Source organism: Rana temporaria, chromosome 1 (assembly GCF_905171775.1).
Source record: "Rana temporaria chromosome 1, aRanTem1.1, whole genome shotgun sequence".
In the NCBI taxonomy this organism is placed as follows: domain Eukaryota; kingdom Metazoa; phylum Chordata; class Amphibia; order Anura; family Ranidae; genus Rana; species Rana temporaria.
This window is the reverse complement of record NC_053489.1, coordinates 553,162,846-553,307,024: the sequence shown is the minus strand read 5'-3', so window position 1 is coordinate 553,307,024 and position 144,179 is coordinate 553,162,846. Positions and strand designations below refer to the sequence as shown.

Genomic DNA, 144,179 nt, shown 5'->3' with positions numbered 1-144,179 from the left:
CCACCCAGGAAAAAAACATTTGCCCAAAAATCATTAAAAAAAAAAAAAAAAAAAAATGTGAAAAAAAATAAATTATACTCACCCGAAATACCTGTTGCTATGAAGTTCGTAATCTGCCTCTTCCGTAGCCGCGGTCCATCTTCTTCTTCATCTTCTCCTAGTGAATGGGGCGCACTGCTTTCTGGGAACTGTGTGTGTTCTCAGAGAGCAGCCGTTCACTCACAAGTCGGCGCAAGACTCGCGCATGCGCAGTAGGAAATGGGCAGTGAAGCCGTAAGGCTTTACTGCCCGTTTCCCCTAGTGTGAATGGTGGCGCGGGACCTGCATCGATCGTGGGATAGGCATCGGGGGGGCCATCAGCGCGGGCAAGTAGGACAGGTAAGTGTCCTTATTAAAAGTCAGCAGCTACACTGTTAGTAGCTGCTGACTTTTAAAAAAAAAAATGTGCGGGTGGAATCCCGCTTTAATAGTATAAAAGTATTTTTAATCTGTTTATTCAGAAGACACATTCAGTAATTGAAGAATTCTTCACACAAGATAAATGGGGGATTGCTAATCTAATCAGCAGTACTTTATTTATGTTTTCGGAAAAAAAAAGGCCGTCTAAAAACATATTCCAGAAGGACCTCTTCAGCAGAATATTATGTGCCCATTCATTCTAACCGCGGCTCGCAAGACGGGATTTCAAATATCCAGCTGGAATTTAACAACCCACAGCACCAGGCAACTGATGCCCATTTGCTCTGCAGTCCAACAGCTGGGACCCAAACTGCACAGCTGGTCTTCTGATTTGAATGGTAATCTTCCAGTTGCAAACTATGTAATATGGAAAAATATGTGTGCACAGAGGGCGATGAGCACTTCATCCCACTGCTTTTTACACTTAATGCACATAGTATACACTGTTGATTCATATTCTTAATATATTTTCCAGTCAATTTGCCTTGGCTGAATTGGGTACTATGTAGAGTGAAACCAACAGCGTGTAAATCTGACATCTCTCTGGGCTAATGATCCTTCTGGGTAATTAACGGCGATGGCTCGCCTTAAAAACAGAGGAATACAGTACTCTTGAGCTTTTGTTGAGAAGCTTGATCATTTTTAAATTGGCTATTATGAATAGGTTTCAAACTAGGCTGAAAAAGTAATTTGGCATTAAAGTTGTTAGCTGAACATTTTAAAACATTCTTGAATGGTTTGGTTTATTGTCGTCATTCTCGGTAGCAAATGCTGAAAATTATCATATCAATGGTAGTTTATGTATATGTTTTTATTTTTTAGCTTTTTTTTGGCTCAAGATAGATATGTTTGAAAGGCACTCTTCAGTCAAAATTGAACCTTGAATTGCAAACACGGATCACAGCCTACATGATTGGTAGTGTGATATTTCATCCAGGCATTGCTGCTGCACAGCAGTCAATCCTTCTTCTCCCTTGTTAGGTAATTTTATATTATGAGAATCACTTTTCATGGTGCAAGAAAATCATTCTTTAAGCATTGCCATTATATGTTCCTTTTTGTCTCTCACATACAGAAAAGCCTAAGGTTAAGAAAAATTTCAGCATTAGAAAATTTCTCAGTGTGATCAATCAAAAGTGTTACACTTTAAAGTAACTAAACTCAAAAAAAATATAAAACAATATAAAACATTGCTAGGAGGTATATCTTAAATATAAAGGGCCTTTGTATGTCTATTTTGCCAACAAAACCATTTTTTCCCTTGGTCCTAGCTATTTGTGTTGGACTTGTGTATGCTGCCTGCTGCACATTTGCAGTGCAAAGTACACTCCCAACCCATTCTTAGTATCTGTAAGGCCCCGTACACACGAGAGGATATCCGCTGGAAACGGTCCGCCGGACCGTTTCCAGCGGATAAATCCTCTGGCGGATTAGGATCTGACGGCTGTACACACCATCAGATCGAAATCCGCGCGGAATACATCCGCGGTGACGTGTCGCGCCGTCGCCGCGACGATGACGCGGCGACGTGCGCGACGCTGGAAGGTAAATACTTCCACGCATACGTCGAATCATTACGACGCATGCGAGGGAGGGGAGCGGACGGACTGATCCGGTGAGTCTGTACAGACGACCGGATCAGTCCGCTGGACTGGATCCCAGCGGATAGATTTTGTAGCATGCTACAACATTTTTATCCGCTGGGAATCCGTTGGCTGGATTTTTATCCGCCGGGAAATGTCCGCTCGGACGTACAGACGACCGGATCTATCTGCTGGAACTGATCCGCGGATCAATCCCAGCGGATAGATCCGGTCGTCTGTACGAGGCCTAAGATTCTGAAAATAAAGCTGAATGCTCGGACGATGTAACTCTGACATCATCAATGACCACCTAGTAGCAAAAGTTAAATATGCCTGGCACCACAGATGCAGAGGAGAATATGGTTAGGATGGAGCAACAACGGAGATTGTGGAACTGTCAACTCTGGAGCAGTTGCTATCTGCTATAATGTGCAAGTATTCTGTGCATATTTACACAATATGGCAAAAGTTGCCTACCATCGGTCATGCTACTATTATGAACATTTTTCTGGTAATGTTTTTGTGTTGCTGTGTAGGAGGTTTACTGGATTTTTCAATTGCAGACTTGTATCCCTATAGGATTGAATTTTGAATGAGATATTACACATTTTAATTTTTTTATGCTCACATTGTCGCATATATACAGTATATACAGTGTATATACAGTACAGACCAAAAGTTTGGACACACCTTCTCATTCAAAGAGTTTTCTTTATTTTCATGACTATGAAAATTGTAGATTCACACTGAAGGCATCAAAACTAAATATAAAATAAATAAAATATTTTTCATATTCTAGGTTCTTCAAAGTAGCCACCTTTTGCTTTGATTACTGCTTTGCACACTCTTGGCATTCTCTTGATGAGCTTCAAGAGGAAGTCACCTAGCGCAGCACCCCATCACTCTCCTTCTTGGATAAAAAACCCTTACACAGCCTGGAGGCGTGTTTGGGGTCATTGTCCTGTTGAAAAATAAATGATGGTCCAACCAAACGCAAACCGGATGGAATAGAATGCCGCTGCAAGATGCTGTGGTAGCTATGCTGGTTCAGTATGCCTTCAATTTTGATTAAATCCCCAACAGTGTCACCAGCAAAGCACCCCCACACCATCACACCTCCTCCTCCATGCTTCACGGTGGGAACCAGGCATGTAGAGTCCATCCGTTCACCTTTTCTGCGTCACACAAAGACACGGGGGTTGAAACCAAAGATCTCAAGTTTGGACTCATCAGACCAAAGCACAGATTTCCACTGGTCTAATGTCCATTCCTTGTGTTCTTTAGCCCAAACAAGTCTCTTCTGCTTGTTGCCTTTCTTTAGCAGTGGTTTCCTAGCAGATATTCTACCATGAAGGCCTGATTCACACATTCTCCTCTTACCAGTTCTAGAGATGTGTCTGCTGCAAAAGGTGGCTACTTTGAAGAACCTAGAATATGACATTTATTTTCAGTTGTTTCACACTTTTTTGTTATGTATAATTCATAGTTTTGTTAATTCATAGTTTTGATGCCTTCAGTGTGAATCTACAATTTTCATAGTCATGAAAATAAAGAAAACTCTTTGATTGAGAAGGTATGTTAATGGCAACCTAGATTACAGTAATTGCTTATTACAGTAGTTAAACCACATGTGACCCGCAGACCCCTCTGATGTGGCCCTCAACCTCCTGCTCTGGAATGGCGGGTTGGCAAGCCCAGATCGCAGCTGACCCACCATCCTAGAGTAAGGTGACCAGATTTTGAAAATGAAATCCGGGGACATATTCTTTCTTTACTAGTAATGGCAACAATCAGCGACTCTGCCCGGCGCCGCCCGCCTCACAGCCTCTCAAGTCTTACTCTTTGGGCCCCGGCTACTACTGGATGGGGAGCGGAGGAAGATCACTCTGCCAGGGAAGGCCAGGATTTGAGCCAAGGCAGAATAACATGCGAGCGAAGCAGAATGGGCATGTGCCCGAAACTGAAGAAATATTCCCTCCGCTCCGACCAGCACATGATCATCAGAAAGGGGCACAGATAATGGGGAAAATACAACCCCCCTATGCTAGAAGGCATGGCGGAGCGGGGGGGTGTAATTCTAATTTTGTATTTTAATTCTGCACTGACTGTCTTTGAAATTGCTCCTGCCCCCTATTAAATCCAATCTGGGGACAAAACCAGGGACAGACTTGGTCCGGGGAAAGTATCCTCAATCAGGGGACTGTCCCCTGAAACTGGGGATGTCTGGTTACCCTATCCTAGAGCAACAGTGTTTTGAATGGAGCCGGCAGTAGAGCAAGCAAGCAGTTGTGAAGCAGAGCCACATAAGCCGATGCTTCCTCTGTATCACTGGCTCCTGTCACAGGCGAAGTGATACCAAATGCACTCCAGAGAGACAGTAACAGCCGAAAATACCTGAATGAAGGACTATTATTAATGTTTATTACTAAAATCAGCGTTTATATATTGGCATGTCTGTTCTGCAGTGGTTACTGGGTTGCTTTCAAACTGATCCACATGTGCAGCACAGTGCAACCTTCAGGTTACCTGCACTGAAAGTGCACCACACCTGCAGGATATAATAGAAGTCTATGGCAAAGTGCAGCTAATCTGCAGGAAAGCCCTGCACTGCCACGCTGGTAAACTGCAGCACATCAGTGTGAAAGCCGCCTTAGGACCTTTTACGCGATCTGCTCGGCCGGGTCCACCTGTCCATTTTGCAGGTCAGGTGGAACCAACCAGAATCTTCACTCACCTCTATGGAGCGCCAGATATAAATGGACTCGTGTCTGTTTACATCCCTCTACCTCCAATCTGATCTGCTAAAAAAAACAGAAGCGGATCTTTCCCCTTCTGTCTGGGCGAATCGGATCAGAGGGCCCATAGAGTAGAGCTGGCTGTGTCCGTGTCTGATTTGCATATGCAGAGTGGACCTGTCATCCTCCTGCTCCGCTCACTGTGGTCCACAACTGGTTACCAAGTCGCTTAAGTGGTCGTGACTCTTCAAAAGGTTGGGCACCCCTGATTTAATTGGTAGAATTTCTGTGTGTAATAAATTAAGATTATGAGCCAGTTGGTGCAAAATGCGTTCACACTTGTTCTCTATCCTGTGTTTTGTTTGTTTGGACATGTTTTGTATTTTGCAATACATTTTTGGATCTTATACTTCCGGTCGAAGTTCTTCATTTCATGCTACCTTTCTGCTCTACAGATATGTGTAGTCTTATTGCCCTTACGCTTTTTTTAGCCTCTCCCTACAGTGCCCCTTGGCACTTTTAGTATAGATGATATTTAGGGGTCTATTTATAAAACATTTGTGCTGCCTTTTGCTCTTTTTAGCTACCAGAAACAAGGAAAGGCATCTCTAGGTAAGCTTCAGGCAGACTGCACAGTGAAGAAGAGGAGAAACAAGACTGCAGCTAAGGCCCCGTACACACGACCGAACATGTCTGCTGAAACTGGTCCGCGGACCAGTTTCAGCAGACATGTTTGGTCGTGCGTACGGGCGATCGGACAGGATTCCAGCGTACATTTGCCCGCCAGACCGTTTTCGAGCGGACAAATGTTTCTAAACTTGCTTAGAAACATGCCCGCTGGAATCCTGTCCGTCGGACATGTTCGGTCGTCTGTACAGACTTACCGTACATGTCCGAACGGCCGCCATCCCTCGCATGCGTCGAATGACTTCGACGCATGCGTGGAAGCATTGACCTTTCAGCGTCGCCCACGTCGCCGCGTCATCGTCGCGGCGACGGTGCAAACACATCACCGCACTGTCTGTCCGCGCGGATTGTCTCTCATTTCTGTATGATGGTATGTACAGCCATCATACAGAAATCTCCGGGCGGGCATGTCCGCTGAAAACGGTACGGCGGACCGTTTTCAGCGGACATGTTTGCCCGTGTGTACAAGGCCTAAGGGGCTCTATTTATAAAATATTTGTTGCACAAATGTCAGAAGCATTCATGCATGGTAAAAGTAATGGGGCAAATCCATAAAAACGTAGCCTAACTTAACTTTTACCATTTAAGTTACACTGGCGGAAAATTTCTAAGTGCCCGATCCACAAAGCACTTACCTAGAAATTTTCGGCCGTGTAACTTAAATGTCTCCGGCGCAAGGCGGTCCTCTTCTGCAGGGGGCGATGACAATTTAAATGAGGCGCGCTCCCGCGCCGGCCGTACTGCGCATGCTCGTGACGTCCGGGCAGCGCGCAAAATTACGTTACGCCGGACTTTGTGGATTGCGACGGGACAATAAAGTTGCGTCGGGTAAAAAAAAAGTTACGCGCCGAAAAATATAATTCAAAATTTTAAAAAAATAGCGGCGATCGAAAAAAAGGTCTGTTTTTACAAGGTGTAACTAGTTTACACTTTGTAAAAGCATCCCTAATTTTACGTATGCAAACGTAAACTTACGCAGAAAAAACAAAGCTGAAAAGCTTTGTGGATCTCCGTAAGTCCTCATTTGCATACGCGAAGCGGCATTTCAACGTGAAATGCCCCCAGCGGCGGATGCGGTACTGCATCCTAAGATCTGACAGTGTAAGTGTCTTACAGATGTCGGATCTTCTGCCTATCTTTGGAAAACTGCTTCTGAGGATCAGTTCCAAAGATAGGCACAGGGATACGCAGGCTGAACAGCAGTTCCGCCTGCGTATCCCTTTTGAGGATTTGGCCCAATGTGACTCAAATTTTTGTAAGAGATTAATGCCCGTATCTTCAGCCCCAACTAGTGGCCAAAATGTGGTATAGTTTTCACTTAGAAGTGTTTTAGAAAGTTTTACTGCATGTTGGCTACTACCGGTAGATGAAATTAAAGATACAGTAATTTCTCTTCTACAAAAAATGTAATCATATTTTGTTCAGCGTGCACAAAAGGAGTCTGATTGGATAAGCATTAAGTCTTTTTTTTCTACTCAATTCAATGTGTAGTACAAATCCTTGCCAAACTAATGAAAGTTAGTAATAATAATCCCCACAGATAAAACAGGATTTAAGGTCAGTATTACTATGCCACCAGCAAGGAACCCAATTTTATATTCCTAAGGATCCGTTCTTATTCTTTTTATCTTTGGCTGATTTCTAATGTCACACACCAGGGTTTAATGTTTAAAATAAAAAGAGAAAGAGGACACTCCTGGTGTGTGCCACTGATGATTGAATAAGGGTCAGAACAAAGAGAAAGTCACACACTTGCTGCTGGTCATGAATACTGAGGAAGTCGCCAGACGAGAGGTTAAATTCACGATGATCAGAGATGTATTATTTAGAATCCCAGGATCAGTCAGAGAAAGCAACGTGTGCAGAGACTTGTGTTCAACTAAACCCCCAGTAAACGTACAGATCCTTTATACTTACAAACAACATAATCAGCATACGTTTAACGAGATAAGCCAAATGCAAGGAACGGCTAAATCTCTTCTCCGTGGGATACATATTTCTTTTATCATAAAAGCACAAGTTTCCTCCATCTGTAGTAACATTTCAGCAAAAGCATTTTAGTCACAAGATGAGTTAAAATGAACACTTTTTAGTATGATCCTTTCCTCTGTAGCCTTATCAGTTAATGACAATTTATATTTATGCCTCAGACAAAATTTTAATCTACAATGCAATGTTATGCCCTGTACACACGATCGGTCCATCCAATGAAAGCGGTCTGATGGATTTTTCCATCAGTTATCCGATGAAGCTGACTGATGATCAGTCGTGCCTACACACCATCAGTTAAAAAAACAATCGTGTCAGAACGCGGTGACGTAAAACACAACGACGTGCTGAAAAAAATGAAGTTCAATGCTTCCAAGCATGCGTCAACTTGATTCTGAGCATGAGTGGATTTTTAACCGATGGACGTGCCTACAGACGATCGTTTTTTTCTATAGGTTTTTTATCCATCAGATAATTTTAAAACAAGTTCCTAATTTTTTACCCGATGGATAAATAACCTATGGGGGCCCACACACGATCGGTTTAGTCTGATGAAAACGGTCCATCAGACCGTTGTCCTCTGGCTATCCTATCGTGTGTACGCAGCCTTAGTGTCCAGTGTCAGTCATGGCCTTCTCTTGCATGGCAAAACAAACCCAACCTTCCCCTTTATTTATATAACAGGGTAAATAGGCAGGGTCCAAAAAGCCCAGGAACCAAGGTGCAGAATATTAACCCATTTCCCAGCCTGGGTCAGCCACTGCCTAACTTAGAAAATGTAGGCAATCTGCCACGATGTTACAGTCACAACTAGATGCAAACTTGCTTCAGCGCATGATTGGTTAAGCAGTACATATTACATTACACGGCATAGGCTTCAGGAAGTACACCCTTCTGCCCTCCTATTGAGTTTGAAAGGTGTTCTTTGCATGCTATGAAAGTAATAGATTACAGATAACGCAGATAAAGGCAAATATAGTGAACGTATCTGATTCTAGCACAGCAGCAGAGCGGTGAAGTGCATTAGTTCAGTAGTTTCACCTGTTAGCTAGAATTGCTCTACAATTCTATTTGTAAATTAAGGTGTAAGCATAGATTATTGGTATTATATTTTAAAATGAATCAACTGTCCTTCTAGCACGTATTATACATACAAAACTAAGCCCAGATAAGCAATATAAATTGCCATCCTGCAGAGAAGATCAATGAATACCTGTGCCCACAGAGGGGGTCTTCAGAAGACCACGCTGCTCTCAGCAGTAAGTACAGGATTTAATGTATCCTGTACCCAGCATGTAGGAAGAGACTTCAGCAACAGCAATTTGGTCCATACCTTATACGCTAATTTCTAATCTTCCAGCATAGTTATAGGAGATCTGTGCTGGAAAGAGGGATAGCAGTGGAAAGTTTGATCCAGTGATAGATGACATCAAGATCCTGTCTTTGGAATTAATGTAGAAGCTTTGCTCAGGTCAGTATCCTGGTTTAAAATATTCATACGCTCTCACTACTCCAGGTGTGAATGGGGCCTAAAAGTGAAATTGGTGCATTTACATAAGAACAATTAGGCTCCATTCACATCTGTGTGTTTCCAAATGCATGGCAAACAGCACAGAAAATGCACGTTCTGCCATGTGTTTTTCCAGAAGAGCTGCAAATGTGCATCATGTTTTTGTTGTCATTACATATTAAAGTCACCCCAGGTGTGGAAAACGCACCAAAAACATCTGTATCGCACCATGCTCCACTCCAAAAAGAGTTCTAGAGCTTCTCTGGGCAATGTTGCATGTAGGGCAGCCCATTCAAGTGAATGGGCTGCCCTATGAATGACAAGTAAAAGCGCTCCAAAACAAACGTGCATCCCCAGTGTGAAAGCTCAAGTGCTTTCCCACTGGGGCGGCGCGCGAGCAGGACGTGAAGGCTTCTGGCAGATGACCTACAGGAAGTGAATGCCTAGAGAATTTACAGGAAGTGATGAAATCTGAAAATCATTTAAAAAATTAAAATAAAATGAAAACATTTTAAACCCTTCTGTGGATGAGGTAAATGTGGGAAAAGCACACTGGGATAGCTGGACCAGAAATGCCATTTGAAAACGCTTTTATTTATTATGAAACATGGAAATATATCCAAAAAGGTGAACTTTTTCTGGATCAGTCAGTATCAAAGAGAAGAGGGCGTAAAGCTGCAGTTACAGTGTGTGAGAGCTGTTTGGAGGAAAGGGACACACCCCCTTCACACAGCATTAAAAGGGTTACTAAACCCTCGTGCAGTTGGTTTTGCACAGAGTGGCCCCCGATCCTCTTCTTCTGGGGTCACTCAGTGGCACTCATGGCCCCTCCTCTTCTCGAGTGCCCCATCACTCTCCTTTGGGACACCCATGAGGGCATGCTCCTGTGTCCTGCTGTTGCATCTATGGGTCATTGGATTTAATAGTCATTGGATTTAATAGACAGCGAGAGCCAATGGCTGCACTGCTATAAATCGTTCCAATCAGGACACAAGACACCGGCTAGAGCTGGTGTGCTCATGCCCAGGGCGAGAAAGAATGGGCTCAGATAAGTAAAACGGGGGTCTGCTACATGACATAAGGTTTTTCACCTTAATGCAGTGGTTATCAACCCTGTCCTCAGGGCCTACTAACAGGCCAGGTTTGCAAGATAAATCTAGATTTTCCTAGCTTGTGACGTTATATGAAGACAGGAGGCGAGTATCTTATGCATTAACTTTCTTTATTAATGCCCATAGCAGACATTTTTAAAAACTTTTCTATTAACTTTTAATGAAAGAATTTTTTAGTCAGTGAACTACGACTCCCAGCAGTCCTTGTAATCCGTAACCACGCCCAGGTCGGTGACCTCTATATAACAGACTGCCCGACTAAGATCCTCCTCTTTCTTGCTGCGAAGGTCTTGTCTATCGGAAGTCGTCGTCTTGTCCGTCGGATGTCGATCTCTTGAACTGTGGGCCGGCCGGCCGAGGTCCGATGAATCCAGAGCTTGGTTCAGAATCGTTCGCCGAGTCCCAACGGGGACGCCGAGGAAATTTCTACCCAACGAGGGTTTAACAGGCGTTCCGACCCAACAGGGGTAAGGAGACATGAACTCTTCAAAATATCCCAATCTGGGGTAGTAACTTGGTACGATTTTCAGTAACCTGCGAAGAAATCAGAAATATACATAATAGGGTGGGAAGGGAGGGAAGATACTCGCCTCCTGTCTTCATATAACTTATATTTTCCGTCACAAGCTAGGAAAATCTAGATTTATATATCAGACAGGAGGCTCATATCTTATGCAAGTTTAAAGCTAAACATTTAATCCTGCAGACATAATATGCATACCCTCACATAAGACATTGTATATTCAACATTTAGGGTAAGACCGCCATGGATACATGATCTTGCGGTCTAAAGTAAAACTGACGGAAGGTGGTCTCTGAAGACCAGTCAGCCGCCACTAGAAGATCGGAGAGGGAGCCTCCTGCCGTGACTACCTTAGTGGCCATGGCCCCTCTGGCGGAGTGGGCTCCGAAGAGGGACACGTCAATACCAGCCATGTCCATGGCAACTCGTACCCAGCGAGCTAGCGTGGCCGACGAAACTGGAAAGTGCGGCTTGACGTAAGACACCAGGAGTTGCGACAAACCCGGGGAGCGCAAACTAGTGGTTTGTAGCTCATATGCCTGAAGGCACCGAACCACGCAGAGAAGTGGGTGAGCAGGAAAACACGGGTAGAAGACCGATTGGATACCGGTCTTAGTCCTGCGCACCACAGAGAACTTGACTTCTTGTGGTGAGAATTGTTGTCTAGATATATCCAAAGCCCTGACATCGGATACCCTTTTGATGGACACTAGGCATAGAAGGACTGTCAGTTTAATGGAAAGGAGTCTCAAAGGAAGATCTGGGTTATCCTCCCACCTGGCGAACATATCCAGCACCTTGGAAACATCCCAGGTTGCTTGGTATCTAGGCCGTGGGGGACGTTAAAATCTTATGCCTCTTAGGAGTCGACAGACTAACGGGTGTTTGCCGATCGGTAGGGAATCTACAGGGCAGTGATATGCCGAGATAGCTGATCGGTAGACGTTTATGGAGCTGAACGATTTGCCAGATTCAAAGGAGTCTGCCAAATAATTCACCACTAACGATACAGGGGCTCGTATGGGATCGACTTGCCGTCGATCACACCAACGCACCCAGAGTCCCCAGGCTGATCGATATGCCGATCGAGTCCCGGGGGCCCAGGCCAGGGCGAGGAGGTCCCGAGCCGACTGTGAAAGGATGTTGTCAGCGTCCGTGATCCCGAAACCAGCCACGCCAAGAGTGGTAGGTTGTCCTCCAAGATTAGGGGATGTAGATCCCCGCTCGGGTTGGTGAGAAGGTGAGGAGAGTGAGGCAGGAGCCTGGGATGGTCCGCGGTCATCCCCAGCAGGAGGGGAAACCACGGTTGGGTCGGCCACCATGGTGTGATCAGCACCACCGTTGCTTCCAGGGTGGCAATCCGAATGAGGAGTCTGGGGATTAATTGGAAGGGAGGGAATGCGTAATGCGTGCCCTCCGGCCAAGGTTGGTGTAGAGCGTCGACCGCATAGGCCTCTGGGTCCGGCCTCCAGCTGTAGAAGCGGGGCAGCTGATGATTGAGGCGTGAGGCGAAAAGGTCTATGGAAAATGGGCCCCAGATCCGTTGCAGATGAAGAAATACTGCACGGTCCAACCTCCAGTCGCTGGAATCCCTCAGGTACCGAGAGTTCCAGTCGGCCACTGAATTGGAAACGCCCGGAATATATTCCACGACAGGGGTTATATTGTGGTCTAAGCAGTAGTGCCAGAAGTCCTTCGCGATGGTCGCTAAGACTTTGGATTTGGTACCCCCCAGGCGGTTGACGTACTGGACCGCCGCTACGTTGTCCATGCGGAAGAGAATACAACATGTAGAGGTACGCGGCATAAAACTCCTGAGGGCGAATAAAGCTGCCAGGAGTTCTAGGGCGTTGATATGGAGCTTGGTTTCCTCTACTGACCAAGTCCCTCCGGTGGACGCCCTGCCGCATCTGGCGCCCCAGCCCCTGCGGCTGGCGTCCGATTCTATGACCACATCCGGGTAGGGGTTGAAGATGGTCCTGCCGTTCCATTCTACGGCATGGCGAAGCCACCATTTCAACTCCTCGATCGTGTCCCGGCATAGGGGAACTTCGTCGGTGTACCTGAGCCCTTGTCTCAGGTGCATGATTTTGAGCCTCTAGAGGGCCCTGTAGTGTAATGGGGCCGGGAAAATAGCTTGTATGGAAGCTGCCAAGAGGCCCACGAGACGTGCTAGCGTGCGTAGGGATAGGCAACCTTTTTGTAGTGCAGCCCGAATCTCTTTGCGGATTAGAGCGAGCTTGGTGTTGGGAAGGCTGAGGGTGGACTGGATGGTGTTCACCGTAAAACCCAAAAATTCCATCGTTTGAGAAGGAATCAATATCGATTTGTCCTGGTTGACAATGAAACCCAGTTGTTGTAACAATGACACAGTCCATGACATGTGAAGATGGGCTTGAGTCTCCGAGAAAGCTAGAATGAGGATGTCGTCTAGGTAAATGACCAGACGTACCCCTCTGCTCCTTAGTGCCGCCACCACTGGTTTCAGGAGTTTGGTGAAACACCAAGGGGCGGACGATAGCCCGAATGGAAGGCAGGTGAATTGCCACATCCTGCTCCTCCATGGGAATCGTAAGAGAGTTGCGATTCTGGGTGTATGGGAACCGTGAGGTAGGCATCCTTCAAATCTACTTTCACGAGCCAGTCCCCTGGGTGTAGGAGGTCTCGGAGGTAGTGAATACCTTCCATTTTGAAATGTCGGTATGCGACATATTGGTTCAACTCCCTGAGGTTGATTACTGGGCGATAGCCGCCGTCTTTTTTGTGTACCAGGAATATATTGCTGATGAATCCTGGGGAGCAATGGTCCACCTCTACGACTGCCTGTTTGGTCAGTAATTCTCGCAGTTCGTTGTCTATTAGAGCAACGTTCTGGTTTGCGAAGCGAATGGGTGGAGGCATAACGTTGAGTGGTGGTGGTGTCATGATATCCACGATGAACCCTGTTACAGTGTGTAATATCCACGCGTCTGCCGTAATCGCAGACCAGGCGTGGGTAAAATACCTGAGACGTCCCCCCACAGGAATGTGAATGAGTGGTGTGTGCATCATACTCACCGGTGGGAGGTCGGGATCGTGGGTAACCGCGTCCACCTCGTCCTCGCCATGGTCTGCCTCGTGGTGGAAAGAAGGGCGCAGGTTGAGCCACTGGGGCGGCGTAGGATTGATTCTGCTGGTACTGGTAGTGTACTGGGGCTCTATTTTGTGGCCTGTAGGATGGGGCACGGCCGGCAGAGCGGCCTCTATTTCTGCCGGCCCTGTTAAAAACCTTGGGGGTTCCGGCTTTCCTCAAGGAATTTTGAGCCTTGTCCAGGCTTGTAAAGAGGCCCACAAATTTGTTGACATCCTTTAGTAAGGAGTCTCCAAATAACATACCGTCGGCCGACGGTCCGGGTTCTGATTCAGCCAGATGGGCTAGTTGGGGGTCGAGACGCATCAGGATAGATCGGCGTCTTTCGGTCGAGCATGCCGTATTGGCAGTGCCTGCTAGGCATATTGCCCTTTGCGCCCAGCCTCTCAGCTGTTGCAAATCGACCGGTTGCCCGGATGCCGCCGCCTGTTCCGAAAGATTAAGAATCTTGGTCAGGGGCCCCATCATGTCTAGGACACGGTCTTGAATAGATCGGAATGATCTTTCTACCCCTTTTCTCTGGAATTTGCCAGGTTTCATTAAATATTTACTCAAAATAGGGTCTATCTCAGGGGTAGCCACCACCTTATTGGGTATGAGGGGCCTGGGGCATTCAGCCCTAAGTTTGTTGCGGCAAACCCTGTCAAGGGATTTTCTAGCCCATAATTCAATGTATTGGTTAACCTCTGGTAGAGGGGTCCATTCTCCAGAACGCGGGTGACTGATAGCGTTTGGATCAAAGAACGGTTCTCCTAGGGAGTCTAGGAGAATATCTCCCTGGGTGGCAGCTGTAGTGAGCGCCGTCTCCCCAGCATCGTCCTCATAAGAATCCGGCTCTGACTCATCCGATCCCTCTAAGGGGTCATCAGAATCCTCTTGTGGAGTCAATATATGAGTCCGGTTTGGCCCTTCTTACGGCCTTAAACCCTTTAAATTGTATCTCCCTGGGGTCCAGGGGTCTATTTGAGTGCGTATGATGCTGGGGTTGGTAAGCCGAGTTAGGGTTTACCTGAGGCATATTGTTTCCTTCCCCTGCCGGGGAGTCCATCACCGCCAGAGTGTGTTTTCTTTTATGGGTGGCTTTGCCCTTCTTGGTCAGTGGTTCGTCGCCTTGCGGCGTCGGTAAATGTGGGGTCATGGGCATATGGACCCTGGAGGAAGCAGCAGAGGTCAGGGCAGCCAGGATAGATTTATTAATTAGCTCCTGAATTTGGGCAGCATTCAGGGCTGGGGCTGTATCCCTATTGGTGCTATCCTCAATAGGATCGGTAGGGGCAGGGAGGTCAGACATGCTGTTGCAATAAAATTTATATTATGCTCAAGGGATAGGATATGGTACCCAGGAACAGATATGGAAACAATTAATTGATAAGGTTATCCACAAGAGAGCAATCGCTATAGATAATATCAATTAGTAAGATTATTACAAGCAATCGCTAAAAGAACAGATAGAATACACAGTACCAGCTCTCTCCTCACCGCCGCAGTGCAGGGACTGACGTTACAGCGTGAGGAGGGAGCCTACACTAGCTGCCTGTGTAGAGGGAGAGTCACATGTCCTGTGACTCTCCTCCGATTGGCCGCCCTGTCACAACCAGCGTTGAGACGAGCAGGCGAATCTGCTAGAGGAGAACGTGAGGGGGAGGTGGACCCCTTCCCCCCCCGCGGCGCGCGGGAAGGACGGGTAAGAGGTGAAAAATGGCGCGCCGCCTCTGTGAGGTGATCCGATGCACCAGTGGATTGAGGGGAAAAATGAGACAGATTTCCCTATCGATGTAGCGGCGTAGTGCGGCGCTCGGCGGAGCGCAGAAATAGTACAGTAACCCAGTGAAGAGCTGGGGAAGGCACAGATAAGGGGAATAAAATAAAATAAGAGGAAAATTAAAATATATAAGAGGGAAAGAGAAATACCTTTGGAAACAAAGTAGGAAGATATATGTCTATATTCCTAATCAATCGCCTATAGCAAGAATAGCTATATATTCTCTAACAATAGTAGATATATGAGAATATAATCTCTAACAATAGTAAATATATGAGAAAAATACAACGAGTACTTATCTTTTGCTATGAGCAGAAAGAAAGAGGAGGATCTTAGTCGGGCAGTCTGTTATATAGAGGTCACCGACCTGGGCGTGGTTACGGATTACAAGGACTGCTGGGAGTCGTAGTTCACTGACTAAAAAATTCTTTCATTAAAAGTTAATAGAAAAGTTTTTAAAAATGTCTGCTATGGGCATTAATAAAGAAAGTTAATGCATAAGATATGAGCCTCCTGTCTGATATATAACTGAAATATATCACATGAGGTGATATAATTTGCTGCTCAGTGATTGCAGTATTCTAGTCTGCATCTCCCCAAGGCAATACATAAAACCTGGCCTGTTAGTGGGCCCTGAGTACAGGGTTGATGACCACTGCCTTAACCCTCCTGGCGGTATCCCCGAGCGTGACTCGGGGTGGATTTTTTCTGCTATAATCGGTATCCCCGAGTCACGCTCGGGGTAGATAAGAAGCCTGCAGCGCGTGCTGGCTTACCTTGTCCCTGGATCCAGCGATGCGACCGCACTGTGTGAGCGAGCGGGACCTCGCTCGATTCACACAGCGTCCTCCTGTGCCGCCGATCTCCGTTCCCTTCGACGTTACGACGCACGGGAGCGGAGATCGGCGCCAAATTCAAAAACGTAAACAAACACAATACATACAGTATACTGTAATCTTATAGATTACAGTACTGTATGTAAAAAATACATCCCCCCCCCCCCTTGTCCCTAGTGGTCTGCCCAATGTCCTACATGTACTTGTATATAATAAAAACGGTTCTTTCTCCCTGCAAACTGTAGATTGTCCATAGCAACCAAAAGTGTCCCTTTATGTCAAAAATGGTTTTAGAGCAGCTAGAAAACAGCGATAATAAATTATAATCACTTGCAGAATTATGCGATAGCGATTTGTGGGGAAATTCGTCATAAAAAAAAAATAATGACAGCGACAATTTTGCAACTGAGAAAATTTCAGTGATTTTGATTTGATTACATTATTGAATAATTGTTATTAGAATTATATTATTATTTGTTATAATTATTTATTATATTATAATTTTGTTTTTAAAAAAATGTCATACCCGGAATGCCTATTAGATTCTTGTTTGGTCAGATTTAAGTGAGTTATTCCTAAGAATTACAGGCCTACAGTATTAAATGCCAAATTTCCTTGCAAATAATTGTACCGCTTTTGGTACGTAATTCCAGACAGAATCATACCGCCAGGGAGGTTAATGCGTTAAGGTAAAAAAACATGAGTGTTTACAACCCCTTGAAGAAAGGATACAGAGATGTCTTCTGAATAGACAAGCTGTATGCTGAGCTCCCTACCCCTTCAGAAATGTATCAGGTTGGGAAAACTTCTCAGAAGTGACTCATGTTGATAAGAGAGGAACGAAGCACCAGAGCAAAACGACACTTAGAGCTTTGGAGATAGATAAGTAAACACTTCAGATATACAGTATGTGCTTTGATCAGATTTCATGACTGAAGTTTCCAAAAACTTGCCAACCAGCCACAGTACATATACTGCAGCTGGCAGAAAATGTATGTCATTTTGCCTTCTCCGGCTTAGGGAGGTGCTGTGTGCCTGCCGGGGTGTGCAGCGAGCCCCCCACGACCAATTCTGGTACTCTGGGCTTGGTGATCATATGATTGCTGTGGATGAATTAATTCATCATTAAAACAGCTTTGTTTCCCATGCTGTGGTGGATCTATGACTATAACATGTGTAGCACTGCCTCTGTAGGGGTTGCAGATGACAAGGTTCCCCACTACTGCAAAGCCAGGCACACAACTTCAGCTTTCATCCAGACACAGTGAACAGTCCTTGAGCTTTGTTTTGTGTTTTTTATTAGGGTTTAATAACTTGGATGAGGATAGGAATTTTGGAATGCGCAACTTGACAGTAACAAAACCAGAGACAGCTTCCTCACTATTTACAGCTCCAATTGATTCCTCTTCCTTGGTCTGTACAGCTCTGACGTTAGTATCCTGCTTTTGACAGTAGATTATGAATTTTCGTCAGACAAAAACTGGATGTGCACGCTCCAAACTTTTTAGCTAATGTGACCACAACGTTAGATTGAAGAGCAAGACCAGGCATGCTCAGAAATGAAAGAACAGATACAAAACAATTCAACACATTACGTCACTTCTGACGTTGAATTCTGTCGTCAGAATTTTTTCTGATAGCGAGTACCCTCTTCACTTTTGATTTGAGACTAACATCCAACAAAAATGCGTCCAATAAACTGATCATGTGTACAAGGATTTAGATCAGCAACCATCTCTTATGCTGCGTACACACGATCGGATTTTCCGATGGAAAAAGCCTGATGGACTTGTTTATTGGAAATTCCGATCGTGTGTGGGCCCCATCGGACTTATTTCCATTGGAGTAAAAAAATAGAACACGTTTTAAATTCTTCCGATAAAATCCGATGGGAAAAATCCATGCATGCTCAGAATCAAGTCGAAGCATGCTCGGAAGCATTGAACTTCATTTTTCTCGGCTCGTCTTAGTATTTTACGTCACGGCGTTTTAGACGGTCGGAATTTAGTCTGACAGTGTGTAGGCGAGACTGATGGAAGTCAGCTTCATCGGAATTCCGAAGGAAAATTCCATCGGATTTTATCCCATTGGAATTTCCGAACGTGTGTACGCGGCATTACACGCTAGGAGCTCTCAAGTCCCTTAAGTAGCACAAGGGGGTGTGAACTGCATTCAGGTGTACATTCAACTTCCTTGTAGACACTGGTCCCTAGCCCACCTGGCTGCCACGTTTTCTGATTGCATGAACTGGATTGACAGCAGTGTGGGATAAGTTATATTCCGCTGCATAGGACAAAGTGAAGAAAGCACAAGTTCACCTTTGGTTACATGTTCTACCCGTTTTTACGGTGGAATATGTAACATGTTTCCGCTCATGCAGCTTCTCCCCAATCCTCCTTCTAATTGTGACAGCGTTCCAGGGATCTTCTTTCCGCACCCGCTGTCACAATTTGAAAAGTTTGCAGCTATGCGGGGCTACGTACCAACATCCTTTGCAGCAAACAGCTTGTATTCTCAATGAACTACCAGGGGCTGGTGAGTGCTCTAGTAATTAATTCATTCTTCCTGACATTCAGTACAAGGTACAAGCGTACGTCTTCGGATCTTAGATGCAATTCTTCGGCGTCCGCTGGGTGGCGTTCCCGTCGTTTTCCGCGTCGAGTATGCAAATTAGGTATTTCCGACGATCCACGAACGTACGAGCGGCCTTCGCATTCTTTTCCGTCGTCTCTAGTCGGCTTTTTTCGGCGTATAGTTAAAGCTGCTATCTGGTGGCGTACGCAATGTTAAGTATGGCCGTCGTTCCCGCGTATAATTAAAAAAAAAAAAATTGTTTGCGTAAGTCGTCGGTGAATAGGGCTGGACGAAATTTACGTCCAAACAATGACGTCCTTACGACGTCATTTAGCGCAATGCACGGCGGGAAATTTAGGGACGGCGCATGCGCAGTTCGTTCGGCGTGGGGACGCGCTTCATTTAAATGAAACATGCCCCCCTACTCGCCGCATTTGAATTGTGCGCCATTACACCGCGAGAGATAGACTACGCCGCCGTAACTTACGGCGCAAATTCTTTGTGGATTCGAAGCTTCAAAAAGTAAGTTACAGCGGCGTAGCGTATCTCCCATACGCTACGCCCATGCAATTCTACGAGGATCTGCTCCACAGTCTGCAGGAGCTTGAGATTGCACCCATGATCTGCGAATTATTTTTTTTTAAATAGTAATTCACGTTTTTTTACCTGCAAAAAAAATATATATATTTTTTTAATAGAAAGGTGAACTTCTCCTTTAACCACTTCAGCCCCGGAAGGTTTTACCCCCTTCATGACTAAGCATTTTTTTGCAATATGGCACTGCGTTGTTAACCTTGCAATTGCGTGGTCGTGCGATGCTGTACCCAAATAAAATGTATGTTCTTTTCCCCCCCACAAATAGAGCTTTCTTTTGGTGGTATTTGAACACCTCTGCAGTTTTTATATTTTGCGCTATAAACAAAAACACCAACAATTTTAAAGAAAACAAACAAACAATATTTTTTACTTTCTGCTATGAAACACGCCCAGTAATGTATACGTCTGTGTGTGTATACATGTCTGTGTGTAAATATACAGTGGCCCAGATTCAAGAAGCACTTGCGCCCGCGCAACCATAGGTTGCGCGGCGCAAGTGCTTACTTGCTCCGGTGTAACGAGTGCTCCTGATTCAGGAACCTCGTTACACCGACTGCAGCCTAGGATGTGACAGACATAAGCCTCCTTATGCCTTCACATCCCAGGCTGCATTCTTGCGTAGGCCGCTAGGGGGCGCGGCCATTGTGATCGGCGTATAGTATGCAAATTGCATACTACCACCGATTCACAAAAGTTGCGGGGGCCCTGGGCACGCAAGGTACGGAGTTTCCGTACGGCAACTTTAGCGCAAGGTTGCTCCTGCTAATAGCAGGCGCAACCAATGCTAAAGTATAGCTGCGCTTCCCGCTCGTGAAATTTAAATTTCACGTCGTTTACGTAAGTGATTCGTGAATGGCGCTGGACGCAATTCACGTTCACTTAGAAGCAAATGACGTCCTTGCGACGTCATTTGCCGCAATGCACGTCGGGAAAGTTTCCCGACGGAGCATGCGCTGTTCGCTCGGCGCGGGAGCGCGCCTAATTTAAATGATTCCCGCCCCCGGCGGGATCATTTACATTAGGCGACCTTACGCAGGGCTAATTAGCATAGCGCCCGCGCAATTTACGGAGCTACTGCCCTGTGAATCGCGGGCAAATCGAAATATTTGCGTGGGCGCAGAGAAAAATCTTTGCTCTTTGCCCACGCAAATATTGCTCCAATCTACCTGAATCTGGGCCAGTGTGTGAGGGCTGAGTGCGTACAGGTGTGAGGGGGGCTAAGTGGGTACAGGTGTGAGGGGGGCTGAGTGTGTACAGGTGTGAGGGGGACTGAGTGCGTACAGGTGTGAGGGATAGGCTGAGTGCGTACAGGTGTGAGGGGGGCTGAGTGTGTACAAGTGTGAGGGATAGGCTGAGTGCGTACAGGTGTGAGGGGGGCTAAGTGGGTACGGGTATGAGGGGGACTGAGTGCGTACAGGTGTGAGGGATAGGCTAAGTGCGTACAGGTGTGAGGGGGGCTAAGTGGGTACAGGTGTGAGGGATAGGCTGAGTGCGTACAGGTGTGAGGGGGGCTAAGTGGGTACAGGTATGAGGGGGGCTGAGTGTGTACAGGTGTGAGGGGGACTGAGTGCGTACAGGTGTGAGGGATAGGCTGAGTGCGTACAGGTGTGTGGGGGGCTAAGTGGGTACAGGTATGAGGGGGGCTGAGTGGGTACAGGTGTGAGGGGGGCTAAGTGGGTACAGGTGTGAGGGGGGCTGAGTGTGTACAGGTATGAGGGGGGCTGAGTGCGTACAGGTGTGAGGGGGGCTAAGTGGGTACAGGTGTGAGGGGGCTGAGTGTGTACAGGTGTGAGGAGGACTGAGTGCGTACAGGTGTGAGGGATAGGCTGAGTGCGTACAGGTGTGAGGGGGGCTGAGTGCATACAGGTGTGAGGGATAGGCTGAGTGCGTACAGGTGTGAGGGGGGCTAAGTGGGTACAGGTATGAGGGGGACTGAGTGGGTACAGGTGTGAGGGGGGCTAAGTGGGTACAGGTATGAGGGGGGCTGAGTGCATACAGGTGTGAGGGGGGCTGAGTGCGTACAGGTGTGAGGGGGGCTAAGTGGGTACAGGTATGAGGGGGACTGAGTGCGTACAGGTGTGAGGGGGGCTAAATGGGTACAGGTGTGAGGGATAGGCTGAGTGCGTACAGGTGTGAGGGGGGCTAAGTGGGTACAGGTATGAGGGGGGCTGAGTGCATACAGGTATGAGGGATAGGCTGAGTGCGTACAGGTGTGAGGGGGGGCTGAGTGCATACAGGTGTGAGGGATAGGCTGAGTGCGTACAGGTGTGAGGGGGGCTAAGTGGGTACAGGTATGAGGGGGGCTGAGTGCGTACAGGTGTGAGGGGTGGGCTGAGTGTGTACAGGTGTGAGGGGGGCTGAGTGCATACAGGTGTGAGGGGGGCTGAGTGTGTACAGGTGTGAGGGGGGCTGAGTGTGTACAGGTGTGATGGGGGCTGAGTGTGTACAGGTGTGAGGGGGGCTGAGTGCATACAGGTGTGAGGGGGCTAAGTGGGTACAGGTGTGAGGGGGCTAAGTGGGTACAGGTGTGAGGGGGGCTAAGTGGGTACAGGTATGAGGGGGGCTGAGTGCGTACAGGTGTGAGGGGGGCTAAGTGGGTACAGGTATGAGGGGGACTGAGTGCGTACAGGTGTGAGGGGGGCTAAGTGGGTACAGGTATGAGGGGGGCTGAGTGCGTACAGGTGTGAGGGGGGCTAAGTGGGTACAGGTATGAGGGGGGCTAAGTGGGTACAGGTGTGAGGGGGCTAAGTGGGTACAGGTGTGAGGGGGGCTGAGTGCATACAGGTGAGGGGGGGCTAAGTGGGTACAGGTGTGAGGGGGCTAAGTGGGTACAGGTGTGAGGGGGGCTGAGTGTGTACAGGTGTGAGGGATAGGCTGAGTGCATACAGGTGTGAGGGGGGCTGAGTGCGTACAGGTGTGAGGGGGCTAAGTGGGTACAGGTGTGAGGGGGGCTGAGTGGGTACAGGTGTGAGGGGGCTGAGTGCATACAGGTGAGGGGGGCTGATTGCATACAGGTGTGAGGGGGACTAAGTGCGTACAGGTGTGAGGGGGGCTGAGTGGGTACAGGTGAGGGGGGGCTGAGTGGGTACTGGTGAGGGGGGCTGAGTGGGTACTGGTGAGGGGGGACTAAGTGGGTACAGGTGTGAGGGGGGCTGAGTGGGTACAGGTGTGAGGGGGCTGAGTGCATACAGGTGAGGGGGGGCTGAGTGGGTACAGGTGTGAGGGGGGCTGAGTGGGTACAGGTGTGAGGGGGGCTGAGTGGGTACAGGTGAGGGGGGGCTGAGTGGGTACAGGTGAGGGGGGGCTGAGTGGGTACTGGTGTGAGGGGGGCTGAGTGGGTACAGGTGAGGGGGGGCTGAGTGCATACAGGTGAGGGGGGGCTGAGTGGGTACTGGTGTGAGGGGGGCTGAGTGGGTACAGGTGAGGGGGGCTGAGTGCATACAGGTGAGGGGGGGCTGAGTGGGTACTGGTGTGAGGGGGGCTGAGTGGGTACAGGTGAGGGGGGGCTGAGTGGGTACAGGTGAGGGGGGCTGAGTGGGTACAGGTGAGGGGGGGCTGAGTGCATACAGGTGAGGGGGGGCTGAGTGGGTACTGGTGTGAGGGGGGCTGAGTGGGTACAGGTGAGGGGGGGCTGAGTGCATACAGGTGAGGGGGGGCTGAGTGGGTACTGGTGTGAGGGGGGCTGAGTGGGTACAGGTGAGGGGGGGCTGAGTGGGTACAGGTGAGGGGGGCTGAGTGGGTACTGGTGTGAGGGGGGCTAAGTGGGTACAGGTGAGGGGGGGCTGAGTGCATACAGGTGAGGGGGGGCTGAGTGGGTACTGGTGTGAGGGGGGCTGAGTGGGTACAGGTGAGGGGGGGCTGAGTGCATACAGGTGAGGGGGGCTGAGTGGGTACTGGTGTGAGGGGGGCTGAGTGGGTACAGGTGAGGGGGGCTGAGTGGGTACAGGTGAGGGGGGGCTGAGTGCATACAGGTGAGGGGGGGCTGAGTGGGTACTGGTGTGAGGGGGGCTGAGTGGGTACAGGTGAGGGGGGGCTGAGTGGGTACAGGTGAGGGGGGCTGAGTGGGTACTGGTGTGAGGGGGGCTGAGTGGGTACAGGTGAGGGGGGGCTGAGTGCATACAGGTGAGGGGGGGCTGAGTGGGTACTGGTGTGAGGGGGGCTGAGTGGGTACAGGTGAGGGGGGGCTGAGTGGGTACTGGTGTGAGGGGGGCTGAGTGGGTACAGGTGAGGGGGGCTGAGTGGGTACAGGTGAGGGGGGCTGAGTGGATACAGGTGAGGGGGGGCTGAGTGGGTACTGGTGTGAGGGGGGCTGAGTGGGTACAGGTGAGGGGGGGCTGAGTGCATACAGGTGAGGGGGGGCTGAGTGGGTACTGGTGTGAGGGGGGCTGAGTGGGTACAGGTGAGGGGGGGCTGAGTGGGTACTGGTGTGAGGGGGGCTAAGTGGGTACAGGTGTGAGGGATAGGCTGAGTGCGTACAGGTGTGAGGGGGGCTGAGTGGGTACAGGTGAGGGGGGGCTGAGTGGGTACTGGTGTGAGGGGGGCTGAGTGGGTACAGGTGAGGGGGGCTGAGTGGGTACAGGTGAGGGGGGCTGAGTGGATACAGGTGAGGGGGGGCTGAGTGGGTACTGGTGTGAGGGGGGCTGAGTGGGTACAGGTGAGGGGGGGCTGAGTGCATACAGGTGAGGGGGGGCTGAGTGGGTACTGGTGTGAGGGGGGCTGAGTGGGTACAGGTGAGGGGGGGCTGAGTGGGTACTGGTGTGAGGGGGGCTAAGTGGGTACAGGTGTGAGGGATAGGCTGAGTGCATACAGGTGTGAGGGGGGCTGAGTGCGTACAGGTGTGAGGGGGGCTAAGTGGGTACAGGTGTGAGGGGGGCTGAGTGCGTACAGGTGTGAGGGGGGCTGAGTGTGTACAGGTGTGAGGGGGGCTGAGTGCGTACAAGTGTGAGGGATAGGCTGAGTGTGTACAGGTGTGAGGGGGGCTAAGTGGGTACAGGTATGAGGGGGGCTGAGTGCGTACAGGTGTGAGGGGGGCTGAGTGCCTACAGGTGTGAGGGGGGCTGAGTGTGTACAGGTGTGAGGGGGGCTGAGTGTGTACAGGTGTAAGGGGGGCTAAGTGGGTACAGGTGTGAGGGGGCTAAGTGGGTACAGGTGTGAGGGGGGGCTGAGTGGGTACAGGTGTGAGGGGGGCTGAGTGCATACAGGTGAGGGGGGGCTGAGTGGGTACAGGTGTGAGGGGGCTAAGTGGGTACAGGTGTGAGGGGGCTAAGTGGGTACAGGTGTGAGGGGGGCTGAGTGCATACAGGTGTGAGGGGGGCTAAGTGGGTACAGGTGTGAGGGGGGCTGAGTGCATACAGGTGTGAGGGGGGCTGAGTGTGTACAGGTGTGAGGGGTGGGCTGAGTGTACAGGTGTGAGGGGGGCTGAGTGCATACAGGTGTGAGGGGGGCTGAGTGCGTACAGGTATGAGGGGGGCTGAGTGCGTACAGGTGTGAGGGGGGCTAAGTGGGTACAGGTGTGAGGGGGGCTAAGTGGGTACAGGTGTGAGGGGGGCTGAGTGCATACAGGTGTGAGGGGGGCTGAGTGTGTACAGGTGTGAGGGGGGCTGAGTGTGTACAGGTGTGAGGGGGGCTGAGTGCATACAGGTGAGGGGGGGCTGAGTGGGTACAGGTGTGAGGGGGCTAAGTGGGTACAGGTGTGAGGGGGCTAAGTGGGTACAGGTATGAGGGGGGCTGAGTGCGTACAGGTGTGAGGGGGGCTAAGTGGGTACAGGTGTGAGGGGGCTAAGTGGGTACAGGTGTGAGGGGGGCTGAGTGCATACAGGTGAGGGGGGGCTAAGTGGGTACAGGTGTGAGGGGGCTAAGTGGGTACAGGTGTGAGGGGGGCTGAGTGCATACAGGTGTGAGGGATAGGCTGAGTGTGTACAGGTGTGAGGGGGGCTAAGTGGGTACAGGTGTGAGGGGGGCTGAGTGGGTACAGGTGTGAGGGGGGCTGAGTGCATACAGGTGTGAGGGGGGGCTGAGTGGGTACAGGTATGAGGGGGACTGAGTGCATACAGGTGTGAGGGATAGGCTGAGTGCGTACAGGTGTGAGGGGGCTAAGTGGGTACAGGTGTGAGGGGGGCTGAGTGGGTACAGGTGTGAGGGGGGCTGAGTGCATACAGGTGAGGGGGGCTGATTGCATACAGGTGTGAGGGGGGACTAAGTGCGTACAGGTGTGAGGGGGGCTGAGTGCATACAGATGAGGGGGGGCTGAGTGGGTACTGGTGAGGGGGGCTGAGTGGGTACTGGTGAGGGGGGACTAAGTGGGTACAGGTGTGAGGGGGGCTGAGTGGGTACAGGTGTGAGGGGGCTGAGTGCATACAGGTGAGGGGGGGCTGAGTGGGTACTGGTGTGAGGGGGCTAAGTGGGTACAGGTGTGAGGGGGGCTGAGTGGGTACAGGTGTGAGGGGGGCTGAGTGGGTACAGGTGAGGGGGGGCTGAGTGGGTACAGGTGAGGGGGGCTGAGTGGGTACTGGTGTGAGGGGGGCTGAGTGGGTACAGGTGAGGGGGGGCTGAGTGCATACAGGTGAGGGGGGGCTGAGTGGGTACTGGTGTGAGGGGGGCTGAGTGGGTACAGGTGAGGGGGGCTGAGTGCATACAGGTGAGGGGGGGCTGAGTGGGTACTGGGGTGAGGGGGGCTGAGTGGGTACAGGTGAGGGGGGGCTGAGTGGGTACAGGTGAGGGGGGCTGAGTGGGTACAGGTGAGGGGGGGCTGAGTGCATACAGGTGAGGGGGGGCTGAGTGGGTACTGGTGTGAGGGGGGCTGAGTGGGTACAGGTGAGGGGGGGCTGAGTGCATACAGGTGAGGGGGGGCTGAGTGGGTACTGGTGTGAGGGGGGCTGAGTGGGTACAGGTGAGGGGGGGCTGAGTGCATACAGGTGAGGGGGGGCTGAGTGGGTACAGGTGTGAGGGGGGCTGAGTGGGTACAGGTGAGGGGGGGCTGAGTGGGTACTGGTGTGAGGGGGGCTAAGTGGGTACAGGTGAGGGGGGCTGAGTGCATACAGGTGAGGGGGGGCTGAGTGGGTACTGGTGTGAGGGGGGCTGAGTGGGTACAGGTGAGGGGGGGCTGAGTGCATACAGGTGAGGGGGGCTGAGTGGGTACTGGTGTGAGGGGGGCTGAGTGGGTACAGGTGAGGGGGGCTGAGTGGGTACAGGTGAGGGGGGGCTGAGTGCATACAGGTGAGGGGGGGCTGAGTGGGTACTGGTGTGAGGGGGGGTGAGTGGGTACAGGTGAGGGGGGGCTGAGTGCATACAGGTGAGGGGGGGCTGAGTGGTTACTGGTGTGAGGGGGGCTGAGTGGGTACAGGTGAGGGGGGGCTGAGTGGGTACAGGTGTGAGGGGGGCCGAGTGCATACAGGTGAGGGGGGCTGAGTGGGTACAGGTGTGAGGGGGGCCGAGTGCATACAGGTGAGGGGGGCTGAGTGGGTACTGGTGTGAGGGGGGCTGAGTGTGTACTTATGTGAAAAATTATTCTCAACTATGAGCTTTAATAAATCTAGAACCAGGCTGTTGTTAGAGTCTCAACTGCTAACTCACGTAAAGCAAACTTGGCTCATCTGACACAGAGCAAACACTGCCAAGCATCTGGCAGTAACTGGCAGCAACCAGTAACTAGTCTACCACTGTATGTAGTTTAATGTTGTTTTTGAAGTTTGAAAGTTTGCATGTGGCCCCCATGGGATAGGAAAACCAGTGGTCCTCTGGTAATCTGAGTTTAAGACCCCTGGGGTAGACGCATACAATTTTCTTTTTTTTTTTACTAACATTTGCAGCGATCAGCGATTTTTAGCGGGACTGCAACATTGTGGCAGACAAATCCAAGACTGTGGCACCGGAGAGGAAGTTTCCCTGTTGGGTGGAACTTCGCTATAAGGACACGGCGGCTGGCTTCCCGACCCGCTCCTTAGCAACCGGCTATATATATATATATACACACACACACAGTGACTGGAAAGCAAAAAAAAGAAACATGCAAATCGTGCCAAACATAACGGGAACACGGTTATATAAAAAAATGCGGAAAGCGCAGCAGAAATGCTCAAAAGCAACATGCATAGATGTTATTTTTCTCTCATATTTCTGGCGCTCTTTTTAGGGGTGAGCGGTAATTCCCCACCCTGCAGTGGGCATAAAACGGGGCGGGATGTTGGTGACATCAGCGCCCGTATATTAACAAAACGTGTCACCAAAACATTAAAAATATTTATTTGGGGTTCAGAAAAGGGACGAGTTCGAAGGACGCCCGAGCTCCATGCTGGTATGACTATACTGAAGCCTGTGAGTCACAATGAGCCGGTAATATCGGTATGCGCCCACCACACTGCTCTGGAGGTGTCATCACTGCCCACCTGCATCAATGTCCCTTATAAATATAACGCCCCATACTGAGCCCTCCCCCACCACTCTATTTCCGGGACCATGGAGGCGGCTGGCTCCCCGGTGCTGTACGTATTAGCTGCCCAGCTGTGTGCGGTGTACTCCCAGGCCGCTCTGCCTCTGGTCATCAACACCTGGCCCTTCCGGAGCGCCACACAAGCAGGTGAACGCGGGGGGACCGCACTTTACTCCCCTTCTGTGGAGAGACGGGAGCGCGCAACCCTACTAGGGTGGCGGGGAGACGAGAGCGTGCACTTCAAGGCTCTTCCCCGCCGCGCGGAGATGGGTGCGCGCATGTTTTACTCCCCTCTGTCCCAATGTGGGGAGACGGGGACGCGCATTTTTTTGCTCTGCTGTGAATAGACTGGGACGTGCACGTGATGTAGGTGTCATGTGATAACAGGACTTTGCAGGAAATGCTCCCCCAGCAACACACAACTCATATCAGGGCTATTCCCACTACTGTGGGATGTTGCCTTTGGCAGACCATTAGGCCCCATTCATAGTGGGGAATTGAGTTTTCTCTGCTGGTGATTTTCATGCAATTCTGCATGTCACACATAGGGCAGCCTATTCACTTCAATGGACTGCCCTATGTACATTTGTCACCCCAAAAAAGCGCCAGATCAATTTTAGACAACAGACTTGACACTGTTTTTAAAGATGCATTTTTCAGAATTGCACCGTGCTTGGAGCACCATTTAAAAACGCATGTTGCCGGTTTTGCAGAGCTTACCACACAATTTGGAATCGCAGGCAGAATCGTAGTGACTGCTTCCACTATTCCAGATCTCCAAGTGTGAATGGGGCCAACAGCAGAAGAAACATATGTAGGGTTTCTGGCAGCGCAACACTAATGAAGCGTACTGCCATACTTCGGGCTGTAATGCACATCCATCAGCGTGGGGCATTGGGGTGCCATTCAGAATGAACAGCATTACATTGCAAAATTGCATGACCATACATTGCTGCAACACAGTAGTGAGAATGGGCGCTTGTAGCTTGTGTGTGTGTGTGTGTGTGTAGCTTTCTTTAGGATGGTATTTGGGGACTCCCCCCCCCCCCCCCCCCCCCCCCCCCCCCCTTGTGTTGGCAGCTCACAGAGGAGCAGAGATTGGGGAATTGCCTGGCACACAGCTGAGTGACACCACATCTCCCGGGTACTTTGCAGAAGCCAGTGGCAAATAGACTGTGCAAGTGCAGTTTTTCTCTGCAAAGCCATTTGCTTCAGAGTTTAGTAAATTAGGTATAGCGTCACTTTACAAAGGATACCCAATTGCGTGCTAGAAAAAAAAATGCTTGCACATGATTGGCTGATGCAAGTAATCGGAACGTCCCCTTATTTACTAAGCGCTGGAGCAAATTCCCTTGCAGAGTGCAACTGCACTTGCAAAGTGCACAGTCTATTTGGCTTTAGTAAATCAACCCCAGTGTGTTCCATGCTGTCAGGATAAGTCGATGCATGCAGGGCTGGTGCAAGGGTTTTAGACACCCTAGGTGAAACCTCATTTTGCCACCCCCCTTGGCTCCACCCTTGACTCCACCCCCTTTCCCCTGCCCACGTAAACCCCACCTTTTTAATGAAGCGCCCATCAAATGCAGCCTCACCAGCGCCCATCAAATGCAGCCTACCAGTGCCCAGCAAAGCAGGCTCGCCAGTGCCCATCAATGAATGCTTGCTTCCATTAATTCGTAAGTTGGCACACAGACACAGTCCTCCGCCGCCGAGCGAATGGAGCTGCTGATGCTGAGACTTGGTTGCTTGCTGCAGAGAGTATAAACATCAGTGGCCGGGCGCCCTAGGCGGCTGCCTATTTTGCCTAGTGGTAGCACCAGCCCTGGATGCATGTGTACACCAAATTGTGGAGTCTCCACCTTTATCACTGTCTATATTTGGCTTTACCTGAATAAGTGATAATCAAAATAAGGTGGATCCGAAAAAGACACTTTTGGTAAATACTGCATATATGAATATTTGCTTGGAAAACCACACACTTCAGGCAGTTGCACAATCTGCACTCCTGGGTTTGTACTCTTTTAGATACAAATTTTGCTTTTATAGGTAACATCTCTTCTATTCAGATAACTTTAAAGCAGTGGTTCACAACAACCAGGCCTCAGCTTTACTACTGTTGAACTGTTGCTCTAGTCAGGATAGCTCTAAACGTGGGTGGCCAGGCACCCGGGGTACATGCCACACTATTGTTTGGTGCCTCCTATCTGCCTACCAGCATTGCTGCTCTGCCTGCAGGTTTCTGGCCTGGACCTATAGGATGTGGGCAGCTATGGATAGTTGCTGCCTCATTTGGCTCTACCTCCAGCAGGGCGCGCAGTCCCAGGTAGATACATTGGCAGGAACACAAATCCTGCCCTAAGTCAGGCAAGTGAAAAGCAGTAGAAAAGGTTTGCAGGGGTAAGCAGTGTTAGAAAAGGGTTGCAGGGGTGTAGAGAAGTGAGCAGTGTTTGAACAGGGTTGCAGGGGTGAGTGGTGTTGGAAAGGGTGAACCCCAGTGCTGGGGGGTGCGCACTTGCCGCGTCTAAAAAAAATCTGGGTTTTTCACTGTCGGAAAGCACCAATGTACCCTCTCCACCTGCATCAGCTGTTGTGATCGCACTGGTTACAGGATCAGCCAAAGAAACGTAGTCCGCATTAGCATGGGTGAGTGGAGGAGACCTACACTGAGTTACACACACCTAGCACTGTTAAGTGATCTGCAGCTGGACAGATGTCACCTGCCTAGTACCTACTATGCAGCACCTTTAAAAAAATCATACCCCTTGAAATTTTCCACATTTTGTCACAAGAGCCTCAGCTGTCCAGGGACTCTCCCTCATTTGCTGAAACCCTGGCTCCTGCTGCTGTCAATCACAGAAAGAAAGTTACCGCTCCAGGTGGATTGTGTTAGGATGATCAGTATGGTCTCAGGAGATCAAGGGTGCTGGCAATGCACAAGACGTGTTTCGCACTATACATTAGTGCTTAATCTGAGCTATGATTAAGCACTAATGTATAGTGTGAAACGTGTCAGCTGTTTTACTCCTATGTAGTGTGCTGTGACTTGTAGTGCATTTTTCCTTTTTTAAATAAAGACAACCATCAAGGTTTTTTGGATTACGGCTGTCCATATTTTCTTTTTCCATTTGTTGCTGTCAATCACAGCCAGGGAGCCAATGAGGAGAGAGAGGGGGCGGGACTGAGCCACAGCTCTATGTGAATAGACAAACAGAGCAGCAGCGGCTCAGCAGTTAGCCTGCATGGATACCCCCATAGAAAGCTGCTTGCTCTTGGGGCACTGGGTATGAGGGAGGGGTCAGGAGTGCCAGCTGGGGACCGTGGTTGGTCTGTGCAAAACCACAGCACAGAGCAGGTAAGTATAACATGTTTGTTATTTTATTTTTTTAAATACCACTTTACTCTTCCTCGCAGTCATATAATGGCCACATAACTGCACATTAGATCAACAGACATACCAGGCAAACAAAAAATGTTTATACTCCTACAATAAAAGTGAAAGGGAAATGTTGTGTCTGAGCGGTGCAGACAGACTGTTAAAAGGTCACCATCTTTTTCCTTTCCTCTTCCTATGATCTCTTGGTCTCCAGTCACAGCGGTGCGTTTTGATTGTTTCAAACCGCATGACAAGTTGCACCCTATTGTCCGCAGCGAAAGTGTTCAAATCGGTGCGACTCCAACTCCATCAGAGTTGCACTGATTTTGCTAGTTTAGTTGCAACTTGCATTGACCTCTGTGCATGATGTTGCACAGATGTCTTCAGAGTCACACCTGAAGTCGCATTGACATGCAACTTTGAAATTGTGCAGCTTCAAGTGAAGTCGCACAATATTAAAGTCGGATTCAGTGTGACCGAAGACTAAGAGCTCATAACGTTTTACATATTTTGCCATCCTATACTTTTTTTGTATGGATATAAACCTTTTTTTTTTTTTTTTTTAAGCTGGATGCACACTTCTGCATTGTGGCAATGTGTGTTACCACAACACATGATAATGTGCACAACATGTATTGTAGCACCTTTTTGTTTAACGGGCACCAATGTAGTAAAGCAAATCACCTGGTCACTAGGAGTGTATAGGAGACAGTAGAAGGCAGGCAAGCTTTCATACAAAAAGAGGGGGCAGTTAGAAGCAAGCAGGGAAAAGTGGAGCCACAAAGTACTAGCTTTCTATTGTGATCAGCAGAAACCAAGTTACAGGCGTATAAATAAATATTTTCCTAACAAAAATCTGTTTTTCTCTTCAGCATGGAACGTCCTTGCTTCTGGCAGATCTGCTTTGGATGCAGTGGAGAAAGGCTGTACTCAGTGTGAAATTGATCAGTGTGATGGCTCTGTAGGGTATGGTGGAAGTCCCGATGAAGCCGGAGAGACTACACTGGATGCTATGATTATGAATGGGTAATATGCTTTAATCCTATCAAATGGAATGATTTACTGTGTGCCGTTACTCTATACTGTAAGTTGCTTGCATTTATATTAAAATTCTGTTAGATCTTAGAGGTGGGTTGGCAGTTGGTAATTCTTTAGGGCTCATTCAAAATTGTGCAGATGCACTATAAAAACTTGGGTCTCTGCAAGAGCACACAGAAAACAATTGTTTTCTATGTGTCCTGTTTACACTTGAACTCAGGTGAGGAGCAATGCGGAAATCTGCAACATATCTGCAGTTTTCCATCCCACTCTGCAGCTCACCCACATCTCTGTTTCTACACCTTCAGTTCACATCTGTTTATTTTTTTGCCTATGATGTCTACTTGTTAAAGTTCAAAATTACTTACCGTATTTATCTGCGTATACCGCGCACTTTTTTTCCCCTGAAAATAGGGGGAAAATCACGGGTGCGTGCTATACGCCGATAGCATACCTGGGAGGGGAAGGAGAGGGACGAGCGCCCGCCGGGAATTACTGAGCCATCATCTCCTCTCGGCTCTCAGTCGGCTGTCACGTTACACACGCACAGTCCTGCCTCCGCCACCAGCATTGGACCAGGGTTCTGTCTGTCACCGGAGATGGTCCAATGCCTATGGCGGAGGCAGGACTGTGCGTGTGTGACGTGAGAGCCGAGTGGAGATGACGGCTCAGTGATTTCCGGCGGTGATTTCCTTTGGGCGCTCGTCCCCATCCTTCCCCTCTGAGGTATGCCATAGGTACGCGCTACAGTCTCAGCCATCGCTGCCCGCATTTAAGGGTTTCCTCACCCTCCCCTTCACCATAGAAAATTTGGGTATAGAACATTTGGGTATAGAAGCCCCAAGCCGCGCTACAGTCCTGGTCAGCGCTGCCTGCGTCTGAGGCCCCGTACACACGACCGAGTTTCTCGGCAGAATTCAGCCAGAAACTCGATCGGAGCCGTATTCTGCCGAGAAACCCAGTCATGTGTACACTTTCGGCCGAGGAAACCGACGAGGATCTCGTCAGGCCAAATAGAGAACATGTTCTCTATTTCCTCGTTGGTCAATGAGGAAACTTGGCTCGCCAAGATTCCTCGGCGGCTTCACAAGGAACTCGACGAGCAAAACGATGTGTTTTGCTCGTCGAGTTTCTCGGACGTGTGTACGGGGCCTGAGAGCCTGTACGGGTCCCTCCCTTCCACCATCGAGTGCTGACAGCTAGAAGCCCTAAGGTACTGTGTATCTCCTTGAACATAGGAGCTGCTCTGAGTTGCTTGCTGTACATTGCTGCTTATCTTATTTTTAATTTTAACTGCATTTACTATTTGAACTAAAAAAATTATTTTTCTCTAGTCGTCTTCCAGGACGGCACCCTGAGAGATGACTGGCTTCTCCTGACAGGAAACACAATCAAAAAGAGGTTAAAAACCCCGCCCCTTCCCGTGCTCCTCAGTTCTTGATTGTGTGTCCCCACAGCGAAACGTTTATTTTTTTCTGACCTAAGGCCTGGGGCTGGTGGTCCCCCCCTGGGAACTGAACCGCAGGCACTGGGTAGCCTTTGGGTTCAGCGAATACTTCCACTCCTAGGGGGTCCCTTCTTACTCAGGGGGGCCTCACTATGTGAGCAGAAGAACCCCCTGGAGTGCTGGAGTCTCCTGGGGATAGGTGTCTATTCTGGAGCTCCAGGGGCTGATCCTCTCTCTCCCTGAGCCTTCCCCTTACCTTGGAGGTTTGTGGGTCGAGCTCTCTCCGGGGGTGGGGGCCTTCTGTGCGCTCTGGGGCTGCGGCCGGGTCGTCCTGGATCCCTGGGCGTTCATTGCCGTTCGAATTTGGCACCAAACCGGCGTCTCTCAGAGCCGGCGGCGCGGGGCAAGGATGTCACACGCGCGCGCGTGTCACTTCCGGGTCGGCCTGGTAAAGATGGCGCCGCGCAGCTCCAGCACGCCAGTCCCGGCTTACCACTACACCGGAGACACACGGTACGTCCTACCGGAAAAAGGACAGCAGCAGCTGAGAGAGAGCGGAGCCATCATCCTCCCGCGATGGAGCGAGAGGTCCGGTCATCTTCGACCCTGGCTGCAGAGGAGACCACAGGGGGTGAGTCTTCCTGAGTACAGGTATGGTGGGCTAAAATCCAATGTGGTTTCTCAGCATTTACATACATGCCTGTGTATCTTTTCCTTTTTAGGGGAGGATTGCGCTGCCCAGGGGGGGGCTAGTCGTTCAAACAGGGACACTAGTCGTTCCAAGAAATGTGGCTACTGTAGTTGCAAATTACCCTCAGATTATTTCAAACCCTTTTGTGCTAAATGTATTGTTAAGCTAGCAGGGAAGGAGACCTCTGAGATTCTGAAGGGGTTTCTTGAGGTACAGTCAGAAATGCTCTCTACGCTCAAGGAATTTCATGTGTCTTTAAAGAGCAAAGAGCCTGAACCCCCCCATCGCAGGGCCCTCTTCTCAGGAGAGTTCCTCTTCACAGATCTTTAGAGTCCGCCAGGAATCCCTTGGTTCCTTAGTGTCTGACTCTGAGGACTCAGAGATTCCCCCTCAGGAGGGTGGCTCTCTTGGTCAGGCAGAGGAAGAAAGCGAGGATACTAGGGCAGGCAGGTATGTCTTTGCTGCGGACGATATGGAAGGCCTCCTAGAGGCAGTATATGCCTCTGAAGAGATCCCTCAACCTGCGGAAGTAATTTCCACTCAGGATAGGCTATACCAGGGCCTGCTAAAACCTCAGGCCAAGGCTATTCCGGTACACCAGTCCCTAAAGGATATTATCCTCAGGGAATGGGCAGAGCCAGAGAAGAAGCTTTTAAGGTACAAGACCTGGAAACGACGTTGCCCCTTTAAGGAGGAGGAGGAATCAACTTTTTTTAAGATTCCTAGACTAGACGCTCCGCTCGTGCAAGTTTCCAAGCAATCGGATCTCTCTTTTGAGGACACAGGCAATTTGAGGGATCCTATGGATCGGCGGGCAGAGACCTCCTTGCGTAGGGCCTGGGAGGCTAACGCGGCTGCCTTGGGCCCCGCCCTAGCCTCGGCCTGTGTTGCAAGAAATGCCAATTCCTGGATCTCAAAATTGCAGGAACATGTGTCCCAGGGGTCAGATTCTAAGGAAATTTTAGAATCCCTTCAACTCTTAGGGAGCGCAGTAGCATATTTAGCAGACGCCTCTGTAGAGACGGTGCGTTCTACTGCAAAAACAGGAGCCCTCCTCAATTCTGCCAGAAGGGCAGTGTGGGTCAAAATGTGGAACGGGGACCTTGCGTCCAAAAACCGCCTTTGTGGTCTTCCCTTTGAGGGCTCCCTGCTCTTTGGTTCAGGCCTGGATCAGGCCCTGACTAGATCCTCAGAGAAAGGGGTTCGCTTTCCTGCTAAGCCTAGACAAAACAAGAAAAAGTTTTTTCGAGGCCCCCAGGGTGGATTTGGAGGTAAGAACCGTCCCTCAGAGAAAAAGCCCCCTTACAACAGGCGTTGGGGTACTGGGAAGGAAAAGCAAAAAGGAGGTATCCTCTTTTCCAATCCCAAACCCAGCGACAAGGACTCCAAATGACGGGAAGGTCGGGGGAAGACTCTCCCAGTTCCTTCCCAGATGGGAGAGTATTACTCAAAGTCCACATATTCTCCAGATTGTAAGGGAAGGTTACAAGCTAGAGTTCCATCAGCTTCCCCCTCAAAACTTTATTTTGACGCATTTACCCAGGGACCCTCTCAAATCAGCAGCCCTTCTACAAAATGTTGCAGAACTGGCACATCAGGGGGTCATAGTCCCAGTCCCGGTGTACCAGAGAGGGTTGGGTGTGTACTCCCACATCTTTATGGTTCCCAAACCTTCAGGGAAATTTCGTCTGATAATAAATCTGAAGCCCCTGAATACCTCCCTCCTCCACAAGAAGTTTCGTATGGAGAGCATTTACAGCCTCAGGAGGCTCCTACTGAGGGAGGTATTCATGGTCACCATCGATTTACGAGACGCGTACCTCCATGTCCCGATTTTCTTGGGGCATCAGATGTTCCTCAGGTTCGCGATCGCCTCCGTCCAGGGAGTGCAGCATTGGCAATTTGCTGCCCTTCCTTTCGGACTGGCCTCCAGTCCAAGGGTCTTTACCAAGGTCCTGGCGGAGGCGATCGCTTTCCTGCACCTACAAGGGATAGCGATAGTTCCCTATCTCGACGACTTGATACTATACAATCAAAGTCGGGATCTCCTTCTTGCGGATCTGGCCACTGCAATGACTACCCTCGAGTCCTTGGGGTGGATCATCAACAGGGAGAAATCCTCTCTCCTTCCAGAACAGCAGAAACTCTATCTAGGGTTTCTGATAGACTCCCTGGGAGGGAAGCTCCTTTTACCCAGCGACAAGATCCGAGGTCTCATGTCAGTGGTCAGATCAATGCTGGAAAGAGCAGAGTCCTCCTTCAGGGACATCATGAGAGTCTTAGGTCTAATGACTTCCTGTATTCCAGCAGTCCCGTGGGCACAGCTCCACTCCAGACCCCTACAATTTTTCCTTCTTTCCTCCTGGGACGGAAAAAGGGAATCCCTAGAGCTCAGTGTCAGTCTCCCAGAACCAGTGAAACTCTCACTGGGCTGGTGGCTCATCCCACAGAACCTACAGCAAGGTCTGTCATGGGGCCAGACCAATCCGGTCAGGATCACCACGGACGCCAGCTCATGGGGGTGGGGCGCACATCTGGACGATCTCCGTGCCCAGGGTACCTGGGGACAACGACAGAAGGGGGCCTCTTCAAATTACCGCGAGCTATTAGCGGTCGGAGAGGCTCTGAAGGCATTCGAGGACAGAGTCTTGGACCAGGAGGTCCAGATCATTTCCGACAATGCGACCGTGGTGGCCTTCCTCAACCATCAGGGGGGCACCAGATCTCGCACCCTTCTAGACTTGTCCTTAGAGATCCTGGGCTGGGCCGAGCAGAGAGTTCTCTCGCTCTCGGCGGTACACCTGAAAGGGACCCTCAATCTGGAGGCAGACTATTTAAGTCGCCATCCCATTCTCCAGGGGGAATGGGAACTAAATACAGAGATTTTCAGTCTAATATGCCAGCACTTTGGCAGCCCAGAGATAGATCTCTTCGCCCGCAGGGCAAACTGGAAGGTGAAGAGGTTCTTCTCTCTCTCCCGAGAACACGGCTCGGATGCACTGGCACAGGTATGGAGGTTTCAGCTAGCCTATGCCTTCCCTCCTTTGAGCCTGATTCCGAGAGTCCTGCAGAAGGTAAATCTAGCAGTAGGGAAGTTCATTCTCGTCACACCCTGGTGGCCCAAGAGGGCCTGGTTTCCCGCTCTAGAGCGAGGGTCAGTGTTGCCTCCCCTACTTCTCCCTGTCCGAGCGGACCTTCTTCGTCAGGGTCCGATTTATCACCCAGAACCCGGCTTCTTCAAGCTGACGGCCTGGTGCTTGAGAGGCGGAACCTGAGGGAGAAGGGCTGCTCCGAGAGAGTTATTGACACGCTTCTAGCCAGTAGGAAGGTAGTCACTAGGCGTATATATGCCAAAACCTGGGGTATCTTCTCTCGCTGGTGCTCAGAGAGACAGGTTTCTCAGCAGGAGACCTCGGTCATCTTAGATTTTCTCCAAAATGGAGTAGACAAGGGGTTAGCCACAAGAACACTAAGGGTTCAGGTAGCAGCCTTGTCATATTTTTTGGATAGACGTTTATCCCTGGACCCCCTGGTTAAGAGGTTTCTTATTGCCAGAGACATTTTGTCCCCAGTTCAGATCTCTAGGGTTCCACCCTGGGATCTTTCGTTAGTGTTAAACCAACTTACCAAGGCTCCGTTTGAGCCAATTGACACTATCCCCATCAGGTTACTCACCTTTAAATTCGCCTTCCTCTTGGCAATCACGACGGCCAAGAGGATAGGTGATATGCAGGCGCTCTCCATTAAAGAGCCATTTTTTCGCTTATTTGAGGACAGGGTCGTTCTAAGTCAGGACCCCCTTTACCTTCCTAAGGTAGTGACAAAGTTCCACAGGTCACAGGAGGTAATCCTCCCTTCTTTTTGTTCAAATCCCCAGAATGAAAGAGAAGCTTCCTTTCATTGTCTGGATGTTAGAAGATGTCTATTAGCGTACTTAGAAAGAGTTAGTCTTTAGACGTTCTACTCATCTATTAATTTGCTTTTCGGGTCAGAAAAGAGGCCTTCAAGCGTCCAGAGCCTCTATTTCAAGATGGATTAGGCAGACAATTTCCTTAGCTTATGTACAAGCCGGTAAGGTAGCTCCTAATGTTAAAGCACACTCCACACGATCACTAGCAACCTCCTGGGCAGAAAGGGCCGGAGCTTCGGTGGAGCAGATTTGCAGAGCAGCGACGTGGTCAAGCCAGAACACGTTCCTGAAACATTATAGAGTTGACCTACTGTCACCTCAGGACTTGGTTTTCGGGAGAAAGGTCCTGCAAGCAGTGGTCCCGCCCTAAGGTAGGCCTGAAGCTACTTGCTTCTCTCTCAGGGTGCCGTCCTGGAAGACGACTAGAGAAATGACCAGTTACACTTACCGGTAGCTGTATTTCTGGTAAGTCTTACAGGACGGCAGGCCTACTTCCCACCCTTGTGATACATTATTGGTTTGTATTATATTTTTTGTGGTGTTTTTTCCGTGCACTGGTGGGTTCATACTTATCTCAAACTGAGGAGCACGGGAAGGGGCGGGGTTTTTAACCTCTTTTTGATTGTGTTTCCTGTCAGGAGAAGCCAGTCATCTCTCAGGGTGCCGTCCTGTAAGACTTACCAGAAATACAGCTACCGGTAAGTGTAACTGGTCATTTTTCAGAAAATTCAATCTTAAAATTGGGGTGCGCATTATACACCGGCACGCGTTATACCCTGATAAATACGGTATATGTTCTCATTAAAGGAGAAGTCCAGCCTGAGCTTCTTAGGCTGGGCTTTTCCTATGGGTCACAAGGGTGCAATTATTTTGCACTCCTGTGACCTGTTTTCACAGGTCTGAAATCCGCTCTCCGCTGACTTTGCAGCCATCAGTCCGACTTCCAAATCTGGATCCGCCAGCTGCCTTGATTGCTGGCTGTCTCAGGGTCTTCCGTCCCTCTACTGCTCAGCGCTCCAATGAGCGCTTAGAAGTAGAGCAGAAGCTATGTTAGGGGAGGAGTGGTTGTCAGTGCAGAGACGCCGGGGGACAGATGCAGCATCGGTCGGATGCTCCATCCACGAGGCAAGTATGGTTGGGGGGGGGGGGGGGACTTTACTTCTCTTTTAAGTTGATTTAAAGCATAGATTTGCCGTTGCTTCACTCCCTAAGTATGGAATATATATTCATAATTCAAAACATATGGTAGTCTCTATGTACTCTCTAGTTACCTGTATATATGCTCAACATTGTCTGTATCTCACAAGACTAGTGTGATGGGAAGAGTCCTGCAACCTGTTGCCTGCACTATCCCATGCTAGTCCCTCACTGTTCTTTTTAGGCTTTACATATAGCATTCAGTCTGTCTGTTAACACAAGTAAGGATGAGCTCAGGCGTGTTCAACTCCACGTGCCTGTGCCCGCCAGGGAGCTGACGCTCCAAGGGGAAATGTCTCACTGCCTGTGATTAGCACTGCAGAGTGTCCGCTTCCTGGCGGGCACGGGCAAGTGAAGTTGCGAACATGCCTGAGCTCTTAAACGCAAGTTTGATTTAGCAAGTGGTTTAGAAAGGCATCTTTCAAAGTTTGGGGCTCTGTCACACTATGTGTAGCGGGAACAAGTATTCTTGCTCGCGTTTTTTTAAAGTGCAATTCTCACACGTTTCTTCATGAGGCAGCCTATTCACTTGAATGGGCTGACCTGTGTGTGTGTTGGCTAAAATAAGCTTTTTCTTTAGGCTAAAAGCTTTATGGACTTTTTAACCCCTTGATGCCAATGTAACACAATTAGGTGGCCCCACTGCACTGCTCTTTGCCGTGGGACCACATATTTGCATATCTCCCTTTGTGCTGTACTACTGAACTCCCGATTCCAGGTCACCTGACCACTGTGGTAGCCTCTCATTGGCTACCATAGTGATCAGTTACTTTGAAGCCTGTCCCTGTGTTTCTTTCTCAGTGAATGGAGAGGGAAAATACATTGTATCTTTGTCTCTCCTTGCAGTGTGTGTGTGTGTGTGTGTGTGTGTGTGTAAAAAAAAAAAATACCTAGATCAAGGTTTGATCTAGGTCAGTGCCAGGGTTAGTGTTTGGGTCAAGTAAGGGTCAAAGGTCAGCGTCAGTAAATTTTGGGCAGGACTTTATTTTTTTTTTTAGTTAAGGCCGTTTCAGACGTGCGCTATGGTCCGTTTCTAAAGGAGGAAAATCCTATTTTTCCATCCCTCTGCGGATCGGATGAACACAGACGGATCTTCACGGGACAGATTTTCATGAAAGGGCCCTAAGTGTCAGTGTTTTAACAAAATACACAATATTGTTTTTGGGCTGTGCTACGGGTACAAACAACTAATCTACACATATGTGGTATCACTGTGATCGTCGGGAGCAGGAGAGGTAATTTTGGGTTGTTCTTTGGTGGTAGGTTGTTTTTTTTTTTTTTTTTACTATTTTGGGCCAGTTTTCCTTTGATAATAAAAATCAGGAGATATCCATTACCATTTACCACCAAATAAAACCCCAATTTGTCCTGGGAAAAAAACACAGTATAATCTACCTGGATGCACAAAGTACTTGTACTTGATATGTATGGTTTTACTAACACATGCCAAAGACTCTAGCCGAGGGTTGTCCAGAGGTTCACCAACCAACAGGTGTTTGAGAGTTCCTATTCGGAAAATCTTCGTTCTTTAATGGGATGTTTCCAAAGATGATCTGTGGCAATTAAAGCATATTTCTCCAAGTTCATGTAAAAATTATTTTTCAGTCCCCCACTTTAAAATCGGACATGGCAAAAAATTCTCAGCCTTTAATATAAATATTAGCTGATGCACTATTGTCCCCTGCTAAATAAGTAGTGGTAAGCCAGCATATGCTTTGGTGAGATGGCCCAACATTAACTGTCCACCTCCAAAGCCAGTGGTAGTTAAAGTCAATGCAAGCGGATGAATATCCGAGATAACTACGGTAATTAACTCTTAGGTAGCTATAATAAACAAAACAGTTTTTGATAGTTTGACCCTTTCAGTAATTTAAACTTACATCATGAAAATAGTATGAAAGCATTATACAGTTATGCTGAGCCTGTTCTTATGGACACCCTTTGTCATGTTCTCTACATTTTAGTAGCACTATGAAAGTTGGTGCTGTTGCCAGTCTGAGGAGAATAAAGAATGCCATTGGTGTGGCCAGAGCTGTGATGGAGCACACAAAACACACATTTTTAGTGGGAGAATCGGGTAAGTTATCATCTTTGTTTCAGGAAAATATAGAGCTACACGTGATATCCTTTAAAATAGAATTACAGCAAAAACTTTTTTTTTTCAGGGAGGGTCATCACCCCTGTCAGTTTTTTGCCTTCTATATTCATTTTTTTTTGTTTTGTTTTGAAAAACAGTTTCTATATCAGTTTGATGTACCTTTTTACTTCATGTCTCATATAACAGAGTGTCCACATTGGAAGATTTCCCCTTTATTACTGTTCTGGTGACAACTCAGCGTTTGTTTTTTCTTTTTTCAGTGATAACAGTCACTGGGACAAATGGAGAAGGTGAATTTTCTTAACAAGGACACTAACAGCAATAAAATCTGACAGGTGTTCTAATTCCCTCGCCACTTTATCCACAAAAAAAAAAAAAAAGTTTGGGCTTTAGTTCTACTTTAAGAATTATCTTATTAGTTAGAAGTTATATTTGCCAGTAAAAGTATTTTCTTTTTGTTTACTTGCTATTATAGTACAGCACTGTATAGTTCTGTTTAGATTTGTTTTACATTTTCATGAGCAAATGCTACAGCCAGTAAATGCCCTGGCTATGTGTAAAGTACATTTGCTGCTACTACCATGAGGCCGGATAATGTAGCAGATAAATCTATACATATAATGTAGATTTTAAATGATCAAATGTGTTCTATGTGAATTACTGTATTTTAACCGCTTTCGGACCAGCTGCCGCAGTTTTACTGTGGTAGGTTGGCTCCCCTGGGCGAAACGTTTCCTTACATCGCTTCCCCTTTGGCCACTAGGGGGCACGCATGTGCCACTGGAGGCGTGCACCTGTGGCTCGCCACCGATGCGAGTGCCCGGCGTGCATGATGATATCCAGGCACCCGCGATCGATTGTGACAGCGAGAATCGGGATCTGTGTGTGTGTGTAAACACATAGATCCCGGTACTCTCATGGCAGAGGAGACCGATTGTGTGTTCATACTAAGGATGAGCTCTGGCGTGTTCTCAAACCCCATGTGCAGAGCCTGCCAGGAAGTCGGCGCTGCGCTAATCACAGGCAGTGAGACATTTCCCGATCTCTGCAGCCACGCATCGGGACAGTGTCTCACTGCCTGTGATCAGCGCAGTGCCGACTTTCGGTCGGGCTCTGCACGTGAGGTTTGCGAACACGCCGGAGATCATCCTTAATACTAAGTATGAACACCTCCCCCCCCCCCCCACAGTTAGAACACATAATTTCAACATTAAGCATGGAGTTAAAACACACCTACAGTTAGGTCCATATACATTTGGCACAATTTTAGTTTTTTTCAGGTATTATCCAAAACATATTCAAGCTATAGGTATATAATGGTCATGGGCTAAAATTGCATACACTGGTTTTATTTTAGTGTATGTACATCCAAATCAGAGGAAGGGTTTAGGAATTACAACTCTTAATAGACATCCCCCCTTTTTCAAGGGACCAAAAGTAATTGGGCAATTGAATCAAAAGCTGTTTCCTGGCCAGGTGTGGGCTATGTCTTCATTATTTCTTCATCAAATAAGCAGGTAAAAGGTCTGGAGTTGATTCTAAAGCTGGATACACACTATACAACTTTTGTCAGATTTCCTTTAGATTTACCTTCAACTATGTAGTGGAAGGGCCTGACCGATTGCATACGAATTGAAAGTGTTTAGGTTTGACCTCATATTAAAGGAAACAATCTGCAGAAAATTGTAAAGTTTGTATTTGGAATTTATTGCTGTGAATCTACATCATGCATTCAAAGGAGCTGTCCATGCAAGTGAAAACATTCTGAGGAAAGAAGAATGCACTGGTGAGCTCAGCAACATCAAAAGGCCTGGACGTCCAGGGACGACAACAGTGGTGGATGATCGCAGGATCCTCTCTATGGCAAAGATAAACTATTCACGACATCCAGACAAGTGAAGGACACTCTCCAGGAGGTGGGCGTATCATTGTAAAAGTCTACAATCAAGAGAAAACTTCACAAGAGCAAATACCATCGAAGGAGGGGGAGGAGAGGAGCAGGTGGATAGGTTTTCCGCATCAGAGGGGGAAAGGCGGGAGAGACGTTACCCAGAGAACCTGCCCCTTGTGATGACATTTTTACAAGATTTTTTTCATTTGGGAACCCCTGCTGACAGCTGATGACTTGTCAGTTGTTAAAGCGTAGTTCCGCTGAAAAAAAAAAAAATTAGCAGCTACAAATACTGCATCTGCTGACTTTTAAAATAAGGACACTTACCTGTCCAGGGTGCCTGCAATGTCCTCACCCGAATCTGACTTGGCACTTGACATTTTTCAAAGTACTGCAAATAATCACTATCCATGGGAAACTAATCAGCCACCAACTTTACTCAGTTAATTGGTTGACCCCTTACAGACCACTTTAACCTACAGGTAAGCCTAGATTAAGGCTTACCTGTAGGTGCAACAAATAGCTCCTAAACCTACACCTATTGAATATTTTTGTTAAGCATTAAATCACATAAGTATCAAAACGCTACCCGGCGACGGGACTAGGTGCCATTCACCGTACATACAATAAAATCACAAACATCAAAACCGTTAAAACAAAAAAAAACATTAAAACATAAAAAAACAATAACCTAAATCAAATTAAAAAAAAACAGTAAAAGAATAAAAAAGCCCAGAGAAGAAAAAAAACACCTATCAGCCCGTCAGGTCCACCCCCTGTCGCACAGCCATCTACCCAGCCTCAGTCCACAGAAGGGTTTTCAGTCCCCTCCTGAACTGGAGCAGGTTTGAGGTCTGCCTAAGAGCCAATGGCAGGAGGTTCCACTCTCTAGGTCCCAACCTCGAGAATGCTCTGCCCCCCCCACTTTCTTAATCTAAACGTTGGGACCTCCAGGCGGCATTGAGTGACCGCTCTCAATGAACGGCCAGTGAGATGTCTTGTCAATTTCGCCTGGAGGTAAGTAGGACCTAATTTATTGAACGCCCTAAAAACTAAGGTTAAAACCTTGAATCTGATCCGCTGCCTGGTGCCCAGAGGTCGGTCAGTGGCCTTTCAGATTGAGGGCTAACCATACCGCTTGATACTGGACTTTCTGTAGGTCTTTGATCTGGGAGAGGTAAACCAGCCAGCAGCCCGTTACAGTAGTCCAGATGCAGAAGGATGAGAGCGCGCACCACAGCGATCCTGGCCTGATCAGTCAAATTGGGGGCAGAAAGCGGTGAAGCAGCCGCATTTTAAAGTGGCAAGTTTTGACCACCTGGTCCACGTGTGGTCCCAGGGTTAGGCCCTCATCAATGTAGACACCCAGCGTCCTCACCGTAGATGCAGATTTAGGAAACTCCCCACCTTCGTCAGGCCATGATAACACCCAAACCTCTCCCGTAATGTTGCCGGACCACAGCACCTCCGTTTTGGCCTGGTTGAGCTGAAGGAAATTGAGCCCCATCCATCTTTTGATGGCGTCCAATCCCTCAATCAACCTAGCCTCAGCCGCAGGAGAGTCGGCAGAAATTCTGGAAAAGAGTTGGGTGTCGTCAGCATACGACTGAAAACTGAGTGCCATCCCCGCTATCAAGGCGAGGAGAGGGCGAAGGTAGATGTTAAATAAGAGGGGGGAGAGGGACACCACAAGTCACCTTTTTAGGGTTGGAGTAGTGATCCCCCATTTTCACTCTAAACTCCCTATCCTCCAAAAACGAAGCGAACCAAGCCAAGGCTGGATCGCTTACCCTCGCCACCTCATGTAGTCTCGAAAGAAGAATTTTTACACCACATTCAATTCACATAAAATGCGAGTCTGACTGGCTTTCAATGGAGCCAGTTCACACGTGTCCAGGTGGCTGCGGTGCGAATTTGAAAAGGGTCCTGTGTATTTTTGGGTCCGGTTTAGGTGCCAGTTCAGGGAAACATTTACACCTGAACCGGCAAACACAAACGCACAGGACACGGCTGCAAATCACAGCCAGATATGTGTGAACTGTGTGTTAAGTAATTAAAGAGGAACAAGCTTATAAAATGCTAGTCATATCAAAAATGGCTTAGAGGTAAACACTGCATTATATACTTAAAATGTGTTCACTAAGAATAAACTTGCACTTTAAGGGTAAGTGTTTAAATCTGAGTTTTGAATGTTTTCAATGAATTTGTGTTCTTTGTGTTAAGTTATCAAAAGACTCGCAAAAAGAAAATGAACCTTCAATAAACAAGAAGTAGAGCTTCTTGGCTAATAGCATAATAGGCTTTTTCCAGATTTAGTTCCACTTTTGTGCTTCTGCTTAAATTTATTTGAAAAATAAAGCATATCAGACAAGTGCAGTTATAAATAAGCATATTGCAGGTATTCAGTGATATCTGAACCAGTACTTCTTTTAGTCGAATAGTAATTGCATTTTTTAATGAGATTCTTCTGATCATTCTAAAACTTGACAGAGGTTTGCACTGATTTTAGAGGACACTTTTTGTTGCTCAATAAACTCCTCCCTTACATTTTAAAGGCCATTAGAGTTTAATTCTGCTAACTGGTATTGGAAAAAATGACTTTTTATGAGTAAGCAAAATAGCAGGATAATGGCATTAAAAGCAGACCGTAACTTGTACATTTTATCGCTTTTTTTTTTTTTCTTTTAGCATCCTTGTTTGCTGAGAGTATGGGCTTTGTATGTGAAGATTTAACAACCAACAGATCACTATCTATTTATTCAAAATGGCTTGAACAACACTGCCAACCAAACTTTCGTACGGTAAAGTCTAATGTTTTATAAACAGATATTTTCTTGATTCAGCAATGTATATGTTATGTTTATTAGAATCCCTTGATTAACCCCCAAAAAATAAGAATAGGGGCCATAACCACTTTGCAACTTTCCTCTTATGGCCCCCTGGCAACCCAGATTTCCTTCCTGCCCTTGGGGATGCATTCTTTTTATGCTTGTGTTCTCCTAAACCCTCAACTCTTAAGCCCCATACACACGGTCACACTTTTTGCCAACCAACTTCAAAATCTGCAGGTTTTCTGATTTGTCTGACCGTGTGTACGCTCCATCGGACCAACTTTTTCGGGTTTCATCCAACAAAAAGTTGGGTCTGCAAACGGACCAACTTTTCGGCAACAAAAGTCTGATGGTGCCTTGTCTGACTGTGTGTACAGCAATCCAACCAACTTTTGGACAAAGTGCAAATACGCATGCTCAGAACCAATGTTAAAAGCAACAAACAATAGCAGAAGTTAACCAAAGGGTGGTGGTAAAGAGCAGAAAATAGCAAAAAAAACACGTGATGTTAGGAAAGTTTTAGAAAAGTTTGCAGAAAAGTCTGTGTGTATGCTATGGGTGTGGCCGGACAAATCAATTAGCAAAAAAATCCAAGGGAAATTTTGTTGGATGTCTGACTGTGTGTATGAGCCTTAACACCTCTCAGTGTTTTCAACAAAGTACTGTTCATTCCTTTCCCAATAATTCCAACCAGACAATTCACCAAGGAATGCATGACTCCACGAATTGTGACGTTGTCAAAACACATAAGGTGTCTGAGGAAATACCTACAACAGTACCATGTCCTTTTTATATAGCTTCTTAATCTTGAAAATACAGACTGACTATATCTTCTACATGGGGGAATAGGATAGGGAATTGAATACATCTCTTCCAGAAAATGTCAAATTGAAATGCTTTATTCTCACCCACAAACTATGTATAGCTAGCACATTCCAAGAGAGGAGCTTCAAACTCCTTACCGCTGGTACAGATCCCCTCAGACTGAATCAAATCTCCCCACCAACCCAAATCTATGTTGGCGGTATCTTAAGAGATTGGCACGCGTACAAATCTGATGGAGCTGCTCCTTAAAGGGGTTGTAAAGGTACAATTTTTTTTCCCTAAATACCTTCGTGCAGTCCTCCACTTACCTCATCCTTCCATTTTGCTTTTAAATGTCCTTATTTCTTCTGAGAAATCCTCACTTCCTGTTCTTCTGTCTGTAACTCCACACAGTAATGCGAGGCTTTCTACCTGGTGTGGAGTGTCATGCTCACCCCTCCCTTGGACTACAGGAGAGTCAGGACGCCCACTAACACACAGCTCCTTTCTCTATCTGCAACATAGAGAGCGTCATGACTCGCCCCCCGCTCGCCCCCGACTCCCGTGCGTGTGCCTGGCGGGCGCGATCGCCGCCGGGCACACGCGATCGCTCGGTACAGAGCGGGGACCGGGAGCTGTGTGTAAACACACAGCTCCCGGTCCTGTCAGCAGGGGAAATGCTGATCTTCGGTTCATACACTGTATGAACCGAAGATCAGTGTTTCCCCTAGTGAGGCCACCCCCCCCACAGTAAGAACACACCCAGGCATACTTAACCCCTTCCCTGCCCCCTAGTGTTAACCCCCTTCACTGCCAGTGGCATTTTTATAGTAATCCAGTGCATTTTTATAGCACTGATCGCTATAAAAATGGCAATGGTCCCAAAAATGTGTCAAAAGTGTCCGAAGTGTCCGCCATAATGTCGCAGTACCGAAAAAAAAATCGCTGATCGCCGCCATTACTAGTAAAAAAAATATAATAAAAATGACATAAAACTACCCCCTATTTTGTAAACGCTATAACTTTTGCGCAAACCAATCAATAAACGCTTATTGCGAATTTTTTTTTACGAAAAATATGTAGAAGAAAACGTATCGGCCTAAACTGAGGAAAAAAAATGTTTTTTTATATATTTTTGGGGGATATTTATTATAGCAAAATGTAAAAAATATAAATTTTTTTCAAAATTGTCGCTCTATTTTTGTTTATATCGCAAAAACTAAAAACCGCGAGGTGATCAAATACCACCAAAAGAAAGCTCTATTTGTGGGAAAAAAAGGACGCCAATTTTGTTTGGGAGCCACGTCGCACGACCGCGCAATTGTCTGTTAAAGCGACAGAGTCCCGTATCGCAAAAAGTACTCTGGTCTTTGGGCAGCAATATGGTCCGGGGGGTAAGTGGTTAAGCAACTATGGGAAAAAGTAGCTCAGCAACATACCAAGGTCACATCAGATCTGCATTCTTTACATGGGCACTAATGATTGCTAATGAGCATGAGCCAATATATTAAAATACAGATATGTACAATTTTTTTAATATAGTGGAATGACTGAACCGCTTATTAGCGTGAGCTTGGGCTATCATTCCCTCTGTGACTTTATCCTACATAACCCTACTGCTATCCCTCCCTTCTCCCTCCTGATTTCTCCTTTTCCACTCCCTTTGACTGCCTTCTGCTTTGAGCTCTTGAAGACTGTAAGGACACCCTGGAACATTCTGGGACATTTACAAAAATCAAGATTCCCAAATTTGACACTGTCCCACAAAACACAATGTGTCATCTTTATTCTCTTCTCTTAAAGTGGATTTGCATCCACCCCCTGTAACTTTTTTATTTTACCCCTGCTTACCTTAAAGAGATTGTAAAGTTACTTTTAACTTTAACAAACATGTCAATACTTACCTGCTCTTCTCGGCCATGAACCTCCTTCTCGGGTCTCTGGCCGGCGCTCCTGGTCCCTCCTCTGTCGCTTCCCATTGACAGAGGGACTGGGCCCAGCCCCCCCGCTCCCTTGTCACTGACTTTGATTGACAGCACTGGGAGCCAATGGCTTCCGGTGCCCCAGCAAAGCCAGTGGGAACCGAAAGTGAGGAGAGCTGCAGACGTGCACAGCGCTGCATCGAATAATTATAGCAAAAGACCTACATTTTTAAACGTCACCTACAGAAATTTTAACTTGTAAACACAAAGTGTAAAAAAAATAGGTTTTGGCTTAAATGGTTAAGGTAAAAAAAGTTTAGGCTTTAGAACCACTTTAGGGTGGTATCTGCACATTTCAGATTCTCACCCGTCCAGTGGATTCAGCGTTGTCCCGCTGACATCCCCTCATGCCCAGCCACAGCTGCCCCACCCCTGCCATAGCAGGCAGTGTTTACATCATTCACCTAAGGTGACTGACGTGTATGGGGAGTTGGGGCCAGACATTTTTGCTTAAAAAAAGGTAAAAAACAGAACAAAAAACAATGGCGGTATACGTATAGAGTATGGAAAGAGGGGAGGAGTGGAGGGAAGTAGTGAAAGAGGGTGACGTTCCGCTTTAAGGTAAGCTTGTAAAATTGTATAGAACCTCTGCGCACAATGGTGGTGAGCTAGGACAAAGACCCCGGAATTCATAGACTGGCGCAGACAGATTTTGCAAAAGTGTCTCCCATGCATTCTAAAAGTGGTGCGTAATGTGCCAAATTTGTGTATCTGTCTAAAACTTGTTCTTGAATTTGATGCACGCTGCACCAATTTTTTTTTTTTTAATTTAGGCGTTTTTGTTTTTTTCTTAATTTTTATTAATCTAACTTTTTGAGGTAAAGGGTAAGATTCTTAGCTGGTCAGTTTCTCAATGAATGACACAAAGAGGAAAGCACCCACCCCTTGTTTGGCGTTGAGGCCAAATCATGCAATTTTAGTCTAATCTGACCATAACACATTTTTCCATGTTAAGGTAGTCAGATGAGACTAAAATTGTATTTGGCCCTAACGCCAAACGATATGTCTGGTAAAAAACCAACACATCTCACCATCCAAATAACACCATTCTTGCAGTAAAGCATGGAGGTGGTAATATCCTGTTATGGGGGTGTTTCTCTGGAGGCGGGACTGAAGCATTTGGCAGGATAGAAGGAAAATGGATGAGTCAAAATACCATCAAATTCTTTAGGAAAATCTGCTGCCCTCTGCCAGAAGGTTGTTAATGGGAAGAAGGTTCATCTTCCAACATGGCAATGACCCAAAGCACACAGAAAAACTGTGGTTGAAGGAGAAAAGGGTGAATGTCCTTGCATGGCTTGGTCAGAGCACAGACTTAAGCCCCATCGAAAAAATCTGTAGAATGACTAAGACAGCAGTCCACAAACGGTCACCATCAAATTGAACTGAATTTGAGCAGTTCTGAAAAGAGTGGGAAAATATTGCAAAGTCTGTGTGCAATGTTGGTAGAGACATATCTCAGCAGACTAAAGGCTGTAATTTTAAAGTAAAAGATGGTTCAATAAAATACTGATTCATGGGGGCGATCCTTTTTCCAACTCGGTGATTCTGTTTTTGAATAAAAAAAAATATAATTTTACGTGTTGGTGTGATAAAACAAAAACTGTCTGTCTTCATTTCAGGCTGCAAAGCAACAACATGTGATTATTTTAAAGGGGAGTGATTCTTTACATACCGTACAGTGGAACCTTGGATTACAAGCATAATCCGTTCCAGGAGAATGCTTGTAATCCAAAGCAATCGCATATCAAAATGGTTTCCCCATAGAAGTCAATGGAAACAAAGATAATTAGTTCCACACTGACTTCTATTGCATGCAATACCGAATGTGGCCAGAGGTGGGGGGCAGCGCAGAGACTCAGAAATCACCGGAAAGGCTTGTGAACTGAGTATTTCCGCCAAGTCAGTGCCCCCGCACCTCTGGCCACATGCGGCACTGCACACCGCAGAGGCTTGAATCTTGCTCATTTTGCGATGCAACACTTGCAAACCGAGTTAGTTTTTTTTTTTTTTATAAATTGCTCGTATTGCGAAAAGTTTGTTAACCGCGTTACTCGCAATCCGAGGTTCCACTGTGTATCTTTTTATTTTATTTTTTGTTTTTAGACCTATATAATTATATATACTGTAAACATGTAATGGAAGTAACGGTAAAAGTATACTGTTTTGATTTACAGAATGTGACACCAGACCCTACAACATCTTGTGGTCCTTATAAGCCTTTAAAGGGATTAAAAAATGATAAAGCACATTCACTTCAGAAAGCAGTAGATGTTCACAGCCATGATACTATTGGTAAGAACATTATGGATGGCCATTTAAATATTTATTAATATGCTGAGTATCCATTATATAATCCTATACAGTGTAGCTAGATTTTTAGATTTTCATTTTCATTTTTTGAATCAGGAATGATTGCTGTGGATAAACAAGGAAATGTTGCAACAGGAACTTCAACCAATGGAGCATCTCACAAAATTCCCGGGTGAGTGATTTGAATGTGACATTTCAGTAGTCCTACCCAATTCAAACACAATAAATATAATCGGTAGGCATGCCGACAAAAAAATAAAATCCAGCCAGAAATGTTTAACAATTTGAGTAGCCCAGTGTTTAAAGCAGAACTCCAGGCAAACGGCTAAATATACAGTGCTGTGCAAATTCTTTTTAGCAGGTGTGATAAAAATGCTTTGAGAAATATATTTTTAACTGTTTGCATTTTGTAAATTGATAAAAATAAACAAAGTGAGTGAACACAAGAACAAATCAAATGCAATATTTGCTGTGGCTACCCTTTGGCTTCAAAACGGCACTACTTCTTCTAGTTACACTTGCACACAGGTTTTGAAGGAACTCAGCAACTAACCACAAATCTTCTGTGGATGTAGGCTTCCTCAAATCCTTCTGTCTCCATGTAATCCCAGACAGACTCGATGTTGAGATCTGGGCTCTGTGGGGGGCCAAACCATCACTTCCAGGACTCCTTGTTTGAAGTGAAGATGGTTCTTAAGGCGGAGCTCCCCCCCAAACGTACCAGCTCCCACTTTTGTCTCATTTCGCAGCAGCGGAGTCAGCCGGAAGTTCACCCCCCCCCTCCTGCCCCGTAGCCAGCCCTCCTGGCCCGTGGCCAGCCCATTCAGAGTGCAGTGCGATTCGCACATGCGCAGTCGGAAACCGGCTGTGAAGCCCCAAGGCTTCACTGCTGGTTTCCCTTAGCCGAGATGGCAGCACCAGCACCCAAAAGCAGATTCAATTGGCTTGGGTGAGGACACCGCTGGATGTTTGACATGGCTGTATGTTTGGGGTTGTTGTCCTGCTGCAAAATATATTTGAGGCCAATCACACGCCTCCATGATGGTATGGCACGATGTATAATTATCTGCCTGTATTTCCCAGCACTGAGTACACCATTGATCTACTTAAAATCTTCAACTCAGTTTGCAGAAATGCAGCTGCAAATTTGCAAGGTCTAACCCCCCTTTCCTAAACCATACCAGACCACATGCCCTCAATATTGGGGGTGGGGGTACCTTGCCCAGAAGACCCCCCCCCCCCTGTGGCAAAGCACCTTTTACCCATGTTGATGAGAATAAGGGGTTCTTGCCAAGCAACCCTGGCCCGGTGATTGTAGAGGTGATCGGGCAGGGGGCTTATTGCAACATGGAAGTGGGCACTCAGATACCAACACCCCCCCTTCTCCTGGAAGAAGATCATGTTGGCGGTCAGCAGGTTTTCTATTTTTGGTTGGCGAGTGTTGGGCATCACCATTTAGCATAGATTTACATCGCTGGACAGCGTGATTTGACATTTTTGTTTTATTAAAGAGTCAATGACTGTGTTCATTTATGATTCATTGTTTTTGTAAAAGAACAGGGCTAATCTTTCCCTCTTACTCATCTACAGGTTGGGGGTCTCATGTCTGGGTACCCCTATTGTTAAAGGGGCCTTCCAGTTTCCAACAAGCCCTGTTCACAGACCCCTACAATACTGGCTATGGTCTTCCTCAGCATGGGGACAAGGTGCTTTGCCAGGGGGGATCTGCCCTGGCAAGCTAACCCACCATGTTGAGGTCATGTGGCCTCACATGGTTAAGGAGAGGGGGGGGTACCCTTACCTTTCTTTAAAGTTTTTCTAAAACCATATTTTGGATAGAGTGGGCAAGGGTCTGTTGTGTTGATGAACATAAAATTGTATAATGTATGGCTTGCTTTGGACACATCATAGGATCTCATGTTTATAGCCAGAGCTAGCTATATTGGCAATATAAGGAGTAATACCAAATGTAATAATCTTTGTAAATTGTCACTAAAATGTCAGATTTTTTTTTTATCTCTTGTTATTGGAAACTGCAATTTTTTGCCCTTTTCAATGTATTGAAACAAATGTTATTGTTAAGATGTCCAGGAATGGTTTGGTTTTTAAATGACAATTACATTTTCAGCCGTGTTGGAGACTCGCCAATCATTGGAGCTGGATCCTATGCAGACAGTTCAGTGGGAGGAGCAGCCGCTACAGGAGATGGCGATACCATGATGAGATTTTTACCAAGGTAACCTGCGTTGTTTAGAATTATAGTACATTTTGAATTATAAAACTCTTCATGTAGAAATGTTGAATGACAATAGATACATTAGAGTGCCAAACTGAATAGGTTAGTGCCGCTAAAGTGGTATAAAATTCCTGCATTCGATTTTTACATACAGGTAAGAATCGTAATCGTCAAGCTTGCCAGTACATAAAATTACTATCTCCTAAACGTGCAGCGTTTGGAAGATATTCTTGTGAGCAGCACCCGGTGACGTCACCAGTGCATGTGCTCTGAAGGAGACATACCCGTGCTGTTCCTTCAGAGCTCTGTGCCATGGCCAAGACTCCAGCTTGCATGCTCTGGAGTGATGTCATCGCGGCTCAGCTATTCAAGCGACTGCAGCCAGCGAACCCAGAAGGAGGACAGAGTAAACATGGAAGCCTCTGCAGTGGTGACAGTGTTTGCTGGAGGGCTTTGTTTTAAGTCTTTCATAATGTGCAGCGTCATGACGTCCTTGGCTTTCTGGCTGGCTGTTGTGTCACTCGGGAGCTGATGCGCGTGCCTGGCGGCCACAATGTCCGCCAGGCACCCGTGATTGCTAGTCACACAGCAGGGACGTGGATCTGTGTGTGTAAACACACAGATCCAAGTCCCGTCAGGGGAGAGGCCAATCGTGTGTTCCCATATAGAAACACCGTTCAGTCATCTTCCCCAGCCATTCCCCTCCCCCCACTGTTAGAATCACTCCCTAGGTAACACAACCCCTTGATCGCCCCCCTAGTGTTAACCCCTTCCCTGCCAGTGACCTTTATACAGTAATCGGTGCATATTTATAGCACTGATCACTGTATAATTGTCATTGGCCCCAAAATAGTGTCCGATCTGTCCGCCGAAATATCAGTCCTGACAAATTGCAGGTCGCTGCCATTACTAGTAATAATATTACTATAACTTTTGCACAAACCAATCAATATATGCTTATTGCGATTCTTTTGTAGAAGAATACACATCGGCCTAAACTGAGGAAGAAATTATTATTTTTTTTTTTACTTGGGATATTTATTATAGCAAAAAGTAAAAAATATTGTGGTTCTTTTCAAAATTGTCGGCCTTTTTTTGTTTATAGCGCAAAAAATTAAAAACCGCAGAGGTGATCAAACACCACCAAAAAACTCTATTTGTGGGGAAAATTATCAAAATTTCATATGGGTGTAGTGTTGCATGACCGTGCAATTCTCATTCAAAATGTAATGCCGCATCACTTTTTTTGATGGGGAAAAAATACATTTTCTGTGAAGTAAAAAACTACGTTTTTGAAACTTTAGTTTTCAAAAACGAAGTTGCCTACACACCATCGTTTTTTCACAATGCTCTAGCAAAGCGAAGTTACGTTCACCACTTTTTTCCATTGAAGCTCGCTTCATAACTAGCTTCTGGGCATGCGCAGGTTTAAACGTTGTTTTTTGCTACACACGGTCAATTTTTGTGAAACAAAAACGACGTTTTGAAAAATGACACATAAAATTGTAGCATGCTTAAATTTTTTTTTGTCGTTTTTCACAAGACATAAAACAATGTTTTCCCCCACACACGGTCATTTAAATTGACGTTTTTAAAAATGTCGTTTTTTTTCATCAAGTGATGGTGTGGCCTGGGAAGGATGGGGGTTAAAATGCCCTGTATTGAAGTGGTTAATGTAACCATGTGGAAAAAATAAATTTAATTCAGGTAAAAGCATAGGATTTTTTTTATTCCATAACTTTATTAAAGATTTACAGTACAGACTATACAATAGAAGCGCAGTACAGTTTCATGAAATGAACATTTACAGCAGGTAATGCAAAATACGGAAGAACAAAAATTGATAAAGCAAAGAGATAAGGTGTTGCTGAGGAATAGCAGTTTCTTTACTTGGCATGGAAAAAGTATTTTAAATGCTTATCTTTTTCAATGTGTTTTCTTTTGACTCACATGACTCTGACCTACCAACCAAATTGACTATTTTAAAAGATCAATTGCATAGCACAAAATCGTCTCTCCTTGCACATCATAGCCCTCTCCTCTTCAGGGGGTGTTTAATTGCACTCTGTGCTGACCCAGCTACTCCACCCCTGCCATCACCTCCATACATAGCTTTTTTTATTTTATGTAGCAGTTAAGGAGGAAGGAATAAGCATGTTAAAAGTTTGCTGACATTGCATTTAAGACGGCAACACCTAGCAGCAGTTTCAGGGTTTTTGGATGTCCATACACGGGAGGATTTTACAGGTAAATATGCATAAAATAGGCTATCGAGGGAAAAATTTTGAAATCAATATCCTGGTGACAAGGTCTCTTTAAAGCAGATGTGACCAGATCCCTGTATTATTAGTCATACAAGTATTCCTAGAGGAATTATTGTGCAGCACTTCAGGACCTGGAAAGAAGATCTTCTTAAAAAAAACATATATATTATTTTGAATATAGTGCAGCAAGTCTGATCATTTAGCCTTTACAATCCTTTAAGGGTTGTAAAGGTAAATAGCTTCCTTTACCTTAGTGCAGTCCTCCTTCACTTACCTCATCCTTCCATTTTGCTTTTAAATGTCCTTATTTCTTCTGAGAAATCCTCACTTCCTGTTCTTCTGTCTGTAACTACACACAGCAATGAAAGGCTTTCTCCCTGGTGTGGAGTGTCGTGCTCGCCCTCTCCCTTGGACTACAGGAGAGTCAGGACGCTCTCTACATGGCAGACAAAGGAGAGCTGTGTGTTAGTGGGCGTCCTGACTAACATGTTGCTTATTTAACACATGAGTGGAGTAGTGACCATTACCCATTTACAGTATAAAATGCTGGCTTCTTTGACTTAAATCTGTATTGTCCATGGTCTGATGCATAAAAAGTGTGCTAACCAGATTTTCTTGCTATTCATAGCACCAGTGGTCTTGTTTTGATTTTTTTTTTTAAAAACCTGAATGAGATTACATCTGGAAGCTGACTGTTGTAACAAGAGCTTTTGTTTTCTAAGGGTATTTTTCACAATGTGACTACCACTAGGAATGATGGGACTCCCAGGTGTTTTTTTTTTCCATTTACGTCAACTACCTTATAATATCACATTTAAAATGTAATTTCCTGTACCAGATCACAGGGCAGAGTGTAGTAGCATCAAACCTACCTCCCTTCATTGCAGACCTGCATCCTCTTTTGGGCATAAGTTGAAGAACAGAGGCATTGCAAAAAGGCCAGTACACTGATTTAGGGAGAATGGTGATCCCCATTTTTGGGTTTCCTTCTAATGGCTCATTCCTAACTACTGAAGAGCAGATCTTTGGAAGGTGGGGCGTGCCTGCCTTTGGGAATATTTTTTTGTTTTAACTGGAAATAGACATCAGAAATCACAATGGATGCCATTTGTTCTGATTTTTCTCCCAGTATACTCTTCAGTGTATATAGAGTAGTATAGTATATGTTTTATGTGATTAAAAAACATTAATTTGTTCTTTTATTGAAGTTACCAAGCTGTGGAGAACATGAGAATGGGAGCTGACCCCACCGCTGCCTGTCAGAAAGCCATTGCCCGAATCCAGAAACACATCCCAGTGTTTTTTGGAGCTATGGTATGTGCCAACAACACAGGGAGTTATGGTAAGTTTATTAGTATTTTACATTAAATCAAGTTCAAGTGTCCTAATCTGACCGTTTCATATTTTACATTTTTTAGTAAGGGTGTTTTTACAGACCTGTTTTTTTTTTTAAACAGTTTATTAGAAAACTTGCCTAACGCATGAACTCAACTGTATTTTTATTTAGTCTGATTCTTATCCTAGTTGTCTCTCTTTATGGCTGTTCACTGAGAAACGAATGGGTCTAAAGCTGGCCATACATTTTGCCATTTGCAATTAGCTGGCCTAATTTTGATCACCAGTACCCTTCTACCCAGAAGTTAATTTGAGCAACTTCTGATAAAGGCACATGTTGGTAATTTTTTTGGATTGGTGGCTACAACTGCTGTCCCAGAATAGCCAATTCTTCCATCCACCTTCTTTGGATGGAGGGATATTTTTATTCAGCCCACTGGACTAACAGTATATTCTTTTATCCTTGTTTGGAAAGTTATTACACTAGGAAACCATAAAGAAGGGTTAGTTCACCTTTACAGATACAAATGTAAAGGTGGAGAGACGCCCTCACCGCTGTACTTGCCAAGCTTTCAGCTCCCCGGCAGCCACCCCAGCAGTCTGGGCATTTGCAATCCCCGATCTTTTCCCACTTCTCCATCAGCACAGACTAGATCATTTTTAATTGGTTGTCACCATCAATGCAGACGCAAGTACAACAGAGACCAGAAGGAGGGTGTGCAGTGTTGCTTCACCTTTACACAGAAACAAAATGTAAAGGTGAACTTGCACTTTAAAGACTCCACCATCACGGCAGTCCTGAAAATGGTAGTTACCTGGCTATAACACTGATCCTCTGGCTTCAATACTGTGTGCAAAAATCAATGCTTATACTGCCTTGGGTTTCTCCAATAACCTTTTGGATAATAAGTACCAAGCTAAACTGTAAAAACCCTTGAAGTCCCATTGTCCCGAACAAAACATCTCATGTCATTACTGTTTCCCTGTATTGCAACCATTTGAGTATTTAAGTTTGTTGCAAGATCCTTTCCAAAGAGTTATGTTTAACAAGTTCCTTTAGCAAATCTGCAGAAATCCCTATTACAAATCGCTCACTGTAACGATGCATAATTATGGAACATGGCGTTTGACTCTAGCTTTGTTTTGCATAAATATATAGATAGGCCTCAAACTTCAAAGCAATCAGAGATCAGTCATTGTGCAGGATGTCTCATTAGTATGGTTTAGTTCAGCAGTGAGTACAATTTACCGATCAATAAGACTTATTAGCTTAGACTGCTTATTTCATACTTTGATCTTTTACTTCCCACAGATTCGTGTATGTGAGATTAGACTTGGAGAAGCTCGTTACTCTTTAATCTTTTTTTTTTTTTTCAAATTACATGAATAGTTTGAGTTGCTTTTTACAGTTAAATATGCTATACACAGTATGGGTGTTGTGGGGGTTAAGAGGGCATTTGCTTTCCAATAGAAGAAATATTCTGGTAAACAAAATGTTACCACTAGCATAAAATATGCTTTATATTTGTTTTCCTTTTGAAGAAAGGTTGAAATGAAAAGATTTACTGTCAAATGACGACAAAATATTATACAACACTAAAGCTAAAAATATAGCAAATTTGCTGCATAGAAGGCATCATATGCAGCCTTTATTGTCCCCGTGTTCCTGCAGAGAAATTTTTATATTGTGAAAGATGTTACACCAAGTAAATTGATACCCAACCTGTCACGCTTCAAAATTGCGCCCGCTCGTGGAATGACAACAATCTTTTACACTTAATCTCCATAGGCAATGTTCTACAGGTTGCATGTTTTGAGTTAGATGAGGTTTAGGGCTAGAATTATTGCTGATCTGATATATAATATATATATATACACGCAGCAAATATTAAGTAAAATGAAAATCATCAGTATAAAGTATACTTTCTTTTTTTGTTTTTAGGTGCTGCTTGTGCTAAAGCTCCAGGATTCTCTCAATTTCATTACACCGTTTTCAAACCTGGCCTTTCACAGCCACTGGAGGAGGTAGTGGATTGTCTATAGAAGCTGGAGCATGCGGCAGGCATTTGCCGCAGAAAATGTTCTTCTAATAATAATAATAATAATAATAAAAAAAAAAAATCAAGAATCATGACTCCAGAATGAGGGCGATTTGTTTTCAAACCCCACACCTTTGACATATGCGAATGTAAAAGCTACTGAACGTTACATGTGTACTTTAAATTGTCTGTGGTAGAAAGTATGTCTTTTCTATAACAGGTTGTCTAATAAAAAGGAAATATTGTATGGTAGTTGGTGTATGCATTTTAACATTTGTTTTCTAGACTATGAACTAGTCATCTTCTGTGCCAAAGTACAATATGGTTGGTTATATGGATTTTAAACAGACTCATTCTCACTTTTGTAGCATCCATAGACGTACCTAGATTCACTTGGTGGAAATCTGCATGGCAGAAGTCATCGATAATACAAGGAGTATACACATTTTCTATATCAATTGCTCTGCAGCCCCTTATGTTGCAGGTCACAAACATGCAACATTGCTAATGTATCAGTACACAAGCACATCAATGGTGAAATCCATACGTGATGCATTTAGGGGCCTACAAAAACATATTGCAGTATGTCTGGAGAATATGCAAATACATGCAGTTTTTAAATACTGGGGAAACCAAGCTCCACATTTGAGGTGAAACAGGACATGTAAAATGTTGCTTTAACGGTTTTAAGTTCATAATGCTATAAAATATGCACAGATTACTGTGTAAATGTCACTGGTAGGGAAGGGGTTAACACTAGAGGGCAACCAAGGGGTAAATGCGTGTTCCCACTGTATGGGGATAGGACTGACTGGGGGAGGAAACATAGGTCTCCTCTCCCCTGACAAAACAGGGATTTGAGTGTTTACACACACAAATTCACGTGCATGCGACCTGCGATCACACTCGTGGGATACGTGCATTGGGTACTCCGCCGTGCAGTAGGCGTCCACCTCCGACAGCATGCGCGCGCCCCCTGTTGGCTCTTAAAGAAGACCCTGTACTGGGTTTCATGCAGCAGTGCCACAGTATAAATACGCGAGCCAGACGGGAACCGGTTAAACAGTAAAAGGTGACAGTATTGCATCAAGGCTGAGCATTGTTACTAGTGAACACCACTTTAGTTTAATGAAATATACATTACCAACCCCCACTCCTTTTAATATTTTTTTATTATTTTCCAATTAGTAATAGGCAATACACAGCACATTTATATATTAGAAATTAAAATTCAATGCACTCAAGTCAAATATACAGTACATGTTTGACATGATTTTTATTGCAAGGTTGACAAGTTTGCGGTGAAATATAGCAACTAGATTCTTTGGGATGTCTTCCTTTAATTGCACCTTGGAGGAAGTATGGCTAATAATGGATGAAGCAAGCAACTATCAGTAACAAAAGCAGTGTTAATCCTATTCTTTAGCCCATTCAAAGAAATCACACTGTTTATCTCTGCCAAAAGCACAGACATAAAAGTTTTTGCCATTGTTTGGACCAATCTTAAGTACTGTTCTCATTACACAGCGCTTTGCGTGATTGCAAAATGGAAAATGTAGGTCAGCCCACTGTAAAGAAATTAAAACAGGACGGGGGTAAATGGTAGCAAAACCAAACACAAAGTCAGAAACGTTCTATTAATAAGGTACATTCCAGATGGACAGGGCAATTGTGCAAATATACATTACCAAAGTGTTCTGTGGTATTGGCACAACCCTCTGTTGCCTAGTTTGTGTCTATATGCATACTCCCCAATCATTGTAGTAGTATGGACACATAAATGTGAATAGGTCTTTTGTGCTACTGTGAGTAAATAATGAATGTGAATGCTTACATAAATGATATAAAACTCAAAAGCAGCAAAATCTAACAGTGTTTACCATACACAAAAAAACAATATAAATGTAAGGAGTGATATCACTATGAAGAACACCCTGTAGAAAGAAATTAGTAAATAACATGCAATGTGAATATGAGTGGCAAAATAATATAAAAGATGGATCAACAACAAACAAAGACATGTCCCACAGCTGCAATTATGGGGTAAAGTCTCTGCAATAGCTATACTAGCTATAGTGAATGGACAAGTGATCCAGGTAAAATAACTCGAATACACAAGTCCCTTTTGGCGTATACACAATCAAAAGTTGAATGAAATGAGTAATCCACACAGTGGTCTCCCACAACTCTCACCTCAATATATGTAGCAATTCACATTGATTAAATATACGTATAATCCAGGCTAAAACGACATTTTCTCCAAATCCTCTTCTAAACTCTCCAGCTCCATAAGTATGGGGAAAGCGAAGCAGAGGCCTCCAATAGTGTAGTAGTATTATGGAAATAATTAAAACCGCTTTATTAAACACCAAACGGTGGACTTTTACACTGAGAAACTTTAAAAACAGGCAAAACAAATATTGTTTCTTCCGGTCTGTGTCGATCTCTCGCACTCCCTACGCTGTTGCATCACACCATAGGGGAACCGGATTGGTTGCTGGTGCTGTGTGTGCATAGACCGGAAATGACCGTTCGGCCATTTTGTTGTGGTTCGTTATATTACTAATAGCATGGCCATTTTCTTGGTGTTAAACAAAACGATTGGAGCGGCCATTTTCTTTGAAGGCATTCTAATTAAAAAGCATTGAATGTCTAAAAAAGATGTGGTAGCTACTTAATGCAATATTATACTTAGTGGCTGTTAAATATTGCATCGCAATGTACATCCTACAATCCATATATAGGAAATAAAAATGACAAAGTCAAACAAGGTAAACAATAAGTCAGAAAGAATCCAAACAGATACACACCTTAAAGTGGAGTACCACCCAGATTTTTTTTTCACAAAAAATCCTTTATACTCACCCGAAATACCTGTTGCTATGCGGAAGTCTGTAATCTGCATCTTCTGTAACCGCGGTCTATCTTCTGCATCCTCTTCTACTGAATGGATGCAGAAGAAGTTCCCAGAATGGGGCACGCTGCTTTCTGGGAACTGTGTAATCCCAGAGAGCAGCCGCCCAGTCACAAGTCGGTGCGAGATCGAGGAATCAGCGTCAGGGGAGCCATCGGCGCGGGCAAGTAGGACAGGTAAGTGTTCTTATTAAAAGTTAGTAGCTGCTGACTTTAAAAAAATAAATTTGCAGGTGGAATCCCGCTTTAAGAACACTCTCACCAGGTGGAATTGTACTTAAATTGTTTTCTGAGTAATTTCTAATGTTATTTCTCAATCTGATCTGGCTACATATACTATTAATTAACATGAAGTTTTTACTCTTACGTAGAGGTCCTACACACACACACAGTGATGCTTTATATTTTTACATGAACATCCATTTGTGTTACATTTTGTCTTTATATAATAATTTAATATGTACCATTGTTTGGATATATTTCCTTGTCTCTTTGTGACACTTCTAGTATGCGACAGCCATGCCAGCGCAATGACATGGTACCTATTTATCAGTTGCGAATACATTAGAGCCCGTCCCCTATTATCTCCATTCATATTCTATACTTTTTATTCTTTATTTACTTATTCATTTTATTATCCAATTCTCGCCTAGCTACATACAAACACCAGACTAGATTATGTCTGGTTCAGATCAGGTCACTATGGAGACCAATGTAGCCATTTTATCATTGCAGGTGTTCTAATCCTGAGATTTTTAATATCTAAGAATTGTTTACCTTGTTGACATGTGCGGCATGTCATATTTTTATTTCCTATATATGGATTGTAGGATGTACATTGCGATACAATATTTAACAGCCACTAAGTATATTGCATTAAGCAGTTGCCGCATCTGTTTTGGAAACATTCGATGCTTTTAATAATGCCTTCAAGAAAATGGCCACGCCAATCTTTTTTTTTTTTACCACCAAGAAAATGTCTGCTCTATTAGTAATATAACGGACCACAACAAAATGGCCGATCGGCCATTTCCAGTCTATGTAATATAAAACAGCACCAGCAACCAGTCCGGTTCCCTTGAATAAGTCTTGTGGTGCAACGTAACGGCATAGGGAGTGCGTGCAAGAGGCTGACACAGACCAGAATTGACGCAAGAAGTCGCTGGAAAACGCTGCAATTTTATTGTTTTGAAATTTCTCAGTGTAACCACTTGCCGACCTCCTCATGTACATATACGTCAGCAGAATGGCACGGACATGTACGTACCTGTACGTGCTCTGCTGGTCGGGGGTCCGATCAGGATACACCCCCCCCCCCGGTACATGCGGCGGTCGGGTTCCCTCGGGGAGCGATCCGGGACGACGGCGCAGCTATTCGTTTATAGCCGCCCCGTTGTGATCGCTCCCCGGAGCTGAAGAACGGGGAGAGCCGTATGTAAACACGGCTTCCCCGTGCTTCACTGTGGCGGCGCATCGATCGAGTGATCCTTTTATTAGGGAGACTCGATCGATGATGTCAATCCTACAGCCACACCCCCCTACAGTTGTAAACACACTAGGTGAACCCTCAGGCCAGGTTCACACCTATGCGAATTGAGTGCGGTTTAAACCGCATCTAATTCGCAGGACATTTCAAAATACATTGTTTTCAATGAGGCTGGTTCACATATGTGCGATGCATCCGCACTGCGTATTGCCTCCAAACCGCATGCGGTTTTTATGTCTTGCGGTGCGGCTCAGGTGCGAATTCAGTCCCATTATCTTCTATGGGTATGCATCTAATTCGCACATGTGTTCAGTTCTCTGCAGGAATTTCTCTCATTCAGCTCAATACAATTCTCCCCCACTCTCCTCTCACCTGGAACTTCTCCCAGGTCTCCAAATTCACACCTGATCTGCAGCTAAACCGCAGTTGATCTGCAGAACACCCTCTAGAGAAATTCGCAACGAGAACGCAGCTCCAAAACGCAACGCACTAGTGTGATTCCGGCCTAAATGTTACAGCGCCCCCTGTGTTTAACTCCCAAACTGCAACTGTCATTTTCACAATAAAGAATGCAATTTAAATGCATTTTTTGCTGTGAAAATGACAATGGTACCAAATATGTGTCAAAATTGTCCAAAGTGTCCGCCATAATGTCGCAGTCACGAGGAGGGGAAAAAAAAAAAAAAAAAAAAAAAATCGCTGATCGCCGCCATTAGTAGTAAAAAAATAAAATAAAAATGCAATAAAACTATCCCCTATTTTGTAAACGCTATAAATTTTGCACAAACCAACCGATAAACGATTATTGCGATTTTTTTTTTTTTTACCAAAAATAGGTAGAAGAAGAATACGTATCGGCCTAAACTGAGGGAAATTTTTTTTTTATATATGTTTTTGGGGGATATTTATTATAGCAAAAAGTAAAAAATATTGAATTTTTTTCAAAATTGTCGCTCTATTTTTGTTTATAGCGCAAAAACTAAAAACCGCAGAGGTGATCAAATACCACCAAAAGAAAGCTCTATTTGTGGGGAAAAAAGGACGCCAATTTTGTTTGGGAGCCACGTCGCACGACCGCGCAATTGTCTGTTAAAGCGACGCAGTCCCGAACTGTAAAAACACCTTGGGTCTTTAGGCAGCATATTGGTCCGGTCCTTAAGTGGTTAAAAGTCCACCTTTTAGTGTTTAATAAAGCGGTTTTTAATTATTTACATAATACTACACTATTGGAGGCCTCTTCTTCTCTCCTTCCCCATACTTAGGTTAGTGGAATTATTTGTCCATCTGCAGGACAGCGGTTACTGACAGAGCCATCACGGAGCCGGAGAGTTTAGAAGAGAGGATTTGGAGAAAACTTAGTCAAAGCTTAATTGAACAAGCTGAATTTTGAAGCTGATTGGCTACCATGCAGAGCTGCACCAGATTCTTTGTGCACCATGTTTAGTAAATCTCCCCCAATGTACAAGTCCCCTGGCTTATATGATATTTACTCAAAGCAACCATATATACAATGTTCAAGTATGGAGTTAGTTTACCTTTTCACATCAGTGCACGGTAACTGCTGTGTGACTCCAAGCTTGGTGCCAAAGCATTATAACCCCCCCCTTTCTGTACTGTGGCCAATATAATTCTCCCTAATTGGTCACATGCCTATTGGGCACAGCCTAATTGGATATGTCAAAGGCTGCAGTTTACGACCCATGTGAGGCGTGATCAGGGTAAACAAAAGGCCAGCCTTTGAAATGGAACTAATTACAGTAACACCAATAAAATACTTTAAATATTTTTCCAAGTTCAATATCATTTACAGCCGTTTATGGAGATTTAACATAAACCATTATGTTACACCTCCCTCTGAACTCATTACATCACCCGCACTTATTAATGGGGGAAGGAAGGTTGCATAGTACAGACATTTGGAAGTAGCAGTTTGTCAGAAGCTTGTTAAAGGTGTTCATAAGTGATTTAAAGCTTGTCTTAATATATTTATTTATTAAATAGTATTGTGAAGTCTTGCTTTGTTTTTTTCGTTTTTAACCACTTAAGACCCAGTACTATGCAAGTTTAAAAGGACCTTGCCCCTTTTTGCGATTCGCCACTGTGTTGCTTTAACCGACCAATAGGTGGGAAAAAATTACGCCAATTTTGTTTGGGAGCCACATCGCACGCCCGCGCAATTGTCGGTTAAAGCAACGCAGTGCCGAATCACAAAAAGGGGCAAGGTCCTTTTAACCTGCATAGTACTGGGTCTTAAGTGGTTAAAAACGAAAAAAACAAAGCAAGACTTCACAATCCTATTTATTAAATATATTAAGACAAGCTTTAAATCACTTATGAACACCTTTAACAAGCTTCTTTCTTTTGGTTGTATTTGATCACCTCTGCAGGTTTTAAATTTTTGGCGCTATAAACAAAAATATAGCGACAATTTTGAAATAAAATGCAATATTTTTTACTTTTTGCTATAATAAATATCCCCCAAAAAAGATATAAAAAAACATTTTTTTTCTTCAGTTTAGGCCGATACGTATTATTCTACCTATTTTTTGGTAAAAAAAACAAACAAAAACCCCAAAAAAATCTCAATAAGCGTTTATCGATTGGTTTGCGCAAAATGTATAGCGTTTACAAATTAGGGGATAGTTTTATGGCATTTTTATTAATAATTTTTATTTTTTACTACTAATGGCGGCGATCAGCGATTTTTTTTTTTGTGACTGCGACATTATATCGGACAATTTTGACACATTTTTGGGACCATTGTCATTTTCACAGCGAAAAGTGCTATAAAAATGCATTGATTACTGTGAAAATGACAATTGCAGTATAGGAGTTAACCACTAGGGGGCACTGAAGGGGTTAAGTGTGACCTCGTGTGTTTCTAACTGTAGGGGGGTGGGGCTGGACATGTGACGTCAGTGATCGTCGTTCCCTATATCAGGGAACAGACGATCACTGACATTGCCACAGTGAAGAACGGGGAAGGTTTACACACACACACACACACACACACACACACACACACACACACACACACACCTCTCCCCGTTCTTCAGCTCCTGTGGGTCCCGCGGTCACGGAGCTTCGGACCAGGGTGCGCGTGACCCATGGCTGGGCTCTTAAAGGCAACGTACCTGTACGTGCCTGTGCCGTGCCATGCCATTCTGCCGATGTATATCGGCGTTAGGCGGTCCTTAAGTGGTTAAGATAAAAATAAACATGCTATACTCGCCTGCTCTTTACAATGATTTTGAAAAGAGCAGCCCAGATCCTCCTCTTCTGTGCTCCTGGCCCCTACCTCCTGGTGAGTGCCCCCACAGCAAGCAGCATGCTATGGGTGCACCCGAGCCACGGCTCACTGTGTCCATTCAGACATGGGTCGTCCCGGGCAGATGAGACACTGCTGCATCATCAGCAGTGGCTGATTGGGGCTGCTGCCCACAGAAGGATTTTTATCTTAATGCGTTATGATAAAAAAAAAAAAAATGCTTATACAACTCTAACAGATTGTAGCTTACTGGTTCCTAGGATGTAATCCCAGCAATACTTTGCTTTTTACCCCTTTATTTTCACCTTGTATTCCTGTAAATTAGTGGTTCTCAACCTTTCTAGTGCCGTGACCCCTTGATAAAATTTCCCAAGTTGCGGGGACCCCTAACAGTAAAATTATTTTCGTAGCGTGGGTCGTCAGCATCCAAGGCAAGTAATTTGTGCCCCTAACCCATGGACATTTAGCGCTCCTTGAGTCCCTTTCACTCATACAGTATTAAAACTCCTTATGGTACATTTGAGGATGTACCCCTCTTTCTCTTTGTTCTCCTTTCTTTCCCTTTTCCCCCCCCATGCCTCTCTAGCCGTCTTTTGCTCCCCTTTTCTTTGTTCCTTCTCCTCTTTTTCTCTCCCTTCCATGTAGTCTCTATTTTTATTCCTTCTCTTATTTCTTGGTGGGGGGTGGGGTAAATAGGATCAATGACAATGCTGGTGGGGAGTTGGGATCAGTGGCAGTGCTGGGGGGAGTTCTGATCAGTGAACTTAGGTGCTCTTAATCAAGGTCATCTGCTGATCTGAGAACTGTAGTGGGGACTTTTAATGGCAACTATAATCGCAGGTAGGGTTACTCCGCATTCACGGTGTCTCCGACTTTGTGGTGTCTCGCAGAAGTGACATCTATGCTGAATTTAGGAGATAGGGTCTCCTCCAGCCTCTCCCACTTCACATTCCTCACAACAGCCGACATCTAGTCACTGCCCCCCCCCCCCCCCCCAGCCATGTCGTGAACTAAATGGGTGGCTGCGGGCTCCAGGAACAGCCCAGGATTTGGTGACCCCCTGGCAAATCCTCATTTGACCCCCAAGGGGGTCCCGACCCCCAGGTTGAGAACCACTGCTGTAAATTATTCACTGTCCTTTCATTACTATTTTTTTCCTCCACTATATTGATGGGACAGTCAAGGTTGTCAAACGAGCTGAAGTTCAAACATGCCTGCCTTTGTTCAGCTCAGCTATATGGTGGAGTGCTGGGACTAATCTACACAAGAAAAGGAACAATTGTGTTTTCTTTCACAGGATCAACAAGTATATTCTATACTTGTTGAAAAAAAAAAAAAAAATTACCCTAAGAAACAAAATGTAGCCACTTCATCTGGAACCGTGCAAGCTAGAATATTACAGCTTTGGTTTTTTTTGGGTTTAGATAAACTAAAAAACATTTAGATGAACGGTAAACCAAGTGGACTTCCGAGCATTATTAGCTCATCTGGCGTTCATAAAAAGGTTTTAAATAAATTAATCCACCAAAAATGAATCGTCATTCCCAAGTGGATTTTTATTTAATTTGTGTTGGTTCCAGCAGAGATCAGGTCACATCAGTGTGAATTATGGGAAATAAATCTACTTACCTCAAAAAATTCACATTTATTTTCCCTGGGCAAGGAACAACTGTAAAACGGTCTTCCTTTATTCTCTCCATCCTTCCTGACAACATGGAGAACACACGGGCGTTTGTGCTTAATGCATAGCAGGCTTGCAGCATGTGGAGAAGAGGTTCCCTGTGTCGGATTAACTTGCGGAGAGCTGTAGGAGTTAATTACAGCATTAATGCCTTCTGCTGCGGTTACATTTTATCATATACAAAGTCATACCCTTTTTTATAGTGGGGGGGGGGGGGGGGGGAGATTTTTGTACTGCATGTAAAATCCCTTTTCGGTGTCCAATGAGGAACACAGCATTACATTTTATGAAGCATAGGTTATAGTGCTACCTGTAGGAGATTGGGCATTCATTCACAGGGTTTTGTGAATGGAACTACAAGTCCCCAACACCCTTAGCAGTTGTTGGTTTGTAGTTCTCAATGAACTACCATGGCACTGTTGTAGTTCATTGATTCTTTCGGTCTACGAGCAAGCAGATACACTGACAGAGCTGCTTCTTGCTGGTGCAATGCTTTACAGGCTCCGGAAACAATAATAACATGGATTTTTTTTTTACCTGTGCACCTTGTGTGAACAACATGTCATATTCATATGTATGCGCACTGCATATTCTTAATATTCAATAAACATGCAAATGAGGTGAAACAAAAGTCAATGAGAGAGAAAAAAAAAATACACAGTAGCTTACTAAATTACTCTACAAAACTCCTAAGTATTAGCATTGTGAAATGATCAACACCCATACATAATGAAAAGTGTCCATATGGCATACTTAAAAAATAGATATATGCTCCAACATATGCAAATCAATATAGTAATACAGTCCAACTTAAAGTGATGAGAAAACCACATTTTGTTGATCCACCAAAATCCTTAAAGGGGTTGTAAAGGTTTGTTTTTTTATTTTCTAAATAGGTTCCTTTAAGCTAGTGCATGGTTGGTTTCACTTGCCTTTTCCTTCAATTTCCCTTCTAAATGTTTTTTTTCTTTGTCTGAATTTCTCACTTCCTGTTCCTCCTCAGTAAGCTGTTCTGGCTGACCAACCCCCACCAAGAACGCCTGGGATTATGGTGGCAAGTTTACCGAGGAGAAACAGGAAGTGAGAAATTCAGACAAAGAAAAAAAACATTTAGAAGGGGAATCGAAGGAAAAAGGTAAGTGAACCAACAATGCACTAGCCTAACCACTTCCAGACCTTAGGTATTTTTCAGATTTGGTGTTTGCAAGACTAAAACAGTTTTTTCTGCTAGAAAATTACTTAAAACCCCCAAACATTATATATTTTTTTTTCCTAACACCCTAGAGAATAAAATAGTGGTCATTCCAATACTTTTGTCACACCGTATTTGCGCAGCGGTCTTACAAGCGCACTTTTTTTGGAAAAAATTCACTTTTTTGAATTAAAAAATAAGACAATAAATTTGGCCCAATTTTTTTATATATTGTGAAAGATAATGTTACGCCGAGTAAAATGATGCCCAACATGTCACGCTTAAAAATTGCGCCCGCTCGTGGCATGGCGTCAAACTTTTACCCTTAAAAATCTCGATAGGCGATGTTTAAAAAATTCTAGAGATTGCATTTTTTGAGCAACAGAGTAGCTCTAGGGCTATAATTATTGCTCTCGCTCTAACGATCGCGGCGATACCTCACTTGTGTGATTTGAACACAGTTTTCATATGCGGTCGCTACTCGCGTATGCGTTCGCTTCTGCGCGCGAGCTCGTCGGGACGGGGCGCTTTAAAAACATTTTTTTTTTGTTTTATTTATTTTTATTTATTTTATTATTTTTTACACTGAAAAAAAAAATAATAATAATTTGATCACTTTTATTCCTATTACAAGGAATGTAAACATCCCTTGTAATAGAAAAAAGCATGACAGGTCCTCTTAAATATGAGATCTGGGGTCAAAAAGACCTCAGATCTCATATTTGGGCTTAAATGCAAAAAAATTAAAAATAAAATAAAAAGTCATTTTTTCAAATGACCAAAAAAAAAATTTGTCTCTTTAAGAGGCTGGGCGGGACTGACGTTTTGACGTCACTTCCGCCCAGCCGAGCTATGGGGACAGGCGAAGGAGATTTTTCCTTCAGTCTCGTCCCTGCTCACCAGCCGACAGCACCCGATCGCCTCCGCCGCTACCGACGGCTCCGGTAAGCGGCGGAGGGCGCGGGAGAGCGGCGGGAGGGCCCCTCTCCCGCCACCGATAACGGCGATCTCGCGGTGAATCCGCCGCGGAGACCGCCATTATCGGATTCCAGACCGCGCACACTAAAGATTGATACCTCGATTGTGGCAGCAGCTGCTGCCGTTACCGAGATATCAGTCTTTAAAAATAGGACGTACATCGTCGTGCGCAGGTCTGGAAGTGGTTAAAGGAACCTATTTAGAAAATAAAAAACGAACCTTTACAACCCCTTTAACCAAAGTGATGTGTGCCGTGTAGCCACACGCTAAAGCGTTTCCTCACTTCGGACTTCGTCGCACGCCCATGACGAAGTCCGAAGTGACGAAACGCGTAGGAGCGTGGCTACACGGCAACGCTGAGATGGTGACTCCACGTGTAGGAAGGAAGCTATGAGAAGATTGCAACACTAAGTCACCTGGCATGTTTGGAATTTTAACAAGCTGATTTTGAATCTTTTATGATGCAAGTGCATTTCTTTTAATAAACCGATTACCTTAAGGTGTTTTTACACTATTGGAGGCTCTGTCTCAATTTCTATCGCCACATGTGGAGAGTCTCTTTTTTTAATCTGGATGGAGATTGGCGTGTACAATAACATCAAATAAGGCAATATTTGCCAAACACGAGAGTGAATGGCAACAGCATCTGGTGAGGTTTATTCTTAAAGGAATTGGCACACATCACTTTTGGTGAAGGATTTTGGTGGATCAACGAGATTTTGTTTCACTCTTTTTTCACTACTTTAAGTTGGACTGTATTACCATATTGATTTACATATGTTGGAGCATATATCTATTTTTTTGAATATGCCATATGAACACTTTATTATGTATGGGTGTTTTATGTTAATCATTCACAACGCTAATATTTAGGAGATTACCGGATATATCGGCGTAGAATACGCACCGGCGTATAACACGCACCCCAATCTAAGATTTATTTTTTTTTTTTAAATAAACCACTTTGAAGCAAAATGATGGTATCTGAGCATCAATGCAGCCAGATCTGTGTCCATCTGCAGCTTTAGTGCAGCCTGATCTGTGCCCATCTGCAACATTGCTCCTTACTGCAGCCCGATTAGTGCCCATCTGCAGCCTATACATTTACCAAAATGCCCTGCCTGTTCAGGTACACAGGAAGGAGATCACGGCTCTATGTAATTCAGCGGCGCTCGCTCCTCTTCACTCAGACAGCATGGATCGGCGTATAATATGCACACACGATTTCCCCCTGATTTTAAGGGGAAAAAAGTGCGTGTTATACGCCGATAGCTACGGTAATTTAGTGCGCTACTGTGGAATTATTTGTGCCTTTTTTTTTACATAGACATTTGTTTCACTTCGTTAACATGTCATATTCACCTGCTCTGTACGGTGGTTTTGCACAAATTATCCCAGATCCCATTTTTCTCGGGTGCTGGTGCTCCTGGCCCCTTCTACGCATGAACCCCATCGCGATCCAGCAATGTGCACAAAGGCCTTGGCTCTTCCAGGTCTCTTCCGCCTCATTGGTGGAGACAGCAGTGGTAGCCATTGGTTCCCACTGCTGTCAGAGCCAGTGAGCCAATGAGGAGAAATGGGGTAGCAGGGCCAAGCCACTGCTCTGTGTGTGAATAGACACAGCACAGTGGCTTGGGAGTGAGCCTGCATGGGTGCCCCCAATGCAAGCTGCTTGCTCTGGAGGGAGGGGCCAGGAGCTCCAGTGGGGTACCCGAGAAGGAGAATTGGGGCTGCTCTGTGCATAACCACTGTACAGATCAAGTATAACACGTTTGTTTTTTAAAACAATTATTGCTTTTAACCACTTAAGGACCAATCCTGTTTTTTAGACTCGGTCTCTAACACCCTAGAGAATAAAATGGCGGTCATTGCAATACTTTTTGTCACACTGTATTTGCGCAGCAGTCTTGCAAGCACATTTTTTTGGGGAAAAAATTCACTTTTTTGAATAGAGAAAACAAGACAACAGTAAAGTTAGCCCAATTTTTTTTATATTGTGAAAGATAATGTTACGTCGAGTAAAATGATACCCAACATGTCAAGCTTCAAAATTGTGCCCGCTCGTGGAATGGTGTCAAACTTTTACCCTTAAAAATCTTCATAGGCGACGTTTAAAAAAATTCTATAGGTTGCATCTATTGAGTTAGAGGAGGTCTAGGGCTAGAATTATGGCTCTCGCTCCAACCATTCCGGCGATACCTCACCGTTTGAACACAGTTTACGTATGCGCTCGCTTCTGCGCGCGAGCTCGTCGGGACAAGGCGCTTTAAAACATTTTTTTTTGTTTTCTTATTTATTTTAATTGGTTTTATTTATTTTTACACTTTTTTTTTTTAAAACAAAGGGTCACTTTTATTCCTATTATTAGGAATGTAAACATCCCTTATAATAGAAAAAAAAGGATGTCCTATTAAAGCGGGGGTTCACCCGAAATTTTTTTTTAGCATTAGATTGAGGCTAATTGTGCGAAGCAGAATCGGGTGTTTTTTTAAATCAATGCAGTACTTACCGTTTTAGAGATAGATGTTCTCCGTGGCTTCCGGGTATGGTCTTCGGGACTGGGCGTTCCTATTTAATTGACAGCCTTCCGACGGTCGCATACAGCGAGTCACGAGTTGCCGAACGTCGGTGCGGCTCTATACGGCTCCTGCGCACCGACGTTCGGCTACTTTCGGGAACTCGTGATGCGCTGTATGCGACCGTCGGAAGGCTGTCAATCAAATAGGAACGCCCAGTCTCGCATCCCATACCCAGAAGCCGCGGAGAACATCTCTCTCAAAAAGGGTAAGTACTGCATTGATTTAAAAAAAAAAAAAAAAACACCCGATTCTGCTTTGCACAATTAGCCTCAATCTAATGTTAAAAATAGATTTTTTGGGTGAACCTCCACTTTAAATAGGAGATAGATCTGGGGTCAAAAAGACCTCAGATCTCATATTTAGACTAAAATGCAATAAAAATAATAAAATTTGTCATTTGAAAAAATTACAACAACAAAAAAAATTGCCTTTAAGAAGCATGGGCAGAAGTGATGTTTTGATGTCACTTCCGCCCTGCTATGGAGACGGGTGGATGCCATCTTGCCCTCACTCGTATTCATGGCAAGCCGTGTGAAGGGCCCGATCGCCTCCGCCGCTGCCGAAGGCTCTGGTAAGCGGCGGAGGGTGCGGGAGAGCCCTCTCCTGCCGCCAATAACGGTGATCTTGCGGTGAATCCGCTGCGGAGACCACCGTTATCGTTTACAGCAGTGGTCATCAATCTTGTCCTACAGGGCCCACTAACAGGCCAGGTTTGCAAGATAACTGAAATACATCACAGCTGATATAATTTGCTCCTCAGTGATTGCATTATTCTAGTCTGCATCTCCCCAAGGTAATACATAAAACCTGGCCTGTTAGTGGGCCCTGCAGGACAGGGTTGATGACCACTGGTTTACAGGACAGGCCACGGTAAAGATGAATATCTCGGTTGTGGTGGACCAAGACTGGGCTGATGAAGAGTAAAAAATCAGACCAGGTAAATACCTAAAGTACATATTAAATGTTTCCTCATGAAGATGCACATATTCTTCATAGTCCAGGTTTAGTCATACGAGTGGATAGGGGAAAACAAAGGGAATTAGCATTTTTGACATTATTAATTTGCACTGAATATCCCATACGTTGAATTAAATATTAATACCACTAAAAGATGGAAATATACTTTTTAATGTAGTTCATTTCTATAAATAAAATGCATCCATTTCATACATGCTCTCTGGGGAGAAGAATGAGCAGCACAACTCTTGTCATCAAAATGGCACAAAGATTACCCGGCATTAGTGTACAAGAATAATGCATTTATTTTTCATTACTGCTGGTCTCTCACACACATAATAGTTTAAATATGTACTAGAAGCTCATAAAAGCAGCATGAATAAATAAAAGCTCTATAAGGAGTTATTTGCACTGATGAAATAATCACTTTCAGGATATTCTGTCAAAGGAAAAACAAAGTGGCATTTTCATAAGGCAATTATGCAAGCACATTGTTTTAGGGCCACCGAAGGAGACATATTAAAGGAAATGAAGTTAACAAGAACTGGAGCAGGTGAATGAACACTGCAACAGCTGTCACTAGCTGATAGTTTGTCCTATAAGAAAAAAAATCCTTACTGTAGAACATGAATTAAAAGAAAAATCTTCTTCTGACATTTACTTGTGAGGTGTTCATTCTTTTCATCCTGCTTGTTAATGGTGCCAATAAGTTAATTTATTAAAGGAAGTGCAGCGTTATTTGTCTCCCTCTTTTACATCTATATGGACATTAATGGTTATCAGACGGTGCAGACCGAGTACACCGATATAATAAAAAGATATTTTCAAACAGGTCTGGGTAGTAAAGCTTTCTTTCAAAACACTGCACTTCCCACATAGTAAATATTTGATCACCAAGACTGTATTGAATGCAATAGGATTTACTTGCTTTTAAAATGTTAAAATTACCAAGCATCAGAACAAGCAATGCACAGATTTACGCTCACAATTTATGTCCACACAATATACGTCCCACAATGATGGAACCATATAGATTCTGCTATTTCATGTCCTAGGATTAGATTTCGAGGAACTTCAGTTCCTTCCACCTTTACAATGCACCCAATCGAAGAGAGCACATCAGTTATGGACTCTCAAGTGGGACAGTAGCCTCAACCATGATCCTGGTATAATAGGGTTGCCACCGTATCCCTTTATACCCGTTACAACCACTTTTACCTACAGGTAAGCCTAGATTCATGCCGCGTACACACGATCATTTTTCGGCATGAAAGAAAACGTTGTTTTTAAAAACGTCATTTAAAATGATCGTGTGTGGGCTTCACATCGTTTTTCAGTTTCTGAAAAACAAAAAAAAATATTCGAACATGCTGCATTTTTTTACGTTGTTTTAAAAAAAAATCGTTTTTCGGGTTGTAAAAAATGATCGTGTGGGGCTAAAACAACGTTTTAAACCCGCGCATGCTCAGAAGCAAGTTATAAGATGGGAGCGCTCGTTCTGGTAAAACTACCGTTCATAATGGAGTAAGCACATTCATCACGCTGTAACAGACAGAAAAGCGCGAATCGTCTTTTACTAACAAGGAATCAGCTAAAGCAGCCCAAAGGCGAATAGAACTTCCCCTTTAGAGTGCCGGTGTACGTGTTGTACGTCACTGCGCTTTGTTCATCATTTTTTTAAAACAATGGTGTGTGGGCAACGTCGCTTTTAATGATGAAGTTGGAAAAACTTCGTTTTTTGGACATGATGAAAAACAACGTATTCTTTCATGCCGAAAAATGATCGTGTGTACGCGGCATAAGGTGCTCTAAATATCTCCTAAACCTCCACGGTTTAGGAGATATTTACAGAAATGACGGGCGCCGCCGCCGATGCATACTAGCTCATTATGCCTTTGTCTTGCAGGGTTTTTTTTTTTTTAGGCTTTACTTCTTCTTTAAACCCAAACACATTAATTACACAGGTTATGTGGCTCATTAACGTGGCAATTAAATTCACTTTGTGTCTTTACCTGCATTAAATTAGCTCCAGAACCTGTGTAATTAAAAAGGTATGTTGTTTTTTTCCTCCCTCTGGTCATCTCTGCCCACTTACTGGAGTCACCAGTAGCAGAGGAGATGATCTTTCTCTCCAACAGGCCTGGAGCAGAGTGAGGGAAAGATAGCCCCCACTCGGCTCCATAACATTAGATGACGGAAGCGACGTCAAATGTCACTTCTGCCCAATGGTCTTAAAAAAAGGGGAATGTGAGATCCGAGGTCTTTTTGACTCCAGATCTCACATTTAAGAGGTCCTGTCCTGCTTTTGTTCTATTACAAGGGATGTTTACATTCCATGTAATAGGAATAAAAGTGGCCCGATTATGTTTTTTCAAAAGAACAGTGTAAAAATAAAAAAAGTAAATTAAAATAAAAAATAAAAATGAATTTAAAAAGCACCCCGTCTCGTGGTCACATATGAAAAATGGTGTTCTAAACACTCATGTGGGGTATCGCCGCGATCGGTAAGAGCGAGAGCAATAATTCTAGCACTAGATCTCCACTGCAACTCAAAACTGGTAACCTATAGAACGTTTTGAACGTCGCCTAGGGATATATTTAAGGGTCAAAGTTTGTCATCATTCCACGAGCGGGCGCAATTTTGAAGCATGACATGTTGGGTATCAATTTACTCGGTGTAACATTATCTTTCACAATAAAAAAAAAATAAAAATTGGCTAACTTTACTGTTGTCTTATTTTGTTTATTCATAAAAAAAAAAAAATTAGTGTGTCCCCCCCAAAAATTTATACAGTGCGACTTAAAGTATTGCAATGACCGCCATTTTATTCTCTAGAAAAAAAAAAATATTATAATATATATATATATATATATATATATATATATATATATATATATATATATATATATATATATATATATATATTAGTTCCAAGTAATTTTTCGGGAAAAACATTTTTTACCTTTAAAACACCAAGTTTGTAAAAAATAGACCTGGTCCTTAAGTAGTTAATGTGTTCAGTTTTAACTATATATTTTCTCTATATCTATACACAGACGTATTGAGGTGGTTAAGTGTTAGAAATAAAATATACTTATTCTTTGCTGAAGTATGCAGATCAAAAATTCGAACCTAACTTTCAACATACTTCGAAGTTAGAAACCAATTGGTTACCATGTGCAACTGCACCAAATTTTGCACTTTCCAGTTTTAGTAAATCAACCACATTGTCTATTATCCCCTAGAATTTGAGGTTTTCTTATTTGGTTCAGTAACAGGTTGAATTTAAAATGCATATCTAAGGAAGAAAAAAAAAAATTAATACCCGATTGGCGTGTTGCTTTCATTTTGGAAGTTTTGTGCCATTTGATCAGTCTTCCGTCTCTTCTGATGCTGGACAAATGAATGTGAAACTCCAGTATCTGGACTGCTATTCATCTGCTGTTCAGTTTCAATGCTTCTCCTCTTATTTGAGACATTAAGCGTGTTGCTGCAAGTATAGCTGACAGACATCTCTGAAGAGGACATCCGCCTAGGATTTTGTTCATTATCATTAGTTTTGGTACTAAAATCACTTAGGACCAATGTTGTATGACCAAAAGCGGTTCTTCTGTTTATCTTCATTTCAGACAATGGTTTTCCAAAATTATTACATGGATACTTAATCAAGTCTGTCTCATATCCAACACTTTCATTATCTGCAGTGGCTAAAACTTAAACAGAGGATTAATGTTAGCAGTTTTGTATTAAAACATTTTATTATGGCATGTGAGCACACAATATTGTAAATGTGTATCCAATCTCTGAAGGTGTCACTTTACAACATTTTATATGTTTAGTACTTTTCAGTCTCCTAATGCAATTTCACTTTTATACATTTACGTTGGTAAAGCTACGATCACAAACCAATACCTTCTTCATTTGAGATTTATGGTCCACGCTCATTGGGCTTAAAATAATGGCAGTTCCCTTACCAATAAAATAAATTTATATATATATATATATATATATATATATATATATATATATATATATATATATATATATATATATATATATACACATACACATACACATACACATACACACACACACATATATATATATACACATACACATACACATACACATACACACACACACACATATTTTAATATATATATATATATATATATATATATACACATACATACATACATACATACATACATACATACATACATACATACACACACACACACACACACACACATACACACACACACACACGTGCGTGTATGAGCATTTAGCTTTTTTTTTTCTGCCAGAAAACAGATGTGTTTTTTCCTGCCTCTAAACATGGAGCTTAAAGGGATAAGTTCACCTTAAACCGATTGCCGACTGTATACTGTACACACAAGGCAATTCTCCTGGGTCTGGGTCAAGCAAGCATGCCACCGGCGATCCGCTCCTGCTTTGATTGGACACAGCGGGAGCCAATCGGCGCCTCCACCAGAACCCACTGTTTTATCCCGAAAAACACAATACAGCGGTCTAAACAAGGCAGATCAGCGTTCTGAGAGAAGGGGGAGGTAGTTCTGGGTTACTACTGAACAGGAACACGGATCTCTGCCTTCCCACAGTACAAGCACTCCCTAGAAACACCCCCGATGTTAACCCCCTTCCCAGCCAGTGTCATTAGTACAGTAACAATGCATTAGCACTGATCACTGTATTAGTGCCATTGGTTTCCACAAAGTGTCACTTAGCGTCCTACTTGTCCCGCTATAAGTCGGTGTATGTGTATGTGTATGTGTATGTGTATGTGTATGCGTATGCGTATGCGTATGTGTATGTGTATGCGTATGCGTATGCGTATGCGTATGTGTAATATATATATATATATATATATATAAAGAATTGTCAAAAGATCTGCAGGGAAAAAAGGTAGGTGAACTGTATAAAACAGGAAAGGGATATAAAAAATATCCAAGGAATTGAAAATGCCAATCAGCAGTGTTCAAACTCCAATCAAGAAGTGAAAAATGAGGGGTTCTGTTGAAACCAAACCATGGTCAGGTACACCAACTAAAATTTCAGCCACAACTGCCAGGAAAATTGTTTGGGGTGCAAAAAACAAACAAACAAACAAACACACACACACACACACACACACACACACACACACACACACACTTCAGGTGAAATACAGGACTCTCTGAAAACATGTGGTGTGGCTGTTTCAAGATGCACAATAAGGAAGCAGAAAGATGCTTGGTCGATGAGCTGCATGGTCGAGTTTCCAAAAGAAAGACATTAATACACAAAGTATCCCACTTACAATACGCCAAACAGCACAGAGACAAGTCTCAAACCTTCTGGCACAAAGTCATTTGGAGTGACGAGTCAAAAATTTAACTTTTGGCCACAACCATAAACACTACATTTTGGGAGAGGAGTCAACAAGTTTTGGGGATGTGTGAGCTACAAAAGGCACAGGAAATTTGGTCAAAATTGTTGGCAAGATGAATGTAGTATGTTATCAAAAAATACTGGCGGAAAATTTGCATTCATCAGCCAGGAAACTGCACATGGAACGTACTTGGACATTTCAACATGACAATGATCCAAAACACAAGGCCAAGTCGACCCGTCATTGGCTACAGCAGAATAAAATGAAGGTTCTGGAGTGGCCATCTCAGTCTCCTGACCTCAATATCATTGAGCCACTCTGGGGAGATCACAAACATGCAGTTCATGCAAAACAGCCCAAGAATTTACAGGAACTGGAGACTTTTTGCCAAGAGGAATGGGCAGCTTTACAATCTCACAAGAGAAAGAGCCTCATCCAGAAATACCACAAAAGACTTCATACTGTCATTGATGTTAAAAGGAACAATACACGGTATTAAGAACTGGGGTATGTAACATTTTAATCAGGGTCATTTGGGTAGTTTCTGTTGTGATTATGATTTAAAAAGAGTAAAACACAGTTGATTGAAAATAAATGGCTTCAGCTAAACACTAACCATGAGTGAAAGAAAGTTTTTGTGTTTTCATTCATATTCTGAAAAATGGCCAAGAAATCATAAATTCTGCCAGGGTATGTAAACTTATGAGCACAACTGTGTATTTGTATGTATAATTTATATATCATCTCACACACACACACACACACACACACACACACACACATTACCTGCACAAATTTGTATTTATTAGGAGACTGTAAAGCATTGCACACGTGACCGCACAGGTGCAATCTCAGGCTCCTTCAGACTGTCCGTGTAACGGTCTTGTACGGGAATGCAGTTACTGAATGACCGGAAGATTCAATGAACTACCTAGAGCGCTCATCAGCACCCTGGTAGTTTATTGAGAATTACAAGCCAACAACCGCAGTTCTCCCCTTCATAGAACTCTGAATGAATGATGCGATCGGGTGGGCAGAGCCAATAACAGTCAGGTTTTTTTTTGTGACAGCGGGTGTGGGCAGAAGATAACATTAAGCTGCTTCTACAGACAAAAACGCAAAACTCCTGTAGAAGCAGCGTTTATGCCCAGTGTGCATGGACCCCAAATTTCTGCAAGTACACGTCCAAAAAACGCTTTGTGCCATTCCAATGACGAACAATCAGAAGCTTGAATATTTACACAGCCCTACAAAAAAAAAAAAAAATTGATTGTTGGTGCCTTGCTTTTTATACCTGTACTTGGGTCACAGATTCAGAGAATTGCATTGGCTAGACTGTTCTAGTGTCTTAGAAACAGTTGATTATAAATACATTTTAGTTTGTTTTTGATAAGATATTGCTGATCAACTTGTTCTTCTGTTACCTAGTTTATGTTTTTGTGTACAAGTTAGCAGATCTAGTGAGTGTTTACGCACTTACAACTTTAAATTTTACATCGGAAACATTGGATTCTAGAGTGCAAGTTAACTGTATTCTAGTTAGTTTTTTTTTTTTTTGCAGATTGAGCATCATAGAGGTTATAGAGCATTGAGCATTGCACACGTGCGGACATGTGTTGCAGCAGCTCCTGACAGCGGTCTCAGAGCAGAACCCGAGCCGATCTCGGTTCTCTCCCCCTCTCTCCTCCCCCCCGCTTCGGCGCTCCGTGACCCCCCCTCCCCAGCAGCTTCCATCCAGCCCCCCCCGGGATCACCAGGCCCTCTGCCACTAAGCACCTTATCCAGCCGAGCCCGGCGTTGACCCGCCAGTACCGGCAACCAGCCTGCGGAGAGCCCCCCCCTCTTTGGATCGCCGAGGCGACATCCGCCTGCACACGCTTTGTGGGACCCCGTCTGACATCCCCCCCACCCCCAGCTCTCCCCCCTGCCGCAGCCACCGCCTGTGGTCTCCCAGGCGTCCTCGGGCGCTTCCCCTAAGCGGGCTGAGCAGCAGGAATTCTTTCCTGGTTTCCTCCTCCCCATCGTCGCATCCAGTCAGACAGGCCCACGAAGCCGCATCTCGGCCGGAGAACTAGGAAAGGCCGCGGCTCGGGCCTAGCTTCGGTTCCGGCAGCCATCTTGGTACACCCATCCGAGGCAAAAGGACTCCTCACCACCCACCCTAAGCCGGCCAGCCTGGAAATGCTCAGGCCACACAGACACTGATCAACGGCCAGAAACGTTCACGGGGACCACAGACAAGAGACATCTGGAGAGTAGCACAGAGTCACAAACCGGTAAGTAAGGGCCATTCCGGCTCCTTTTTCCTTTTTTTTCCCACCCCATTTTGCACGTTCCTTCCCCAGCTCGCCCTACACCTGCCAGGTAAGTCTAACCGGGGTCCACCTAGCAGCTTGATCCAGGGTTCTCCGATCGCCTCTGGGGTCAGGAAGAAATTATTTTCCCTTGCTGTAGCAATTGGCCGCTAGGCTAGGGTTTTTCGCCTTCCTCTGGATCAACTGAGGGGGGCGGTTTAGGCCGGGCCACCATGTTTTTTGCAGCAATTTCCCCGATCCACATCACTGTCACTGAGCGAATATCAACTGAACCTTCCGGGAACATAACACCCCCCCCCCCCCCCCCGAGGACCATCCTTATCATCGTTGGATCAACAGGATTACGGTATCAGCATTTTGCCATCAAATTATCTTCCACCATGCTCATCATCAAGTACACAGCGGACACCCTCCGCAACTTAAGGAAGTTGGCCGCAACGCTACCAACCACCACTCAGAAAACACTACGGAAAGACCAACTACTAAGAATCTACCGCCAACCAAACCCAAAAAAAAAAAAAAAAAAAAAAAAGAAGAGAAGCCACCGCAGCGACTTCAACACTTAGAATGCGCCCTGATCAACACAAGATCTGCAGTCAAGCACAGAAAGGAAATCCACGACTTCATCGTCCAACACAACACAGATTGCCTCTTTATCACAGAAAGTTGGCTAACACCCGACTGTAACCCCGTCCTAGCAGAATTGGTGCCCGAAAACTATCGCATCCTAACCGAGCATAGAACAGGACAAAGAGGAGGAGGCCTTGCAGTGATCTACAAATCCCACCTCGCTCTCACCAAACCAACTCTACAGAACTCACTGCCCTTTATGGAAACACTCACCCTGCAACTTCAAACTACACCCGAGGAAACCGTCCACATACTACTATGCTACAGACCGCCCGGACCAAAAACGCATCTCCTCACACCCTTCTCCGAATTCCTCTCGACGTACACCCTGAAAACCAAAAACCTGCTGTTACTTGGGAATTTCAACCTATGGGCCAACTCAACGCAGGATCCCATCGCTACCGCCTGCATCGATCAACTAGAAGAACGTGGTCTGCAGCAACTGATAAAGACTTCAACACATACGTCAGGTCACACTTTGGACCTCATCTTCATACAAAACGTGAATATCAACAAACTGGACAACAGACCTTTACCTTGGACGGATCACCACGCCATCAAATTTATATTAACCACCGATACCATCTTTCAAAAACCCAAACTCCCAACAACTATACACTGGGCAAGATCACAGAAGAAACTACACTCTGAGCTCTTCAAAACCACACTAGCGACAAAAATAGACGTACCAAATCTGAACCACTCAACGGAACAAACACTCAACACTTTAAACAAAGCACTACTACAAACAGCAGACACAGTGGCTCCAAAACGCAGAGCTCTCAACCGGAAAAATAACTCAGGCTGGTTTAACGACTCTCTCACTTTACTGAAACAGGAACACAGAAGAGCTGAAGGAGCCTGGAGGAGGAACCCATCAAAAAAAAAAAAAAAAAAACTCAAAGTACAAAACCCTCACCAAGAATTACCACAAAGAAATCTTTAAAGCCAAAAAAGACCATTTCGCAAACACCATCTCGAAAGCCCTAAACCGTCCACGGGAACTTTTTAAACTAGTCTCTAAGGCTATGAACCCCTCCTGTTTGGAGCCCCCTGCAAGTGAGACACAGGAATTCTGTAATGAACTATCTGACTTTTTTAATCGACAAAATCGAAAAGATTCGGGCAACAGTTCAACAGAAAAAAAACACCAACCCCACTCAGATACAGCAAGAAGAAGAAATCAACAAAACTAGTCCACGATCGACAAATTTCGAGCTGATCCCAATTACCATCGACACCACAAAAAACATCATCCGAAGCCTCCGAGACAGCACATCCCCGAACGACATCATCCCGACAAAACTCTTGAAAGAATGCACGGACAAATTGGCACCCATCATAACGCGCATCATAAACCAATCGTTCAGGGAAGGGATGGTTTCGAACAACCTCAAGCAAGGCATAATAAAACCCCTCTTAAAGAAGCCCAACCTCGACCCGAAAGACCCTAACCAGCACAGACCGGTAACAAGCCTGAGCACGATCTCCAAGATCATGGAGAAAGCAGTAGTGCAACAGCTTCAGCCCCACTTGGACGACCACAAAACTCCTGGATCCTCTACAATCAGGTTTTCGCCCAGGCCACGGCACAGAAACGGCTCTTCTCAAGATATGGGATGACGCCCTTGAAGCAGCAGATGACGGAGAATCCTGTCTCCTAGTGCTGCTGGACCTTAGTGCAGCCTTCGACACAGTAGATCACAACATATTGCTCACGCGACTCAAAGAAGTAGCTGGAGTCTCTGGCGCAGCCCTACCGTGGTTCGCATCTTTCTTAGGAAATCGCACTGTGAAACTTGGAGGTTTTACATCAGAAACACGGACCATCACATGCGGAGTCCCGCAAAGGATCACCCCTCTCACCCGTACTCTTCAACATCTACATCCGCCCGCTCCTCAAAATCATCAGCAAACAGGACCTGCGCTACCACTCCTATGCCAACGACACGCAGCTTTACCTTTGAATCACCAACAAAAGACCAATTTCATGAACTTGGAAAGTGCCTCACACTGATCGACAATTGGATGACCGAAAGCTCCCTCAAACTCAACGAATGCAAAACAGAACTACTCATCCTTCACGCAAATAGGAAATCCATTTCTAGGACCACATGGACACCACCCACCATCCTCGGACAAACCATCGCGCCAAGCAAAAAAAAAAATCATAAGTCTCTGAGTCATCTTCGACTCAGACATGACAATGGAGGCACAAATAGGATCAGTCGTCAGCGGTTCTCATCATCTGCTCCGCATGCTACGTAGACTCATCCCCTTCATCCCGAAAGAGGACACAGCGGTAGTGGTTGGAACCATCATCAACTCACGACTCGACTACGCAAACTCCCTCTACTTAGGACTACCGAAATACCAGATTGCACGTCTACAAGTCGTCCAGAACACCGCAGCCAGACTGGTAACAGTAAAAAGCCGTGGGAATCAGTCTCCCCAGTCTTGAGGTCCCTCCACTGGCTGTCCGTACAGGACAGGGTGACATTCAAGACTCTCTGCCTCACCCACAAATGTATACAGGGGAAGGCTCCCCAATACTTAAGCGAGAAAATAAAACCGTACGTCACCAAGCGCGTGCTCCGGTCAACCAACCAAAACCTTCTCCAAATTCCTAAATCCCGCTACAAATCGAAGGGAGAACATAGATTTTCGGTCCAAGGACCACGGCTCTGGAATGCTCTACCCACCACCATCCGCTTAGAGGAAAACCATCGGGCATTTAGGAAAAAACTAAAGACCCACCTCTTCTAAAAGACCGGTTACGACGCTGGATTCCAAGCGCCTTGAGGCGATTAAGTTCACATTTGCTGCGCTATACAAGTTACTCACTCACTCACTCATGGCTACTTCACGATGATGCTGTCTGAATCATCCAAACATATTTTTCTTTATTTATATCCTGATTTTTGACCAGCGACCAGAGTGGAGTGGTATGTGATGATATTGCTGTATCTAAAAAAGAAAAAAACTTGTGTTGATGGGGAAAAATTTGGTGCCATTTTTGGAATTAGGGAGTCAAAACATACCCAAGAACAGGTCTAACATTCGAAGGAACCAAATTGTGTGTTGGCCTGTGTGATTATTTAAAAAAGTTTTGATCCCTGAACTGTATATGTTGGTCACTATTCGATACAGCAACATGCCAGCCTTTAAAATGTTTCATTAGTAAAAGGTCAAAATGGATTTTCAGTCTGTTTAATGTCCTGAAGTTTGGCATGCATTTGATGTAATGATTTTCTGTATGTACATAGTCCTATGTACATTCCTTGGATCATTTTATCTATATCCATTGTCTGCACCGTACATCTTAAAAAGTGGCTGTACACCTTATACATACCCAGTGAAGTGATGATACACAGAGAAATCCTCCTACATAAGCTGTACCTGTTTATCTGCTGCATTTTCTTCTCTACATCCATTCAATATCCAGAATTTAGATAGCATGTCTGAGCTATCAGAAAGTAGGGGGTGGGGAGCTGAAGTTACACTCCAAAAAGCTCAGTGAGGAGAGCTGACTGGAGGGAAGGAACACACCCCCTTAACATAGGGCACAGGAACTGAGCCGAGGCTGTCAATCACAGGCTGTGTGCTAGAGATCCCTACCATTACCTTTTTTTATCTTGGCGTCAGGAAAATCTGCCAGAAGTGACTCATACTGATAGCAGAGGAACAGGTCATTAGAAATGACACTTAGTGATCTGGATTGAGACACTATAGGCGGATATGCTTTGTTTATATTTAATGTTTGGCGTTTAGAACTACTTTACATTTTTTCCCAAAGTTACCTATATTCTTACTGCCAAAAATGATCAAACACTAAAATTATCCAAAATATGCATGTATACATAAATTGCAGCCCTGAGCAGTTATCCCTGATGGATGCTTAAAGTGGAACTCCAGCCAAACAGCTAACTACATATATATTTATTGGGTTACCTGCCAAAGACTTTGTAATTTCCGCCAGACATTCTTGTAATGCATACCTCTGTAATCCGTTAGATAACACTCCTACTTCCTGAATCTAATTTACTGTTTCCTAGATTGGTGAACAAGCAAGACAAATAGCTTAATTAGGAAGTATGTGGGCCACCTAAGGGACTGTCTTCATAGAACCACAAACCCTTAAAAAATAATATAAAAAAAAAAAAAAAAAAAAAAATCAGCAAATCTGAGTCGTTTTACCTGCATATGTAGCCATTTTCCTGGAGTTTTTCCTTTAACTAGAACACAAGCACACTGTAGACCCCTCCCCTCCCATAGTTATGGAGCCCATACCATCAGTGTACTTGATAGTCATAGAAAACAGAATTTATCCTGCAGGTCAGCGTCTGCTACTCAATCTGTAAAAGGTTATGTATTACTATGTTAAAAAAAAAAAGTCTAATCACAAATCTCAGTTTTCCCTATCTAAGCACTTTAGTTACATTTACTGTAAGTGATAGTACATCCCACCAAGTAATAAACGTTCAGGAGATCCTGGAGCACTCAGGGCCAATTTGAAAGTTTTGCTTGTAAAATGGATATAGCAATAAATAAGCTTTTTGTGATACAGCTGGTTTCTGTAGAACTAAATCAGCAGTGTCAAACCGGGCTCTGAATACCGAAGTATTATACAAGCTGCATACAGAGCATAGTCTACAATATACAATACCTTTTGGTTTAGGAGCCAGGCATGCATCACATTTCTCATCTGAAGGCTTGTTAATGAGTGTGCAGATTTGACATGCCCAATGTTCTTCATCACTCCTGGCCACGTGGTCTTGCGATTCTTGTCTACAGGCCCATCCAATAAGACTGTTTCTTTTGGGAAGTTTACTATACAGCAAGACACAGATAAAACGTATAGTTTGTGAGTGCTTTACACTAGGGCCGAAACAACTAATCGATTATGAAAATAATTGTCAACTATTTTCATAATCGATTAATCGGCCAGTTGATTAGTTGGCCTGCATATAGAATGCATTATTTGTTTACATATCAGGAAATACAGTGCAGCACACATACAGCTCAGTACACCATCCATACATCTCCCTAAGTGCCTGAGAATTTGTGAATGTGAAAGTGTGAGGAGCAATGCCTCATGGGACATGTAGCCCTGGGCAAGAAGTGAGTGGTTCTGAAGGCAGAAGTTTTTTTTACTTTGCTATAGCTGGCACTCTATACTATACTTTGCAGCTTGCTATTGAGGCACTCTAAAAGGCAGGAGGAGCCAGAAGCATCGGTGAGGGACCCCAGAAGTGGAGGATCTGGGCTGCTCTGTGCACAACCATTACACAGAGCAGGTAAGTATAACAAGTTTGTTAAAAAAAATAAAATAAAAACACTTTAAAGACTCTGTGCAGGGAAGATCAGCATCTGAACTCAGGGAAAATACCAGTTACTCACCGGTAGCTGTTTTTCTATGAGTCTTACAGGACGGCACCTTGAGAGTAAACTGGCTTCACCTGACAGGAAACACAATCAAAAAGAGGTTTAAAAACCCCGCCCCTCCCCGTGCACCTCAGTTTGTGATAAAGTAACCACCATAAGAGCACGGGAACCAGTATATGAAAATACAAACCATACAAAGTCATCAGGGTGGGAAATAGGCCTGCCGTCCTGTAAGACTCATAGAAAAACAGCTACCGGTGAGTAACTGGTATTTTCTCGAGTCGTCTTCCAGGACGGCACCTTGAGAGATAAGCAAGTAACCCTCAGGCCTACCTTAGGGCGGGACCACTGCCTGCAGGACTCTTCTGCCAAACGTCAAGTCTTGGGGTGACAGGAGTTCCACTCGGTAGTGTTTTAGAAAGGTATTCTGGCTTGACCACGTTGCTGATCTACAGATTTGTTCCACTGAAACTCCTGCTCTCTCTGCCCAGGAGGTTGCTATAGATCTCGTGGAATGTGCCTTGACTTTAGGTACTGTTTTGCCAGCCTTACTGTATGCTATTGAAATTGCCTGTCTTATCCATCTAGATATGGAGGCTCTAGATGCTTGGCAACCCTTTTTCTGTCCTGAAAAGTTGATTAGCAAGTGTGATGAGCGTCTGAACTCGCTCACCCTTTCTAAATAAATTAACAAACAGCGTCTTACATCCAAACAATGAAAGGTTCGTTCTCTTTTATTCTGTGGGTTTGCGCAAAAAGAAAGAAGTATAACTTCTTGTGACCTATGAAACTTCGTTGCCACCTTAGGTAGGTACAGGGGATCTTGACTTAGGATTACCCTGTCCTCGAATAAACGAAAATAAGGCTCTTTGATTGAGAGCGCTTGCATGTCTCCTATTCTTTTAGCCGTGGTGATGGCCAAAAGAAAGGAGAATTTAAATACTAACAGCCTAACCGGAATGCTGTCTATCGGTTCAAACGGAGGTTTGGATAGCTGGTCTAACACCAGGGAGAGGTCCCAAGGGGGAACTCTGGATATCTGTATAGGAGACAACCTATCCCTGGCCGTCAGGAACCTCTTAATAAGAGGATCCAGAGCCAGCCTCTTGTCTAAAAAGTAGGACAAGGCGGCAACCTGTACTCTTAGGGTTCTCGTAGCTAGACCTAGATCTACCCCTTCCTGAAGGAACTCCAAGATAACTGATATTTCGGGTAGTGGAGCTTGTCTTGCCGCGCACCAGCGTGAAAACACTCCCCAGGTCTTGGCATAGATCTTCCTGGTAACTACCTTACGACTCGCTAAGAGGGTATCTATTACCTTCTCTGAGCAACCCTTCCGCTGCAGGTTCCACCTCTCAAGTACCAGGCCGTCAGACTGAAAAAGCCTGGCTCTGGATGAAAGATCGGCCCCTGCCGCAGAAGGTCCACCCGGAGAGGGAGGGGAGGAAGGACTGACCACTGTTCTAACATTGGAAACCAAGATCTTTTGGGCCACCAGGGAGCGATCAGAATCAGCTTCCCTTGTGAACGACTCAGTTTTTGCAATACCCTCGGGATCAGATTCAGAGGGGGAAAGGCATAGGCTAGGTAAAATGTCCAGGCCTGGGCCAACGCGTCCACACCTTCCGATCCCTGATCCCGGGAGAGGGAGAAGAACCTTTCTATCTTCTTGTTCCTCCTGTGAGCAAAGAGGTCTATTTCTGGGATGCCGAAATGATGACATACCCAATCGAAGACCTCCTGACTTAGTTCCCACTCTCCCTGGAGAATGGGTTGGCGGCTTAGAAAGTCCGCTTCTAGGTTTAGGACTCCCCTGATGTGAACTGCTGACAGGGAGCGAACCCTCTGTTCTGCCCAGCCTAGAATTTCTAGGGACAACCTTAGGAGCGAACGGGACTTGGTGCCTCCCTGATGGTTCAGGAACGCCACCGTGGTCGCGTTGTCGGAGAGAATTTGTATTTCCTGGTTCAGGATTCTCTCCTCGAACGCTTCCAAGGCTCTTCCGACCGCTGATAATTCTCGGAAGTTGGAAGACGACTCCCTTTGGTGTCGATCCCAGGAACCCTGGGCCTGTAGGCCCGCCATGTGGGCTCCCCATCCCCAGGAGCTGGCATCCGTGGTTATCCTGAGGGGGTTTGACTGGTTCCACTGAAGGCCTCTTCCCAAGTTCCGAGGAATGAGCCACCACTCTAGAGTGTTTTTTACCGACTCTGGAATGGAGACCCTGGAGTCTAGGGATGTTTCCTTCCCGTCCCAGGAGGAGAGGAGGAAGGCCTGTAGTGGCCTGTAGTGAAGCTGGGCCCACGGAACTGCTGGGATGCATGAGGTCATAAGTCCCAACAATCTCATGATCTCCCTGAGTGAAATATCTGCTGTTCCCCTGACAGACCTGACCACTGAGATGAGTCTCTGGACCTTGTCTACTGGTAGGAGAAGCTTTTTCTCTAAGGAATCTATTAAGAATCCCAGATAGATCTTTCTCTGTTCTGGGAGGAGAGAAGATTTTTCTCTGTTTATAATCCATCCTAAGGATTCCAGTGTAGTCAGGACGGTGGTCAGGTCCGTGAGAAGAAGTGCTCGACTGGGATTGAACAGCAGCAGATCGTCGAGGTAGGGAACAAGGGAGATGCCCTTCAGATGTAGAAAGGCGACCACCTCTGCTAGCACCTTCGTGAAAACTCTTGGGCTGGAGGCAAGCCCAAAGGGAAGAGCAGTGAATTGCCAGTGTTGGATCCCCTGAGGGGAAACAATGGCGAATCTCAGGAATCTTTGATGGTCCTGGTAAATGGGGACATGGAGGTAGGCGTCCTTCAGGTCTATGGTTATCATAAATACCCCTTCTAAAAGAAGTCCTTTGAGACTGTAAATGTTCTCCATGCGGAACCTCTTGTAGAGGAGATAAGTATTCAGGGGTTTTAAGTTGATGATTAGACGGAATTTTCCCGAGGGTTTTGGTACTACGAAGATGTGAGAGTACACCCCCTGACCCTGTTGGTCTACCGGAACTGGGACTATGACCCCCTGTTGTGCTAGGTCTGACACATTCCCTAGAAGGCTTGCCGCTTTGAGGGGATTTTGGGGTAAATGAGTGAGGAGGAAAATTGGTGGGGGAAGATGGCGGAATTCCAATCCTTCACTATCTGCAAAATATGAGGACTCCGTGTTATGCTTTCCCAAGCTGGAAGAAATCGGGAGAGCCTTCCCCCGACTCTCGAGTCACTTGGAGTCTTTCCCAGCGGGTTTAGGATCAGGGAAAAGGATTCCCCCTTTTGGTTTATCCTTTCCTGTGATCCACCTCCTATTAAAGGCCGCTCTTCGGTCTGAAGGTCGGTTTTTATTCTGGGGGCCTCGAAAAAATCTCCTCCTATTTTGTTTAGGTTTGGGAGGGAACCGTTTACCCTTTTCTGAGGCCCTAGTTAGAGCCTGGTCTAAACCTGTCCCAAAGAGGAGGGATCCCTCAAAGGGCAGGGCACAGAGACGGGATTTGGAGGCCAAATCTCCTTCCCATGTTTTGAGCCATAGTGCCCTTCTTGAGGCGTTAATAAGAGCGCCCGTTTTAGCAGAGGCTCGAGCGGACTCAATTGATGCGTCTGCTAGATAAGCGACAGCGCTACCTATGACTCTAAGGGAATCTCGGATATCCTTAAACTTTGAAGTCTGCGGGATATGTTCCAACATCCTGGATAGCCAGGTATCCGTATTTCTGGCAATGCAGGATGAGGCCAGGGCGGGCCCAAGGGCTGCCGCATTAGCCTCCCAGGCCCTGCGAAGGGAGGTCTCTGCCCGTCTGTCTAGTGAATCTTTTAAATTCCCAGCATCCTCAAAGGAAAGGTCAGACTGTCTAGACAGTTGAGCTAGGGAAGCGTCTAGTTTAGGGACTTTGAAAAATTTGTTTTCTAGTTCCTCCTTAAAGGGACAGCGCCTTTTCCAGGTTTTGTACCTAAGTAACTTCTTTTCAGGTTCAGCCCACTCTCTTAGAACTAAGTCCTGAAGAGATTGGTGAACTGGGATAACCTTTGGCTGGGGTTTAGCCAAACCCTGGTACATCTTATCCTGTGCTGACACTAGTTCGGCCGGCTGCTGAATCCCCTCAGAGGTATAGATAGCCGCCAGTAAACCACCCATGTCATTTGCTGAAAAAATGAATTTGCCTGATCTAGCATCTTCATCCTCCTCATCTGTCTGGCTATCAATGAGACCTTCTTCCTGAGCCTCTGAATCCTCAGAGTCTGACAGAAGAACGTCCCTAGCCCTCAATAATTTTGGAGCCGAGGTGGATAAGCTTTCCTGTGAGGAGGGTCCAGCTGCTAGGGGATCAGGTCCTTTGGGTTTTAAGACTTCCTTAAACTCCTTTAATGTGGAAAGCATCTCTGACTGAACCGTCAGGAATTCTTTCATTATTAGCGAAGTTTCCTTCCCTGTGAGTTTTTGAATGCACTTGGCACACAAAAGCTTGGAATAATCTGTGGCTAGCTTAATGCTACAATTCCCACATCTTTTAGCTTTAGATGTATGTTTAGCAGAAACACTAGAAGCCTCCCCCTGGGCAATAACCTCTTCCCCTGAAAGTAAAAGACAGAGGCTTTAATACAAAAGGAGTAGGGGAAGGGAAGGGGGGTGTGTGGGGAATAAGGACCCAGTCCAAGTGCCCCAATGAGGTTTTTTAGAGGTAGACTCACCCCTGGTGGCTTCCTCTGCAGCAGTGGTTAGTGCCTGGCGGTCCTCACGCTCCATGGCACCGTCGAATCGGGCGCCACTCTCTCCCCTGCTGCGCTCCGTGTGTGTGTGTGCTAACGCCGATGGCGGCCGCCATTTTGGTGAAGACCGGAACCGGAAGTACGTCATCACCCTGCGCCGCCATCGATGCAGCGTCGAATGCTGGCTCCATCGAGAAACGAGCCTGGGAGAACAGCAGCCGATTCCACAGCACGGAGATGCACCTTTACCCGGCCCAGCAGGTAGGAAGACGCTCGGGAGAGAGGGATTCCAGCCACCTAGGTGTTCTGAGATAGCCACTATCCCAGATACACCTAGCCGGGGGGGGTTTCCAAACATGGTTTTTCCTTCAGCTCCCCCCCCCCCCTCAATACAGGGAGACCCTCTGGACAGGCAATAGCCTCACTGAGCTCAAGGCCTCCCAGGACCCATGGCTCACCTTCCAAGAGGGGGACCACCAGCCCCAGGCCTTAGGTCTTTTTGGAAAAACAAAAAAACGTTTCGCTGGGGGAAACACAATCATGAACTGAGGTGCACGGGGAGGGGCGGGGTTTTTAAACCTCTTTTTGATTGTGTTTCCTGTCAGGTGAAGCCAGTCTACTCTCAAGGTGCCGTCCTGGAAGACGACTCGAGAAAGTGGAGGTAATAGAAGGCATTACCACCGTGTATGGATATTTAAGAATAAATTGCCTTTTTTTTTTTATTTACATATTAACTAAAAATTGTACACCACACTTTTTTTTTAAGATTAGTCGATTAATCGAAACAATAATCGGCCAACTAATAGATTATGAAAATAATTGTTAGTTGCAGCCCTACTTTACACTACTGCACAACAGCACATTGCCTTCTCCTTCCATTCTCCCCTAGGCAAGAATGAGGTTTACTTCACTCCAGCAGCTCCCCGATATATCCATGTCATATATCCCAGAAGGCTTCAGCCTAAATAAAGAGATTTTTAATACAGCTTACCTGTAAAATCTTTTTCTTGGAGTACATCACGGGACACAGAGCGGCATTCATTACTATATGGGTTATATGGAGTACCTTCAGGTGTAGACACTGGCAATCTCAAACAGGAAATGCCCCTCCCTATATAACCCCCTCCCATAGGAGGAGTACCTCAGTTTTGTAGCAAGCAGTATGCCTCCCAAAATGGTCCTCAAAAAAGAGGGGTGGGAGCTCTGTGTCCCGTGATGTACTCCAAGAAAAAGATTTTACAGGTAAGCTGTATTAAAAATCTCTTTTTCTTTATCGTACATCACGGGACACAGAGCGGCATTCATTACTATATGGGATGTCCCAAAGCAATGCTTACAATGAGGGGAGGGAGAACATCTCCAAGACAAAAGGATTTAATTTAGAGATATACTCAAATCATAATAAATCCAACTTAGTTGAGAAAAATAATTTTAAATTTTAAATTTAACTCAAAAAAGAGCCCCCGGAATCCGAGGGTCTCAAACTGCAGCCTGCAGCACTGCCTGCCCGAAGGCAGTATCAGTATTCCTTCTTACGTCCAACTTGTAGAATTTTGTAAACGTGTGGACAGAAGACCGGGTTGCCGCCTTGCAAACTTGAGCCATAGAGATCTGGTGGTGTGCTGCCCAGGAGGCGCCCATGGCTCTAGTAGAATGAGCCTTTAATGATACTGGAGGAGGCAACCCTTTCAAGCCGTAGGCCTGAGTGATTAATTGCTTAATCCACCTAGAAATGGTGGATTTTGCAGCTGCCTGCCCCTTCTTGGGCCCCTCAGGTAGAATGAACAGCACATCTGTTTTCCGGATCTTCTTTGTAGCTTTAAGATAGGCCTTCATGGCCCTGACAATATCCAAGGTATGCAGCAACCCTTCCTTTCTGGAAGTAGGTTTAGGGAAGAAGGATGGTAATACCAAATCCTGGTTCAAATGAAAACTGGATATGACCTTCGGTAGGAAGGAAGGATGAGGGCGGAGAACGACCCTGTCCTTATGAAAAACAAGATATGGTTCCTTACAGGATAAGGCCGCTAGCTCCGAAACTCTTCTTGCGGAAACTATGGCAACCAAAAATACTAACTTCCTTGTCAGTAGAACCAAAGGAATTTCAGCCAACGGCTCAAACGGTTGTTTCTGTAAACTTGACAGAACAAGATTTAAATCCCACGGACAAAGCGGGGATTTAACTGGAGGTCTAATACGTAAGACCCCTTGAAGGAAGGTCTTAACCAGCGAGTGGGTGGCCAGCGGCCGCTGAAACCACACTGACAGAGCAGAAATCTGTCCTTTGATTGTGCTTAATGCCAATCCTTTATCCACTCCTAGCTGGAGAAAACTTAATACTCTATCGATGGTAAATTTGCAAGAAAAGCCATCGCTTGGACTCACACCAGCCTACATAGGCCTTCCAGACCCTGTAATAAATCACCCTAGAGACCGGTTTCCTGGCTCTGATTAGGGTAGAGACTACTTTCTGAGACAGACCTCTACCCCTGAGAATCAGGGATTCAGCTTCCAGGCCGTCAAATTTAGATGCCGTAAGGCAGGGTGGAGGATCGGACCTTGCGATAGCAGGTCTGGCCGTAGAGGAAGAGTCCAAGGGTCTCCCACTACCATCTTTAGGATGAGTGAGTACCATGCCCTTCTGGGCCATGCTGGAGTTACCAGGATGACTGGTATGTGTTCCACCCGGATCCTGCGCAGCAGGCGGGGTAGTAACTGGAGCGGGGGAAACGCATAAAGAAGTTTGAACTGATGCCAAGGGCAAACCAACGCATCGGTTCCGCAGGCCATCGGATCCCTTGAGCGGGATATGAACCTGTCTAGTTTCTTGTTGAGTCTCGATGCCATGATATCCACGTCCGGCACTCCCCATCTTTGGCAGAGTGCTTGAAAGACTTGTGGATGCAGAGACCATTCCCCCGGCCATAGAGTCTGGCGGCTTAAGAAGTCCGCCTGAAAGTTGTCCACTCCTGGAATGAATATTGCCGATATGCAGGGCACATGCGCCTCTGCCCATAGGAGAATCAAGCTCACCTCTCTCTGAGCGGCTTGACTCCTGGTTCCCCCTTGGTGATTTATGTATGCCACGGCCGTGGCATTGTCTGATTGAATTCTCACCGGGAACCCCTGCAATTTTGACGTCCAAGCCCTGAGGGCTAGTCGAGCAGCTCTGAGCTCCAAGATGTTGATGGGCAACTGCTTCTCTGGCTTTGCCCAAGTACCTTGGCGAGTGCAACCATCCAAAATTGCTCCCCAGCCCGTCAGGCTGGCGTCTGTGGTCACTATCTTCCAAGCCACTGGGCTGAAAGACTTCCCCTTCAGTAGATTCTGAGGGTCTAACCACCAACACAGACTTTGTCGGACTCTTGATAAGAGCGGCAACGGGATATCCAAGGCCTGTGGCCTTCTGCTCCATGCTGACAGGATGGCTGCCTGTAGGATGCGAGTGTGGCTCTGGGCGTATGGTACCGCCTCGAACGTGGCCACCATCTTGCCTAGTAACCTCATACATAGGCGAATAGTCGGTTCTTTCTTGCTTAGAACCAGTAGGATTAATTCCTTGATGGCTTTTACCTTCCTCAGAGGTAGGAACACTCCTTGTTGTTCTGTGTCTAATCTCATGCCGAGATATTCCAACTGCCTTGTGGGCTGGAAAGCTGACTTTTCTCGATTTAGGACCCAGCCGAACCTCTCGAGGTATTGGACCGTGAGGGCCACTGCTCGCTCCAAGCCGGGAGACGAGTGGTCTATGACTAGGAGGTCGTCCAGGTATGCTAGGATCGTGACCCCTTGGATCCTTAGCTTGGCTAGGATCGGAGCTAGGACCTTCGTGAACACCCGGGGGGCCGTAGCCAACCCGAAGGGAAGCGCCACGAATTGGAAGTGACGCGAAGCCACCATGAAGCGTAGATATCTTTGATGTGGCTGATAAATTGGAACATGAAGGTAGGCATCCTTTATGTCTATGGACGCCATGAAGTCGTCCTTCTGGAGTGTGGCAGCTGCTGACCGCACGGATTCCATCCGAAATGAGCGGATCTTTAGATATGCATTTACCATCTTTAGGTCCAAAATTGGCCTGACATCTCCATTGGGGATGATGAATAGGTTGGAGTAGAAACCCAGCCCCTGTTCCAGGACTGGCCGGAATCCGAGGCGGATCGTTTGGAATCCTCGACTCCTGGAAATGAGGAGGAGGAAACCTTAGGAAATCTAATTTGTAGCCTGTGGCCACGGAAGACCGTACCCACTCGTCGGGAATGCTGGCTTCCCAAATCTCTGAAAAGAGTCGCAGCCTTCCCCCCACCTTCGTGGGTGGGGGCGCCCCTTCATAAGGTTGGCTTGGGGGCTGGTTTTGCTGGTTTGCGAAACCACTGCCTTTTGCCTCTAACAGCCTGTCCTTGTGATTTGCTGTTGAAGCCGAAGTTTGCTTTTGCAGGAGGCCGTCGATACTGCTTGGCATTAGAGGGCCCCTGCCCAGGGGAATACTGTCGTTTAAACGCAGGCCCCTGAACCTTCTTCTTAGTTGGCAAGAGAGTACTCTTGCCGTTTGAAATGGTCTGAATGTATTTATCTAGGTCTTCTCCGAAGAGTCGTCCTCCATGGAAGGGGAACCCTACCAGGAGCTTCTTGCATGGGGGCTCAGCCTCCCAGCTTTTTAACCATAAGAGTCTTCTCATATGGATAAGGGATAACGATAAACGTGACGCTTGCTGGATAGAATCCTTGATTGCGTCTACCGTAAAACATATGGCCTTAGGGACATCCGAAAATTCTTCTGCCTGCTGGGCAGGAATAAGTTTAAGCATCTGCTTAAATTGATCCGATAATGCTTGAGCGACCCCAATCGCAGCCACAGCTGGCTGTACTACTGCCCCTGCAGTAGTGAAGGAGTTCTTAAGTAGTGCTTCCAAGCGCTTATCAACTGGATCCTTGAACACCTGTATGTTTTCTACAGGGCATGTTAACGATTTGTTAACACATGAGATGGCTGCGTCCACTGCAGGAGTAGCCCATCTTTTGGAAAAATTTTCTTCCATAGGATATAGGACAGAGAACTTCTTAGGTGGTAAGAAGATCTTATCTGGCTTGTTCCAATCTTGGAACAAAACTCCCTCTAATAGAGGATGGATCGGAAACACAGCATTGCTTTGAGGCGCCCTCAGTGAGCCCAAAGCTGAAACCGTCGATACCTGGAGATCTGGTACTGGCAAGTTGAATGCCCTATGGACCAAGTCCGACAATCCTTGAATCCACCAGCTCTCCCTCAGGGAGACTGCCCCAGACTCCTCTGTATCCGGATCTTCGATCCCTGAACCTACTTGGTCCTTGTCCAAGAGGTCGTCCAATTCCCCTGAGGAAAGGACCTCCTCTTCTGAGGGTCCGCGCTCGGGCGACGGAGATCTATTCCGCTTACTGCCCCGCATAGCTGCGGCTATCATTTTACCCATGCTTTTCTGCATCTCTTTTAAAGAGGTGAGTAATACCTCCTCCGTGACCATCTTAGGGTTGGACTGACCCGCGTCAGCTCCAGCCCCAGATCCCGATGGCCCCAAGGCTCCCTGTGGGGAAAGCAGCGGCATAGCATTGTCCGAGACCTCAGACTCTCTGGGGGAATCCCCACCTCTTGTACCCTTGTTTTTTGATGCCATGGTACAATACCGAGGTACACCTGCTACTTATTGGTACCTGGGACTTATAAATAGTTAAATGCCCAAACACCTGTTTGGGGGATAAAAAATGCTTCCTCTCCCCTAGATGACACTTTTTTTTTTTTTTTTCAAAAAAAAATCTTTTTTTTTTTTTTTTTTTCAAATCTAGGAAAGAAAAAACAAACATTCTGTCCCCCTGAGTAGTATTGCAAGAAAAACTATGAGATGGAAAAGAAACAGCCTATTCCTAGGCTTGAAAACAGTCTTTCTGAAGACTGCAATATTCTTTCTGGCCACTGTGTGTCCTCGGCGCCCCGTGCTTGCCGTTCTGGTCTTTCCTCCTCAGTTCCAAAGTATTGAATGAGCTATATGGAACAAACAAGGAAGGGCCGCCCCTTCCTTAAGCCACTGACCCGCCCTTCCCCCCCAGCAATCTCAAACAGGAAATGCCCCTCCCGACAGGGGGGGGGTGGGGTTGGGAGGAAGGGACCTCTCTGCTCCAGCAAACTGCAGCCTGCAGCCTGGAACCATGAGGAGGTCGGCGTTTTGCCTGCTTTGCAGGCCGTGAGGAGGAAGACTGAATGGAGCATCGCCTGGAGGCTTGCAGGTAAGCACAGCTCTCTGACACACACATATATTTTTATATAACACAGGCCCCACTCAATGCTTTTCCAACACTACAAGGGAGGTCACATCTTATGGGGAATAATAAATATAGAGCCATCCTATCTTTATGATATGTGACTAGTTTGCCAGATGCAGTGCATAACTTTAGGCATGTCCCCTGTGACCCCCCAGAAAAAACCTGCTAAGAACCAAGTTCCGCAAGTTTTTCCCCTCACTTACCTGCTCCATGCCGCAGGACTTTGCCAAGCAAGAGGCCCAATCTTCCCCCATCTCGGTGGGGATGTCTAGACCTTCAGGCCCTGGGTTCCTATGAAGGATCCACTGTCCTGGGCCCATATAGCACTCTGGCAACAGAAACATTAGGCACCCAAAGGTTTCTAAGTTCTGGGCCCAGGGTCCAGCTCTCTAAAAAGAAAAGCATTATGGGCTATACCCCAAGGGTTTGGGGTCCGGTTACTGACCACTTTAGCGCTGAGGCTTTTTTGGACAGAACCGGTTAGCTCACCTAATCCCAAGGATGTGGAGGCAAGCTAAACCATGACTAACACCTAAGACACTGGCGGAAAAACTGAGGTACTCCTCCTATGGGAGGGGGTTATATAGGGAGGGGCATTTCCTGTTTGAGATTGCCAGTGTCTACACCTGAAGGTACTCCATATAACCCATATAGTAATGAATGCCGCTCTGTGTCCCGTGATGTACGATAAAGAAAAAGCAGCTGGAGGAGGCAGATCCAGTGGCATGCCATACAAGAACCTTGAAGAGACAGCCATCTCCTGATAAGAGTGGAAGATGGTGGCATGGGACCCAGGACAATGCTAAATTCATTGAGCTGGCCAAGGCAGAGAAACCTATTCAAACCACAATGATCAAGAATATATTGTTTTAAAAAAAAAAAAAAAAAAAAAAAAAAAAAAGGTAACCGGCGACCTTCATAAACCCTACTGGAAATTTAATATAATCAACCTTCTTGCAGCAAATCAATGAAGTACTTTGCTATAAAAAAAAAAAAAAAAAAAAAAACCTGAGCCCCATCTTGATCCAGCCATGTTGCACAAGATACTCGACTGTCCGGGACACTCCTGATTGGCTGAGTCAAAGTCAGCGAGTCAATGAGGAGAGATGGGTTTGGGCTGACCTGTGGCTCCATGTCCTAATGGACACACAGAGCAGCAGGCTTGGCTTGGGTGCCCCCATAGCAAGTTGCTTGCTATGAGGCCAAAGGGTGGTGCAAGGAGCACTGGCGAGGGAACAGAGAAGAGGAGGATCTGGGCTGCTCTGTGCACAACCACTGCACAGAGCAGGTAAGTATAACATGTTTGTTATTTTTAACCCCCCCCCCCCCCCAAAAAAAAAAAGCCACCAAATCTAAAGATAGATAAGCTGAAATATATTTAAAGTTAAACACCAAGAAGGTATAAAAAGACATGCCATTTTAAATAGCTTGTTTGAACCAAGCTGGTCAGAGCAAACTACTTCCTTCACCAAGTGCTGTATAAACTGTATCCAGCTTCAGCTGCATACAGATAATTCCCTTCTCATACTTGGTAGAAAGCAGTCTTAGTTCTACTTTTAAAATCTGAAAGAACAAGTGATATTTGTTGCATTTTTTAATAACATACAGTAACTGCAAAATCTGCTGTATACCTCGGATCAAGCTGCTGAGGTTTATCCTTTTGGCACTTTGAGCAAAAATAGGTCATTCTGTTGTGTTCTCCCAGGCGACATACTGTGATCTTTGTACCACACTGGCCACAGTTAGATTTTTTATATACTTTGTAATGCTTGTAAAGAGCTGAGCCATTCTTTCGACACTGCAAGAACAGAAAATTTAATGTACGGAGAGTTTATTCCACAGTGCTTTTTTTAACAAATACTGCAATATATATTTATAATTACCTTATAAAAGAGGAGCGTAAAGTCACGTGTCATCTTCACCAGATGGCTAATCTGTCCATCTGTTAGTAAACCAGCCTGTGATAACAGCAAAGCAAAAGAACAGTAAAACATTTGACATTATAGAACAGGGGTCCTCAAACTATGGCCCGCGGGCCACATGCGGCCCGCGGAGGACTTTTATCCGGCCCCCACAGGCATCGCGGGTTACACAGCGATCCCGCTGTGTCACGGAGATCACAGTGTTAATGTTAACAGTTTGGGCGCGCTGTGATAAATTTCCCGCCCTCCTCCTCCTAGACTAGCTTGTGTGATAGAGCCAGTGTCCTGTCTGTCACACAAGCTGGTCTAGGAGGAGGAGGGCGGGATATTTATCATTTATAATATAGAACATTAAACACAGTATATAAAAATGTATGTATATATAAAAAGTTAGTGCACTGTACCTGTACAGCTGGATGCAGGCCGCTATCAAACAGGGCTTCATTTTTGATGATGTTGCCAACTCCAGGGAGCACTGCTTGATCAAGGAGCAAGTCACACAGCATCCGACATCCCCGCTTCTTAACCTCACACTCTGCTCTAGAAAAACTGAACTTCGAGGAGCACACATCCAGATCTTCAAATAACCGCACTTTTTCCTGACACTCCAAAGCGTTCCTGAGAAGGAAGAAGACATTTTCAAATAATCTTACATTTAGTGAGGTCAAAATTTCAAAGTAACCAAAAATAGGGTGGTTAACCACAAAAAGTAACGTTTAGGAGAAACATAAGAGATACTGAAATGTTCTGCACTTTACTTTAGGGCCAGTTCACACCATAGAAACGCAGTTTCAGATGCTTTCCTGCATGTGAGTTTTTAATGGTTTTCCACCCCCCCCCCCCCCCCCCACATTTTCCTTAACCTAAAATAAGAACCTGTGTTTTACAGTGTGTTTAACTGCATTCAAGTACAAAAAAAAAAATGCACCGATACATTACCATGATTTTACTGCATTTATGGGGGGTTTTTCATAGGTCATGGGACTCAAAAAAACGCATCATAACACGTGTGCGTTCTTGCTGCATTTTTGGTGCGTTTTTTTAACTGACCAAAAATGCAACAAGCAAGATTAACACCACAACTGAACAGTGTGAAGACATACATAGAATTTAAAAAAGGGATGCATTTTTTTGGGATTTTCCTTGCGCCAAAAAGATGCTGATAATGGCGGACAATAAACTGCACATTTAAATTCATGATATTAACCACTTCAATACAGGGCATTTTCACCCCCTTCCTGCCCAGGCCAATTTTCAGCCTTCAGCGCTGTCACAATTTGAATGACAATTGTGCGGTCATGCAACGTTGTACCTAAATGAAATGTTGATCATTCCCCCCCCCCCACAGAGCTTTCATTTGGTGGTATTTCACCACCTCTGCGGTTTTTATTATTTGCGCTATAAACAAAAATTAAATAACAAAAAAAACTGCAATTTTGAAAAATAAAATAGACCCAAGGGAATAAAATAGCGGTTGTTAAAATATTGTATGTCACACTGTATTTGTGCAGCGGTCTTTCAAACGCAATTTTGGGGGTAAAAAAATACACTTTAGTAAAGTTAGCCTGGTTTTTTTTTCTTCGTCCAAAAGTCTGTATTACCTGTTTTTGTGCCTGCTTCCCGATTCCCTTACCTAAGATGGCCGGAGCAGCACCCGAGAGCCGAGGGAGAGATCGGCTTTGGGTACCGACATCGCGGGCGCCCAGGACAAGTCAGGACCATCTATTCGGCTGCTAGCGGGGCACTTATAACCCAGCTAGCGGCCGATAAAGAGGTTAAATGGGTCCGTGTAGCACCGCTGCACAGCTGAAGAAGCGCTTTGCAGGCGCTTCGGCAGCAGTGCCCATTTATTTTAATGGCCAGGAGTGGAGGAGCAGTATACACCGCTCCAAAGATGCTGCTTGCAGGACTTTTTTTTTTTTTTTTTAACGTCCTGCCAGTGCACCATCTCGGGCGTTCACACTGAGACTGCAGGGGAGACGTTTTGGAGGCACTTTACAGGTGCTATTTTTAGCCTGAAAAACACCCCAGTGTGAAAGGGGTCTAACTTTTAGATTTTATGAGATGAAGGGAAGAAAAAAAACAAACAAAAAACAAACAAACAAACAAACAAACAAAAATCGGCCTAACATATCGGCCCAAAAAACATAAAAAGATGAAAAATCGTCTTCATATATCGGCCGCCACAATTTCTAAATATCGGCATCGGCCAGAGAAAAACCCATATCGGTCGACCTCTAGTTCCTATATACAAGGAACATATGATCAGTTTGCCTCTCCCCTGACAGGATGTGGATCTGTGATGAGCAATCGCGGGGGCCCGGCAGACATTGCAGCCGCCAGGCACGCGCATCGAGTCCCCAGTGATGTGGCGAGTGCGCTCTCCACAGTGCCGGGAAGCCGAGGACGTCATATGATGACTGCCCGGAGGGACGAAGGGGTTCCTGCCGCCGTCATATTTCAATACGGCGGTGGGCAAGTGGTTAATTAAAAAGTTGAATATAAAAAATTTATATATATATATATATATATATATATATATATATATATATATATATATATATATATATATATATATATATATATATATATATATATATATATATATATATATATATATACATATACATATACATATACACACACATACATACACACACACACACACACACACACAGTGAGGAAAATAAGTATTTGAACACCCTGCTATTTTGCAAGTTCTCCCACTTGGAAATCAAGGAGGGGTCTGAAATTGTCATTGTAGGTGCATGTCCACTGTGAGAGACATAATCAAAAAAAAAAATTCCAGAAATCACAATTTATGATTTTTTAACTATTTATTTGTATGATACAGCTGCAAATAAGTATTTGAACACCTGTCTATCAGCTAGAATTCTGACCCTCAAAGACCTGTTAGTCTGCCTTTAAAATGTCCACCTCCACTCCATTTATTATCCTAAATTAGATGCACCTGTTTGAGGTCATTAGCTGCATAAAGACACCTGTCCACCCCATACAATCAGTAAGAATCCAACTACTAACATGGCCAAGACCAAAGAGCTGTCCAAAGACACTAGAGACAAAATTGTACACCTCCACAAGGCTGGAAAGGGCTACGGGGAAATTGCCAAGCAGCTTGGTGAAAAAAGGTCAACTGTTGGAGCAATCATTAGAAAATGGAAGAAGCTAAACATGACTGTCAATCTCCCTAGGACTGGGGCTCCATGCAAAATCTCACCTCGTGGGGTCTCAATGATCCTAAGAAAGGTGAGAAATCAGCCCAGGACTACACGGGAGGAGCTGGTCAATGACCTAAAAAGAGCTGGGACCACCGTTTCCAAGGTTACTGTTGGTAATACACTAAGACGTCATGGTTTGAAATCATGCATGGCACAGAAGGTTCCCCTGCTTAAACCAGCACATGTCAAGGCCCGTCTTAAGTTTGCCAATGACCATTTGGATGATCCAGAGGAGTCATGGGAGAAAGTCATGTGGTCAGATGAGACCAAAATAGAACGTTTTGGTCATAATTCCACTAACCGTGTTTGGAGGAAGAAGAATGATGAGTACCATCCCAAGAACACCATCCCTACTGTGAAGCATGGGGGTGGTAGCATCATGCTTTGGGGGTGTATTTCTGCACATGGGACAGGGCGACTGCACTGTATTAAGGAGAGGATGACCGGGGCCATGTATTGCGAGATTTTGGGCAACAACCTCCTTCCCTCAGTTAGAGCTTTGAAGATGGGTCGAGGCTGGGTCTTCCAACATGACAATGACCCGAAGCACACAGCCAGGATAACCAAGGAGTGGCTCTGTAAGAAGCATATCAAGGTTCTGGCGTGGCCTAGCCAGTCTCCAGACCTAAACCCAATAGAGAATCTTTGGAGGGAGCTCAAACTCCGTGTTTCTCAGCGAGAGCCCAGAAACCTGACTGATGTAGAGAAGATCTGTGTGGAGGAGTGGGCCAAAATCCCTCCTCCAGTGTGTGCAAACCTGGTGAAAAACTACAAGAAACGTTTGACCTCTGTAATTGCAAACAAAGGCTACTGTACCAAATATTAACATTGATTTTCTCAGGTGTTCAAATAATTATTTGCAGCTGTATCATACAAATAAATAGTTAAAAAAAAAATCATACATTGTGATTTCTGGATTATTTTTTTTTTGATTATGTCTCTCACAGTGGACATGCACCTACGATAACAATTTCAGACCCCTCCATGATTTCCAAGTGGGAGAACTTGCAAAATAGCAGGGTGTTCAAATATAAAATTATATATATATATATATATATATATATATATATATATATATATATATATAATAAATAAAATAAATAGAGAGCTTTCCTCTGGTGGTATTTAATCACCACTGGGGGTTTTATTTAATCACCACTGGGGGTTTTATTTTTTGCTAAATAAATCTGTAGATGAATAAGCAGAAAGATACAAGGTTTCATTGGATCTTTCTGTATTTGCAGCTGAGCAATGTTGTTGATAAACATTGCCAGGACTGTTTTTTTATTTTGGTTGCTTTTACAACTCCTGCTGTCGGGATCTTCTCTATGTACTTGGCAAGGATTCATCAGACCTGAATTGCCATATACTGTGGCGGAGGGGGGATCACGGCAGCAGAGCAGATGGACTGGATATACAAGAGACACCCTGTGTACAATGATGACTTTTTTTACTTTAATGACAGTCTGCAACAGGTTAAGCCAAAAAAAAAAAAAACCCACATACTCTATGTACTACACATCTGATGTGTGTGTGTGTGTGTGTGTGTGTGTGTGTGTGTGTGTGTGTGTGTGTGTGTGTGTGTATGTATATATATATATATATATATATATATATATATATATATATATATAAAAAAAACGCATCAAGGAACAGTCATCTTTAGGAAAATCACAAGTAGAATACGTTAATGCCGCGTACACACCATCACTTTATGTGATGAAAAAAAAAACGACATTTTCTGTGAAGTAAAAAACGACATTTTTGAAACTTAAATTTTCAAAGACGAAGTTGCCTACACACCATCGTTTTTCTCACAATGTTCTAGCAAAGCGCGGTTACGTTCTCACCACTTTTTCCATTGAAGCTCGCTTCATAACTAGCTTCTGGGCATGCGCGGGTGTAAAAACGTCTTTTTAAACAACGTTTTTTGCTACACACGGTCAATTTCTGTGAAGTAAAAAACGACGTTTTGAAAAACGACACATAAAATTGAAGCATGCTTCAATTTTTTTTGGTCGTTTTTTACAAGACATAAAACAACGTTTTCCCCCCACACACGGTCAATTAAAGTGACGTTTTTAAAAACGTTGTTTTTTTTTATCACATAAAGTGATGGTGTGTACGGGGCATAATTGGGAGCAATGGATATTTTACAAGCTACAGTAGTACAGTTGAATTCCTTCTTGCATACAAAATCTTACTTGATGTTAACATGTAGCATGAGCATGACTGAAGCAAACCGAGTGATGCAGTGTTATTTTTTATAGATTCTCTTTTTATTATTATAAATGATTTTAAAAACAAAATGACAAAACAGGTACACAAATCTGAGCTTCAGCTTCACAGCATTTCACATACAAGTGCTTTACTTTGTTTTAGCAGGAGCTTACAGACTCCTCTATTAGCCAAGTGAAAAACAATTATTACGGATTCCATGTTTGGAATATTCCTACAAGAGCAAAAACAAGATTTCCTGACAGACTCCATGGCAGCCTACGTGTGGGTTAATTCTGCCTCTCATACCTCATAGGACCCTACTCCCATAAATCTTTGCTTCTAGACCGTGTTCGTTTTTTGTCCTCCTCCTAGGACCTAGGTAGTCTTACCTTAAATATGTCTCTCGGTCCAGTCCTGGTGGTTTTCACGTGACGATTGAAGTTTCAGGTGGTTTCTGGAGTCCAACAAGTCTCAGCTATTAGCGGGGTGGACACGGGCAGTGATTGCGATGCCTTGAAGAGCTTACTAGCCAGCCATAGGCAGGCAAGCGGCAACATGGCCAAACGTCCTAGCTATTAGCAGGAGGCCCCCTTTTGAAATGCCCAGGCCGTGCAGTATGAGCAGTTTTGCTCTCAGTTCCAGGCAGGATCGAGGGGATGCCTTGGTGGTAATGTATAGCTTCTCTTATGGCAGCCGTTTGTGCGTTTTGTCTCCGCTTGGTTTGCTTTTTTCTGGCCATGGCCGCTGGAACGCATTTGCGTTCCAGCCTCGTCGCTTTCTGGCGGTCTGCGCATGCGCAAGTCTCGTTCGAGGTCTGTGGGGGTCACGCCGGACACAGTGCAGGCGCGTGATGTGCGTGGCGACGTCATCAACGGGCGGCAGGTTCAAGTAGCTGTCAGATACAGCTATTCCTTGGCACATCCTACTAGCGTCGATTGCTAAGCAGCAGATCTCTATCCTTGAGGTAAGAGGCTGTGCTGCTCTCCTGCTTGTTCTTATGCTAAATGTTTATATTCATGCCTTGCCCTTATTGTGTGCTAATTGGTTGCTTGCAGTACTGTGTGCTCCCACTGCCATGGATGTGTCGCCGCACCCCTGTGGCCAACCCTTACGCTGCAGGTAGGATGGAATTTCCTTTTCTCTGCCTGTCTGTTTGGGGTTATTAGTTAGGAGCATGTTAACTATTTTGTTCCCGTCAGCCCCTCTAGGTCTGAACATCAGCCTTCGGCACGTGAAGACAGCGACAACTCTAGGTCTCAACATCGTCATTCCAGGTCAAGTTCTAGACGTCCCAGATCATCTTCTAGACACCATAGAGAGGAATCTAAATCCACGTCTGGGCGTCATTCTTACCGCCATTCCAGCCACTCGGGTAGAAGAGTTTGCTGGGGATGCAAGGCTCAGGTCTCGGAAGGCAAATCCCTCTGTGAGCCGTGTTATTCCCGAGCTGTAAGGGAAAGAGGAGATGGAGACCAGCAAGTTGAGGCTCTGGTCAGAAGAGTGGTTCAGGTGTCCCTGAACAAATCCGATTCCAGCTGCAGTATCATTTCTCCTGTTGACCCAGCGCCAGTGCTTGTGCAGGATGACCCTGAAGCTCCGGGCCCATCTCAGCGTAACCGCTCCCCAAGTGAATCCTCGGCTAGTGAAGCAGAAAGTGTTAATACCACAGGGTTTGATTTTTCCCCTAGTACCTAACCTGGTTAAAGCAGTCAAAGTCGCTTTAAAATGGGAAGATCCGGTAGAAGCACCTTCTAAGCAAAAGGAAGTACTTTAAACAACTCAAGAAGGAGCGCCAAAACTTTCCCCTTTTGTGTGAACTTGGAGAAATTATTACTGATGAGTGGGCTGGCGTAGAGAGGAAAAACTCGTTGCTCTCTAAAGTAGCAAAGATGTACCCATTCAAGAGTGAAGAGGTGAAACATTTAGAATCAGCTCCTTTGATTGATGCTGCTTTAATGAGGCTGGTAAGACACGTTACACTCCCTCTGGAAGATATGGTTTCCTTTAACCACTTAATCACCGCCCTATAGACAATATACGTCTACAGGGCAGTTGCTTAACTCTGGGAGGGCGTACATTGACGTCCTCCCAGAGTCGCTCTCCCGCGCGCCCCCTGGGGCGCGCACACGGGAATGTCTGTGGCCGTCGGGTCCAGAGGGCCGATAACGAATCGCGGTAAATTGCCGCTGATAGCGGCCGTTTACCACGTGATCGCTCCGTCCAATGACGGAGCGATATCCGTACAGTGTGAGAGGGGGAGCACGGGTGTCAGCAGCACTGTGGATGGATCTGTGACTATTGCAGTCACAGGTTTATCCATCCCTGCAACCCCCTGCAATACTGTGCATTACCCCCTGCGCAATACTCTGCATACCCACCCCCCCTGCGCAATACTCTGCATACCCCCCCCCTGCGCAATACTCTGCATACCCCCCCCCGCACCAATACTCTGCAATACCCCCCGCACCAATCCTCTGCAATACCCCGGCTAATACTCTGCAATACCCCGGCTAATACTCTGGGGAAAAAATGCGTTTTAACCACTTCCCGCCCACCGGCCGTCATGACGTCCTTGACTTTGTGCAGGGATATCTGAATGATGCCTGCAGCTACAGGCATCATTCAGATATCATTTTTTTCAGCCGGCGATTTTTTTTTTCCAGGCATTCCAGCCTAGAGGTGAGATGTGGGGTCTTATTGACCCCACATCTCACTGTAAAGAGGACCTGTCATGCTATATTCCTATTACAAGGGATGTTTACATTCCTTGTAATAGGAATAAAAGTGATCAAAACATTTATTTTTGGGGAAAAACGTGTAAAACTAAAATAAAAGTAAAACGAACAATAAAAAAAAAAAAAAAAAAAAAAATTTAAAGCGCCCCCTGTTCCTGCGTGCTCGTATACAGAAGCGACCGCACACGCAAGTCCCGCCCACATATGGAAACGGTGTTAAAGCCACACATGTGAGGTATCGCTGCGAACGTTAGAGCGAGAGCAATACTTTTGGCCCTAGAGCTCTTCTCCAACTAAAAAGATGTAACCAGTAAAAATATTTAAAGCGTTGCCTATGGAGATTTTTAAGTAGCAAAGTTTGGTGCCATTTCACCAGTGTGTGCAATTTTGAAGGGTGACATGTTGTGGGAGTAGGGTCCTATGAGGTATGAAACATCATGCAGAGTAATTTCTGTAGCCACTCTAGTCAATGTTGTTCATGCACGAGTTCAACAAAATCAAAAAAAAAAAAAGTTTCTGGATGTCAATTGTGACCACTATGAGCACCTAATGTGACTACATTATTCAAAACATGACTTACTGATCCCCTTTGATGTTTATATAAATCTAGTAATAACATTTGTATACATACATTTTTCATGTGGAAGTGTGTATACATTTTTTGGTCCCCTTAATAATAAATTACACACACGTTTGTTTTTATGCTTTTTTTTTTTTACCCATAGGATAGCTGTGGAGCCATTAGACACAATGATGGGAGGTCTAAGCATTACCTGACATCTAGCGTGGAATCATAAAAGCAAATCAAATCCTTGGTGAGCTGCACTTCTAGAACTGCTGGAGCTCCGCTTCTATCCTTCCTCTCTGCTGGATTAATGCGCATTGATCCATTCATTCCAAAATGAACTCTAGGATGGAACAATAGGACACGGTTTAAGTGTGATTACACCACATGCAAGCCAAAAAGAAAAAAAAAAAATAAAGCCACTTTTTAAAATATGACACACATTTTTATATAATATATTTATTTGGTAGCTTTTAAATACCTTGTTAAAATGAAAATTCCAAACATTTTAAAAAACGTTATTCTATCCATATTATATGTGCAAATTGCAGCCATTCACTGTATGCCATTACAATATAATGTTTAAAGCGGAGGTCCACACAGAAGGGGAAATTCTGCTCCAAGCAATTCTCTCCCCCAAATATGCCACGTTTGGCATGTCAACTTGGGGGGGGGGGGGTACTTAGTTTTGACAGGTACCTGCTCCCACTTCTGCTCGAGCAGAAGTTGTCCCCCCCCCCCCTTGCAATCTTCTGGGACAAGTTCCAGAAGATTGCCTGACCAATGGGGACAGGCAAGTGTGTTTATTAAAAAAGTCAGCAGCTACACTTATGGTCAATGGCAGGATCCACTACCAAAATAGTCCAATTATTTTTAAAATCTTTTTCCATAGTGTAGATCCCAGCTTAAAAGGAGCATAAAACCTTTCAGGGTCGATCCAGTCTAAGTGTGCAATCAATCATTGTTTGTATGCTAAAGTATTTTATAGACTTAGCCGGTCTCTTTGTACCTATATAGGGGGTCGTTCACACCGCATCATTTAGTGTCCACAGTGGAAAACATTTGTATCAAAGCCATAATTGTACCTCACAGAATGCAGGAGGGAAAATCTTCCACTGTCTCCGCTACGAAATCAGTGTCCTTAATACAGTAAAACCTTGGATTGCGAGCATAATTCGTTCCGGAAGCATGCTTGTAATCCAAAGCACTTGTATATCAAATCAAATTTTGCCATAATAAATAATGGAAACGCAAATGATTTGTTCCACAACCATTTATTCACAAGTCCTTCAGGCTATAGTCCATATAAAAAAGGATTAAAGCAATGTGATAAGTTGTGTAACCATAAAATGATTCATTTAATGAAGGTACAACATTTAGCAACTCACATAGTTAATGATCAGAGAGGCACAGTATGCAGGCATCCTGGGTCAAGATGTCCACATAGACTCATCCTCACAGATATCCGTCTGCAATCGTGACCGGGAAGACTACCCTGCAGTAGAACGACCTGAAAGCGAGGCTTGAACTGCTTGTGGAAGGGACGACATCAATGGCGGTGAAGAGAAAGGTCTATGTGGATCGCTTTACCCCAGATGCCTGTATACTTCAATGTGCCTGTTTTAATTAACCACGCGAGTTTCTAAAAGTTGTACCTTCATTAAATGCAACCATATTGCTACACTTAGAGGCGCCTCTATTCTCTTTTATACTCAGTTGTGATGTGACGCTACTCTTATATCAAGACATCGCTTGTATATCAAGTCTTGCAAAATGCTCTCAAACCAAGTTACTCTCAAACTTCTATTAAAAAAGGAGGTTCCGATTCCTGAACAGGGTCAAAGAAAAAGAAGGGTGTAGCATTTCTGGTCTTTAGAAACTGAAGGTACTAGAAACGCTAAAAGTTTTCTTAAGAATTAGATGTGGTGGCAGAGAAATTCGGGCTTTGTCAAGAAAGGCCAACTGACCTGTGACCAAGAGGGAGCTAAAGCAGCCCTCAAAATTTCCACTCGCCTGCTAGCATTTGGCGAGTGGATTTAAGCTGGGGGCGAGTGATAACAGTTCTGCATGACCAACAGTCCAATCTGTGACTACACTTAGAGCCACTCTGCGATTGGCGGCCGAAGAGTAAAGGTGTGTGCCCAGGAAAAGTAGTCGGGTGAGCCACACACATGCAGAGCAGTACACAGGTGCTCTCCTTACAATTCTCGTTAAGCCATGGGACCTGATAGCCTGCCCCCCCTCCCCGACCAATGTAGCTAGAGAGCAGGAAGCAACAAGTGAGCTGGAGGACTGCGATTATCACCACTCTGGGTGTCCCAGGTTCAGCACAGCGCTCACCAAGAGTTGCCCTGACAAGAGAGCGGCAGTATGCTGTGCGCTGTCAGTGTGCGCTGTGCTATGGTGTCAATGGCTGTGCAGGTGTGTGAATCTCGGTGCTGGATTGTATCCCTCCCGCTGTGCTGCAGCTCCTCTCCTCACTGCCCGACAATGAAAGGGGGAAGTGGGGACATGCAAGTGTGGAGCCGCACACAGGGGCTCCTGATTATGAGAGTGGGTAGAATAGGAGAGGGAGAGAGAGAGGAGGATGGATGGGGGTTGCAGAGGAGACAGCAAGAGAATGGGGGAAAAGACCTGGTTCTAGAGAGAAGGCAGAGGAGGAGGAGGGAGTCTTGTACATAAGAGGGAGAGCAATATTTGCAGAAGTAAAACAATCCATATCCCTCTGGTTTGCCCCAGTGCCATGTCCCTCTGGTTTGCCCCAGTGCCCTGTCCCTCTGGTCTGCCCCAGTGCCCTGTCCCTCTGGTCTGCCCCAGTGCCCTGTCCCTCTGGTCTGCCTCAGTGCCCTGTCCCTCTGGTCTGCCCCCAGTGCCCTGTCCCTCTGGTCTGCCCCCAGTGCCCTGTCCCTCTGGTCTGCCTCAGTGCCCTGTCCCATTTTGTTAAAGTTGTAGTTGGTAATATTTAATTGTGTAACTTGATTCGGCATAAAACATTTAACAGTGTCATTCCAAGAGATAATCTACAAGGGCGTTTTTAGGGGCGGAATTAGGGGCGGGGCAGTGTATGGGTTAGGTGAGGCAACTGGTGGCGAGTAACACTTGAGGCCTGGCTAGAAGCTCAGGGCTTGAAATTTTGAGCCCTGAGCTAAAGTAATATGAAGGGAGTGGGGTAGAGGTAGACCGATATGGGTTTTTCTCTGGCCGATGCCAATATTTAGAAATAGGGGCGGCCGATGGCCGATTTGTGTGGCCGATATTTCAGGGCGAAAAAAAAAAAAAAAAAAAAAAAAAAGAAGAAGAAGAAGAAGAGAACACACACACACAACCCTACCCACTCCACTCTTTCCTGCTTACTTCTGTCACTCTAGCACACACTTGATGTCCTCAGTACAGATGGCATTGGCAGGTGAGAGAGAGAGAGAGAGAGAGAGAGAGAGAGAGAGAGAGAGAGAGAGAGAGAGAGAGATCAGCTTGATGTCGGGGGTGGGCGGGACCCAGCAGCTAAATTACACCAGTCAATGATTGGGCTGCTTTAGAAAGGGGGCGGGCCACATACACGTAGCGGCCTGCCCAGATACCATCATATTGGCTGGTGTAATATAGCTGCTGGGTCCCGCCCACCCCGGCCATGTCCAGCCCACCCCCGACAGCTCCTCTCTGTTACTTGTCAGTTTCACACTCAGCGCGGCGCTTGACGCTGCTCGAGTCGCTGAGTGTGGAGAAGGGATGGGGAACGGCGGTCAGTGTAAAATATCGGCCTAATTTTGATAATAATCAGCCGATTTATCAAAAATGGCCAAATATCGTCTGATATATCGGTCTACCTCTAGAGTGGGGTCAATAATAGGACATGGTTATTACATTGATCCTGAGCAATCACCCCAAACAGCGATCTGTGTTCCTGTAACTGTGTCTCCGTAGCAGATGAAAGTGAAAATGCTGCAAATGTTCTCGGCTGGGCAGAACTACACGATCTAGGAGGTGCGACACAATTACCTCACCCTGTTGAACCTAAATGCAGATGGGGGGGTTGAAGGAGGAGCGGGACGCACTGAGAAGCATTACTAAACCGCATAGAGTGCTATGCCCCGTGAACAGCGTCAAAAGCCAGGATCCAGAGGTCCTCAGTCTGGGAAGCAGAAATGGACCACAGCCCCAAACCTGTATAGCACACTGCAGCTATTGCCACAGGTTGCCTGTCATAGAAACAATAACGAGTGACTGCAGGTAAAAGACCAAGTGGACCATTGAGTTTGCCCCATTCTTTAACTTTTTTTGAGTGTAGATCTAGGTCTGTCCTGAGTATGTCTGAATACACTTACTCGTGACTGACTCACTGCCTCTGCTGGAAGTCTATTCCAGGCAACAGAAACTATTTTTGGTAGAAAAATACTTTAAGATTACTTTTGAACTTTCCTCCTGCTATATTGAGGTCATGTCCCTGTGTTCTTGATCCTTGCTTCATATTGAAAATTATTATTATTATTCTACAGGATTTATATAGCACCATCAGTTTTGTGCAGCGCTTTACAACATGAGGGCAGACAGTACTGTGGGGGATGAGTTAATGGAATTTTTTTTTATTTTATTTTTTTATAGTTGTTAGGTGTGGGTAGGATAGGCTTCTCTGAACAGGAGGGTTTTCAGGGATTGTCTAAAAGCGTAGGTGATAAAAATCGATTGGGGTAAGGAGTTCCATAGGATTGGAAAGGCTCTGGAAAAGTCCTGGAGGCGAGGGAGTGAGAGCAGGAGGTCTTGAGAGGAATGAAGAGAATTATTAGGTTGGCATTTTGAGACTAGGCTAGTAATGTAGCTGGGGGCCAAGTTGGGGATGGCTTTGTAAGTAGTAAGTATTTTGAAGTTAATACTTGTTGGGCGAGCGGAAGCCAGTGGAGGGATTGACAGAAAAGAATAGCAGACACAAAGCGATTGGCAAGGTGGATAAGTCTGGCAACAGCATTTATGATGGATTGAAGAAGTGGGAATAGACTATGTAGAGGTAAGCCAATGAAAAGGGAGTTGCAGTGGTCAAGGCCAAAAATGACCAGGGAGGGAATTTAGAGCTTTGTTGTGTCATTGGTTAGAAAGGGGTATATATTATATATATATATATATATATATATATATATATATATATATATATATGAAGTTGGAGGTTGAGCCGGTGTTCCATCGAATAGTGCACTCAGTCGAAAAGTGCCTGCACAAGCGCAGAACAGAAGGGCACTCCAGCCGATTTCCTGATCAGCTGGCCTGCCTACATCACTGAAGCGCATGCGCACAACTTAGAAGTTTTTTTTTCCCCAACGGGAGATACCATTTCACGGGCACAATTGAAAGCTATGCAAAGAACGGAGGGACACTGTACTTGTCAGATTGTGCCTCGCTATTGCAGGGCGGGTTTTGTCTGTGTTGCAAGCCGCCCTTAGACACAGGCAAAACATCGTTCAACACACCAAACCTGCCCTGCAACACAGACAGGCACACTGGAAACCTGCGCTGCAACAGAAAGGCACAATATGACGGTATCGTCCCGCTGTTTGCATAGCATTCAATTGTGCCCGTGAAATGGTATCTCACTTCGAATAATCCCTCCTACGATGTGCCCATGCGCTATGGTGATGTCATGCCAGCTGATCGGGAAATCAGCTGGAGTGCCCTTCCGTTCTGCGCAAAATATGGACAGCGATTGGACGTGGGGCTTGAAGAAGAGTTAAGAGTCCAGGACTATACCTAGGCCCTTAGCATGTGGGGATGGGCTTATAGTTGTGCCATTGATTTTGACAGATCAGTGGAAGGGGCAAGTGGGGGAGGAAAGTTTGCTTTTGGATAGATTGAGTTTGAGAAGTGGTGTGACATTCAGACTGATATTTCTTATCAAATTAGTGATATGTGAGGAGACGTTGGGAGTGAGACGAGGGGTAGAGACATAGATTTGGGTGTCGTCAGCATATATATGGTATTGGAAGCCATGGAAGATTATCAGCTGATCCAGAGGGGAGGTGTAGATTAAAAAATGGGAGGAGAGGTCCAAGAACAGAACCTTGGAGGACCCCAACAGAGAAAGGAAGAGGAGAAAGTAGAATTGTAAGCAACGTTAAAAGTGCGTTTGGATAAGTAGGAAGAGAACCAGCGAAGATTACAGTCACGGAGACCAAAGGCGTTTGAGGAGGAGGGGGCAGGGTCAACTGTATCAAAAGAGGTTTCAATCATCTCTCTCCTTTGCCTTCTTTCCTCCAGACCTTTCACCATACTTGGACCAATGCAAGTAGACATAAAAGATCATACCTGGAGCTTCACTTTATGTACTAAGTGAACACTCCCCACTGCCAAAAAAAAAAAAAAAACCCCACACATCGGATGTTTACACAGGCATACAGTACTAAAACAAAAATGACCTACATGGAAACATAGGTAGATTATACACCATTTTATGGAAAACGTTAGTACAGGGGTCCTGTGGTATCGGAAAAAAAAAACTGAAGTAAAAGGGCACTTTTAAAATCCATTAATCTTGCAATGCCCATTCTTGAAAACATGTACCAAAAAACAAGGGCATATTGATGTTTGTGTTTGCTCAAAGCACTAAATTATTCACAGTGAAATTATCTAGTCAGTTGATCTTTAAATATTTATCCAAGTTCATTTCAGTGACATTCTTCTATATCCTTCTTTAGATGTATGGCTTGTTTTACAAAATTAGGATGAAACTGGAGACTGTTCTGTTCCATGCAGGGAAATATACAGTGGATATAAAAAGTCCACACACCCCTGTTAAAATGACAGGTTTCTGTAAAGTTAAAGAAGAAAAAAAAAAAAAAGAGAAAGAGATAAATTAAATTTCAGAACTTTTCTCACCTTTAATGTGACCTATAAACTGTACAAGTTGAACAAACTGAAATATTTTAGGTGGAAGTAAAAATAATAATATGATTGCATAAGTGTGCACACCCTTAGGCTGCATTCACACCTGAGCGTTTCAAAGTCTCGCGTTTTTGTTCAGGTCACCAATGTAAAAAAGGCAGAAAAACGCCTGTAATCTGCCCCAAAGAAGCTTGTGTTCTTTTTTGAGCTTAGGGCTTTTTCAGGCATTTTACTTCAGGTGACAAAATGCTCAGATGTGAAAAAGGTACCATTGAAATGAATGGGATTTTGCTTGTTGAGCATTTTCCGCTCGAAAAACGCCCAGGTGTAAATGCAGCCTCAAACTAATACTTTGTTGAAGCACCTTTTAATTTTATAACCGCACCCAGTCTTTTTGGGTATGAGTCTATCAGCATGGCACATCTTGACTTGGCAATATTTGCCCACTCTTCTTTGCAAAAGCACCCCAAATCTGTCAGATTGTGAGGGCATCTGCTGTGCACATGTGCAAATGTTCATATCGCTATCTTTACCAAAAATACACTACAATCATTAATAGTGCACAGAAACACAACATAACTTACCAAATTCCTGGTAAATTGCTACAAAAAGCCTTGTTCACACTTGGCGGTTCGTTTCCATCCAACTGCCCCATAGGGAACAGCAGGCTGTGTCCATGTCCTCTCTGCATCAGCGGAGCGGACACAGACCTGTCAACCACCTGCTTAGCAGGGATCAGCAGACAGATCCCCCCACTGAGCAGGCGGATCTGCTTGACAGAATCTGCTCCATGTGAAAGGGGTCTTACCAAGAGCAGCCAGTCCATTAGGGGCGCTGCCCCCCTGCAGTGTGCCGGACTCGTACGTTTGTATAAGGGGTCCCCCCCCCCCCTAGCCAAATAAGAGCCTTGAGGCTCTAATTGGCTCGAAAAAAAAGTTGGGCAGAGCATTGCACCCTAAACCCACCCACTTGTGACAATAGCAAAATTTATATATTCACCATAGTCTTCCAGCTTCTCCTCCTGGCCAACCAGGATGGATCAGGTTGGCTGGGAGAAGCAGAGGAAGCCGTGGAGGGGTGGGGCACAGTCACCATGGAGGGGTGGGTGTGGGCAGAGTCTTACTAGGTTTGTGTTTATTTTTAAACATTTTTTACTTTGTTTTCATTTTAGAGGTTAATAACTGATCAGCGTGTTGTAATTCGTTAATTTAGAGTTATAGAATTTCTTCAGCAGAGTCTGTGGAACAATTGTGATACAAGCTTATGGTCACCAAGCAATAAAATGTATTACCCCATTACAATACCGAAAAAACTACATGGCTTGTAAAAAAATAAATACATGCCATGTTCCCATTCCTTTAACTACTTCGTATTGTAACAAATTGTAAGAGAAACTCCATTCTAGGCATTATAGACTAATGCCCCGTAAACACGATCCGAATATCGTACGACAGATTGTACGATTTTTTATATATATATATATATATATATATATATATATATATATATATATATATATATATATATATATATATATATATATATATATATATATATATATATATTCGAAAGTGATGTCATGTATTGTATTTTCGGACGACAACTGTACTGACTAAACGAAAAATCGTATGATCTGGCATCGTACAAGGAACATTTTCGTGCTTGTCCGATCGAATAACAAAAATCGGATGAACTGTCGTGATCGGCTCTCGAGTAGTGTAAACACAAGTAGTGTAAACACAATCCGAGAATTGTACGATTCTTCCTCCGACGATTGTTTTCGTCTGATATTCGGACCGTGTGTACGGCCAATTATACAATTTTTTAATACATTTTCCTGTAGTACAAGGACCTGCCTGACTACAAACAAATTGAAAGTGTTTAGGTTTGACCTCATATATGGTTTTGGTAAATCTAAAGGAAAATTATACAAGAAAATTGTATAATGTATGGCCAGCCTTAGAGAAGTCATAAGTAAACATGCAATAGCCAAAAGAAAGGCTTCATTCATACCGACACTGTCACACCTGCATTTGCATACATTTAGAGGACAATTGATAAATGCATATAAAATTCCCAGAAAGCTTTTTTAATGGTGCCTTTCACACTCTGCATTTACAAGCATTTAGGTGTAGTCAGTTTAGGATTTTTTTTTTGGGGGGGGGGGATTGAATTCTGCATGTCCAGGATCTTTTTTTAATGCATATAAACATGGTTAAAAGCAGGAATATCTTAGGCCCCATGCATTTAGCCCTGGTGCATGGACTCTGGCATTTTGCTGCAGGTGGAGGGAACAGGTATCCAGCCGCAGCAGTTGTTGGTCTCTTGGTTTAACAGGCTGCTAGTAGAGCTGGAAAGCACAACAGTGCCTGCAGCTAAACACTTCAGCCCCATGCCCCAGAGCTAAACATCCAATGTGCACTGTCATGGACCTTGAGATATTAAAGTGTTTCTACTTGACATATGTTACACAGGAGAGGGACATTCAATGCAAGGCTTTTGAAATGCTAAGTGGAACCAGCTTGCGAAATACCTTTTATTGTGTTCTGCAGGTTAAGAGCGGGTGTCGGAGTCAGGCCGTCTAGCTGGAACCAGGTTATTGTGTACATTGATTACCCCCTGGGGCTTCTGTCTCAATACACAAGTCTTTCTATCCAAGCTATTGGACCAATCCCTGTTGACAATTTCAAGTCCTCATTTGCATGGTCAAGGGGGACCTGAGTGAAGACTGGATATACTTTACAATTGACCAATAGGAAAGCGGTTGTTGGGAGTGGGATGTTCCAAAATTCTGTATAAAAGTGTGCTGTGTACTTGAAATAAAGAGTCCTGTTGGAACTTACATACAGCCTGCCTGGTGTTTGTTCTTAATGGGTCCGAATGGCACATAGCTGTAATTCGGATCCCGGAACCTTGGATGACTGGACCATCAGACGTTGCAATCTGCAAGCTGACTCACTGGTAGCAGAGGAGTGTCGGGAGAGCAGGACCTGGGCGAGGAAGGATCTCGTCACATTGGTTGGCAGCGGTGGGATTTGCTCTCCAGTTACTGGGACAACTCCAAACCACCACCATGAATGACCAGCTATGCAGCCTGGAGGAGAACCATGCTAAAAGACTTGCTTGAGAGCCGTGGAGGAACCGGTGGGAAGAACAAGGCCACCCTGATCATTGCGCTAGCCGAGATGGATCAGAGGGATGGTGATGCAGGACCCCGGTCAGTTGAAGACTTGTTCCAGCAGCGAGTTCAACAGCGGTTGGCATTATATGGTGCGAACCCATCAGAGACCGCCATACAGAATACCATTAGAGACCTCCAGCGGCAGGATGAGAGAGAACGAGAGCGACAACAGAGAGAACGAGAGCGGCAACAGGAGCTGAGAATTGCAGAAATACGGCGATCGGTGACAACGCCTAAAGAAGCAGCACCAAATGAAAGAAGAGGAGAGGTACAGATATCAGTAACCATGGAAGAGGAATTCAGAAGGAGGTTGCGAGAGAAGCAGATACAGCGCAGAGGACCAGTATCAGAGGAGGTCCTGCTTGGATGGTCTGATTCGATCCGCTGCGAACTCTGGAAAGAAGCGCTAGCCCGCGAGCAGCGACACCAGGGAAAAGCTCTCCCCTCCATCCATGTAAGGTACTGGTCACAGTATGAAGTACAGATGCTGTTATTGGGGGAACAACCAAAGCAGGAGTGGACAGCAGAGTTAAGCAGGCTGATCCGGGAAGAGATGCGGTTGGACGAGAGCTACAGAGCCCTCCGGTGGTATGTAGTCCAAGAGTGCCCGTGGTCAGCGGATGACAGCCCCACGGAAGGCTTTGACTATGATGGCCTGGGATTGTTGTATTGGAGGATGTCCAGGGATCCCAATTTTGGGAGCGATCGGGAGTGGCGTTGGGAGGAAATAATGGAGCACAGAGAGCGAAGACTGAATGTCCCGGAAGTGCACTGGTTACAGGAAGATTTGGAATTCCTGGCCGCTCAGGAATGGGAACTGGAAATCGCCTACAAACAGCTGCTAGACTCCGCTCAGCAGCAGGGTGAGGTTCCCTTTACCTGGGACTATGAGGAAATATCAGCTGACAGTGATGAAATCCTGGCTGATGAATCAGCAGTGGAAAATCGGGAGCTTGCCATTCCCAAAGCTGAAGTGCTGACCGCAGGGCCGAGCTCTGCTAACCTCTGCTCAGTACCCATAGCATCTTCTGGGTTCCATGGACAGGAGATGGTGAACCTCTATCCCCAGACACCAGTTGTAGAGACAGGGGATTTGATAGACTTTTCTGCTGAGGAAGAACAACCTGGGGAGCCTCCAACAGAAGAGCTGGTATCAGGGCCAAACTTCACTGTGCTCTGCCCAGCACCAAGTACAGTATTTGTGGAGTTACAAGGAACTTCCCCAGCTGAAGCGCTGGTCACAGGACAGAGGGATCAAGACCTCTGCCCCACCCCCGTGGCAGTTCCGGAGGCTCAGGGTGAGAAGATGGCAATCACTCCCCAGCCACAGATTACAGAATGTATGGACTGTTCAGAGGATGTTATGGATTATGCACCCCCAGCAGAAGTGCTGGCAACAGGGCAGAATGCTAGCCATCTCTGCCCAGCACTGGGACCAACTGTGGAGTTCCAGGGAGCCGGGGCGGTTGGCCCCCCTCCCCAGCAACAAGCTGAGGTAGTAAAGCTGTTACTCCCAGCTGAATCACTGGCAGCAGGGCAGGATGCTACTGGCTGCTGCACACAACTACAGCTTGAGCGGATATCGGTGGATGGGACTGTGGTCCCCACTCACAGCAACCCAGCGGAAGAGCTGGCAACAGAGCAGAGTGCCCCGGGCCTCTGCTCTCAACTAACAGGAGAGGGGGTTCCTGTGGTAGTGGATGGGACTCCGATCTCCACAGACACAACCCCAGAAAATGGTGCGGCACTGAGACAGGAGGATGTCGGCTTTGCTTTGCAAGCACCGGGGGATTTTTACCTAGCATCAGTGGATGGGACTGCAGTCTCCACTGGTATACCCCAGGAATGGTGGCCAGTTGGCCCAGATTCCCAATGGCATGATGAACTGAGCCCAGCCACCCTGTCTTCTCTCCAGCGGCTGAAAGGACTCCAGGGAGAAGGGCCAGTCCAGGCCTCTCCCCAGCGGCAGGCGTGTTCTCTGAGAGAGGCAGAGATTGGCTGGGTGAGTAATGCTCTCTTTGGGACAAGGTATCTGGGGTACTGGGTGGGTACCGAAATTGGGGTCTCTCCCAGTGTTAGTCTCCTGCCAAAGGGGGAGATGTGTGACAGACCTAGCCGGGACAGGGGCTTTTGGAGAGGACTGAATGTGAGCCTCTTGCCGTCCGATTATGGGCCAGGACCTCAAAACAGGAAGGCAGATGGGTCATCCCAGCACAGTCCTGGAACTTTAAGACTACTTTTCCAACATCCTCGAGTTGACCCGTTTGGGTCCCACTGCGGCTGTTGGACTGGTTCCCAGGGGAAGTAATGTCATGGACCTTGAGATATTAAAGTGTTTCTACTTGACATATGTTACACAGGAGAGGGACATTCAATGCAAGGCTTTTGAAATGCTAAGTGGAACCAGCTTGCGAAATACCTTTTATTGTGTTCTGCAGGTTAAGAGCGGGTGTCGGAGTCAGGCCGTCTAGCTGGAACCAGGTTATTGTGTACATTGATTACCCCCTGGGGCTTCTGTCTCAATACACAAGTCTTTCTATCCAAGCTATTGGACCAATCCCTGTTGACAATTTCAAGTCCTCATTTGCATGGTCAAGGGGGACCTGAGTGAAGACTGGATATACTTTACAATTGACCAATAGGAAAGCGGTTGTTGGGAGTGGGATGTTCCAAAATTCTGTATAAAAGTGTGCTGTGTACTTGAAATAAAGAGTCCTGTTGGAACTTACATACAGCCTGCCTGGTGTTTGTTCTTAATGGGTCCGAATGGCACATAGCTGTAATTCGGATCCCGGAACCTTGGATGACTGGACCATCAGACGTTGCAATCTGCAAGCTGACTCACTGGTAGCAGAGGAGTGTCGGGAGAGCAGGACCTGGGCGAGGAAGGATCTCGTCACATGCACGAGTCCTAAATACAGGAAAAAGTAATCTGGGAGGTATAAAAGTTGTTTATTTGCACTTGGATTTAGCCTCTGAACATGGAAGCTAGAGTTGTGCAGTATGGACTTCAGACACAGCGAGAGAAGTCATAGATGAATCGATTTTCTTTCCTTCCACCACTGGGGGAACCTTCCCGGCCAGCAGAATACAGCGATTACTGCTATTAGGGTGACCAGACATCCCAAGTTTCAGGGGACAGTCCCCTGATTGAGGACACTGTCCCCGGACCAAGTCTGTCCCTGGTTTTGTCCCCAGATTGGATTTAATAGGGGCAGGGGCAATTTCAAAGACGGTCATTGCAGAATTAAAATAAAAAAAATTTAAATACACAACCCCCCACTCTGCCGTGCCTACTAGCATAGGGGTGTTGTATTTTTCCCATTACCTGTGCCCCTTTCTGATGATCATGTGCTGGTCGGAGCCGAGGGAATATTTCTTCCGTTTCGGGCGCATGTTATTCTGCCTTGGCTCAAATCCTGGCCAGCCACCTGCCTATCTCCTTGCCTTCTGTGGCGGAGTGATCTTCCTCTGCTCCCCATCCATTAGTAGCCGTGGCCCGAAGAGTAAGACTTGAGAGGCTGCGAGGCGGGCGGCGATGGGCAGAAAGTGCTGATTGTTACCATTACTAGTAAAGAAAAAATTATGTCCCCGGATTTCATTTTAAAAATCTGGTCACCTTATGCTAGAAGCTTTAGCCACTGGCTGTACTCGCATGTAGAAAAACTTTGCTTTACATGATTGGGAGCAAAATTTGCCCACAAACTTAAAACAGAACATCAGTACTTGACTATACAGCTGGTACACTTTATTCAAACGCAAATCAAACCTAGACAGTAAGTCAATCATATTTAGTAATGAATAGGAATACCGGTAGAGATGGCATTTTTATAATAGGACTCATTTCATTTCATTTCATATGACTGTTATCCACAAGAGCCCTTTTACGATTTGACAATATCAGATTAGTCTAGTTCAGTGAAGTGTAAGAATTGACTCTAAACAGATCATTTGTACAACAAATGTACAGCCGCTGTATAAAATTGAAAAATTTGATGTAGCACTACCCCCGCAGGAGCCGCTGGTTGTTGTTGGGATCGGCGTATTAAGTTACCTTTCAGTGTTGTCTAGGGGTGTAGTTGATCAGTAGAATAGTGAGTGAATGTCCAGTCAATGAATAAAGGTTTTCAAATGCTTTATATCCAGGCCCAACATGGCCAACATCAACATGAGGTAGAGCAAGAAGGTTGATGAAGCGAGAGAGAGAACCTTGCAGTATCAGGCCTGCATATGAGAAAGAGCAGTCCTGCTCTCAGTAGTACAATAGTAGTAGATACAGTTTGTCGCCACTCTAGCCAGAGTGGGTGAAGTGCCTCCGGACAGACTTCTGCCACAAGCCTGGCAGCCGAAGTGTCACTTTAGATGGCTGGGAGGAACAGGCCTAACACTTGAATGAGATGAATGGACGAATTGAGCAAATCCTCCCAGTAGATTAAGCATAGGTCACCGGATGACAGCAAAGTGTACCTGTCAGCATTCCGGTCACTAGATCCCAGATGGTTCGTTCAAGCCCTGTTGGACAACCTGCCTCCGGGTTCTCCTCAAGCCGACCCCCCATCGAACGGCACACAGCCTGGGATCTTCTCAGTAAAGCGGGGGACCCAGCAAGTCACTGGGGCCCTTTTCAGCAAAGTGGAGCTCCGCGTAGCATGTGACCCCGGACTGGAAGGCCATCGCCGGGGTCCGTTGGACGCGCAAAGAACCACACAAAATGGCGTCCGCCACAGATATACTCTCCCCCAGCATGCCCCGCGAGGGAAAACTCCTCTAATTGGCTGCTGGGGAAAAGTGGCTCTGCCAGAACCCCTCTAGCGCCAACTGTCGCCCAGGGATGGGATTGCATCCCTGGAGTGCAGACTGACCTACAGGACAGTTCTGGAATGACAGCAGCCCAATTTAGAAAATTGTGAATGGGAGCAAAACAACTCTCCTATTCCTCACTAACTTTAGCGTAGTGCCCATACTGAAAGTAAGGGGGCACTACATTGATAACATTTAAAATTTAGAGTTACATCAGGAAAAGTCATCACTATTCAGGAATTTGGGATGTTTTTTCTGCTGGTCAACATCCAAAATAGGTCATATTTGACCCGAATAATATGCAAGAGTAAAGTATGCATATCCTACTGAAAACCTGATCCGATTTAAAAACTATCCAAAAAAACTCTTCTCTCCATAGTTCATCCATGCCTGCATACCATGTTTCCCCGAAAAGAAGAAAGACACTGTCATATTTATTTTTTCTCAAGAAGACACACTATGTCCTATTTTCAGGAAATGCCATATTTTTATTAAGCAGCAGGTTTACTGGTGGTTGTGGGGGGTGAGAGAGACCCACAGACTGTTGCTGAGGGAGAGAAACCCACACTGCTGAGTAAAACGGGAGCCACAGCTTTACTTCTTCCCCTGAGGATACACAATACCTAAAGCAGAGCGTCCTGCTCCTCACTTCACTGAGGAGACTTTTACTTGCCTAAAGCAGAGCGTCCTGCTCCTCACTTCACTGAGGAGACTTTTACTTGCCTAAAGCAGAGCGTCCTGCTCCTCACTTCACTGAGGAGACTTTTACTTGCCTAAAGCAGAGCGTCCTGCTCCTCACTTCACTGAGGAGACTTTTACTTGCCTAAAGCAGAGCGTCCTGCTCCTCACTTCACTGAGGAGACTTTTACTTGCCTAAAGCAGAGCGTCCTGCTCCTCACTTCACTGAGGAGACTTTTACTTGCCTAAAGCAGAGCGTCCTGCTCCTCACTTCACTGAGGAGACTTTTACTTGCCTAAAGCAGAGCGTCCTGCTCCTCACTTCACTGAGGAGACTTTTACTTACCTAAAGCAGAGCGTCCTGCTCCTCACTTCACTGAGGAGACTTTTACTTAACTAAAGCAGAGCGTCCTGCTCCTCACTTCACTGAGGAGACTTTTACTTAACTAAAGCAGAGCGTCCTGCTCCTCACTTCACTGAGGAGACTTTTACTTACCTAAAGCAGAGCGTCCTGCTCCTCACTTCACTGAGGAGACTTTTACTTAACTAAAGCAGAGCGTCCTGCTCCTCACTTCACTGAGGAGACTTTTACTTAACTAAAGCAGAGCGTCCTGCTCCTCACTTCACTGAGGAGACTTTTACTTACCTAAAGCAGAGCGTCCTGCTCCTCACTTCACTGAGGAGATTTTTACTTTCACTTTCTATTTCTCCCTCTATGCCTCAGCTTGCAGCATGCACAGAATCACTATGTCTTATTTTCGGGGTATGGCTTATATTGCGCAAATGCAAATGCTTAGAAATCCTACTAGGGCTTTTTTTATGGGTATGTCTTATTTTTGGGGAAACACAGTAGTTCAAGTCTGAAACATATGTGCAATGAGCAAGGACAGTCATGGGAGGATTGGAATTTATGAAACCAACAACAGTTCTATGCCCAAGTCAAAAAGACACATACATTTATACATATTTGAAATCTTGATAAAGATGGCGTGAGCTTCAATGAAACATTGTCAATAAAAAACTGTCGATTTATCTCTACTGCTAGACCCATGAGTGCCTCTATACCCGTTTTTAGAATTGTATGCAGTAAATACAGCTGGATAAAACAAACTGTGTCCGTGTTCATTTCAGGCTGCAAAGCAACAGAATTGGATTATTTTAAAAGGGGGGGGGGGGGGCAGAGTTTTTTCTATACCCACTGTAGATGAGGATCAGGTCACAAATTGCTGCAGAAAACCAGTTAACTTCAATGGTTGCACAATTTTTTTTTTCTTGCCACTATATTGTATACAGTAGGAAAGGTTAGAATCTGTCGGCTGATTTGTACTTTTCCCATTTCCTGCTCTCCTGTCTCTCTGGCACTTGAGTTGAAAGAACTCTCTCCTCTTGAAAATCACATTCCAGCCTGGAACTTTGGGTTGAGACAACAGATCAGGGATAAGTAAACTCTGCAGTTCAATTTCAGCTTGGGATACACATTATTGCTATGCAATATTTTAGATTGCCAGGGAATTTTTTAAACCCGACCGTAATAACATTGTCCCAAATGGGAAGATTTTCCTTGGACTGGTAACCTCTCTATCATCCAGAATATCTCCCCAACAAGCACACAGAAAGCGAAAACTGACAGAGGCGCCAACCTCTTTATAAGATACAGAGCAAAACCTGACAGAGACGCCAACCTCTTTATAAGATACAGAGCAAAACCTGACAGAGGCGCCAACCTCTTTATAAGATACAGAGCAAAACCTGACAGAGGCTTCCATCTGTCAATTGCTGAAGTCTATTTTCTGGAGCCAAACAGACCCATACAACATTATGTGGAGCATCTCCAATCAGTCATTTGTATATAAATTATGTATTTTATTTCAAAAGATAAAATCAGAACGATTTTAATATATTATTAAAAAAAATGTCTTACCTTAATGCTTTTGCCTCAAAATAAATGAAGAGCTCTTTTCCCAAGGTCTGCACGCCAGTATATGTGCAGGAAATCAAAGACATTAGAATGCAGGTTCTGGGGATAGACGAGGCGTTGCTTGGTGACTTTGACTAAAACAGAGAATAAAAATGTTAATAAAAGTAAATGGTCATCTTCATAAGTGGCATAACACATAGCAAGGCCCCTTTCACACAGGTGCGGAGGTCCATATAACCCGAATGGTCCCTTTGTTCCTGCGTCCCTAGCCATCAGGTGCGGTTTGCAGGCAGCCCATTCAAGTCTATGAGGATGCAGGAGTCACACCGAGAGAAAAAGAGAAGTATTCATTTAAAATCAAATGTATTATTTTAACTACCATTTAACCCCAGACCATTTTGTTGCTGAAGGACCAGGCCCCTTTTTGCGATTCGGCACTGCGTCCCTTTAACTGACAATTGCGCGGTCGTACAACGTGGCTCCCAAACAAAATTGACTCCCCCCCCCCTCACAAAAGCAATATTGTTTTTACTTTTTGCTATAATAAATATCCCCCCCAAAAAATGTGTGTAATTATATATATATATATATATATATATATATATATATATATATATATATATATATATATATATATATATATATATATATATTACACATATACACACACACGTTTTCCTCAGTTTAGGCCAATACGTATTCTTCTACCTATTTTTGGTTTAAAAAATAAATAAATAAAAAAATTCGCAATAAGCGTTTATTGATTGGTTTTCACAAAAGTTATAGAGTCTACAAAATAGGGGATAGTTTTATGGCATTTTTTTTAATGATTTATTTTTTTTACTAGTAATGACGGCGATCAGCAATTTTTATTGTGACTGCGATATTATGGCGGACACATCAGACACTTTTAATACCATTTTGGGTCATATTCATTTTTACAGCGATCAGTGCTATAAAAATGCAACGATTACTGTAAAAATGACACTGGCAGTGAAGGGGTTAACCTGTGAGGGTGCTGTAAAAGTTACAATGGTCCCAAAATAGTGTCAAAGTGTCCGCCATAATGTCACAGTCACGAGAAAAAAAAAAAAAATTTGCGCAACCCAATCAATAAACACTTATTGCAATTTTTTTTTTTTTACCAAAAATATGTAGAATACGTATCGACCTAAACTGAGGGGAAAAAAAAAAAAAACTGTTTTTTAAATATTTTTTGGGGATATTTATTATAGCAAAAAGTAAAAAATATTGAATTTTTTTCATAATTGTCGCTCTATTTTTCTTTATAGCGCAAAAAATAAAAACCGCAGTTGTGATCAAAGACCACCAAAAGAAAACTCCATTTGTGGGAAAAAAAGGACACCAATTTTGTTTGGGAGCCAAGTTGCACGACCGCGCAATTGTCAGTTAAAGTGACGCAGTGCCGAATCGCAAAAAGGAGCCAGGTCCTTTACCTGCATAATGGTCCGGGTCTTAAGTGGTTAATACAAAGTCCTGCCTCCTAATGGACAGATGTCCAATGGCAGTGCAGGAGACAGGACTTCCCATTACAGAGGCCGCCACGTAAACAGGAAATTATCACTGTATGTATGGCACTCGTCTCGCCACCTCCCAGGCAGCCTCCCAGGTGTGTGTGTTTTGTGTCCCCTTGGGCTTGGGGGTTTGTTGGGGGCCTCAAAAGATATACATGTCCAAATTACCAGGTGGGCCGTTTGAAACCGGAACGCAATTGGTCTATGGGCTGGACTTTGTACATGCCTGACCTAGGCCATTTACGTGGAAGTGCAAGCGGGTACCTAAAAACTAGATACCCACTACTACCCCCACAAAAAAAAAAAAAAAAAAAAAAGAAGGGGGGGGGGGGGGTGGGCATTAGAGCCTTCCTATACACATCTATATACCTGGCATTACAATACCATGCAGAGTAAAGAAAGGCTAGCCAAAAGGCTAAATGGGAATTTTCTGTTCAGATTATTATGCCAAAACATGTAAAAGTAATGATCTACACAGAAAAGAATAACGGTCAGAGTGTAGAACATTCTATCACTTTATCTATCCAACCAGGTCACCTTGTTAACATTCCAAACAGAAGTGACAGATTGGGTATGCAGAGTGCAAGAAATAAGCATCTATTCTGCATAGGATAACAAGGTCTCCAATGGCTCCCCATGGCCCTGATATCTGTATATTAAAGAAACCCTAATAAGCATTACAGGAAAGATGGATTGGAAACTGTTGCCTTTTTCAGTTATCATACCTTCTGGCTGATCCAATCATTTTTCAAAAACATAAGCTACTTGGCTTTATTGATAATCTTTCCACCATCTCTTTGGAGAGCCATTTCACAGTAAAATTACCCTTTTCAGGTTTTGCCATTATAACCGAGAAAGCCCGACTGGAATATTTATTTTAATAATTTAATGTAATGAAATCCCTCACAAATCACCTCTTGTCGCCTTAAGAGAGTAAAACGTGCCTTAAATGTCCAGCAGGGAGGGATACGACAGCATTGATATACAGCTCAGGCCTTAGAGGCTGCTGCACGCAATGGAAGAGCCTGAATAGCAGACGGTGAAAAGCTCCACACCTCAGGAAAAAGAAGGATTTTATGGAAAAGAAAGCTTCACGTCTTACTAATGGACTATAGCACTCATCTGCCGCCTTTTATTCCTAGCAAGGTAATTACGAAAATACTATTGGCATATGCTCTGGTCTACAGCATGGTCAATTACTTCGCCTCAGCACTGAGAACAAACTAGTAATTAAAGTGGAAGTCCACATCACTTTAAATACTGTTTAAAGATAAAATGACTGCATAGTACTGAAGCAGTGGAAGTTTTTGTAAAGATTCAAAGAATAAAACCACCGATGCGTTTTAGGTGCAAGAACGTTAAAAAATTGTAATGCACACTTGTCTTAAACATTGCAAGCAAAGGGGAACGCCAACCAAAAGCATCCCCGCTGCTCCAAAGATAAAGTAGGGAAGGGATAGACTGTCAGGTTGGTATTGTTGTCCGGTAGAGATTTTGGTGTCATAAACATCGGCCAAAAAAAAAAAAAAAAAAAAAAATCGCTGATCGTCACCATTAGTAGTAAAAAAAACTATACCCTATTTTGTAAACGCTATAAATTTTGCGCAAACCAATCGATAAACGCTTATTGCGATTTTTTTTTACCAAAAATAGGTAGTAGAAGAATACGTATTGGCCTAAAGGGAAAAAAAAATTTATATATGTTTTTGGGGGATATTTATTACAGCAAAAAGTAAAAAATATTGCATTTTTTTCAAAATTGTCGCTCTATTTTTGTTTATAGCGCAAAAAATAAAAACCGCAGAGGTGATCAAATACCACTAAAAGAAAGCTCTATTTGTGGGGAAAAAAGGACGCCAATTTTGTTTGGGAGCCACTTCGCACAAGCACGCAATTGTCTGTTAAAGCGACGCAGTGCCGAATTGTAAAAACGCCTTTGGGCATTTAGCAGCATATTGGTCCGGGGCTTAAGTGGTTAATAGAACCAAGATTACAACCTTATATACAGTTTAAAGAGGAGGTAACCAGAACATAAATTAACATGAGCTAATTAACTACAGCTGATGACTCAGACACCTGACCTTTAGGCCCCTTTCAGACGTCCGCTCCGCCTGTCCGTTTTTACAAGTCCGTTAACGGACTTGTAATACATCCCTATGAGATCGCGTCCGTTAGCGTCCGTCGGGATCCGGTTTTCCGAACGGAAGAAACCCTATTTTTCTTCCGTTCGGCAGAGCGGAACTGATGCAGACGGACAGACGGTCCGTCTGCATCAGGTTCCCCATAGGGGACAGCGGAGCAGAGACAGGGCGGTCCCTGCACTGTGTGCGGGGACCGCCCTATCCGCCGACAGCTGAGCGGGGATCCCCACTGAGCCGACGGAGACACACGGAGCGGACCCGGAAACGGTCCGCTCCGTGTGAAAGAGCCCTTAGGCTGTCTGCCAACTTACAATACACATTATCACAGTAGCAAACTTAATTACCACAATAGACAATAGAATGCAATCACACCCCACCTCATCACAGCAAGCTTTATAGTACACAACAGCCAACACACAATATATACCGCATTAAATCTGACTAGCACAGATCATAGTGGGGTTCTCATTCACCCTGTGCCCCTACTAGAGACACAGGGTGATCTACACATACTTCCTAAGACCTTCTGGGTTCCACGGGCCCTCCCGTTACAATAGGTGTAAGTACGAATGTCCCTAGAGGTCTCCCCTTGTCCATTGCTGTTGTGTCTTACATGTGCAACAAATTGTAATAAATCTACTTTTTACTATCATGATATGTTTTTAGGCTTACCATATTCACCTCATGTAAAGTCCCAGGCCGAATCCCATGTATATATGAATGATACAATGAGACCGATATGGGTTTTTCTCTGGTCGATATTTAGAAATTGGGGCGGCCGATGCCGATTTTTGCAGCCAATATTATTTCCCCCCCCCCCCCTTCATCTCAAACTCACCCACTCCCACTCCCCCCTGCTTCCTCCCATCACTCTACCACACACTTGATGTCATCAGTACAGATGGCACTGGCAGGTTTCACACTGAGCCCAATATATTATTAACTGCTTGCCGACCGAGATTACGTAGCTATACGTCATCTCGCCGAGCAGCCAATAGGGGCGCGCGCCCCCGCTCGCCCCTGACTCCCGCGCCCGATCGCTTGTTACAGAGCGAGGACCAGGAGCTGTGTGTGTAAACACACAGCTCCCGGTCCTGTCAGGGGAGAAATGCCTGATCTTCTGTTCATACAATGTATGAACAGCGATCAGACATTTCCCCTAGTGAGTCCACCCCCCACCCCTACAGTTAGAACACACCCAGGGAACATACTTAACCCCTTCCCTGCCAGCGGCATTTTTATAGTAATCAATGCATTTTTATAGCACTGATCGCTATAAAAATGCTAAAATAGTTTTTTTTATATATATTTTGGGGGATATTTATTACAGCAAAGTGTTAAAAAAAAATTTTTTTTCAAAATTGTCGCTTTTTGTTTATAGCGCAAAAAATAAAAGCCGCAGAGGTGATCAAATACCTCCAAAAGAAAGCTCTATTTGTGAAAAAAAAAAAAAAAAAAAAAAAAAAAAAAAAAAAAAGAAGGACGCCAATTTTGTAAGGGAGCCACGTCGCAGGACCGTGCATTTGTCAGTTAAAGCGACGCAGTGCCGAACTCGCAAAAAGGGGCCTGGTCATTGAGCAACAATATGGTCCGGGGCTGAAGTGGTAATATTACATACAATATACACACACACACACACACACACACACGCACGCACAACGGTGTGTGAAACTGACATATGTAACCGAATGCAGAGAGAGACCAGCTGTCAAAATTCAGTGGCGATGTTGGGGGTGGGCGGGACGCAGCAGCTAACACCAGGCAATGATTGGGCTGCTTAAGAAAAGGGGCAGGACCACATAAACATAGCAGCCCACCCAGATCCCATTGGCTGGTGTTTGATAGCTGCTGGGTCCCACCCACCCCCAACATCAATGCTCAATTTTGACAGCTCATCTCTCTCTCTCTGCATTCAGTTACACGTGTCAGTTTCACACACACACTCAGCGGCTCTGGCAAGCGTCAAGCGCCGCGCTGTTCTGCCAACGGAATGTGGAGAAGGGAGGGAGAGCACTTGTGGGCATGATGTGGTCAGTGTTAAATATCGGCCTAATTTGCATAATAATTGGCCGACGACGATTTCTCAATAATGGCCAAATATCGGCCGACCTCTAGATTCATTGCATATTTCTTCTTTATCTTTCAGGCTCCGTTCACATTTAGCCGTTGCAATTTTACAGGCATTTTTAAGGCGTTTCTTCAGCGTTTTTATACAAGCCTTTTAAAGTTGACAAGTCACCAATGCAAAGCAGAAAACTGCCTGTAGTCTGCCAAAAAAGAAGCTCAAGTACTTTTTTGAGCGATGGGCGTTGACTTGACAACTCTGAGCGTAGAACAGATCTGCGCAGTTTACATAGAATTGTGGAAATGCTGGGTAAGATCATGAGGGGGGGGGGTTTGATACAAAATAGTAATTTAACAATTAATCGTGCAGCTCTACTGATAACAGAAGCAGCAGAAAGACACAGAGCTTAGAGCTTTGGAGAGAGATAAGTAAACACTACAGATATACCGTATTTATCGGCGTATACCGCACACTTTTTTCCCCTTAAAATCAGGGGAAAATCATGTGTGCGCGATATACGCCAATCCCCGTGCTGTGTTTGAACGCCGCCGCCGACATATACCGAGCGCAGTACACTCGGCCAGGCTCGGCTCCCCTCGCGGTCACGCCCTGTGCCGCCTCCTAGCCTTTATGCAGGAGGAGCCGAGCGTGGCCGAGTGTACTGCACTTGGTATATGCCGGCGGCGGTGTTCAAACACAGCTTGGGAAGTGGGGATCGACTCAGAAACAGCGCAGGAGAAGCGGGGAGGACACTACCAGGGCCGCAGACGGACCGGACAAGGCCGCCGGGCAAGACACCGACGAGGGGCATTCAAACAAAGTATTTTCTTTTTTTCCTGAAATTTCCCTTCCAGGTTGGGGGTGCGCGCTATACGCCGGGGCACGCTATATGAAGATAAATACGGTATGTGCTTAGATCAAATTTTATGAATGGGGTTAACATCCACTTTAAACGCCAAATCACATACATGCGCAATTTTAAAGCTTGACATGTTAGGTATCCATTTACTCAGCCCAACGCCATATTATATATTTTCCAAAAAAAAAAAAACGTTGTGACTTGTAAACATAAAGTCTCAGGAAAAGGTCTGGTCGCCAAATGGTTAAATTGTTTATAATAAACATGTTTAAACTTGCCTGCTCTGTGAAATACTAGCGCCAAACGTCCTCTTCTGGAGAAACGCTGGCGTTCTAGGCTCCTTCACTTCTCAGTGCACCACCATAGGAAGCCAATTCATATTGTGGTGTACCTGCAGGCTTGCCCCTTCCCCTTCCTCCTACTTACAAGATTTGGCGTGTTCAATTAAGCGGACAATAAGACTTTATTTACATGTGTATGACTCCAAAGTCGCACATTTTCCAGTGCGACTTTGGACCATGACTTTGATCTGACTTTACACTCACCCAAAGTCATATGAAAGTAGCGCAGGCACCTTTTCTAATTCGCACAAATTTGAACGGGTGCCATTGAAAAAGTGGGCTGCGGCTTGTCATGCGACTGATGTCCAGAGTCTCATGACAAGTGTGAAAAAAAGCCTTAAAGCTGATTACGATGCACAGCTGCCCTAGACTGTGTGCAATAGTTTTAGTAAATCTCCCCCAATGTGTCACTCACTATATGCCACCACACCAGGATGTCCTGCATTCCCAACCACACAAAAGTGTCCTTCTGCACACCGCCACCATTGTGCCCTCCTGTACCTGGCGCCATGCTAGGGTGCCCTCCTGCAAACCGCCACCATTGTGCCCTCCTGTACCTGGCGCCATGCTAGGGTGTCCTCCTGCAAACCACCACCATTGTGCCAGGGTGTCCTCCTGCACCCGGTGCCACTGCATTAATGTCACCCCAAACTAAACCAAGGTGCCCGTCTGCACACTGCCACCATTGTGCCAGGGTGTCCTCCTGCACTGGGCGCCACTGCATGGATGTGCCCTTCTGTACCCAAACTACACCAAGGCGTCATTCTGCACACCGCCACTATTGTGCCAGGGTGTCCTCCTGCACCACTGCATTAATGTCACCCCAAACTAAACCAAGGTGTTCCATCTGCACACTGCCGCCTCCTCCTGCACCAGGCGCCACTGTCTGTCTGCACACCGCCACCATTGTGCAAGGGTGTCCTCCTGCACCCGGGGCCACTGCATGGATGTGCCCTTCTGTACCACAAACTACACCAAGGCGTCATTCTGCACCTGCCACCATTGTATCAGGTTGTCCTCCTGCACCCGGCTCCATGCCAGGGTGTTCTCCTGCCCCCCAAACTGCACCAAGGTGTCCTTCACCCACCACCAATGTGCCAGAGTGTCCTCCTGCACCCGGCGCCCCTGCATGGATGTGCCACTCTGAAACACGCACCTGCTGTCAGTACTGACTTGCTCTCTTATTGTTATCTCATTCATCATACAGACACAATTGTTCTAGTTTTTATAACAAGAATACAGGAAAAAGTGAGTAAAATATGAACCTGCCATTTAACATTGAAAACAATCACATACGCTCCCGCATAAAACACAGAGACATGTTGGGACAAGCACTTCCCGGGACAATGTGTGCGCTCCTCTCTATGGTAGCTCTCCTCTCTATGGTAGCTCTTTTTATAGTGTACACAGGACAGATAATGAGTCTGATGAGTACCCCTCCGTACCGTGCTGCTTACAGCGCTCCCCCGCAGCTCCCGCACACTCTGCCCCCTGGTGACCCGGGCGCGGATCTTCTCTCCGTTCAGAGTACATCCCGGTCCTTCCACCATGGCTTCTCTATGGACTTCCACGCGAATACATCATTCAAAATGTGGCGGCTGATGAATTCCAAACACCCTCCACGGCACTATCTGATTCGCTTACAGTCAGGAAGTTCAGCAACTTTATCGCTTTTCTATTGGTGCGCTTCCAGCAGCGCTCATCCGATTAGTAGAGGCCGGGGGTCAGCGCATGCGCGGTACACTTACAAGGCTCTGTACCCAGAACGGGTACAGTCTGCTGATCGCATACATGGGATTTGTAGGATTTATATGTGTGTGTTCTCACTTATGGGGATCACACTAATATAGACAATAATGCTTTATTGCTGAAATGTTACTTCTGCTTATGGTAAAGTTATTACAGAATAGTCTCCACCAACAACCTGACAATAAATAAAAGGCTGAAATATGGAGTGCAATATGCAAAATGTACATGGCTGGGCGCACTTCTGATGTTTAGGGCCATAGATGTACAGGGTGTATTCCCGAGGTGCAGAAATTACATATTTACAGTGTACAGCCTTAATCGCATATAGCCCTGAACACATACAGCTCTGAACACGTACATCCCCAGTCGCATACATCCCTAATTGCATACATCCCCGAACACATACATCCCTGAACACATACATCCCTGAACACATACATCCCTAATCGCATACATCCCCAATCACATACATCCCCGAACACATACATCCCTGAACACATACATCCCTAATCGCATACATCCCTGAACACATACATCCCTGAACACATACATCCCTAATCGCATACATCCCCAATCACATACATCCCTAATCGCATACATCCCCAATCACATACATCCCTGAACACATACATCCCTAATCGCATACAGCCCTGAACACATACATCCCCAATCACATACATCCCTGAACACATACATCCCTAATCGCATACATCCCTGAACACATACATCCCCAGTCGCATACATCCCCAAACACATACATCCCCAGTCGCATACATCCCTAATCGCATACATCCCCAATCACATACAGCCCTGAACACATACATCCCCAGTCGCATACATCCCTAATCGCATACATCCCCGGTCGCATACATCCCTAATCGCATACATCCCTAATTGCATACATCCCCAATCACATACAGCCCTAAACACATACATCCCTTATCGCATACATCCCTAATCGCATACATCCCTAATCGCATACATCCCCAATCACATACAGCCCTGAACACATACATCCCTGAACACATACATCCCCAGTCGCATACACCCCTAATCACATACAGCCCTAATCGCATACATCCATGAACACATACATCCCCAATCGCATACAGCCCTAATCGCATACATCCATGAACACATACATCCCCAATCGCATACAGCCCTAATCGCATACATCCCCAATCTCATACATCCATGAACACATACATCCCCAATCGCATACAGCCCTAATCGCATACATCCCCAATCACATACAGCCCTGAACACATACATCCCCAATCGCATACATCCATGAACACATACATCCCCAATCGCATACAGCCCTAATCGCATACATCCCCAATCACATACAGCCCTGAACACATACATCCCCAATCGCATACATCCATGAACACATACATCCCCAATCGCATACATCCCTAATCGCATACATCCCCAATCGCATACATCCATGAACACATACATCCCCAATCGCATACATCCCTAATCACATAAATCCCTGAACCCATATATCCCCAGTCGCATACAGCACTAATCGCATAATAAATGCCTGAACACATACATCCCCAATTCGCATACAGTCCTAATAGCATAGATCCCTGAACACATACATCCTCCTCTGGTTCCAGATCCTGCTTGCTGTTCCACTACGCTGATTCCTGGCTTCCTGACTTTTTGGCTTGTCTGACTATCCGATCTGGTTACCAAACTTTGGCTATGTTTTGACTATGTTTGTTCTATTTACTTTTGTTATTTTTAAACAAGTGTGACTGTGTTTCTGTCTCAGTCTGATTCATGGTTTCTGACAGTAGACGAAGGCCATGAATTCAGAACATGCAAGTTAATCCACTTGTTGGTAATATGTTTTCCAGATTGGATGACCAGGATCACTGCATGGATTAGTTTGCCATAGCGTTACAGACACTCCTGAGTCGCACGGCTCACCTGGAATCTCCCACGGTGGCTGCTCCGGTACAAACTGTGTTGCAGGCTGTCCCTGCTGCTGCTCCAGTCTCTGTGCAGGCACCCACCTTGAGTATTACCTCTGTAAAAGGTATGTCTGGTTTCGCTCCGCTTCCCCAGCGATTTGGGGGTGATCCAGTTCAATGCAGAGGGTTTTTCAACCATGTTGAGATATACTTTGAGATGCTGCCCCAGGCGTTTCCCATGGACAGAAGCAAAGTAGGTTTTGTGATAGCTTTGCTTTCTGAGAGAGCCTTGGCCTGGGTAAACCCTCTATGGGAGACACAAAAACACGTTGTCCTGGTTTACCCAGAGTTCGTGGCTTTCTTTAACCCTTTCACTGCCAGCTCCGTATTCCATACGGACGTACAGAAGTGCCCGCAGGTGGCAAGGTCAGTACAGCGTACGGACCTCATTTCTTCCTCTCCTATAAGCTTATGGTCACTTCAATGACCATAAGCTTATATCAGAATTGTTCAGCAGACTCTGCTGAACAATTCTATAGGCCCGTACACACGATCAGATATTCCAACAACAATTGTGTGATGGATGTGTTTTGTCAGATAATCCGACCGTCTGTATGCTCCATTGGACAATTGTTGTCAGAGTTTCCGACAACAAATGTTGAATGGCCATGCTCTCAAATTGTTCGACAACAAATGTGTTTTGTCGGAGTACAAACACGCATGCTCCAAACCAATGCTAACCATAAGACAAAATTAGCATAAGTTTCCCAAAGGGTGGCGCTAAAGAGCAGAAAAACCACATTGTTTCGTGAATGTTGGCTGAAAAAGTTCTGGCGTCTAGTTTTAGCAGCGCTTTACCATTGTTTTTGCAGTGCTTTTCAGGCGCTAGCAGGGTGCTTTTAACCTACGCTAGCGACCGAATAAAGGCTTAAAAGCGCCCGTAAAGCACCACTGCCAAAGCGCTTTGCAGGGGCACCGCTTTGGCAGCGGCATTGATTTCAATGGGCAGAGGAGCATTAGGAGCAGTGTATACATCACTCCTAAAATGCCTCAAAAAAACAGCTTGCAGGACTTTTTTTGACGTCCTGCCAGTGCACCGCTCCAGTGTGAAAGCACTCAGGCTTTCACACTAGGATTGCAGATGAGGCCTTTTACAGGCAATATTTTTAGCGCTAAAGCACCTGAAAAATGCCTTCAGTGTGAAAGAGGTCAAACATAGTAAGACCCCCCAGTCATAGTAAATGACTGTAAAAAAACAAACAACTAAACATAGTAAGACCCCCCCAGGTCCCCCTCCACGATGACGGTCCCCCCGCACTCACCCCTCCACGAATATCTCAGCTTCTCTTCCTGGCCAACCCGATCTGTCCTGATTCGCAAGGAGGGGAAACCGAAAGACGATAGCGAATATTAATTTGCTATTGTCACAACTCACAAGAGGGTGGGTTCGGGTTGCAATGCTATGCGCCCGAGCCCAACCTTTTTCAAGCCAATTAGAGCGCCCCTAAAGGACTGGCCACTCCTGGTAAGACCCCTTTCACATGGAGCGGACTCTGAAAAAGCAGATCCACCTGCTCAGTGGGGGATCTGTCTGCTGTTCCCCACTGAGCAGGCGGATGGCAAGTCCCTGTTGGCTCCGCTTATGCAGCTCGCTATTCTCTATGGGACAGTCGGATGGAAACGGACCGCCTGTCCATTTCCATTGGTTGCCATCCGATCTGCTAGATGGCATGGGAAATGAAATCCCCATCTGTCTGTTTTTTAGCAGACTGGGCTGGATCGGATGCAGGCGGGTGTAAACGGACACATGTCCATTTACATCAGTCTCGCCATAGGATGGGTGGTCCGATTGGGCCTGCCGCCCGCCTGAAAAATGGACAGGCAGACCCGATCAGTGTGCTTGTGTGAAAGGGGCCTAAGGTCTTGTTCACACAGGGCATACACAGCGTGCCTTTACAGGGATGCACAGGTGTTCCATGCATCTCTGTGCAGCCACCATCCCAGTGCTCCCCACTCCCCCTCATGCTCTCTCCCCCCCACCCAATGTTCCCCACTCGCCCACCACCCAGTGCTTTATACTCCCCCCCCAGTGCTCTCCACCCCTGTTCTTTCTCCCCCCCCCCCAATGCTCTCCAGCTCTCCCCATCACTCTCCAGCCCTCACCCCTGTGCTCTCCACTACCCCCAGTGCTCTCTCCCCCCCACCCAATGTTCCCCACCGCCCAGTGCTTTATACTCCCCCCCCCCCCAGTGCTCTCCACCCCTGTTCTTTCTCCCCCCCCCCCAATGCTCTCCAGCTCTCCCCATCACTCTCCAGCCCTCATCCCTGTGCTCTCCACTCCCCCCAGTGCTCTCTGCTCCTATTATACTGACTTATTTATATTTCTGTATTTATTAAGATGCACCCGCCCCTGAGGAAGTGTTTTTTTAGTCACAAAACATATCAGGCATTTCTGAATGCATCTTATGTCTTATATAGATGGTCTATTTAATTTTAGCTCAGTTGGATTTATTATTATTATACCACTCTGTTCAAAAGTTACATAAACACAGAGGATGATATTTTATGCCACATTGTGTAGTATACTATTATTTTATGATCTATTTCTAGGACAATGGTCTTTAATGTATATATTTTTTGTATGTTTATCAAATGTTGTGTTCAATATGAGACAGTTTTTTACTGTCCAGATAATAAATAAATACATACATATTTTTATTATTGACTAATTTTCTGGCCACATTAACCACTTAAGACCCGGACCAATATGCAGGTAAAGGACCTTGCCCCTTAAACATGCTTCTTTTAAAGTCCCAATTTGCTGCTTATTTACATTAGATTAGGTTTTCCTGCGTCTCATTTAAAGTCCCACATTTTTCCCGTTCCCCTTTTCCCCTTCTTTTTCATATCAAGTCCAGTTATGATCTGCTAAATGTTGTGTCTTGTATGATTACATTATCTACCTGGACATGTGTTTCATATTGTTTCTGTATTTTCCATGTGCAGTCTCTAAAAATAAGGTACTGGAAAAAAAAAGCGAAGAAATAAAAAATGTAATAAAGATATCTACTACAAAACAGCTAAAGACTCTGAAAAGTGAAAGTAACAAGTATCTAATGAGTGTACACCTTACATAGCTGTTCATCCATGAAAACTACTATGTATATTCATTGTGTGTGAATGATGCAAAATCAAATGTTCCCTGGCTATATTCTATGCCATTCAAATTTGTGAACATGGAAAATAGGTACAGAGTGAGGCTGCAACACAGAACATGAAAGAAGCTACATGGGTGGTTTTAATTTCTTTAGGATTTTTTTTTTTTTTTAAAGCCTAAGTTTAGGTAAAATGTATATAAAAAAATCAGCACACTGTACGGTATTTACATTTAATGAGAAGAGTGTCCCTTGTGCTGGTGCCAGTGACTGTCTAGTTGAAATTCCAAGTCTTCTACAGAACTGTGAACATGGCGGGGGTACAGTAGCAATAGGAGGAAGGAGATGGACAGCCGCACTCCGAAATAACTTTTCAAATAAGTTGTCTTTTATTTTCAAGCAGGAACATGCATAATCACCACAACCATAAACCAGGACAGCCGACTAGTTGATTAAGCCATGATTAAGCACTAGCAAGAGTGCGAAACTAGTCGGCTGTCCTGGTTTATGGTTGTGGTGATTATGCATGTTCCTGCTTGAAAATAAAAGACAACTTTTTTGAAAAGTTATTTCGGACTGCGGCTGTCCATCTCCTTCCTCCTATTGCTACTGCTACGTGCATTGCCAGCACCTTGGTAATCCGACCGTCCCTGATTGTCTATAGGGCTCACCTGGAGCGGTGAAAATCTTCTTCTGTCCATGGCGGGGGTACACTTTACATAGTATAGCACTGTTTACCACTGTGTACTGTATCTTTCCCTGCTCTCTTTATTCAAAAACCCTTTTATAGTAAAAGGGTTTGGTTTGTCCATTCTTTTTTCGATTATTGGCTACCAGGGACCCATCTGACTAGGGACAAAAGTTATGCAGTGCATTATGGGTTCAGGTGCAAGTTTTTGCCCAAAAATTTGAGATTTTGATACCATAAGCTCTGCTTCCAACCTAAGGTGACTCAGAACCCGAACCTCCTTTATTGGTAGGTAGTGACAACGTTTGGTTTGTAGGAGGTTTGGTAAACACAAGAAAAAAAATCATATAAACCCAAACATAGCCTTGAACCCCACTTAAGTCTGTAGGAGCCAAATCTTTTCTTCTGCCCTTTTTTAAGGCCTATTTTCAATCTTTTGTTAAAAAAAAAAAAGGTGTATGGGTAGCAAGGCACTAAGGTTTGGAGAACATGAGTTCAACTGAAACCCAGCCTTTCCACAGTTTGGCGAACAGATGAACAAACTGGCCATATATGGTCAGTTCATCTGCCAAAACCTCTAGCTGTTGTTTTCAAACAGATATCAGCTGGCTGTCAGTTGACATCAATATCAATATCACCACCAATGCATGGCAGATTCCCAATGCTGATGTCATGTAAACAAGAGTGCCTGGGATTCTGGGTGACTTTAATGACCAAATATGGTCATGAACGTACAAAGCCAATGATGGCATCCAGAATTACAGGCGCTGTGTTTACATTCCAGCAGCTCCAATGGGACAGCATCGCTGTGACGGTGGAGCATCATCAAGCATTGATAAATCCCATAAAATATCAATCAAAACAAATACCATATTTATCGGCGTATACCGCTCACTTTTTTCCCCTTAAAATCAGGGCAAAATCGTGGGTGCGTGATATACGTCGATACCCGCTTCCCGCGCTGTGTTTGAACCTGGCCGCCGACCTATACCGAGCGCAGTACACTCGGGTATACTCGGTCAGGCTCGGCTCCGCTCGCGGTCACGCCCTGTGCCGCCTCCTAGCCTTTATGCGAGAGGACTCGAGCGTGGCCGAGTGTACTGCGCTCGGTATATGTCGGCGGCGGCGTTCAAACACAGTGCGGGAAGCGGGTATCGGCGTATATGACGCAATCACGATTTCCCCCTGATTTTAAGGGGAAAAAAGTGTGCGGTATATGCCGATAAATACGGTATTTGTTTTGATTGATATTTTCTGAGGGATTTATCAACGCTTGATGATGCTCCACCGTCACAGCGATGCTGTCCCATTGGAGCTGCTGGAATGTAAACACAGCGCCTGTAATTCTGGATGCCATCATTAGCTTTGTACGTTCATGACCATATTTGGTCATTGTCGGCTCAACAACAGCGCGGGAGAAGCAGGGAGGACACCACCAGGGCTGCAGACGGACGCCGGACCAGAGAAGGCCGCTGATGGACACCGGACAAGACACCAAAACTGTAAGTAATTCAAATTTTTTTTCCAGGAATTTCCCTTTCTTCATTAGGGGTGCGCACTATACGCCGGTGCGCGCTATAGGCAGATAAATACGGTATATAAAAACATAAAAAAACTATTGAAAATGGCAAGTGTTCATGAATCTCACATCAGATGCTACTATAAAAAAAAGTCCACAAATCTTAATAATACACCGCTGTGCAAAAGAAACAATTATATATAAAAAAACGATTCTAAGTGCCAAGTGTTCATGAATCTCACATTAAATGCTACTATAAAAAAAGTCCATAAATCTTAATAATCCATCGCTGTGCAAAAGAGACACAATATAGTAGTATGTGTGTTGCGCTGCACGACAATTTGGTTTAGTGGTTTACATAAAGTGAGGTGAAAACTCTTTTCGGCGCTAGCAGCAACTTATTCATTTGAATTTGTATTTATTTTTGAGAGTTGCGCCGATTAAGATGAATTTTTTGTAAGATCAACAAGCATTGCTCATTGTGATTGCTCTTCAGCTTCTTTCTGTAATTGACAGGGTTTACATCACTGGAGGACATGACCTGTTTTGGATTTACATCACCGAGTAGCGTTATTGACATTGGATTTACATTGGGGGGGGGGGGGTGGCGGTATTGCTATGGCCACTAGACATGTGCACACTGAAATATTTTGTTTCAGGATTTCGTTTTCGTCCGAAAAATGTATTTAGTTACTCCCGAAATTCGTTTTTATTTATTTTGTTTCGTTATAAAATGCATTCGTCCGAAAATCCGAATTAAGGTCGAATCTGTCAATTGAAGGCTTATGGTGTCTGTCGAATGTTCTAAGAATATTTGAGGGAGCAGCTAAACTGTACGACGCCGCAATCATAAATTTCCAGTCGAATGTTCCGCCTACAAGCTACAGAAGAATTCTATTGTTGTATGACACTAATAATAATTATATTTATGAATTA

The 144,179-nt window shown here is 45.2% G+C and overlaps 2 protein-coding genes across 4 annotated transcripts; one reads left to right on the top strand and one right to left on the bottom strand.

Annotated features, from left to right (window-relative positions):
• Nucleotides 1-27,919: 27,919 nt before the first annotated feature.
• Nucleotides 27,920-59,626, top strand: AGA (aspartylglucosaminidase). The gene is made up of 9 exons (XM_040333780.1): nucleotides 27,920-28,072; nucleotides 32,171-32,324; nucleotides 41,546-41,658; nucleotides 46,259-46,371; nucleotides 51,365-51,482; nucleotides 51,597-51,672; nucleotides 53,629-53,736; nucleotides 57,209-57,342; nucleotides 59,278-59,626. The coding sequence occupies exons 1-9, from the start codon at nucleotides 27,952-27,954 to the stop codon at nucleotides 59,376-59,378; spliced, it is 1,038 nt and encodes a 345-aa protein (XP_040189714.1). The 5' UTR covers nucleotides 27,920-27,951; the 3' UTR covers nucleotides 59,379-59,626.
• A 902-nt stretch (nucleotides 59,627-60,528) lies between these two features.
• On the bottom strand, nucleotides 60,529-135,907 carry NEIL3 (nei like DNA glycosylase 3). Of its 3 annotated transcripts, none has more exons than XM_040333758.1 (10): nucleotides 135,650-135,907; nucleotides 127,267-127,397; nucleotides 110,032-110,166; nucleotides 101,469-101,682; nucleotides 101,026-101,100; nucleotides 100,774-100,940; nucleotides 87,433-87,596; nucleotides 77,755-78,136; nucleotides 68,671-68,845; nucleotides 60,529-60,942 (listed from the first exon to the last, which is right to left on the bottom strand). In XM_040333758.1, exons 1-10 carry the CDS (start codon nucleotides 135,752-135,754, stop codon nucleotides 60,790-60,792), a joined length of 1,701 nt encoding a protein of 566 aa, XP_040189692.1. In that variant the 5' UTR covers nucleotides 135,755-135,907; the 3' UTR covers nucleotides 60,529-60,789. The 3 variants fall into 3 exon arrangements, with proteins under 3 accessions (XP_040189692.1, XP_040189685.1, XP_040189702.1); XM_040333751.1 differs by having other exon boundaries at nucleotides 77,755-78,142; nucleotides 135,650-135,905; XM_040333768.1 differs by lacking the exon at nucleotides 135,650-135,907 and adding an exon at nucleotides 135,474-135,558 and having other exon boundaries at nucleotides 77,755-78,142.
• Between the last annotated feature and the right edge of the window lie 8,272 nt (nucleotides 135,908-144,179).

Bases quoted from the DNA above. Each gene is read 5' to 3' on its own strand.
- AGA (XM_040333780.1), top strand. From the start codon at position 27,952: ATGGAGGCGGCTGGCTCCCCGGTGCTGTACGTATTAGCTGCCCAGCTG. The intron at 28,073-32,170 runs GTGAACGCGGGG...TTTTCTCTTCAG, and splicing joins CCGGAGCGCCACACAAGCAG to CATGGAACGTCCTTGCTTCT. The intron at 57,343-59,277 runs GTAAGTTTATTA...TTTTGTTTTTAG, and splicing joins CAACAACACAGGGAGTTATG to GTGCTGCTTGTGCTAAAGCT.
- NEIL3 (XM_040333751.1), bottom strand. From the start codon at position 135,754: ATGGTGGAAGGACCGGGATGTACTCTGAACGGAGAGAAGATCCGCGCC. The intron at 110,167-127,266 runs GTAAGACATTTT...GTTCCATCCTAG, and splicing joins TTTGAGGCAAAAGCATTAAG to AGTTCATTTTGGAATGAATG. The intron at 87,597-100,773 runs GTATACAGCAGA...CTTGCTGTATAG, and splicing joins CCTCAGCAGCTTGATCCGAG to TAAACTTCCCAAAAGAAACA.